This window comes from Nuphar pumila, chromosome 12 (genome assembly GCF_984573655.1).
Source record: "Nuphar pumila chromosome 12, dmNupPumi1.hap1.1, whole genome shotgun sequence".
Classification (NCBI taxonomy): Eukaryota; Viridiplantae; Streptophyta; class Magnoliopsida; order Nymphaeales; family Nymphaeaceae; genus Nuphar; species Nuphar pumila.
Window position 1 is genome coordinate 7,702,009 of NC_143260.1, and position 130,332 is coordinate 7,832,340.

The window sequence follows — 130,332 nt, forward strand, 5'->3', positions numbered from 1 at the left end:
ACCCGTTTATTAAACGGGTAACCCGACACGACCCGCCAACCCGTTTAATAAACGGTTGGGTTGGATAAACGGGTTGGCGGGTTAGCGGGTGGGTTGGCGGGCGGGTCGGGTTCGGGTAAACGGGTTGACTTGCCCGTCTAACCCGTTTATTAAACGGGTCAGCCGGGTTGGCGGGTTGACATACCCCTAACACGAACCCGACTCGTTTATTGAACGGGTTAGTTTAAGTCAAACCCGAATCCGCCTAAGGGTCGGGTTGGCGGGTCGGGTTTGACTTAAACTATCTTTCTTGATGTTCACAATGCATCAATAAAGTACTCTTGGATCTGCATAATGGGGTAGGTCAACTTGGTTGTACATCACTGCCATTGAGGCAGTCAAGTGATGGACTTGATGACAAAAGGTACCAAATGTCAATGTGTGCAGAAGGGTGAACCCAGGGTTTTGGGCATACGCTGTTAGGCAGAAAATCGTTACGAACAGTTTGCTCTAAAAAAATCATAGCTTTTTTGCCTTTCACGATTTCTATAAAACTCAAAAAATTTGAACACAGGTTTTTCTTGTAAATTGCTTGTAAATCCGGGTCCAAAAGTCATGTTCACTTGAAAAAGGGGGTAATTTGATTATCTTAGTTTATGTTTATTTAACTGTATTGTTAGTTAACTGCCTCTAGGCCAATCACATGAAAGGATACATACATTTGAAACCCAACGGTTGTCATATGGGCGCCATTTATCCCTACAGTCAGTTCATGATAACAGTTACCAATTCAAGGGGCAAGGGTCCTTCGCTAAATTAATAGTCTTGAAGTCAGTGGTATACTTGTTGAATCCTGCTTTGTTGCCCTAAATATATATAAGGTGAAATCACCAGTATGGTTGAGACTTCCTATTAAGGGCACGTTCTAGTGTTCATTGTATAAAACTCTACGGGTACTCTCCCTTGGTTTGTAATATCTTATATTTTTTTTGGTATTTTTTCAACTTTTATAATTTTTGGATAATGGAAATCATGAATCGTATTTTATGATTTTTTAGTATACGATTATGTTGGTATCAAATTTTTGAGAAGGGTTTTTATTTCATCAAAAACAAAGTTGAAATAATTAAGTTTGGGACGTGCCCGACAAGTTTCAAGAGCAAAATAATAATTTATGAAAAGTTAGGGGCATTTTTGACCCATGAGTCAAAGTCATCTACACCTATGTTGACCGACTCAAGGACATACTTGTCATTAACTTTTGACTTAATGGCACATGGGTAATTTTTTTTTAAGAATTTATGTAAAAAAATTTATAATTATTAAAAGGTATTATGAACCTAGTTCCACTAACTAGATTGAGATCTAGTTAGTGAAACTAGATCCCAACTAATCACTAACCTGTAACTCAGTTGGATCCAACCTAGACCCAAAATTCAAATCACAAAACATGTTACTTTGCTACCTTCCTCACCCCCTATAAATAATCTCATACAACCTTTCTCGTCATTCACTTCTCTCACTCTCCTTCACATATGAGTCTCTCTCTCTCTCTCTCTCTGGCCACTTCATCACCAGCCAATGGCGTAGCTAGGATTCATGTGGGGGGGCGGGGGGCAAACAGGGGTGTAGAAAAAAAAATTGGTGTGATAGTCGACGGTTTGAGGACAACGCCCTAAAAAAAATTGAGATAAAATAAAAAAATAGCTACAATTATTAATAAAAATCTATTTCATATAGACAAATCAAACTATTTGCTGCAGTCAGGGCTGGGCTAGGACTGGACTGGGCTAAAAAAATGGATAAAAATCTATTTCATATGGAATCAGGGCTGGGCTAGGACTGGGCTTTTAAAAAAAAAAATTAACTGTTTCAGGAGGCAGAACTGGGCTACAGCCCTGTCCTGCCCCACCCACCCACCCACCCACCCAGTACTATTGATTTTCAAATACAAAATATTAATTGTTGAGAAACCAGAATGCGTATGCATAATGAAATGAGATATTACCTTCGATAATATGCACAAACTATTACGGCTCATGTGGAGCCTGTGGTTCAAGGAACCAGACTAAGGTCTCAATAACTATAGTGTGTAGCTTGTGAATTTGGTATTGTAAGGCATGCATTTACTAGTATCAGCTCTATAACAAGCTTGGGGTTATGAAGAACTCTTTTTTAGTGCAAAGATACACGTTTGAACATACATACTTAAATAAATGATATTTCGCCTTCACCGGTGAGATGCTCTAATGGTTCAAGGCATCAGAGCAATCAGATGAATTATAAGATAGACAACTCTCATAACTCATTTCATAGTCATGCGCTACCTTAGAGAGGGTAGGCGGTACAAACCTCGAGTGACACATGATAAGTTCAACAACCTTCTTAATATTTTATGGAAGCAAGACGTCCCAATTGATCTCTAGTCAATCAATGGTTAGAAGGTTGAAGCTATCAATATGTCATAGGTGATAGGTCTTCAACTACTGTAGTTAGTACATGATGCATCATAATTCAAATTTATCCTCTGTGTGTGCTATCTCTCTGTCACGAACCGCTTACTTTGAAATCCGAACAGGTAGACCGTCGAAAAATCTAAAATACATAATATAATAAACAACCAAAGTGTTTTCTAGTACTGTATTGTGTGTCCCCGAGTACCTGAGAAAACTGTAACTAAGATAAACAAAGACCTTGCTAATTATTTAATTTTGTATTGAAAACATGCATTGTTAATCTAAACCTAGTTATGTTTAATGTTACTTAGCACATACGAGCCTCGAGTAAACTGTACACAAGATTATGGTTGTCATGACACTGAATGATAGTATATTGTATTGCTCTCATTATAAACATTTCACAAATGTTTTGTTAAGGGATATTTAAACCAACTTATTGTGACATCTAACTTATTGTGACATCTGAATGAAAATGTATTTTTTAATGTTATATAGTTCTTTCCAAATTTGGTGTATATACCTGTCAAACTTTTATGAGTCTAACTCTTTAAAGGGCATACAGGTGAACAATGACTTGCTGAGCAACGCGAGCCGAATGCTAGACAAGGATGATGGACCAAGACTTCTAGGCTTCAATATTTCAATGTTTTGATAAAATTTATAAGATCTGAATTATTTAAACTTTGCATCATATTTATTTTGGAATGATGTCTGTTTTTATGCAAATTAGCCTTGTTTTATTTACAAGCATTTAAATTACTTGAATTTGTTTAGAAAACGAAAAGGGGTTGAGATTCATGATGGAACCCTCATTGTTAGACCGAGATCCAAGCTCTATGGGGAGAGTGGGATCCAGGCCTATACGGCTCTTGTAACCCGCCTGAGGTTTGCTAACTCAGGCCAAACAAAGAATTTTCTTTGTACTCTAGACTTTGTTTCAGATCGACAAAAAAAAAATCAAAATTTTCAAGACAAAAATACCGGTGCCTTACATGGTTCACCGGAAAAGTTTTTCATTGGCTTTTACCTTGTAATAAGGATGCACACTCGAATATCAAACTGACATCCTTCAACTTATGCCTTTGACCCAACTCGCCTAGCCAGGTGTGCAGAACCCTTATGTGTTAAATGTTGAGTGGTGTTTAAGTAATTAACATTTTTGAGACTTGAACAGCAATTACCTGCACCTGTCACTGGCATTGTGGTCCAGCCTTTGCACTTCTATGTTCAGACTTGTTAACATGTGCAAAAGCATATGTTAAGGCTGAATGCAAGTTTTAGTTATTCAAGAATACAAAGTTGAGGCGTGTCAAACTGCGTAGGCCAACTACCCACCTACTATTGTTCCGAATAAATAAGTCAGTAGCATTATTAGGTCATTAGAACTTATGAAGGTGCGAATGAACTTATTTAACAGACACTAATGGATGCTCACCCCTCCCCATCTGCTACATTTCCTCTCTCTCTCTTATATATATATATATATATATATATATATATATATATATATATATATATATATATATATACATATATATATATATTGGTGCCTGACTTTTTTTTGTGTCTACCGAGCTTGGATAGGGTTTTTAGTCTGTTTTTCAAAATTCTGACCCTACAGCTGTGTTCTCAATGATCGATTTGCTAGAAAATCAAATTTGGATTATTTTTTTTTTAAATAATTTTTTAATCATTGAATAATTTTTAAAATTGTAGACTGTTGATTTTTTTAATCTTATAAGAACCTAACTTGGTGTTGGAATTGGACCATCCAAAAGTGGATTCTCACACAATCAAGCATGTAGATCGCATATGTATGGTCAGATTTTACAAAAAAATAGAAGCTCAGTAGGCACAAAAAAGCGTGCGGCACCTCTCTCTCTCTCTCTCTCTCTCTCTCTCTCTCTCTATATATATATATATATATATATATATATATATATATATATATATATAAGTGGACTAAGTTTGGTAATAAAATGGTGACCACAATGTTAAATTCAAAATCAAACCAATAAAAGAGGTGTGCACCATGCTTGAAGAAGCAGGGTGATGTTTTCATAGTTAATTAAAAATGAAAGGATAGATTGGGAAAGTGCTTTCACATCTCTATAGTTGTTGGGTAGTTGGCTTAATTTTAAAGTGAAGCACCAAATCATTTTCATCTAGAAACCTGATATTTTTCATGTCAATGATACCAACGGCAGAAATTGCTAGTTGGTTCATGAATTGACAACAAAAGAAAAAAAGGCACTCCAATCAATTCCATTACAACTCCATATGAGTTGAGTATCACTTGAGATCTAAGTGTTTGATAGCCATTGTCGGCCAATTCCTAGAAAGTTAACATGAAGAAAAAAGGCTTGAGTCGACAATAGCTTGGGGGAGTGGCAACTACCATTTTTTTTAGAAAATACTAAACAAAAAATGCTAATAAATTGCCAAAAAATGGAAAAGCACACACAAAAAAAAGCACTTTGTTGTTGGTACAATTTTCGAAAGGTTGCAAGTGCATTTGTGGCATTGGTCTTGGACTACCAAGGCAAACATGAATGTGCAGGAGTAAATGTTCCACATGCCTGGTACCAAATTTTAGTTTTGGACCATCTATCCACCATCATGACCATTAGGGGTCTAAATGGATCAGATACGGGCCTGATCATGCTAGATCTGAATCTGAACCTGAATTGCAAACAGTAGATTTGAATCAGATCTGATGAGATAGAGAAGAATCTGGATCCAAAATATATGTAGTAATTCTGGGTGTGGTAAAAACAAAAATTAAAAACATACTATTTACATGTAAAGAAAAAATAATCACACCATATTTTGATCCAAATCCAAATAAGATCCATCCTAAAATCCTAATCCAAATCTGATTTTAATCCAAAAATAATCTGATTTGGCAAATCTCAATCTGATCTAAATGCACATTTTCTGAGCTTTAAGTACCTCTAGACACCCTAATTTTGACCGGTATTTGGATTTTAGGTAAATTGGATGTTAGATTAGATTTCTCAAACATGTCTTTTTAGGTTTAAAAATAGGGCAAAGTTAACTTGCAAGAAAACATTTTTACTCAAAAAATTTTAAGGAAGTTGGTTTGGACCAATGCATATTTTTCTAAGTAAAACAAGTCAGAAATAACAAGTTTAAAACAACTTTCACCATTTTCATCATGTCTCTCTAAATATAATTGATACTGACGTATTTTTTGTTTTATATCTTTTAATGAAAAAACCCTTTGCTTTTGTTTTTCGAAATCTACGAGGGATCCACATTACCCGAACCCAAAATGACATGTTAGGCTCGGACCAGGTGTCTGATTCACACCCTTAAGTTGATCATCCTTGTGTCTTTCATCATTTACAGTAGCTATAGCAATGAGTCTCGTTACTTCGTTCTTTTCTATTTAAAGTTTGTTTTATGCGAGAGAAATCCACATGGAGAGCATGAAACGTCATTGTCTTCCCCAAGAAGCATTTAGATGTGCCTGTCTAAATGCATAACCATTGTGGCTCTCAAGCGCAAGTGGGCATGTCGGCAGCAGTAGGAATCGATGGCAGTGGACCTTCACTCCCGTCCCATCTCAAAATCCAAATCTTCATCCCGGCCTCCATCCCCACATGGGGGTGGATTTTAACCTCCACCCCCTCCCCAATCTCAAAATCCGAACCTCCATCCCAGCCTTCATCCCCTCACGGGGATGAATTTTAACCTCCACCCCCGCCTCCATCCCTGTTTCATGTCTTCCATCCCTGGCTCAAACGGTGGCGAGGTGGGGTGAGGCCCCGTTTCCCCTCTATCTATAGTCATCCTTTGAAGGATTGGGGGGCGGGGTGGGGGAAAGCATAAGTCTATCCCTGCCTCCATCCCCGCATGGAGATAGATTTTAACCTTCATCCCCGCCTCCATTGATCCCCGTTTCATGCCCTTCATCCCTGCCCCAAATGGGGCGAGGCGGGGCGAAAACCCATTGTCCCCCAGTCCACTGCCATCCTTAGGCAGCATACTCAAATACTTACACAAGTGGGGTTTTAGGATCAGGTGCAATCACATTTCACAAAAGAAACCTGATACCGACCCTGACTGCATGACACATGTTACTGCAGGGCAAAATGAGTGACACCTAGAGTGCGTCAGACATGTGTTGCACGCTTAGGTAAGGTATCACATTTTTTGTGAAACCTGCTCGCACCCGATGAGTTGTGAATGCCGAGTCATCTGTTCAAATTAAGGGTGTCAAAGGATTGGGTTTACCCAAACCCGACCTGAACCAAACCCTATAGGGTCCAGGTATGGTGATAAATAATAAGACCCGATTAAGTTCAGACCCGAAGGTCCAATTAATACATGGACCCAGGTATAGTTTGTGAAACTTCGTATCAGACCGACACAAGTTCTGATTAAGACCAGCAATTTTTCAATATAAAAATGATAAAAATATAGTTTTACTGGGTATGATCCGGGTCTAGTTCATGTAGTTCTTATCCGATTCAAGTATGGTTTTTCTTATAGTGGGCTCGATTAGACTCGGGTACGAACCCGATACCATACCCAAAAATTGAGTCCAAATCTGGTTTCACCTGAGTCCGATCCAAACCTTTCCCGTTGACACCCCTAGATCGAATAGACAAATGAGGTCGTAGCATCATAGAGTCGGTAGTGGGTCTACATTGACATGGACATCGAACTAAAAGATCAATGTAGTTCCAAAGTGGTGATGCTAAATGATCTGCAACGCACAAATGAAAGTAGTTTTGTTGCCTCTCTCTCTCTCTCTCTCTCTCTCTCTCTCATGAAAGCCTCGCACAAATTATAAAGTTTTACTATTCACTTTTACGGGCAAAAATCACACCAGACCTTTAGTCGCCATGGCCAGTGATATATAATGGCGCACTTGAGGGCAAGTCTTCTCTAATATGAAGAGAATGATGCAGGAGCGAAGCAGAAGACCCAGTCCATAAAGATATATTTGGATTCATTTATTTTATTGTTTTTTTTATTTCTTATTTAGAATTAAATTTTTTTATTTAATGAATCAAAGTCGAATCGAAAGTAGACCTAGGTTTATCGTGTTTTCCTATAAATATTCATTATAAGAATTTCTGAAAAAAAGCTAAATGAAATAAATCAGTTACTTTTTTTTTACTTGCTCATGGTGGCTACTACCTTAAAACAAAAGATACCTCATGGTGGCTCCTAGCAAAAAAAAAGGCAAATTGGGTCCGCCATTATGTTTACTTGCTCAGGTCATGCACATTAATCATCTCACTTGTATTGTTACTTCAAATATCAGCATCAAAGTGTACCAACTGGCAACTATAATCGATTCTTCATTATCAAATTTATGAATTAATTGTAACATTCCTCGTGTGTCAGGTTACAAGTCACGGTGGTTCCTAGCCAAAAAGAAGCCAATTTGGGTCCACCTTTGCTTTTACTTGCCCAACTCATGCAAATTAATCCTCTCAATTTGTCAGTAGCTTCAAAGATGGACATTAATGTGTATCACGGCCATGTGCACTAGTACCATCATCTTGTTTGGCTATTCTATACGCCATTGGTTGTCAACTATAGTCGATTCTTTATTATCAAATTTATGAATTAATTGACAAGGCATGGTAGTTCCAAGCCAAAAAAGAGGCCAAATTCAAGACCAACGATTCAGGTGAATCGGCCGATACGTACTCAAGTGAATTGTTGTGATTAGCTTAATGTTTTGGTTAACCCTTGTGAAAAAATGTCAATATTTATTTGAAACTTATCACGTCAAACTATGGGTTTAGTTTTTCTGTTTGATATTTATACGGAGAAACCACACCCCACGATCATAGACCTAACTTCCCTGGCTTTGCCTGCTGCACTCACGGTCGATGTACTGTCACCACGCTTTGGCTTGCCCAAGGGGGTGACGCCTATAAGATTTGAACCTAGACCACTTGTCTGGCAGCCTAAGTCGCATCCGATTAAGCCAGATCCCTTTGGGGCTTAAATTTTCCTTGAAAAGGCAATTCTGTCTCAAATGTCGATGTCAAGACAGCAAAATTTTGTGAGAAACTGTTGCTAATGTCACAGGGACATGAAACACATCAATTTGTAGAATTTTTCCATTAAGCATACTTTTTCCCCTGCAAGAAGACCCACGGAGAAGCTATTCACAACTTGGAGGCTCAATCCCTATAAAGCAATCTCTACGGAAAGGTGCATGTAGGGGTATCTCACAAATATCATCAGCAATATTTTTTGTGATATCTTCAAAAGGGTAATGCATTTAAAAAAAAGTGCTATTTTTAATACTAATTTTTAATAATTTTATATTTTTATATATTCTTTATGAGAACTAAAAATATAAGAAGACTGGGCATCTTCAATACTTTTTTTTGTAATTCCAACCGTGCAAATGTGTTTGGCATAGTGAATTTGCTAGGAATCGACTGTTGGATTATGTATTTTTGATGAAAAAATATGATCTTTGAATACTTCAATATTTATAAAAATTCTAAGCTTTTGATTTTAAAGCATTAAAATTTTTTGCTTATGCATAATGATTCAAAAGAGCTGGTTCCTATAAAACCAAGCATGTATAACACATCCATATGGTGGATTTAAGAAAACAAAAACAAAAACAAAATGGTTCACACAGTAGTTCTCATATTATAGTTATATTTATAACTATATTCATGTTTATATTTATATTTTTTCACATTCCAATTCATTTCCAAATTTTCCAGAAAAAAAGAAAAAGAAAATTAGTATTGATGCAAGATTTTCTGGATTTTAAAATGCTAAAGCCTTTTTTTTAATCATGGAAAACCTTCAAAAGCAAAAAAATGAAAATTATGTCCGAATCGAACCAAACTTATGTCCGATTTCAAAAAATACAAAAAAAATAGGAGGGCTGTGGTGCGTGGAGGGGAAAAGCAGATTTTTTTTAAAGAAAAAAGCAGAAAATATTGGTCTCATGCTTACAATACAGATGCTCACATAAATACAACCCTACCGTGTCCACCCTCACTACATAAGATTCCAAAAAAAATATAAGGGTAAAAATGGAAGAAAAAAGAGCACTCAAGACGTGGAGCTCCTCCCATGGTCTTCTCTTTTCTCTCTCTTTGGAAACAAGATGTAATCTCAAGAAATTCCAAGAAGGAGCAAGATTTCAAGAGATGCGTCATGGATCGTCGATCTTGAGGGATCTCTGCTGTATATTCTGATCGGACGGACTCGAATGAATCTTTGCATCGCTGAAGTTCCTCTTCTGGAAGACCAAACCGCAGAGGCCCGACGTCGTCGTCCCGGCCGGACTTCCCGCGCCGTTACCGTCGTCCTCTTCCTTCTCCGTCTTCCTCTTCATCATCCCGACATCGGTCATCTTCTTCCCGCCGTTAGCGTCACCGTCACCGTCACCGTCACCGTCACCATCGTCAGTCAACCAGCCATTCCATTCCGCCAGAGCTAAGGAGTTCCCCCTCGCCGAACCTCCGCTGGCCGGAGACTCCCCCATGAGATCCCTGTACCCAAATGCTACGTCCGGTCGCCACGTCAGGCTTCCGATCGTGTCCTCGAGGACGATCATCCCGACGTTGAGGACGCCGTGGAATCGGCCGGAGGGGCGCCGGACCTGGAGCGCCGCGAAGCCGGCTCCGCCGCTGGTTCCGGCGGAGAGTAGGTTGGAGACGAGCGCGCGGACGGAGCCGACGAGAGAGTCGAATACGATGCCGACGGCGTATATCTCGACGGAGACGGCCGAGTTCTCGTCGGAGAGGAACGATTCCGGCACGCGGAAGATGAACTTGTCGTTCCACGTCGGGTTCTCGCGGCCGATCCGGTCGACGCGCGTGCTGAGCTTCTTCTCCGGGCAGATGTAGGTGAGGGCGTAGGTTTGCATCTTTCGGAGGCTCCCGACGACGTTCTTGAGCTGCTGCGCCGAGATGAGGTTGATCTCCAGGAGGCGCGTTCGACCCCCTCCGGAATCCGGCCGGCTCCGTCGCCGAAGAATACGATCGCGGACTCCGGGAGCCATTTTGGCGGCAGAGTCCTCCCTTCTGGTCGGTGGCTCTCCAAGAACGCCCCAAAGGAGGCAGAGGGCTCGGAAACAAGAGGGGTTTCGGAGAGAGAGAGTTACGTAGAGCGTAGAGTGGAGGAGCGTAGAGAGAGAGTTGCGTGGTTATATACTGCGGTGTTCGAAATTACTGAAGTAAAACGGATTTCTTGGTCAAGGACGGGAAAGAATCTTGTTCTCTTGCGGTTGAGAGGACGAAAACAGGGTGCAAATGGATCGGGTTTGTTCGGACCTCCGATCTGAACACGTAACTTTACTTCATGATACGGATTCTTAAAATAAGATCTGAAAGTATATTTGGATCAGGTTTGGATTTTATTTTTGGATTTGTATCAAATTTCGATCGGTGCTTTCAACTCAAATCTATGCCTGCATTCAGATTTAGTCCGGTCCATTTGTACTTTCTATATGTGAAAACCATGATTTAGATCTTATGTAACATGCATCATCACTGGGACTTAGTCAGATCATGACTCATATTGGGATCTATGTCTTGAAATTCAGATCAGTCATGACCCGGTACGTTTCCAATTAGTTAATTTGCAGCTGAAAACGGTTGCAAAATAATTTTAATTGGGTCAGAATAGAGTTACTGAAAGCGCCTAGCCTAGTGGGAAAGCGCGCATCTTTGAAGCGTGTTTCGAAAGCGTGAAACATCGTGCTTTCAAAATGCTTCGAAAAGAGCCAATTTTTTTTGAGAAGCGCGCTTCTCATTTATGAGAAGCGCGTTTTTCCCACGCTTTTCTCGCGCTTTTTTTTTTTTCATTTTTTTTTTGTATTTTTATTTTTTTCGCTTCTCCCTCGCTTTCTCTTCGCTTCCTAGGTGTGATCATTGCAAAAAAAAATTCCTTCTCTTGTATTTCTCTCTCTTCCTTCTCTTTTCCTTTCTAATCCATATTTCTCCTTTTTGAAGGGACAAATAAAAGATAGAAAAAGAAGATAGAAGAGAAAAAGAAAGAAGAGAAGAGAAACTCTTTTGTGAAGGTCTCACTTGACCTTGATTTGAAAATATTTAGAACATTACTCGCATCCGTTTTGAAAATATTGCGGGAAAAATTGGGAGACGGGGCTCGCTCGTCGGTACGAGGTTCGACCGTTCCTGACGCCTTTACCAGGGGTAATCAAACCAAAGATCGAATTTATACCCTTTTGCTTTGCCTAAATATTATCTAAGAATTTATTCTAAGTCTAGAGAAATGCACAAAGAATCATGTTTGTGCAATGCAAAGATGTATGCTCTTTTTTTAAAAATGATTTGGAAATCTCCAAGTGTTTCTGAGATGAATTTGATAATAGAGTGAAGAAATGGTTTCTAATTTAGAACTTGAGATAGATCAGGAAAGATATTTGAAGTTCTAAGTCTTTGAAATAATCAGAGTTGGGAAAATAAGTTTTGAATTTGAAAAGAATGATTTGAAGCTAAGATAAAAGGAAAAGAAAGAAAGTAAGTTTCAAAGTCAAAAATTGGACTTTGAATCTGGATTTAGGAGAGAAGATAAGTTTTGGAATGGAATTGAATTCTGGATTTGAAGTTTGAAATCAGGATGGAATTTTAGATTTTGGGAATCAAGATAAACTTGGATTTGGAATCCGGCATCTTAAATGGATTTGGATCCGAAGTCTGAGATCCAAGATGGAATTGGATTCTGGATCCTAAATGGAATTTGGATCTGAAGTCTGAGATCCAAGATGGAGTTGGATTCTGAATCCTAAATGGAATTTGGATTCAAGATCTGGAATCCAAGATGGAATGGGATTCTGGAATCGGATCCTAAAATGGAATTGGATCTGAAGTCTGAGATCCAAGATGGAGTTGGATTCTGGATCTAGAATTGGATTTTTGAAGTTTAAATTTAGAAGATGAATCAGGAATTTCAAAGTTTGAATTGAGTTTTCAAATTTGGGATGTTAATTTGAATTCGAATTTGAATCCTGAAAATGAATTTAGAATCCCGAAGTTGAATTGAACTTTGAAATTTGATTTGAAATCTAGAAATTGACTCTTGAATATACAAATGAATTTCAAGGTCAAATTGGACTTTGAATTTGAAGTTTGAATTTGGAATCAAAAGATGAGTCAGAGATCTCAAAGTTAAATTGAACTTTGAAAATTGAATTGAATTAAATTTGAATTTGATTTTGAATCTTGAAAATGAACTTGGAATTTCAAAGTTGATTTGAACTTTTTGGATTTGATTAGAATTTAGAAATTGAATATACAAATGAATTTCAAAGTCAAATTGGACTTTGAATTTGAAATTTGAATTTTGGGATCAAAAGATGAATCGGAAATTTCAAAGTTAATTTGAACTTTGAAATTGAATTTTGAGATTGCTGAATTGAATTTGAATTTGGTTTTGAATTGGAAGTTGAATATGGAAATGAATTTCAAACTCAAAAATTGGACTTTGAATTTAGAGTTAGAATCTAAAGATGGTATTTGAATTTTACCAGAGTTTGAAAATTGATTTGAGAAGTGAAGAAGATATTCAAAGGAAATCACTTGGATTTTGAAAAAGAATTTTTGAAAATGTGATGCAGTTCTATCCTAAATGATGAATGAATTTAAAGAATTTGAAATTGGATTTAAAAAACATATTTCATTCTTTAAATGAATTTAAATAAGATTGATGATATAATACAATCCTGACTATGGTCATTGAATGTATTATATAATAATCTATATTTAAATTCAGGTGAAGAATAAAACATATTTTGGTGCTTTTATAGGGTTTAAGATGAAATTAACTCTCAATATATCCTGACTATGGCCATTGATATAACTATTGAATTAATTTTAAATTAAACTCTGATAAAAGAGGAAGAATATTTAAAAAAAATGTGATGAATTTTGAAAAGGGTCTAGTGTGGATCCAATGTTATTCCATAAAAGATGGAAATCCTAAGTTTTGTTTACATCCTGACTATGGCCAGTGATGCAAATCATCAACTTAGGATTAATCACCTCATATTAGAATGGTGCATGTGCCATTCGTGTTCCCATTCGTGAATTTTTAGAATAAAGGGTAAAATGATATGAGAACAAGTAATTTATGATATTTACAATGCTCATTCATTCTGATCTAGAACTGGAAATGTAAGTTTTGCATTAATATCTAGCTATTTACCAGTATTTGAATGAAATTGAGATTCACATTCTTAATTCAAGAAGAAAATAACCTAATTCCTGCAAAATGTAAGTTAGCACAGAGTAAAAGATGCATATAAAAATGAGGTTTGTAAGATATAATCTTGAATCTGTAAGGCAAATGCTAGAAGATTTGTACTCATGTCAATGATGAAGTGTATATACGTAGGAGAGAATGAATATATATTATGCTAATGAAAACCTACATGTAGGAAAAACACATTCACAACTTAAATAAAAGATCCATGGATATCTGCCTAAGCATATGTACATGTTTAATGAAAGATTATCCCCCTATTGCCTAAATATAATTTTCATATGGAATGATTTTCAGTGAACAGTATGTTGTCTAACACTTTGCAAAGTAATGAGTAGTGGTTGTGTGCATACAGATCATAACATGAGAATATCTAAAAGGGGAGGTTAGCATTAATCCAAAATTGGCCCATAATGATGCAACTAATGACTCAGATTTTAATCAACCCTTTACGGCCCAGTAAGTCTCATATAGACAAGGTAGAAGGGAATCAATTGACTCGAGACATAAGAGCAAGGAAACTGCATGCAACATAACACATTGGCAAGATATCTCCCGTCTGAAAGAACTGCAATTGAAATGGGTCATAACAGGAATTTACCCAATGAATGAAGAATTCATAAGATTATTGACAATATCAATCCACTTTTCTATTATCTAGCGAAACAGCAATGTGAATTAATCTAATTTTAGAAGATATTAATTCAAATGCAAAGAGATAAAGCACACTAAAATTCCACAAGAATAAAAAAAAAACTTGTACAGAGGGCTTTGGGTATCCTACCTCAGAATGGTGTCAGAATTAGTTACTGCTCATTCTAGATTCGCTGGAGCCAACTGTTTGCAGAGATCTTCCAGAACCCCAGAATAAGCTTCAGGCTTAATGTCGTTGAATTTTGCCAGGAAGGAATGCTTGATGATATCAATAAGCACCTCACATATGTAAACCAGGGCTGCATTAGTAAAACCAAACACCTTCAGCTTCCCAAAATATTCTGAGCTAGCACAAACAGAATATATGCAATAATGTGAAAATTGGTCATTGGTATCATAGTACACCAAGGTATGGATGTCTTCCCTGTTAAGACACTTGAAAGTTTTGCTTTTAGTTCCTGCAAAGTCATTTGAGACCAGTAATGTCAATAATATGTTATTATGGATGATGATGCAGGTAGATAAAGTTATCGCCTGGGCCAACAAGATAAATGAATGGACAGTGAATGCAACAACAACTATTGTTTGGTCCAAAAAAAATGAATCTCATAAGGTCTAATGTCATGCTTTCTGGTGCACAGCTTGCAACCCCCTCTGCAGAATTAAACAGGACCTGCACATCCCACCAAATGATTGGCACAGTTTGTCCGACGTCTCCAGGATATCATATGATACATAAGGCTGATGTCTATCGCCTGCCACTGAATAATTGCGCAAATTAACACCACAAAGCGACCAAAATCTGATGATTCTGCTGCACATGGCCTCTGGAAGTGCTTCATGTTTAAGAATCTTCAGGAGGTCATAAGGACACGAGCTGGCGTGATCATTAATAGTGAAAGAAAAAGGATCAAGACAGACATAGAAGGCAACATCAATTAGCTGCACAGAATTGAATGCATCAAGAGTTGTGAGTGCAGAACATATGAACATTAAATCAAAAGAACTGACATATTCAGTCTTAGAGTTGGGGCCTTCAGCAACAAATTCTAATAGCTGATGGTTCATTTAGAAAGGAAATTTATTGCAAGATCTAAGAGCAAAATTGGTCAATTGAGAGTGGGCTCAAGAAACCAGTGACTTGATGCACCAGTTAGCCATGTTCAAGAAGATTCACCGGTCCAACTCAGGGCCATCATGAAATAAGCCAAGTTAGTCGCATAACAACCAACTAATTTGCAAAAAAAAAGAAGAGTTAAACTACATTTTCCCTCAAGTAACTATGCACATATCTTTAAGCGTGGACACACCAGCTTCAACACCAATTTAACAAGGTAACGTCTTATGATATTTCAATGCCTTAATAAATCTAAAAAAAAAAAAGAGGATCATGACATTTCAAACACAGAAACATTAAAATTTATATATGAACCAGAACCACCTTGTAAGATGCAGGTGAATTTATCAATGAAAATGGATGAAACCTGGTTGAATTTTCGTTGTTCCTCATGCATTCAAAGCAAAGCCGACCCACTTTCCTCCTCAGCCCAGAGGATGCGAACAGCAAGATCCTCCCGAACCTCTGGTTTTTCCTTCAGGGTTAATACAAGTCACTATTTGTTGGTTCAATTTGCAACAAGGTTTCTGTCACCTTTGATCCATTTACGTGCCTGTTACCGCCACTGTCTTTGACAACTATTTATTCTAGAAGAATCACGTCATTCTATGGAGATGGAAGTAGACAGTAAGATGGCAGAGGATGCTATCTCAGTTTTCGACAATCAGATTTATCGACCCAGAGTTCAATGAATGGATTAGTGAAGCGAGACGATTTAATCAAGATCTAAACAAATCTAACTTTGAACATTGATCCTGGATTAGACAATCAATTATTTGAATTCTGTTGATCGATAATCCGACAGTTTCATGCCGGTGCAAAACAGGAACCGATAGATCGAAATCGATCTGGATTTCCAATTGGTCACTCTCAGACGACCAATTAAACAGATTCAAAGCTTTAATCACTAGATTCTTTTGGAAGAAATTTCTTGAAGAAAAACATATCTACCATTGACAATCCACTCTTGTGATAAGGTATTTCAAAGACTACTGAGGATGTATCCTCACCTGCCAGCCTCGAACAATACTTGACTATCAGAAGCCCGTTGTAGTTTCAGAGATGCAATGGCCAGACGATCCATCAAAATGATCCCGAGATCGATAACCCAGTATTCAAAACAGATCCAACGATCAAACTGTTCAACTATGACTTACCGAAAATTAAATCACGATCAACAAATACCCAAATGCTCAGAGTCGATTCAGAGATGTAATCAATGTCAGACAATGAAATCAAAATACCTATATACTATGAAATAGGAAATCTCATTATTAACGAAGAGATGCAATGACCAACGAAAACAGAAAATAGGATTCTGAGAACAGAGATAATAACATGATCGGGAAGTTTAAATATTAAAAAAATTTCGAAACGAAAGCAAAATCGAGGGATGAAGGAATAGGATTGGACTTAGATGAAACCCGTAAGAGGATTAGGTTTGATAATCATAAGCAGAAGTTGAAGTAAAAAGAAAACACAGATCGACGAAACAAATAAGACATAAAGAGAGGAAAGAAAGAGAAGAAAAAAAAAAAAGGGAATGACTGTTGGAACGTTATTGCTCCTTTTACTATAGCATAAGGGCCGGTTGATGTTGCACAGGCAACCCAACACCACCGTTGGTGCATAGATGGGCCAAAATAGGAAAAACAAAAGAGGAAATCAGAAATCAAAGAGGGAAGAGAGAATACTCACTACGATTGGACTCAGAGAGGGGGTCTTCTTGATCTTCCTGATGAGCTTCGTCACTTGATTTTTGCGAGGTGCTTGAAGGAAGGGGGAGAGACCCGAAAAGAGGAGTTTCTCTTTCTCCACCGTGGAAATGCTCTCCTGCTAGAAAAGAAGAGGGGTGCGGTTTCTTCAGTTGAGTTGATTGCTGCAGGGGGATTGATCGACCTCCTTCGGTTGAATGGGTAGAACCAGGGAAAAGCCGAAGAAGAGGGGAAATCAAGAAGAAGGAAAAGAACATGGTGGAGGTGATCATGGATGAAATGGAGAGGGGATCTGCGGTTGTTTATGTAGGGATGAGAAGAAGGGTCGAGAATGAAGGTTTGTTGGTGATGGAAGGTGGAGATGAAAGGGGAGTTCGGTGATGGAGGGATGAAGGAGGTGCGATGGGGAAGATCCTTCTGGAAGAGGGGAGTGTGGCTGATGGAGGTTTCGAGAGTGTGCGAGAGGTAGAGAGAGGGTTTTTGAAACCCTAAAAAAAAATCGTTAAAATAGGTTTTATCAAAGGTGATTCCCTGTTTTAGAGAATTTTCAAAATGGCGGCTCTTTTCAAAAGTTTTTTGTCAAGTGTTTTGGAGAAATCCAGTAGGGCCAAAACAAGGGTGTTCCTCATCGCTTCTTTTAATGCTTCAAATGCCCTTGCTACCCTTCTCTCACATGAATGCGTATTTCTTCAAAAAAGTGCTATCAATGGCGCACTAGTAAGGGCGTAATGCTTAACTAACCACTTGTAGCAGTAACCTATCAGACCCAGAAATCTACGCAACTCCTTTAGGTTCTTAAGTTGTGGCCATGTTTTCATGACCTCAATTTTTGACAGATCAGTGGTGACCCCATCTTTCATGATTATGTGGCTCAAATAAGCTATTTGTTGCTCCTTGAAACAACACTTAGTTCATTTGGCATACAACTGGTGCTTGCTTACGTAGCGTCTACAACACTGTCTATAAATATTCCAAGTGACTATTCCAGGTTGTGTTGTAAACCATGATATCATAAAAAAAATAAGAGCACAAATCTTCTTAGATGCGACCTGAAAATGTTATTAATAAGAGCATCACTAGGCTGAATGCACTCTTGTGTACATCCACAAGGTTCATCCTATTTTGGTGGTACACAAATCTCAAGTCCAGCTTTGTGAAATATGCCTAGCACAATTCAACAAAGAGACCATTTATTACGGGGATTAATGGATATTTAATCCTTAACAGTTATAGCATTCAACGTTTTGTAATCAACACAAAATCTCCAACTACCGTCTTTCTTCTTGACGAGTAGCATTGGGACTGAGTAAAATTCTATTGGGTTATATGATGTCTGCCTCTAACATTTCTAACCTGAGTCTTTCTATTTTTTTATTTTTGGGCATGTGCATACCTATAGGGTCACACATTGGTAGGTGGAGCTCTTGGGGTTATCGAGATATGATCATCCTGACTCAGTGCAGGAGGCAGCCCTTGCTGTGTGTCAAACACCTCCTAAAGTTCATGGGGCAATTTCCGTGGGTCTCCAGCATTATGCGGGTTCACGAGCTGCAATAGGTGGGCCCTGTGCTCATGTCTCACTACCTTTAGCAGCATGTTTATCTCAGCTCCTTCCCACTCTAACCCCCTCAATTCCCTAAATGCTTATAATTTTCCCGTTGTGCACAAACGTCATACTCATCTCCTCAAAGTCCTAGGTAATCATATCATCCCCGCTTCTTTCAACCACTGCAACCCCAAAACTACGTATGTGCCTCTCACGGGCAGAAGGTGTAAATCGACCACAAACATTAGGCCTTGAATTCTTAATATAACCGGTGCACATAACCCTTCACTCTGCAACCTACTACCATCTCACAGTTTCACTTCAAACCCGAGTCTAGGTTGAACAAGAATTTTAAGCCTCTTCAGCAGGCAACTACACACGAAATTGTCCATCGATCCTGTGTCTATTAAAACTGAAACAGGGGATTTACGAATCGAACCAGTGATTTACATAGTTTGAGGCGTCGTTGCCCCCTTCTAACAGAAAATTTCAGCATCTCTTCTTGATCAGAGCCCCCTTCGACTGGATCTTCTACCTCCATGAGCTCATCTTCCTCAGCCAGGTACATGTGGAGGGACTTACATCGATGCCCAGGTCCCTATTTGTCATAGCAATGGTAACATAGTCCTTGCTTACGCCTTTCGGCCATCTGTTCAACTGACAACCGCCTGACCTTTCGTCATCGACTTGTTCAATTCAATCACAAGGTGTCAACCCTGCACAGAACCACTTAAGGTGTGGTTCCACCTCCCTTTGGTCCATCGTCTTTTGTGGTCTGTTAATTACAGTTTCTCCTCTATGATTCAGTCCATCTCAAAGCAATCGAGAAGGGTTTGGGGTCGGGCATTCTGAACCTCAATATGAATCTCGTTCCCTCAAGCCTCCGATGAACGTTCCAACAAGGGTTGCTATCGGCCAGACCCTGACCATGTTTGATAGGTTCTCGGATTTTGCCTGGTATTCCATCATACTCCCCTTTTGTTTGATCTTGGAGAGCTATGCGTTGAAATTCAAATACTTGGTTGGACCAAATTTGGTGGTGATCGCCTGGGCAAACCGTTCCCACGACATGTCCCCTTCTTATAATGAGAATCATCGAAACCAGCGCATGACATCTCCCTCTAGGTAAATCCTTCTGACTCTCCTGCATTTTTTGGCATTTAAAGAATTGTTCAGTCCTAAGCAACCAACTCATGGGGTCCTCCCTCAGAAATGAAATGGGTAAAATTGAGTTGAGCCGATCTCGAAGGTGTTGCACTCCCTAAAATCACTGGCCCTTCTTGCTATTAGTCTGCACCCAAGGGCGCTAGGGCTCACGTAGATCCCACGCCAGTGAGTAGGGATAACTACTCGATCATCGTTGTGCGACATCCTGCAACTAGTCGAGGGTCCCCTTTATCGCAATCTGCTAGGACTTGATGCCTTCGACTTTATCCTGGAGAGCTCATATCATCATTGGGGTGCCCAGGTCGCACTCTAATACCAGAGTTGATACGATCCCTAGACCTTCTCTGAATTTTCCCTTCTTCTTTCTCGTTATCGATAGGAAAGAGTGATAAAATGTGATGTAAACGTGGAGGTATGTGAAGAGTTGAAAGTTGAAATGGGTTGTGATAAATGTGAATAGCGAGTTAAAATGTGTAACCTATGTAATAAAATATTGGTGGTGTTAGTGGGGTATATGCGAGTAACTCTTTTATGGTTGTGTTGCCTATATAAAGAGGCATTAGACGTATGAGTTATGGTGTCTTGGTGTGTGTTTTCTTTTTTGTGCTTTGGGTGTATTCCTTCTTGTAGTGTTTTGCTTGTTCTTTAATATTATCAAGTGAGGTTTTCTTTTATCTTTGTGTATCGTAAGTGTATATGAATACTCCATCTTCCCTATTTCTAACATTTTTGGTATCAAAGCTTGCCTACGTGAAACTGAGCGCAATACTGTGGTGATAAAGGTCATAGTTGAAGCATATCTTCAAATTTCTGCAGAGAGGTAATCATTTTTCCTGTAGTTCATAATGTCGAATGGTATGAACACACTCAACCTCTCACAATCTCGGTTCATACTTTTAAGAGAAAACTATGCATTTTGGAGTATAAAGATATGACCATTCTTCATCTCACTAAATCTTTGGGATCTAGTAGAGACTAGTTCTGCAAGAACAATGAATTCTAAAGCAGAGGAGAAATCGACATATGCAAAGGAGGCTTAAAAAAGGTATGTCAAGGCTTTACTTGTATTACAACAAACAATAACAAATGTTATTTTTCCTCATATTACCAATACCACAAAAGAAAAACAAGCATGAGACATATTAATGCAAGAATTTCATGCTAAGAAAAAGGTAACCACTGTTAAACTCTAAGTAGAGATTTTGAGACACTATTTACGAAAGGCAATGGGTCTATACAATATTTCTTCTCTAGAATTTCTATTATTATTAATCAAATGAGATCTTTTGGAGAAAACATTATTGATCAAAAGATTTAGGAAAAGTTCTAGAGTTTACCTTCAAAATTTGATCATGTTGTCATTGCTATCGAAGAATCTATAGACTTGTCAATTTACTCTCTTAATAAACTAATGGATTCTTTGATGGCTCATAAAGTAAGAATAAATCGATTAGTTTATAATAATATCGAGCATGCATTTTAGTATAAAGTGGATATCTATGAAAAAGATAAAAATGGCAAAAGTTTCATTGATCACAAGTATGCAAGCAGAGGAAGAGGCAGAGCTTGCTATCATGGTCATGGTCATGGTCATGGTTGAGGATGAGGGAGGTCTAACATCACCCATCAAAAATCAAAAAGTGGTGAGAAAGGCAATAAAAAACAAAGTCACAAGTGAAAACAATGCACTTCTTGTAAAAAGATGAGTCATACCGAGCCATTCTGCTGGTATAAAGCAAATAAAAAAACTAATTTTGTCGAAGAAAAACAAGAAAAAGATAACTTATTTCTCACTTGCTTAAATGCAAATAAAAGTATTGGTTATGTGTGGTTTCTAGATAGTGGTTGTAGTAACCAAATGACAAGAAGGAAGGATTTGTTCTGCTATATGGATGAATTGGTGAAGTTGCAACTTAAGCTTGAAAATGACATGCACGTAAAAATTGAAGGCAAATGTACCATCATATTTAAAACTTAGCTCATAACTTGCTTAGTGTGGGACAATTAATTCAAAAAGATTATTCAATACTTTTTCATGATAATATGTGTAAAATTAGAAATAGAAAATCTAATGGCCCACATATTAAATAGAGTGAGAGAAATTTTATCTAACGAGTTTGGTTATTTTTGCAAGCAAAATGGTATACACATGCACTTGACTGTAAGAAAAACACTGGAACAAAATGGTGTTTTCAAGTGAAAAAATCAAATAATTGTTGAAATGTTTCGAAGTATGCTAAGTGAGAAGCGACTCCCAAATAAATTTTCTAAATAATTTTTTTTTCATGTTTGGGTAGCATGAGAAAAATAAAACGCAAAATCTTTAAAAAATGAGAGATAGGAGGAGGGTGGTGGTGGTAGAGCTTCTCCAATGCAGTTTTTCAGGAGATGGGTGATGGTGGGTGGTAGTGATAGTGGTGGTGGTGAGATGGATGGTAAAAAATCATCATAGAGAAGGTGCTTTTTTGAGAAGTAGGTAATGGTGGGTGGTAGTGGTGGTGGTGAGATGGATGGGGAAAAATCATCATAAAGAGGACGGTGTTCCGAGAGGTGGGTGGTGATAAGATGGATGGTGGTTATTGTGGTGGTGGTGGTGGGTGGTGGTAGTGGTGATGATAAGATGGTGGGTGGTGGTGAGATGTGGTGAGATGAGTGGTGGGAGTGTAAATGGCCATTTTCTCTTGGTAGAAAATATTTTCCCACCTCTCTTAGAGGAATATTTTCTATCAAAAAGTGCTTTTTAGAGCGACTCTCTCAAAGAAAAAGTTTCTCTCGTTTGTAAGGGTCGAAGAAATCATACAGTTTCTTACCTTATATTACTTTTCTTACCTTTTTCTTACTTCCAAACGTGCCCAGAGTGCTTGAATATATTACAAGTACCATTAAAATTCTTTGGACAAGAAATACGTTCACATATTTAAACTCTTCAACTTTTTACTTTTCTTTCACTTCAAAACTTTTTGTTCTAAGATCATTATAGAATCTTATTTAGGTATCATAGTTGGGGTAAGAAATACGATCAAAGGCAGGGATGAATAAGATAAGAGGGATGTGAATCACTTGCATATAGTGCATCGATTTAGAAGATTCATTTGTTGCCTAGTTGACAAGGAAAAGAATCATATGACTTGCGCTTGAGGGCAGATCAAGTGAAATGTGATTGCACACTTAGTGTCTTGCTGCACCCCATCACCCTCCATTTGCTGTTGGGATTCATAACTGACAGACTATATCCCATAAGAGTGCATTCACATTGCACTTGATCCTTCAACCGTGTGTTTTGAGCTTGCTGTGAGTTCACAATTGGAAGATCAAACAGAGGGATTGGGTTCCAAACTTATTTTTCTCGATATTTATCGAGGGGAAACCCTAGTTCAGATGCTCGAGTGCAGGAGAGATTGATGTTATGTCATATAGCCTACCCTTGAGCGAATAAAACCCCTCGACATTCAAGATCTGGTCTAGTCTGCCTAACCTCAACTTGCATAAAAAAAGGGAAAAAAAGTTTTTATTTCTAACCATGGCTAAACTCCCTGTTCCATTGGATTGTAGTTTCAGCATTAGCTTAGCTAATAATGAATCTGCTCTTATGAATGATCAGAATAGATCTCATAGGATGTACTCTTTGGCTTAGGGATACAAGAACCTGGTAGAACAGAATATCTCACATTCTCCCTCAATGTTGTATTCCCTTGAATGGTGAACGAATCGTTTGAATCTGGTACCAATGGATATTATTCCCTCCAAAACAACAATCTCTTTCAAGCCTTTCAACCAGTTAATACAACCCTGAAGAGCCACTTTTGTTAAAACTTGTGGTTTCTTGAAAACTAGCTTCTGATATAAAACTTTGAGTATTGAGAGATTATCTCATCATTCTGAATATAAGACCGCTAGTTAACAAATAACCTTTTCAAAGCACGACCTGCTTGCAACAATCCCATTAGTTTTTGAAACCAATACTTTTGATGTTATTTGTCATACAATAATCTCTATATGATTATTATTAATATTGACCCTTGGGATCTTTAAACCTTTTGGATTTTATTAACCAAAGAAATATGACTTTGCACCAATTCTGTTTTTTTTTTATGATCAAAGTTGGAGGATTAAGGCCCTCCTTGTTTTCAACAGTCTACCCCTACTCGTGGCCATACCTGTTGGATTTTGAATCCACTAAAAAACTAAACAGATCATTAATCTTGTTCGCGCTAAATCATTAAAAAGATCTTCGCGGGTATAATCTTTCAAATCTAAAACTTGATGTGGAAGCGTACCTGAATTCATTGGTGTTCCAGTAGATCTTCGCGGGTATAATCTTTCAGAACCTTTATACGTGGCTTTGCTTTCTTCTCTAAACCTAATGAAAGAGGGATAGTTTTCTCTTGATGATGGGGGGGAGCCTCAAAGAATAGACACTACATATGGTTTGGGGACCATAACCTAATTGTAACCACTTTAGAGTTTATTTCTAATTCAACCCATAATAAAATTTAAAATTGACAGACAATGGCACACAAGGTCTCTACACATAATAAGACCATACCATATGAGATATCATATGGCTCAACCGTATGAGATCACATTATATAGGCCTGAACCTTAGACAACCTATAATGTGTGATTGAACATATATAGGCCCACACGATTTTTCTATCAATCTCCCACTTGGGCCATATATGTGGCCTTATAATCATGCATTATAACCTTATGAGCTCAAAAAGACTATCTTATCAAACGATATCTCTAACAATCTGGTTCATTGATCATGTCAACATAGAACCAAAGCGGTCTTCATTATAAATATCCTAATTAGACTCATTAATGATCACATATATTAACATAACCAAATGACATAGATCAAGTATGGATGCAAAGCATAAAAATTACATGTAATATGATCCAAACATGTCTATTTTTAACTGATCCTTCCTTATTCTTTAGTGAGATCACAACAAATGATTACAAAATAAAACTAAAACCTGAACTTTATATTGAAGTGATAAAATGAAACTTTATTATATCATAAAATGTTTAAATACAAACTCTCACTAAACCAACATATCATTAAATGATAAAACACCCATTCGAGCAGTATGCTCGTGAAAGACCTTGGGTGGCAAACTTTTGGTAAGTGGATCCGAAATCATGGAGTTTGTGCCAATATATTTTATCGATATTTGACCATTCTGCACTCTTTCTTTAACAATAAGAAACTCGATGTCAATATGTTTTGACTTCGATGAGCTCCTGTTGTTGTTGAAATATAACACTGCTAAATTATTGTTATAAAATAACTTTAGCGGTCTCTCAACATTATCCAAAATCCGCAACCCTGTGACAAAGTTGTGTAACCATATTTCATGTTTAGATGCCTCATAACAGGCTACAAATTCTGCTAGCATAGTGGAAGAAGCAATGGGTGTCTGCTTGGCACTCCAAAAAATTGCTCCACCAGCCAACAGAAAAACATAACCTAATGTGGATCTGCGATTGTTTTGGCCTCCAACAAAGTTAGAATCAGAATATCCAATGATCTCCAACTGATTTGACTTCTTGTATGTGAGCATATAACATTTTGTTCTTTGCAAGTACTGTATAACCCGTTTGACTGCTTTCTAATGATTCATACCTGGGTTACTAAGATATCTGCCTAACATCTCAACAATGTATGTTATATCCGAACGTGTATACACTTGAGCATACATAAGACTCCCCACAACAAATGCATAGAGAATCGGTTTCATATCCTTAACTTCAAATTGGTGTTTGGAGCACTGAATGAGACTAAACTTATCTCCCTTAGTAACAGAGGTATCACCTGGTTTATAATCCTTCATGCCAAATCTATCAAGAATCCTTTCAATATAGCTCTTTGGTAATAATCCAAGAATACCCAAAAAAAAATCGCATTGTATCTGGATCCCTAATACAAAAGAGGCATCACCAAGATCTTTCATTTCAAAATTCTTCGTCAAAAATCTCTTGGTTTCATGCAATATGCCTATATCATTACTGGCAAGTAATATGTCATCGACATATAAAACCAAGAAAATATATTTACCGCTACTAAACTTATAATATACACATTCATCAACCACATTAATCTCAAAACCAAATAAGAAGACAACTTGATGAAATTTATGATACCATTGAGGTGAAGCCTGCTTAAGTCCATAGATGGATTTCTTTAATTTGCAAACCATTTCCTTTGCATTGCTTGAGACAAAATATTTTGGTTGCACCATATATATATATATATATATATATATATATATATATATATATATATGTATATATATTATCTCATCAATGTTACCATTAGCTCCAAATTATAATAAGCCACAAGTGTCATCATAATTCTAAAAGAGTCTTTTGTAGAAACTGGATAAAAAATCTTTGTATAGTTAATGCCTACCTTTTGAGTAAACCCTTTTGCAACATGATGTGCCTTATATATTTCTACATTACCCATTGAATTTCTCTTGATTTTAAATATTTATTTGCAACCAATAGGTTTCATACCTTCAGGTAATAGAACAAGATCTCATACATTATTGTTTTTCATGGATTTAATCTCTTCATGCATTGCATCAATCCACTTTTGAGAGTTAGAACTCTTTATAGCTTGATGAAAGTTGATTGAATCATTTTTCCTTAAATCAGTATCACCCTCATATTCTTGGAGAAAAACAATATAATCATCTAAAATTTTCCTTCTCCTCTCTCTAGTAGATTTTTTTAATGGCACTTGTTCTTGAGTTACTTGAGATGTTTCTTGAGATTGTTGAGTTTATACTAGGAGAAAAAACTTGATTTTGGATATGGAGATCTTAAACATTACCTTAATCTAAATTTGTTGGGACAATATCAGAAAAAGAAATCTGATCATTATCAACAACAACTATAGGAAGAGAAACATACCCTTCTTCAAAAGCAATGTATTTTACCTTATCACTCTCCCTAAACTTAGCATCCTCAAAGAAACATGCATTTTCTGTCTAAAAAAGGACTTATTCACAGGATCATAAAATTTATAACCCATATATCTTTCAGAGTACCTAACAAAATAACAGCTAACCATTCTTGAATCTAGTTTCTTTTCATATGGCATGTAGGGCCTAGCCACAACTGGATATCCGTAAATATGAAAATGCTTCATACTTGGCTTTTTACCTGTCCATATTTCATATGGGGTCTTGGTTACTGCTTTAGATGATACTTTATTCAATAAATAAGCTACAGTCTTCAATACCTCTCCTCAGAGAGACTTTGTTAAGGCAAAATAAGAAATCATACTCCTTACCATATCCTTTAAGGTCATGTTTCATCTCTCAGCAACATCATTCATGCTAGAAGTGTCTGTCATGATGTACTGAGGGACGATACTATATTTCTCTAGGAATTTAGCAAAGGGCCTTGGACGTTGTTCACCTGATGCATCATATCTACCATAGTATTCACCACCACGATCAAATCTGATGGTCTTAATCATTTTACCAAGTTAGTTTTCAACTTCAGCCTTAAACAATTTGAACACATCCAGAGACTGAAACTTTTCAAGAATTAAATACAAGTACCAATAACAAGAATAGTCATTTATAAACATAATAAAATATTATTGACCATTCCAAGAAGCCGTAGGGAATAACTCACAAATATTTGTATAAATTAGTTCTAAGACATATGTTCTCCTTTCAGCACATAATTTTCTTATGTTTGTTCATTTTCCTTTTATACACTCAACACAAACTTGAAAGTCAGTGAAATCAAGAGAATCAATAATTTCACTCCTCACAAGTCTTTCAATTCTTTATTTAGAAATATGGCCTAAGCGTGTGTGCCATAATAAAGCAGAATTCTCATTGGTTAATTTTTGTTTTGTACCACAGGAACTAGAATGCAAGGTTTCATTATATGAGGCAACAATATTAAGCAAATAAAGGTTATCAACCAGAGACAAAGAACCACTCTCAATAAGATTTGAATCGAGAAACAATTTAAAATGACTATTTTCAAATAAACAAGAATAACCAAATTTGTCAAATGCGGAAATAGAAATCAAAATTCATCTAAAAGACAATATAATAGATATTTTTTTCAAATCTAAATAACTACCATTCTTTAATAGTAATAAACATGTCTCTATTGCCTCAACTTTAACTGATTTGTCATCACCTACTTAGATAAATCTTTTAGCATCAATTGATGTTCAACAACTTAGACAACCCTATATAGATGCACTTATGTGAGTGGTAACACCATAATCCATCCATCAAGTGTGTTTGGGTACATAAGTTAAATTGACCTCAGAACAAATCAAAGTAAGGAGTGTATCTTTTTTTTTACGCCAATCATGATATTTGGTACAATCCTTCTTTATGTGACCTTCATCTTTATAAAAGAAATAATTGGACTTTAGATCCTGATGTCTCTTCTGTTTCTTCTACGATTAAGGGTCCACTACAACTTTCTTATTCCTTTTCTTTTTCTTAAATTTGTCTTTAGAGGCTACTGCCAAGTGAGCACTTTATATTTTTTCTTTCTTTATACTTTCCTCTTATTGCACAAGTGAAAAATAAACTCGTTAAGAGTTCATTTATCCTTTTAGCAGTTATAACTGACCTTAAACTGACTGTATTATGCAGGAAGAGATATCAAAACTAAGTTCACAAGTCCTCAGACAACTCTAACTTTAGTGTATTTATTTTTGAAGCAAAATGAGACATTTTCATAATGTACTCCCAAATGTTCTCTTTTCTTTTATACCTCATTGAAACAAGACTCGAAAGGAGAGTGCTTGTCTGAGCCTTTTTGTTTTTAGCAAAACGTCATTCTATTTTCTCAAGGAACATCTTGGCATTAACCTTTTCAGACATAGTGCCCCTGAAGGATTCTAGAATTGCACGTTTCATGATCATAAGACTCATGCAATTGGATTGATCCTATCGCTCAGAGTTCTTATTATCCTTAACGAAACTCCTATCCGTAAGAGCAGGTGGTTGATCTTCTCGAAGTGCAAGATCCAAATTCATACATCCGAGAACAATCATAACATTTTCTTTCTAGTTTTTAAAGTTAGAACCACTTAAAATAGGGATCGAATTTATATTTGCAGATATCGTAGAAGTATTAACTAAATCAAGAACAAACAAGCTCACAATTAACATACATTTCAATATCACATAACATATTTAAACTGTGGTGAACCCCATCACAAGATACCCAGCACAATATTGATATTTAATCATTAGACAAAAATGTCAACTTGTAAGTGATACTCTCATTACAGTAATCAAGCATGAACAATTAATCATGTCAAACAACAAGCCTTTCTTTGAACTGACTCATTATTCATATGAAAAATCATACAATTATCCTATATTTATTATTAAAAAATATATATTTGAGTTTAGCTAAACAGTAATCTTCCTTTGGGTTGATCACTATTCGCATGAAACCCAAATATACAAACATCTCAATATTCGAAACGAGTCAATCTACACAAGAGAGGTTACTTTGGTAACATTGTTTCAATCAACTCAATTAAAATGTCAGACCCCTATTCTAAAAAGAATATCATGGTTCAAATATGTAAATACATGATATGAACAAAAAAAAACATGATCACAATTCGTATAGGACCAAAAAGTAAACAAAGATGACCCTCTAAAGGGACCCATAGTGCATACTTAATGCTTATGAATTTAATAATAAAATTTCTTATATATATTATTTATTACAAGGCACATGCAAGGGTTCGACCCATGAGATTGGGCCGGACCCATCAGCAGGTCAAATCAGGCCTGACCCGGGTCAGTCCCCCAACACCACAGCCGATACAAGGCCTGGGCTAATGGATCAGGCCCCTCCTGAGCCAGTTCCGTCCCCTTAACCTAATGGGAACCGAATCAGGTCAACCCTGGAGGTCGTACTCAGCCTGGCCCCATCGGCTGAAAAGCTGAACCGGCCCCAGCACGGTCAGTTGAATCCCAAAACGGCCCTGGGTTGATGCATTGGCTGAAGCCCGAACTGGCCCTGAGACGATGCAACAGTTGAAGGATGAACTGTCCTGGGTCGCTGGATCGGCTAAAGACCAAACTAGCCCCGACTATTATAGGTCGAGCCTGAACAGGGTATTGGCTTTTGCCGGCCTTGAAGCATCCGACGATGGCCGAACCCGGCCCTGAATGCCGTCGACCTCAACGTGTTTGGCGATGGCCGAATCTTGGCCCTGAGTGTCGTCAACCCTGACAAGTCTGGCGATGGCCGGATGCTTCGAGGTCGATGGCCGAATCTGGCTCTGAATGCCATCGACCTCGAAGCATCCGACGATGGCCGAAAACAACCCTAGGTTGTCGCCGAACCTAGAAACATTCGGTCTGAATGGGCGTCTGCCTCCACTGTCCGGTGATCTAAAGAGGCGAGTGCCCGTCTGACGTTCTAAGCAGGCAAGAACCATCGCCTGTCGTTCGGCGATCTGAAAAGGTGTAACCCCCTTACCGTCCGACGATCAAAAAGGAGGGGAGGGTTGATCGGCCCTCCCTTCCATCCGACAGTCTCCTGTCCGGTGAACCAAGAGAGGGGAGGGCTGAACGACCCTCCCTTCCATCCAGTGTGCAACCAAATGGCGTGAGGAGGGCATTCGACCCTCCTCCACCCATGCCCAGTCGCCGATCAGAAAAAGAAGAAGGGGGACCAGGTCCCTCACCTAAACCAGTGAGTGATCGGAAGACCGTCCGGTTCTCTCCTTCCCGTGAAAATTGTGTAGGCACCCGATGGTGCTTGCGCCAAAAAAAAGAAAGCCCGCCGATGGCTTGCAATAACTGAAGGGGCACACCATCCCTACGACGGATAGTCGACATTGTCGGCTATGGCGAAAAATCAAATTTTTTATTTAACGGCCCTTCATGCCGACAATCGAAAGGGAAAAACAAGCTTGATGAGATTCTTGCGACTCACAAAATAAACTATACAATGGCAAAATCATATTTTTCAACAATTTAACAGAAAGATCAATTGTTGGATTTTGAATCCACCCAAAAACTAAATAGATCGTTAATCTTGTTCGCGCTAAAACCTTGGCTTTGCCTTTTTCTCTAAACCTAATGAAAGAGAACAACTTTTTCTTGATAATGACGAGGAGCTTCAAAGAATAGCCACTATATATATGATTAGCGGATCATAACTTAATTATAACCACCTTAAGGTCTATTTTGAATTTAGTTTATCATAAAATTGAAAATGGATAAACAAGGGCACATGAGGACTCATGCTATCACATTATACAGGCCTGAACCTTACACAAGGTATAATGTGTGATATCCCAAACACATGATGACTTGTACAAACTACTCCTACCAAACCGACGTAGCACCTGTTGGTGATTGCAGGTTAAATTAAATTATCATTATTCTCTTGAGCATGACTTGTTAATGCCAAGGAGATAATGAATGGCCAAATGGAGAAATAATAAATTTCTGTCATGTGCCGTTTCAGTTAAGCTATTACATATTTACATCAATATCTTGGAAGTTAACATATTGAAGCATAGAATTGGTTGAAGATCATAAGGTGGTTTGAATGAGAACATCAAGTTTGTAGGTAGAAGCTGCCAACTTTGCCAAAATCTCACTAATGCAGCCCATATGAGAGAGAGAGAGAGCATTCAGGTATCATTATCCTAGTTTAAAGGGGGAAATGAGGGATTCTTGACATCTTTTACTCACTTTCCCTAATACAACTTTTTCCTCCACATATATTTATTTTCTGTTTTTATTGCAGAATGAAATCACTTATTAAAAAAAAAAACTACATCACTTAAATAAGTACACCTTTACATTTTGTTTTGTTTAAACAATCCTAATTCCTTTTTTTTGTTAAACAATCCTAATATTTCCTTTTCCATTTGTATCCATCCTCTGGGATGCACTTCATAATCTTAGATTCTTGGTCACTTCATAATCCTTAAATCCCCAGTTGTGCTGTATCTTCAAAGTTTTCAAGTTGCCCTTTATGAAAAACTGTGTGATGAAGTTTTGCCATTTATGAAAAAATGTGAAATGAAGTTTTCCACTCATTCAAGAAGGGTTATGATTTCTAGTGTTTCTTTGATCCAAAGCCATTGAAATGAGGTTATATGGGATGATGACAGTACCTTTGGATCTGCAGCCTAAACTTCAAAGTCAAGTATCATACTGAACACTATATATAGGAATGATGAACTAACCTTGCCAGAACATGCTCATTGTTCCTCCTTGTTACAATTGGCAGCAGTGAACAATGAAGGGGATCCATGGAAATACCATGTCATCTTTTTCCTTCATCACCTTCTCCTCCTGTCTTCTCTTGTTTTCTAAAGTCCCTCTAGCACCAGCTGCAAGGCCAAGGCCAGAGCCTTGCAAGAGCATAGTGTTCTACTTCCATGATATACTCTATGATGGCACGAATGTTGCGAATGCAACGTCGGCCATAGTCGGTGCCCCGGCATGGGCAAACCGCACCATCATAGCTGGCCAGTCCCACTTTGGGGATGTCGTCGTGTTCGATGATCCGATCACTAGCAACAACAACTTGCACTCGCCGCTGGTTGGGCGAGCTCAGGGCTTCTACTTGTACGACAAGAAGGAGGTCTTTACTGCATGGATGGGATTCTCATATGTGTTCAACTCAACCGAGCACAAGGGGAGCATAAACTTTGCTGGTGCTGACCCATTGATGAACAAAACAAGGGATATCTCTGTTATAGGAGGAACTGGGGATTTCTTCATGGCTAGGGGAGTGGCCACATTGCAGACTGATGCCTTTGAGGGGAATGCCTATTTTCGACTGAAGACTCTTATCCATCTGTATGAGTGCTATTAAGAGATAGGCTCTTGATAGTACATGCACATGTAATATGTGTAATCACCATTGTGTTCTAGCTAGGCATGCCCCATAAGGCTTGGTCCAATACTGTGTGTTTTGGGCAAAATGGAAAAGTTATGCTGGACCAACTTAAATAAGAATCTTAATTACTGTACTCAATGAAAACATGGTTCAAAAAACAATTCTTTGGTAGCACAGTCGATTTGTAAAAAATGTTCTTACAATTTTGCATTGCGACTACTGAAATTACAGGCACTTTCTTCACATGAATGAACTATGGACACAAGGATGTTTTATGAGTCAGTGTGTCTTTTTTCTTTTTTTTTAAAGCATGTTGGAGGATAAACCTCATTGAATTTGAATCGAGACCCCTTGGTTATGACATACGAGTAGGGATGTAAACCGTTCGGATTCGGATAGGATGCGGCCAATACCAGAATCTACTAATTGGGTTTTGGCTAAGCTGATTTGAATTTGGATTTGGATTCAGATGGTGAAAAGTTCATGCTGTATTTATTTTTTTTTTTACGTATAATTGGAAATGGATATCCATCAAATCCGGATATTTGTCGGATTCGGTAGCAAAAAGTCAAAACTATATCCCCATTGGATTTGGTTTGGATGTAGGTATCACCAAAACATCAAGACTCAAGAATATATTGAGAGGTGATTGAGTGAAGTGGATCCTTCCCACATCCGAAACCAGTTAGCTGTTCATGCCAACTGGTTTGGAGTTTGCATATAAATGGACCTGGATCTTAATTGGATTAGGATTGTTTTTTTATACTTGATTATGAAAACTAAAAACCAGATCGGACCATCTAGATAATCGGGTTAAAAAAGAATACTAATCTAATTAAGATCCAGGTCCATTTACATGCAAACTCCAAACCGATTGGCATGAACCGCTAACTGGTTTTGGAGTGGGAAAGATCGTCGCCTCAATCTATTCTTGAGTCTGACCATTGAGGATTTGGTGATACCTACATCGGAACCAAATCCAAACTAACGGTACCAACATCCGATGGTGTAATAGTTCATTCAGCAATACAGCATATCCGGACCCAAATCCAAAACAATTGCATTGGTTTTAGTTAACTCAATTGATAGCCCATGATCAAGTTTAGCTTTTGTAAATTAGGATAAGCCAGCTATTTCATCAATTTCAAGGGCGATTATTACATTCAACAACAAAAATTAGCAATCTAATTAAGAAACAAATAAGACATATACAGGTTGAATTGGACCAGATTCTGATCCTGATCAGACTATATTACTTTATTCAGTTCTGACCCGTTGAATGGATCCAACTAGAACCAACCAGGCGTCTACGTTTCTTTCCAAGACGACGCATATTCAGATATATACTATCCAAATCCCAAAAAATGAAGGTCAGATCTAATTTAGACCGGGTCTGAACTCGACCCGTTTACACCCATCAAGTAGGAAGGTACAATTGAAAACGCGGGGCCCACCGTGGGCCCCAAATCCCTAAAATAACAAAAAAAAAATCGAAAACGATAAGCTCTCACTGAAAAGTAACAACCTATGTGACAAAGAGATTGCGAATTTTTCAATGGTTGATAACCTAATTTTAAAATTACAACTTTTTATTAAAACATTAACGTGATAAAACGCTGCGTTATTTTTTGCCTTTTACTATTCTATATACAATTCCTACGATAAGCTCTCACTGAAAAGTAACAGCCTATGTGACAAAGAGATTGCGAATTTTTCAATGGTTGATAACCTAATTTTAAAATTACAACTTTTTATTAAAACATTAACGTGATAAAACGCTGCTTTATTTTTTGCCTTTTACTATTCTATATACAATTCCTATGTATATTTCATAGTCACATACATATGCGATATTTAGAAAATATGGTGATAATATAGTTGTAAATTTATAAAAACATATTAAAGGCAAAATCTGATGATATTTGAAAAAAATAGAATATATATAGATAATATCACAACAACATTCACATATTATCAGTTACTTTTATTATTTACTTTTCTTATTTTTTTTTTACTCGAAAAAACCATCCTAAAATCAGAGACCTAGTCGATCGTCCTGCTGTACTTATGCTCACCATCTTAGAACGTTAAGAGCTTACCCTTCGTCAGATGCCATCACATGACACATTTTTTTGTGCCTTACACACTTGATCATCCTCCCTCTTGGTTATAATGTGAGGCCCATGACCTGATGGAGGGTGCAAAAAAATGTGCCATGTTATGGCACCTGATCCGGACTCTGTCCTCAATGTACTTAATTATGCTTTTTTTATATTTAATTTTTTTTTTTAAGAATAAAGTATTTTCTGAGATTTTTGGTAGATTTATCAATTAAACCTATATTATTTAAGAATTTATCTTGCTCAGACATAGCCTAGGCTGCTATTTATGAGTATGGTATTTTACTGCATTTGTTTTACACGTACCGGTATTTTTCTGCATTTTTTTACACGTACAGATATTTTTCGACTTTTTTCGGAGAAACAACAATTTTCAAATTATCGTGATTTTGTTTTCCCGAGAATTAGATTTTAACCCAACCACTGAAGTCGGCGAAACGTGGGAAGCTGGCGTTCCAGTTTCGATATAACCAAAGGCCTTCACCCTCTCTCTTCTTCACTTCTCTCTTTTTAACGGCGGGTTCTTCACAGTAGAGAGAGAGAGATTTCGGTGCTTGTACGTTGTTGTCGATGGCTCAGCTCATATCGTCGGGGTCGATCCACAAGCCTTCCTTCTTCCTCACCACTCCTCCCTCTCTCAGATCTTCACTCGCCCCGAGGTTGGTTTTTCCGGCGAATGTGAGCGCCGGAAAGCGCCGGCGGAGCGCGGTTGCGGCGTCGAACCTCCGGACGAAGCAGTCGGGGCCCGAGTTTCTTCCCGCCTTCCCGGCGGAGGTTCCTCAGACGGTGGTAGCTCTCTCTCATTACATCCAAAAGTTTAAGAACCGTGCTAGATTTTGTTCTTTTGTTCTTTTTTTTTTTAAGTATCTTTTGCGTTTTTTCTTTTCATTCAAATGCATTTCTTGTGGTTTCTTGCTTTTTTTTTCTTATTTTTTCTTTTTCACTTATAGAGGTGGAGGATAAAAAGGAGTTTTCTATGAAGAAATGTGGGATAAGTTTCGTTTTATGTGGGATTTTTTTGTGAGGGTGTTTGGATGGATGCACCATATGCATATATTGTGGTTGTAGTTGAAAAAATTGCATGGTGAGGCACAATGCAAGTTCCCAGCTTATCCAGATTTTCTGGATAAGTGGGTGGTTCCAGATTCCAATCACTCTCCCTGGCGAGGAAGAGCCATTTGAAAGTAAACGAATGCGTAATGAGGCAAGGTTTAGATGGATGCGTGGCCTAATTGAATGAGCTTATTTGCATATCAAACGAGTGGAAGAGAGAAACAACAGGGCCAAGGAAAATAGAAATTGAAAGAACATGGTAGCCGCGGGAATCCGTGTTCGAACTAAATGCGCACAGTATGATACGTAACACATGAAAAAACAAGCACTGAACGATCCTACGTCCACGGTAAGCCTCACCTCAACACTCACACACAGTGAGGACGTCCTCCATTGATGTATATATAGAGATTTACAACAGTTGCCATGAATCACGTCTCAATGGAGTACAAAGTGAACACGGTCATGTTTTGTAGGAGTCCTTAGAGGACTCTCTTTGAATGACAAGAGGTCCATTGGGACTTTCTTTATGAGAGGGGAAAATGCCAACTGCTTCTTGATTTTGATCAACTTTCTTTATGAGTCTTGCTTTCTTTTTCTTCTCTTGATCTTGGAGTCTTGCTTTCTTGGACTCCTTATGTGAGAGAACTTCTTTATGAGATTGATCTTCCGAATGGATCTTGGTAACAGATATGGATTCGAGTACGAGATCTTGTAGTCTAACATCCCCCAGCAAAAGCAACGGGCCGGGACAAATGTTGAGTTTGAAGCGGAGATACTGAAACCACAGAGCAGGTAGTGGTTTGGTAAGGATGTCTGCTAGTTGATCTGACAAAGGAATGTGAGACACTTTAAGAAGGCCTTTGGCAACATGGTCCCTAAAAAAATGAATATCGATTTCGATGTGCTTGCTCCAACTATGGTGAATGGGATTGGCAGCAAGGTAAGTAGCAGACACATTATCACACCATAGAGTAGGCAGAGAATGAACTGGAACACCAAGCTCTCAAAATAAAGAATGAATACAGGCGATTTTTGCGACAACATTGGCCACTGCCCGATATTCGGCCTCTATGTTGGAGCGGGCCACAACGTGTTGTTTCTTTGAACTCAAAGAAGTAATGTTGGGACCAAGAAAGACCACATAGCCATTGGGAGAATCAACCCAGTCAGCATTCAAAAGAACTGTGAGAGATTGATTTGGGCGGTCAAATCAGTAGCCCATAATGAATAGTCTCTTTAAGATAATGAAGAATATGCTTCACGGCACCCCAATGATCAATGGTGGGTTGATGCATATATTGACAGACCCGATTTACTTGAAAGGCAAGGTTAGGTCAAGTAAGGGTCACATATTGGAGAGCACCCACCACACTGCGATATGGGGTAAGATCATGAAAAAATGTCCCTTCAAAAGTTAATCGTGTAGAGGGAGCCATATGAGTGCTGATCGGATCTCCAAGCACAGACGTTCAATGTAAAATGTCAAGAACATATTTATGTTGTGTGAGATGCCTAAAAAATAGTGGAGCAGACTGAGATCTTTCAACACAAAATTTTGACTAAGTCGTTGAATAAGAGTTTGAACAAATGAAGAAGAGCTGCCAGTAATGAGAATATCATCAACATATACCAAAATATAAAGAGTTAAATTTGGTTTCCGCAAAATAAAGAGAGAAGCATTTGTCTGTGATTCCATAAAACCATAAGAGAATATTGCTGAGATGCTGATACCATGTTCGATCGGCCTGTTTAAGTCCATAAAGAGCTTGATTGAGCTTGCACTCATGTTAAGGAAAGTGGGGATCCTGAGACCTAAGATCCTTCTCCATGTCAACTTCTTTATTAATGGACCCATGTAGAAAGACATTATGAACATCAAGTTGGTAAATAGGCCATTGTTCCAATAAGATTTTGGGATGGATTAGGAGGAACAAGGGTCCAAGTACCATTCTTAAGTAGGGCTGAAAACTCTGTTTGCATAGCATCACGCCAATGGGATTGGGATTGAGCTTGTTTAAAGGTATTGTTAAATAATTCAGAAAGAAGAGCAATGGGTAGGGGATATTTGGTGGCTTAGAAAAGTTTTGGTTTAAGGGTTTCATCTTGGGAACATGCAATCATATTGTGAGTGCATTGAGGAGGAGGGGGAGGAGGAGGAGAGGTTAAGGGAGGCATAGATAAAGGTGGGGTCCCAAAGTCTGCAATGGGATTAGTCCCAAAAAAGGAAGAGGTGGTGGGTGACACACGAGGGAGAGGGAGGTTGAGAGGCTACAATAGCCAGGGAAAGAGGGGAGGCAACAACAAGCAAAACATGAATCAGTTGGGGTGGTTGGCTAGGTTGAGAAATAGGCTTCATACTTTGGTAGGGGAAAGACTCCTCGTCAAAAATAACATGACGAGACACAATGACCTTTTGGTTTACGGGATTTTGGCACGAGCTATGTCACATAGGTGCGGGTACAGGTGCGATGATACGACACTTTAAAAAAACTTGGGTGTGGGGGTGCAAGAGGGTATATATATATAATCTTTTTACCCAAGTTTGACTCGAACCTATGTCACATAGGTGCAGGTGTGGTTTTTTCTTTTTTATAAGGGTAAAATAATTTTTTTTACCCAAGTTTGACTTGGACCTAGACCAGAGTCCACACCCCCGCCTGATTGAGACTTGGGTTAGACTCAGGTCTGATTCAAATCTGGATCAGACACAAGTCTGGGTTTGAGTCAAGAATGACATGCATCTACTACAATTGGTCACGTAAACCAAAAAACCTTATCAAACCTTGTGATGGTTTTCTCCATGATACATCCCATCCAATTGACAATTCTCAGTTGGATTTGGGTCCAAACCCACACAATTCTGGCAGAGGTCCGACCTGTTGGCACTCCTAACATTGAGACAAATTGCAACAATTCAAGATTATCCAAAAAAAACTGCCACAATTCAAAATGATTGATGTTGTTTGGGTCTGATCTAATCGGATTGGTCCTGACACATGCGATCCAATTTCACCTTTAGTGGGTCCTATTGTCGGAGTCAGTTCTCTAAACCGACCTGAACCGAACAGAAAACCCCGACGATTATATAAAGAGGGGAAAGAAAAATAAAAAAAGCGAGAAAACGGAACCTCATGCAAACCCTGAATGCATTGCACTTGTTCCTCCTTCATCCCTCTCTATCTCTATCTCTCTAGGTCTCTCCAGACTAGAACCCTAGCTCGTTCATCCTCTTCACCGCTTCCTCGTATAGTCGTATTGTAGTCTGGCACGATGAGTAGTTGGCAGAGCTTGCTCCTCAGGATCGGCGACAAGTCCCCGGAGTACCATGGCAGCTCCGATTTTGAAGCACACATTGTGAGCTCATTCTTCTCCCTTCTCCCCATTCCTTTTTTCCCTCTTCTCTTAGTTTGTCTTCGTGGTTTCGGTGTCAAGTTCTTGTTCTCCCACTGGTTAGGGTGGAGACAGGGAAAAATAGCAAGAGAGAGAGTTGGGTTTCAATTGGACTCTACCAGACCCAGGTCCAACACACAACCCTCTCTCTCTCTCTGATGTGTTTGCCGCACTGGCACCCGCATCACATTGCTGCGGGTGCGAGGGATCTTTTGTCGAGTCCCTGTGACATAGGGCTCAAGTAACCATGGTGATTGGGGCTATATCCTAGAAAAACATGACGGAGGATTTATAATATAATTTGTATTGCCGGTAAGGTTTGAGATAAGGATAACAAGCGTTTCCAAAAACTTTTAAAAGGGTGTAATTTGGTTGTTGTTTGAACAAGATTTCAAGGGAGGACTTGTGACTTAGATTAGGTGTAGGTAAATAGTTAATTAGGTAAACGAAGCTTGAAGCATGAGGCCAAAACTGTGTCAGGACATGGGCTTGAGCCATGAGGGAGATGCCAGTTTCGACAATGCATTGTTTCTCTCTGTTGTTTAGTTTTGCTTTGGGTGTGTGGGAATGAAATGCGATGTCCAATCCCAGAGGCCCTGAGAAACAAATCAAGGGCCTTGAATTCTCTGCCACTATCAGTTTGCAAAAACTTAATTTTTGTGTCAACAATATTTTCAACATGTGCTTTAAACTTTTGAAATATATTTGTTATGTCAAATTTATTTTTCATAAAAAAATATCCAAGTAATTCGAAAGTAACCATCCACAAAATTGATATAATATCTAAAACCCTGAGTACCAGAAATAGGGGCAGGCCCCACACATCTACAAATATCAAATCTAAAGGTTTATAAATCTCATGCAAGCTATCAATCAAAATAAGTTTCTGGTGTTTTCCTCTTTGGCAAGCATCACATAATTTAAAATCAACTTGATTAATAAAAAGTAAACTAAACTTAGAAATAACTTACTGGACAATTCTTAATGTCGGGTGTCCCTGTAAGAATTCGTCCTCCAGAGTTCGGTTGATACAGAAGGAGAAGATTGTGAGAGAGAGAGAGGGGCGGCTGCAACAAATGGTTCGATCCCGCACGCTGGGATCGTGCCCTATATTTCATATATATATATTACAAACTGGATTGGGTCTGGATATTACACAATATTACATCAGTTCCAGACCTGATATAAAAAATACAAAGGAGTTAGGGTTAATACATAGCTTTCAGGTCCAACTCCAAACCCGTAGACATGGGTAAAACAAACCAGTCTCAATACCCTCCCTCAAGTTGTGCATGGTCGTGCACCATGGACAACTTGCTCTTCAAGAACCAAAATCGTATGCTGGTAATAGTGAACAAATCTGCCACTTGATCAACCGTCAGAATGTAGACTGGTTCAACTTCTTTGTCTTCTACCTTTTGTCGAATAAAGTGCTGATCAATCTCTATATGTTTTGTACGACTCTGATGAATGGGGTTGAAAGTAATTTGGATGGCACTCTGATTATCACATAGGAGAATAATGGGTAGAATAGTTTCTCCTATTTCCATCAAAAGATGTTTCAACCATGTAACCTCTGTTGTAGCTGCTGCCATAGACCGATACTCGGCCTCAGTACTAGATCGTGCAACTGCACGTTGCTTCTTGCTACTCCATGTTATTAAGTTCCCATCGATAAAAATACAATATCCAGAAACCGACCTTCTGTCATCTGGATCTCCAGCCCAATCAACATCTGCATATACAACTAGTCGATGTTGCTTCCCTTTAGTCTCAGCTTGATGATAGACTAAGCCATCCCCAAGAGTTCTCTTTAAGTATCGAAGGATTCTCTTGACAACATTCATATGCTCTGTGCTTTGATCATGCATGAATTGTAAGACTTGATTCACTGCATACACAATGTCTGATCTAGTGAAAGTGAAATATTGAAGCATACCCACAAGGCTGCGATATTGCCTGAGATCTCCATATACCTCCCCATCCTGAGCACTGAGCTTATGATTCAATTCACTGGGAGTGGATAGTGGTTTGCAATCCTTCATACCTGCCTTATCTAATAAATCCAAGGTATATTTGTGTTGAGTTAATGAAAGAGATCTATCCCGCCGGTCTACCTCAACCCCCAAGAAATAACATAGAACCCCCAAATCTTTCATCTTAAACTTTTGACTCAGGAGAGCTTTTGTAACTTCTATGTGTTCATCAGAATTCCCAATAATGATAATATCATCCACATATATGAGAAGTAAAGTACTGACCTGACGATCTCGAAAGATAAATAGAGAGTGATCGAGGTGAGATCAAATGAACCCATGTCGTTGAACTTCGACTGAGAAGCTATCAAACCAAGAACGAGAGGCCTGCTTTAGCCCATAGATGTCTCTTCATAATTTACAGACATGAGTGTTGGGACTGTGTTCTGTATAACCAGGGGGCTGCTCTATATACACCTATGTCACATGGGTCCGGGGATTCGACACTTCCAGAAAACTCGTGTGCGGGGGTGCGACAGGGGCAAAAATGTAATATATATATATATATATATAAAAGGGGGGTTCGGGGGTTCCCCCCGATGCGGTCAACGGGCGGGGGTCCAGGGGGGCCGCCCCTGGCGGGGGGCAGCCCCCCCCCCCCCCCCCCCAAGATTTTTTTTAAATTCCGCAACCCATTTCATAGGACAATTTTTTTTTTAAAATCCAAAAAATGGACCGAAATGACCCTGGGTGCGGTCAACGCACCCTGTGTCGGGTTGATCGCACCCGCGTCGAGTCGCGTCGACACGGGTGTGGCACCCTGCTAGCCGAATCCCTGTTACATAGATATAAACTTCTTCTTTCAGACTGCCATGCAAAAATGCATTTTTGACATCAAGCTGACTGAGAGTCCATCCATACTGAATCGGCAAAGATAAAATTAATCGAATGGTTCCCATTTTGACAATAAGGCTAAACGTCTCATCATAGTTTTGCCCGTATTCTTGAGTAAAGCCTTTGGCTACAAGTCTCGCCTTGTAGCGTTCAATGGATCCATCAAGTTTATACTTGATCTTATAGACCCATTTAGAACCTACAACATTTTTGTCTGAGTGATGGATTTGAGAGTATCCATGGAGGCTATGGTATAGGAGAAAGAAACGAAAGTGGAGAAAGGATTTTAGATTTTGGTTTGTCCTATGATATGATCTTAGCAAACACTTGGTTTAGGAAGAGGGAGTCTCACCTAGTAACATTTAAAAGTGAGGTTAATACGAGTCAGATAGATTTTTTCCTACTTAGAAAGAGAGATAGGGGTTGTTGCATCGATTGTAAGGTTATACCGGGAGAAAGTGTAGCTACACAACATAGAGTCTTAATTTTAGATCTTAGAATTAGACAATGCCGCAAAATGGATAGACATAGGATAAATCCTAGAATTAAGTGGTGGGCACTGAAAGGAGCTAAACAAGGAATGTTCGTAGAGCGGGTAGTTAAGGAAGTTGATTGGTGTCTCGAGGAGGATTCAGAATCTATGTGGAATAAGATAGCGGGTGGCATGAGAAAGGTGGCTAAGGAGGTATTGGGTGAGTCTAAAGGCGGTGCACCGCTAGGTAAGGATACATCGTGGTGGAACGAGGATGTCAAATTAGCTATTAAGGTTAAAAGAGAGTGTTATAGAAATCTAAGTAAAAGTCGTGATAATGAGAATTTGGAGAAGTATATGATAGCAAAGAAGGAAGCTAAAAATGTAGTTCGGAACGCGAGGGATAAGGTATATAAGGAGGTTTATGACAAGTTGGATACCAAAGAGGGCGAGAAGGATATTTATAGGCTTGCAAAGATGAGAGATAGGAAATCGAGGGATCTGGGTATGGTTAGATGTATCAAAGATGAAACACAAAGGGCTTTAGTCAAAGATGATGAGATTAAGGAGAGATGGAAAGATTATTTTGATAAGCTATTTAATGAAAGTCATGCTCAAGATCTTGAAAACTTTTCCATTCCTTTTCATGAGATGAATTGTGACTTCATGCACAAGATTCAAAAGAAAGAAATTGCAGAGGCTTTGAAGAAAATGAAATCTAGAAGGGCAGTTGGCCCAGATGGTATACCTATCGAGGCTTGGAAATGCTTGGGAGAGAAAGGTTTAGAATGATTGACAAATCTTTTTAACAAGATTTGGTGAACAAATAAGATGCCTAATGAGTGAAGGAAGAGTACTTTGGTGCCTCTATATAAGAATAAGGGTGATATACAAGATTGCACAAACTATCGTGATATAAAACTCATGAGTCATACTATGAAACTTTGGGAGAGGGTGATTGAGTCTAGGTTGAGGAAGGTTGTCATGATATCGGAGAATCAATTTGGTTTTATGCCTGGAAGATCAACTATGTAAGCTATACATCTTCTTAGACAACTTATTAAGAGAAATAAAGATAGGAACAAAGAATTGCATATGTTTTTTATTGATTTGGAGAAGGCTTACGATAGAGTACCTAGGGACGTTCTCTGGTGGACAATGATGAAGAAAGGTCTTTCTCCCAAGTACATTAGTATAATTAAAGATATGTATGAAGGTGTAGTAACCAATGTCCGCACTTGTGGAGGGGTGACAACCAATTTTCCTATAACGGTTGGGTTACATCAAGGATCTGCTTTAAGCCCTTTCCTATTTGCAATAGTGATGGATGAGCTTACGAGATCAATTCAAGAAAATGTGTCGTGGTGTATATTGTTTGCTGATGATATTGTTTTGATTGATGAGTCTAGTGCTGGGGTTAATGCTAAGTTAGAATTATGGAGACATACATTGAAAGCAAGAGATTTTAAGTTGAGTAAGAGTAAGACAGAATACATGGAATGTCGATTTAGTAAGCAACGAAGTAGTGATGGGAGTGTAGTGAAGCTTGGTGAGCAAGAAATACCGGTGGATGATTCTTTCAAATATTTGGGATCTATCATTCAAAAGTATGGAAAAATTGATGGAGATGTAAATCATATGATAAAGGTTGGGTGGATGAAATGGAAGAGTGCAACTGGAGTGTTGTGCGATCGTAGAATGCCATTGCGGTTGAAGGAAAAGTTTTATAGGACGACTATTAGGCCCGCTTTACTATATAGTACGGAATGTTGGGCTGCCAAGAGACATCATATTAAAAAAATGAGTGAAGCTGAGATGCGTATGCTGAGATGGATGTGTGGAAATACAATAAAAGATAAGATTCAGAACGATGAGATACGTAAGAAGGTAGGCGTTGCACTCATTGAAAATAAGATGAGAGAGAATCGTTTACGGTGGTTTGGACATATTCGACGAAGGCCTAATGATGCTCCAGTTAGAAGGATGGAGAAATGGGAAAATATATTAGTTAAAAGAGGTCGGGGTAGGCCTAGGAAGCAAGGTTTTAAAACCCGTGACTCGGAACTCGACTCGTTCTTTATTGACTCGTGACTCAGCGTGTCAACTCGGTGACTCGGATTGGGTTTTGTTAACTTTTGATTTTAAAAGAAAAACAATATATAATTTGTCTGAAACCATGTTTTTGAGTAAACATAGTCTCCAAATGTCTGTAAGAATATAAAAACAACTGCAAAGAGCTATAGAGGTTTGCTTGAATAATTGAATTTGATATCTATACAAGCACTTTGACTAATTCATGACTTGAATTAGAGCTTGAACACCTCGGATTTATGTTTCATAAAATAAATCCAAGTATATCTGGAATAACTATCAATAAAAGTAACGTAATAGCGACTACCAGATAAAGAAGATTGTGGGGCAGGTCCCCAGACATCAGAATAGACAATTTCAAATGGCACATAAGCTCTCCTTTTATTGAATTAAAAGGAAGAACATGACTCTTACATAGTTGACAGCTGGAACAAAGTGAAGTATCAAACTCAACACTCAAAGTAGACCGTGGAACAAGTCCACTCGACACAAGTTTCTCAATAAATGAACTATTATAATGACCCAAACGACGATGACAAATCTCTGGCTTATTACACTGAGATAAACTAAAACAATTTTTGGACGACACTAGATGAACTGGCTGACTGACCGACGAATTTGATGAAGCACCACGAACAGAAGAAGAAGATTCCTTGAGGACATACATATTTCTCTGTCGTTCTCTTTCAACGAGCGTCTTCTTCGTGAGAAGATCCTTGACACATACAGGAGTAAATTTGACAAAAGAATTAGAATCGTCAACAAGTTTAGAGAAAAAAATAATATTTTTGACAATACTGGGAGAATGATAGACATTAGATAAATTTAAGGAAGAATTAGGGAGTGAAAGGTTAACATTTCCAGTATAAGATATAGAGTGAAGGGTACCATCTCTAGTTTTAATACGAAATTTTCCACGATAAGGAATAGGTTTTGAAATCTTACCGACATCACCTGTCACATGTGCTGCAGCCTTAGAATCAATGTACCAAGTTCCTTGTTTATTCTGCTTGAAGCTTAACTTTGAAAGAGCAGATATCAAAAGATTCTTCATATTATCCTTTTCATCATCCTTCGAGTCTTCTCCTATTCTTCCTCTGTGAGAGGATCATGCACCATTAAATTTTCCTTTGTTCTGTGAGTTGTACCATCCATTAGCTTTGATGTGTCCCCTTTTATTGCATTGAAAACATGTCGGTATATTCCTGGAGCTCTGGTTCCCTAAGAAGGAGTTGAGTGACATGTTGGGCGTAAGCAACAATCCATGACCTCCTTGACTGTTCCTTCCCTGTCCACATCCGCCTCGAAAACCTCTACGTCTTCTTCCTGACGTCATCCCTGTAACCACATCATGGTTCCTGGAGTTCATGGCCATCTCCTCTCCTCTAATGGTAACTTCATACTGCAATAACTTCGCGCGAAGATCTTCTAAACTTGACAATGAAGGGAGACATAGAAGGGAGGTGACCAACATGTGATAATTGGATCCAAGACCATTCAGTGCCTGTTAAACCTTTTCTTTATCAGGAATTTCACAACCCACCATGGTCAATTGATTGGTGATGGTCTTGACTTTGTTCATGTACTCTGTAACTGACAAGTTTTCTTTCTTTAAGAGCTGGAATTCTCTTTTTAAATGTAGGATTTTAGTCTCTGAAATCTGTGAATATGTCAACGCCAACCTCTGCCATAACTTCGTAGCTGAGCATTCGTCGGGAATGCCCACTAATACTTCTTGAGAAAGGGTAGAGGTAATGTAAGCAGCGACTGCATGATCTTTTCTCCTCCATGTCCCAAATTCTGGATTGCGAATCAATTTGTCGGAAACCTCCCCTTTATCATCTCGCTCTTCCTGCATCACAAACTCTGGCGGTGCATGAACTGTCCCGTCGAGGTGTCTAGAGAGATCCAAGCTCCTAATAAAAGGCAAAATTTGCCTCTTCCAGGTCAAGTAATTCGAATTGTTCAGTTTTTTAGAGATAAGTTGACCAAGAAAACTTGACGGTAGAGAAGGAGAATCCATGACGAAAGAATGTGAAAGAAGATCAATAAAAAAACGTCAAGTGCAAGTGCAACAATACTAGGAAACAATCGGGGCAGCAGTAGCAACAATTCTAGCAATCCAAGTTCTTCTTCCTTTTTTTTTTTAATGAGAACAAGCTAGCCGCAGATAATCAAATATTCCCAACTATGCTGATGCTGCCTATTATTCTAGAAAGGCCAAACAGGACAACAGTCTTATTTAATTAAAATCGAATCAGGTTTGCTGCTGACGTCAAGAGTGGTCAGGAATAGGGGTAACATCAAGAATAGGATAAAGGATTCAACTCAGGCAAAGGGCAGAACAAAAGGCTCAGATCTGACAATGAAAACAGATCTGACATTAATGCTAGATCTGATGCAGCGTGAACATATTTCAATCTGTTTCACGTGTGCTCAGGTGTTGTAAAGAATTAACGTTCAGATCTGGAGGAGAAGAATGATTTCAAGGGAGAAGGGAAAGATTTGAAATCAGAAATTATTTTGTAGATCAAAAAGGAGAGATTTGAAATCAGAGATCAAGACAGAGAAGACAGAAAGATGAATGGAGAAGAATTGACGTTGAGAGATAGGAAAGAATCACAGTGACCTGTTAAAGCGTTGGATCTCACAGGACACACCTTCTGAAACCAGTTTCGTGCACTTTGGGTGGTGATCAGAATTCGAGCTTGCTTTGATACCATGTAAGAATTCGTCTTCCAGAGTTCGGTTGATGCAGAAGAAGGAGAAGATTGTGAGAGAGAGAGGGGTGGCTGCAACAAATGGTTCAATCCCGCACGCTGGGATCGTGCCCTATATTTCATATATATAGTACAAACTGGATTGGTTCTGGATATTACACAATATTACATTTGTTCCAGACCCAATATAAAGAATACAAAGGAGTTAGGGTTAATACATAGATTTCGGGTCCAGATCCAAACCCGTAAACATGGGTAAAACAAACCAGTCTCAATAGACCCAACCGACAATGCCACTGAGATGTAGTTGTTCTCTCTCCTACGTCAGCCTCCTTATTGGGACTGAGGTGGACATGGTACAATCCATTCTTGGTTGTTCATCAAAGTATTTCTTTCTCCGTTATTGAATCCTTAACACAACAATGAGATGAGTAAAACCCAAATATTATATTATTATCTTGAGTTAATCTTTGAACAAATAATAGTTGTTTCCTAATCTAAGAAACATGCAGTCCTAAAACAAATTTAGTTCCAACATTAGAGAATATAGATTCACCAATATGAGATATAGGAAAACTTGTCCCGTTACCAACTTTGACAGTGTCACTGCCTTAATAGTTAGAGGGAGGTGTCATATAATGAGAAGCACCTGAATCCGGAAACTAGCCTTCACCTGAATAATTGTACGTAGATGCATGGTAGGTCATAGGCAACGAATCAGAGGAAGGATTCTCTCTTTGAAGAAGACAACATTGTATGACCCGATTTTTTGCAATACTAGCAGGTGACGACCTGATTGTTCTGTTGATTGAAGGGCCGTCTACCTTGGCGTCCACGACCTCGGCTTCTAAATTGACCTCCTTGCTGAAAATTTCTACCATGTCCTCGACCAAAATTGTTGTTAAAATTATTGTTTGAACGCTGATTAGAATTCGCTTCTGGTCTAGTCTAACATCATGACTACTTCTAGTTGATTAAGCAATATGAGATTCCTCTGACAAGAGGAGACTATGAAGTTGGCTTATTGACATATGGTCTAAACGAGTGGACATAGAGACCTTGAAGGTTTCATACTCAGCAGGAAGGGCCCGTAGAATAAACAAAACAAAATCTTCATCTAAATCAGATTTGCCCGCCATTGCAAGTTGGTGGGTGATGGTCTTGGCTTTTTGGAACAACTCATCAATACTTTTCTCATTTTTTACCTTTTTGCAATTGATCTTTTAAGTTTAACACTCTTGATCAAGAGTGGGCAACATAGGTTTCTTTCAATGCTTCCCATACCTCATATGAGGTTCTCAAACCCAACAACCTGCATTTGAATAAGTTTGATTAGGGAGGAAATAAGCTAGCTAATGAAGAGCTGGTCTTGGCGTTGCCATTTAACAAAATCAAGAGTGAGTATTTGCTTTTCATTTTTCATAATAAACTTGATTGGGCATAGTTTCGATCCATCAATGAATCTGTATAAATCATACGAAATCAAGAATGGGATGAATTGAGATTCCCACAACTATAGACAACTTGGTACTCAAAAAATACTGCAAAGTAGTCGGAGTAGGTAGGAGAGAACTTAGTTCTGTGTTCGTGCTTGACGATGTTGCAGATGCCATCGTGCCCAAGTGTGAGCTCTGATACCATAAACGAGCATGGTATGATGCGTAACACATGAAAAAAATGCACACAATAGTGCACAATTTTAAGTGGTTCGGATATGAACGATCCTACGTCCATGGTAAGCCTCATCTCAACACTCACACACACTGAGAATGTCCTCCATGTAAGGAAATGAGAACCTCCAACAATGTTCTCCAAGTCAACAAAGTGGATACACAAGAGCTACAATAGGATCCACTGAAAACACCAATATGAACACACAAAGAACCACAAATAGGCTTCACACACAAAACCCACTCAATGGGCACACAAGGAACACTCACAAATAAAAAAAATATTATTTTATTCAAGTAGAATCCATGAAAGAAGCATTACATTGAATAGAGGATTCATCCCCTTTTTCTACACATCTTAGGAGCTCAATAGAGTTGTTGGAGCTGGTCCAACGGTTCTATTTAGAGCTGTTGGACCAGCCCCAATGACTCTATTGACTAGTCAACCAAGTGTTGACTAGTTCAATATGAACCAAAAGAAGTTTAAAATAAACTAACTAGTTACATAGTTACTACCTAGTTCAATATGAACCAAGTGTTACTACCTAGTTACACACACACAAACACATATATATATATATATGTATGTATGTATGTATGTATGTACATAATACATATACACATGTATTTACACTATGTATATATACATTTTTTTAACACTCCATTGATGTATATATTAGAGATTTACAACAGTTTCCATGAATCATGGCTCAATGGAGTACAAAGTGAACAAGGTCATGTTTTGTAGGAGTCCTTAGAGGACTCTTTTTGAATGGAAAGAGTCCCATTGGGACTTTCTTTATGAGAGGGAAAAATGCCAACTCCTTGATCTTGATCAACTTTCTTTATGAGTCTTGATTTCTTGTACTTTTCTTGATCTTAGAGTCTTGCTTTCTTGGACTCCTTATGTGAGAGGACTTCTTTATGAGATTGATCTTCCGGATGAATCTTGGTAACAAATCTGGATCCGGGTATGAGATCCTGTACTCTAACAAGAACCCAGTATGATTCCCATGTTTGGGAGCTACAATTACTTTAGTGGGATGGTTTTATTTTCCCTATTTTTGCTTACGATTTTGCAGCTTCGCCCCTTCCCTTTCCTGCACAATGTTATCATTGTTAGGGACAGAAAAAACCCTAATGGAAAACTCGAGTTCATGCATTCCTGTGTATGTGGGTGTGTGTGTGCACAGGTGAACGGCTAATATTGATATCTCAGTATTAACAGCAATGCAGCTTATTTGGAGTAATAAAACAGTTACCAAAGTACTGCAGAGCAATATCAGCAAAATTTTGACTAAAAAAATCAGCTATGAAAGAAATGGATATCTTTTGCAATAAGAATAGTGGGTCTCACCATAACATCTCAATGAATTTAATTACTTGCCAACATTAGTAATTGGTGCGGACGTTACACATATACACACGCACATGGGTTTATCTAACTTTAAACTAGTTATATTAATGTTAGTAGTGTACAACAGATTGAAATGGCCAAAGCAAACCTAAAAGCAATTTTTCAAAAACTTAACAAGGTGTACTTTGGTAATTTGAATTTGAAAAATGAAAATGGCCTTCCCCAAAAATAACTATGTATTTTCATAAACAGAGAGTTTTAGTCATTTCAATAAGTTGAATGTTGCTAATGTTAAAGTTAGATAAGTGTGGTCGAGTGAAACCAATATTTCCCCAATAAGAGAGATAGATAGATGAGGGATAATTTTCCACTGCAGATGTACACACCACAAATTTGATGTTGGTGAATAATATCTTATTACTCATTCATTTGGAAGTAAATCTGACCACACAATTGGATGTATCATGGTTCATTATTTTATAACATACTTTTAACTAGTACTTAAAATTGTATTTTAGACAAAAAAAAAGAATGAACAGTCCAGATTGAACCAAAATGTAACTAAGAAAGAAAAAGCTTTATCGCATTCAAATTGTTAGATGAAAAACATGTACATCTTCACAAATTGTTTCGTAGCGATAGGTCTACATCTTCACATGCATCTGATGGACACTGGAATTCAAAAATTTGTCCATTTGTGGGAGATATTTCAATAAATAAAGAAGATTTTATGGATTATGACACTACGAAAGCTTCGATGGTTATTCCACTCAACTTTACATACAAATGTTGGGTCTACATGGTTGCAATCTTTGAAAAGGAATGGATGCTCAAAAACATCTCTTAATGTATTCTAGCAGCATTTACTTGGAAAGATATGTTCTGCCATTCATTTTGACTTTGTTGATGTCATCAAGTGTGTTGCAGTTTTTAATTTCTGACAGTCTTAAATTTTGTGTGGTCATGGAGATGCGCTGTTTCTTCATTTCTGTCATGTCCTTGTCATGTTTCTTATTTTTCTTAATGTATTTGTTGATGCAAAGAATATTCCTTTTTAATTGACATCACAAATTGATTGCTTATCCTTCTAAGTAGGGCATCGCCAACTTTGACCATCTTAGAGATACCCAGCAACTTGTGGACACGTCGGCTGGCTTGTTGTCCAGGCCAACTGCTAGTCGGAAGACAAAAATTGTATGCACAATTGGTCCCTCAACAAACACTCGGGAGATGATCTGGAAGTTGGCTGAGGCTGGAATGAATGTTGCGCGTATGAATATGTCTCATGGGGATCATTCATCTCACCAAAAGGTTATTGACTTAGTTAAAGAGTATAATGCACAATCAAAAGACAATGTGATTGCAATTATGCTTGATACCAAGGTGAGCTGTTCATCTCTTATTCTTCCTTTTCTACTTCTGGCATTGTAACATGATTTCTTGATCATTGTCAACCCCATTTTGTCTTGCTTGCATAGGAATCTTTATTGCCCTTGTCTCTTGGTAAGTGTATATTCTAAATCTTTTTGGAGTTGAGATAGGAATATGTGTATATGTGTGTGTGTATAGTATTTTTTGCTCTCCTTTTCCCTTTTAATGTTAGAAAAACAGAGCTCCATTTTTCAATGTATGGCCAGAACCAAGGTTGCCAGACGAGGAAGCGGAAGCGGGAAACGATACGGGAAGCGGAAGTGAGAAGCGGTGAATTTTAAAATGTATAGGAAGCGGAAAGCAATGAATAAAACAAAAAATCAATATAATAATTGAAGGGGAATTGAAATGGAACACAAATAAAAACTAAAATAAAAGCGACTATTCTTAAATTTCATGATTTTTTAGTGTAAGAATTAAATTTTTAACAAAATCTATAAATGATGACTGCCAATTTAGAGAAATCACATGGAAGTGAGTGAGATGCGTGGAAGGAAACACATAAAAAACATGTAAAGTAGAGTGAGAGAACATATAAGAAGAATAAATGAAGCGTGTGAAAAGCATAAGAGAAGCTTGGGGGAATCAAAATTCTCATCAAGTTTCGGAAGTGACGAGTATCACTCTTCCAAAGTGAGTTTCCGGTAAGCAGGTTTCCCACCTATCTAAGAAGCTTCCGGTAATTCTGGCCAGAACTCACTGTCCCAGGTGATTCAAAATCAAGCCAGTGGCATTCTTATGCCAGATTACATGTCATCCATTGCTTATGCGATTGTATTTGATCTTCATGCAAGGGATGACATGATTTGTTCTAATATTTTTTTGGATAATGATTAGCATGGCAGAAGTTTAGCCTAATTATTTTTCTTCATTTTCATACACTTGCACAGGCATTAGCATAAATTTTTTAGATTAACTTAGTCTATCTTTGGGTGCTACTTTATTATTTGTCATAACAATTAGCATGGGAAAAGTTTAGCTTAATCACTTTTTTCTGCATTTTCATGCATTTGCGCAGGCATTAGCATGGCTTTCTTTGATTAACTGAGCCTATCTTTCGTTGCTGATTTATTATTTATCTATGTTCAAATTTTCTTCTCCTGCTTGGCTCTTCCTTTTCCTTTTTTTGGTCTTGTTAGATTCATGTAGCTCTGTTGTGCCTCAGGGTCCAGAGGTGAGGAGCGGTGACTTGCCTCAGCCAATCACATTAACAGCTGGCCAGGAATTCACTTTTACTATCCAAACTGGGGTTGGCTCAGAGAACTGTGTTAGTGTCAATTATGATGATTTTGTTAATGATGTGGAAGTGGGAGATATGCTTCTTGTTGATGGTAGGTTTTCTATTACAATAGACCAATGACAATTCAGTGGTGTTAACACCATAATTCTCTCTTTTAAGCTAATTTCCTGAGCTAGTGCATGTAAACTTTATTATCATGGATTTGTGTCCTTTTTAATGTGTATATTTGGATGCCAAATTTTTGCTCCATGGCCATTTTCAGTTAATGTGCACATACACATTCTGAGGTCGTTAAATGTATATTCTTGCATCAAGTGAATTGAAGCCCATTGGGCATTGTTGGTGAAGTTGCAGTACGATCTGTTATATTGAACTAGAAAATGGTTGATTATGCTGATAATTACGTAGATTGGTCTGGCATAAGTGCACTGGTAACCAGTTTGGGCATGCCAGTCTTATTTTGCTCTCTCATTCTTATTTTGCTTTTTGGATCTCATACCATGCTCTGTAAAGAACAATTCATATTAAAATACCATCCAACAGCAACATCATTTTCATGTAGGAATTTATTCTATAATTATTAAAACTGTACAGTGAGTCAATTACTTTGATTTTGTCAATAGGGAGTCCTGTCATCCATTTTTCCAGTAATACACTTAATCAATTATTTACCAAACTTTCATTATTTTTGAAATCATAACATTATTAGTACTTTAATATTGGAAGGTTGAAATTACTTTGTGCACTTATTATGTTTTTTGGTAAGTTGTTTGATAGAACTGCATGCACCGGTACATGCAATTTTTCATTTTGGAATAATTTACTCATCTCTTGTATGTCCAGGGGGTATGATGTCTTTCTTGGTGAAGTCAAAGACAATAGATTCAGTGAAGTGTGAAGTTATTGACGGAGGAGAGCTCAAGTCTAGACGTCACTTGAATGTTCGAGGGAAGAGTGCAACACTTCCATCCATTACTGGTGAGACCATAGGATGTATAGTGCATAAATTTGTGTAGCAGAAGTACCTCTATCATTTATTTTCACCTCCATTCATATTGTTTTTGTTAATGGTAGATTCTACATGCATAGATTTTTGGCTGACATATGCTAATCAGTGCCTTGATTTCTACAGAAAAGGATTGGGAAGATATTAAGTTTGGTGTGGAAAATCAAGTTGACTTTTATGCTGTTTCATTTGTCAAAGATGCACAGGTGGTCCATGAATTGAAGGATTATCTCAGAAGTAATTATTCTAAATAATCTCTTTACTGATGCTTCACATTGAAGTACTCAGCTACATATGATCTGTTACATTATTCTGCGTGGGTGTTTTATTGTCTGATTTTGTGTTATCTTTTCAGGAAATTCTGCTGATATACATGTGATTGTAAAGATAGAAAGTGCAGACTCTGTACCCAATCTGCATTCTATTATTTCTGCATCAGATGGAGTAATATAATTGAACCTGTGCCTGTGTTGAGTTATTTTTATGTCTAGTATTCTATTCAATTATGCATTTGGAGCACACACAAATGGTGCTTATATACAGCCATTAACCTTCATAAGAAATAAAAAGTCTGAACTATTCATGAATCATGATATCTTTGACTCCTTATTTGCTGAGATTTCATTATTTAGTATACACTTCAGATTGCATCTCTTGGATGTATATGTTGGACCATATTGTTGTTGATATAGCCTTTTAAGCTTACGCTGATATCAATGTTAATTCCTTTCTCAACTATTATATCATTTCATGATGGTTCTGTGTCTCCTGTGTCCTGCTCGTTGAAAAATTTTCATATGTCACTTCTATTTGGCTCCATGTGAGAAAGGGTCATTTACCGTTTCTGACTGACAATGCTCCATGTGATTGACTATTCAACTAAAAATGCTGACTTACAAGCCTATCATCTTATATTACAACTTTATTGAATAAATACATTGTTTAATGTTCTTTATCTGAATACTATGTAGGCAATGGTGGCTAGGGGAGACCTTGGAGCTGAACTCCCTATTGAGGAAGTTCCTCTACTTCAAGTAAGCTTTTGTTTTTGGTTTCTATTTGTACTGTGGTATCTGAAGTGGGCATGGACTGTCTTTTATTTTTCAATTCCTAGTTCTTTCAAGTGATAAATTAATTAACAGAGTTTGCTGTTGCAATGAAAGAACAAAAAATACAAATAGATGCCTCTTATGGGCTTACAAGTGAAAGAATGTATCCACCGACGTTGGGTTGATGCTAAGGAGAGAGAGAGAGAGAGAGAGAGAGAGAGAGAGAGAGAGAGAGAGAGAGAGGCTGCAGCAACGAGTGGTACGATCCTCAACACTCAGGATCGCTATATGTTATATTTATATTGAAAGCAGGTTGGGTCTGGATATTACATTATGTTATATTAGATCCAGACCCAATACAAACAATACAATGACTTTGAGATAAATACATGGGTTTCGGGTCTAGACCCAAACCCGTAATGGATACAATGATCTAGTTAGTCTTGATATCCTCCCTCAAGTTGTGCATGGTCATGTACCATGGACAACTTGCTCTTCAAGAACCAAAATTGTATGCTGGTAAGACCTTTAGTGAACAAATCCGCCACTTGATCAGCCGTCCGAATATAAGCAGGTTCAACTTCCCTGTCTTTTACTTTTTGCCGAATAAAATGTTGATCAATCTCTATATGCTTTGTGCGGCTGTGATGAATGGGATTGAAGGAAATCTGGATGGCACTCTAATTATCAATAAAAACACAATAGCCAGACACTGACCTTCTGTCATTTGAATCTCCAGCCCAATCAACATCTTCATACACAATTAGTCTATGTTGCTCTCCTTTAGTCTTAGATTGATGATAAACTAAGCCATCCCCAAGAGTTCCCTTTAAGTACTGAAGAATTCTCTTGACAACATTCATATGTTTTGTGCGTGGATCATGCATGAATTGCGAGACTTGATTCACTGCGTACACAATATCTGGTCTAGTGAAAGTGAGATATTGAAGCATACCCACGATCTGGGATCTCCATATGCCTCCCCATCTAGAGCACTGAGCTTATGATTCAATACACTAGGAGTGGACAGAGGTTTACAGTTCTTCGTACCTGCCTTATCTAGTAAATCCAAGGTATATTTGTGTTGAGTTAATGAAAGATATCTATCTTGCTGGTCTACTTCAACTCCCAAGAAATAACACAGAACCCCCAATTCTTTCATCTTAAACTTTCGACTCAAGAGAGCCTTTGTCGCTTCTTTATGTTTATCAGAATTCCCAGTGATAATAATATCATCTACATATATGAGGAGTAAAGTACTGACCTGACGATCTCGAAAAATGGATAAGGAATGATCGAGGTAAGATCGAATGAATCCATGTTGTTGAACTTCGACAGAGAAGCTATCGAACCAAGAACGAGAGGCTTGCTTTAGTCCATAGATGATTCTTCGTAATTTACAAACATGAGTGTTGGGGCTGCGTTCTCCATAACCAGGGGGCTGCTCCATATACACTTCTTCTTTCTGCCATGCAAAAATGCATTTTTGACATCAAGCTGACTGAGAGTCCAACTATACTGAACCGACAAAGATAAAATTAATCGAATTGTTCCCATCTTGACCACAGGGCTAAAGGTCTCATCATAGTCTTGCCCGTATTCCTGAGTAAAGCCTTTGGCTACAAGTATCGCCTTGTAGCGTTCAATGGATCTATCAGGTTTATATTTGATCTTATAGACCCATTTAGAACCTACAACATTTTTGTCTGAGGGTCTAGGGACAATCTCCCAAGTTCCACATTCATGTAAAGCTTCCATCTCCTCGTTCTTGGACTCAATCTACTTGATTGACATTTATGCATTCGAGAAACAGACGGGTTCATCATGCTTTTCAATCTGAGAAACAAATAATTGCAGATATGTAGAGAAGTTGTTATAACTGACCGATCTCTCAATAGGATGGCGAATTCTTCCAGTTCGTCTGGGCTGCACATCAATTGGCCAGGTCATTATTCTTGTTTCGTCATACATAGACGATTCCTTGAAATTTTGCGGCATCTGAAGTAGACATGCTAGGAACCTGCACATTTCTCAATTCTTCCTTATAAGGTTCAATGCCGGTCTCACTCGGTTCAACAGATGACGTGTGACGCGGGGAAGCATCATACATCTCTATCTGGTTAAGCAACTCAGTGGCAAGCCACGATTGATACCACTCAATGGCCTCGTTGTGTCCATCTACACTTCTTGAGTCCTGAACAATGGTTTCATCAAACACAACATTTTGTGAGACTCTGATGCGGTGAGTGATAGGGTCATAACTTCGATACCCTTTGTATTGGTCAGCATATCCCATAAACTTGCACACACATGCCTTGTCCTGAAACTTATTTCGTTGAGAGCTATCAATATGGACGTAACATATAAAACCAAACACTCACAATTCATTATAATCGGGTTGAATCCCGAAAAGAACAAAATAAGGGGATTGGTTCTCTTGCAATGTCATGGGTAGACGATTTATGATATACACAGTTGAGTGGAAGGCCTCAGTCCACAAACTCACGGGAACGTGAGTGTCATGCAACATACTCAATGCACTTTCCACAATATCCGATGTTTTCTTTCCGCCATACCATTTTGTTGTGGTGTATGTGGGCAAGATATACGACGACTTATTTCATTATCTTGGAGAAATTCAGTAAATTCCTTTGATAGATACTCACCTCCATCACATTGGAAATGCTGAATCTTAGACGAGAATTAGTTACAGACTGAAGCGAAAAATGAACGAAAGAGTTTGAACACTTCAGATTTATGTTTCATAAAATAAATCCAAGTATATCTGGAGTAGTTATTAATAAAGGTTACGTAATAACAACTACCAGATAAAGAAGATTGTGGGGCAGGACCCCAAACTTCAGAATACACAATTTCAAAAGGTACTGAAGCTCTTTGATTTGTTGAATTAAAAGGAAGAACACGACTCTTGCATAGTTGACAACTGGAACAAAGTGAAGTATCAAACTCAACACTCGGACTAGACCATTGAATTTTCTCTTGTTCTGTGGATTGTACCAACAGTTAACTTTGATGTGCCCCCTTTTGTTGCATTGAAAACATGTCGGTATGTTTTTGGAGCTCTGATTCCCTGGGAAAGAATTAGGTGACACGTTGGGCGTGGGCAACAATCCTCGTCCTCCTTGACTATTCCTTCCCTGTCCACGTTCACCTCGAAAGCCTCCACGTCCTCGTCTTGTCATCATCCTTGTAACCAATACATCATGGTGGCTGGAGTGCATCTCTTTTCCTCGAATGGTAACTTCATACTGTAATAACTTCACGCGAAGATCCTCAAAACTTAGTAAAGGATGACATAGGAGGGATGTGACCAACATATGATAATTAAATCCAAGACCATTTAGTGCCCGTTGAACTTTTTCTTTGTCAGGAATTTCACAACTCACCATGGCTAGTTGATCAGTGATGGTCTTGACTTTGTTCATGTACTCTATAACTGATAAGTTTTCCTTCTTTAAGAGTTGAAATTCTTTCTTCAAATGTAGAATTCTAGCCTCTGAAATCTGTGAATAGGTTTGCGCCAACCTCTGCCATAGCTCCATAGCGGAGCATTCATCGGGAATGCCCACTAATATCTCTTGAGAAAGAGTAGAGGTAATATATGCCACAACCGCCTGATCCTTTCTCCTCCGTACTGTGAATTCTGGATTACGAACCAATTTGTTGGAAACCTCCCCTTTATCATCTCTCTCCTCTTGTAAAACAAACTTTGGTGGTGTAGGGTCCGATCCATCAAGATATCCAGAGAGATCCAAACTCCTAATAAAAGGCAATATTTGTCTCTTCCAAGTTAAGTAATTCGAGTTGGTGAGTTTCTCGGAAATAAGTTGACCAAGGAAGCTAGATGGAAGAGAAGGAGAATCCATGAAAGGATTAAGGATAAATGGAATTGAAGAGAAGAACGAGAAATATATCAGCAAGACAGTCCCACAAGTTAGAGAAACAATCAGAGTTTACGCCCCCTTTTTTTTTTAAATACGGGTCACTGTTTCTCTAATACCTTTAGTGGACTGCACGATTTCTACTAGTCAGAATCTCGATAGATCTATCGCAGACTCCAAAAATGTAATGTCAGGTCTGATGAAAATTGGGTATACGAGTTTGAAAATCAAGAAGTTTTGTAAGATGACTATTCACTTCAGAACCGATGTTAATGCGAGATAGAGTTTGCACCAATCAGATCTGATGCACCAATCAGATTTGGAATCAACGATGAAGGTGGGTAAAAAAGATTTTTTTTTGCAATAGGAAGATAAGAGAAACAGATCTGGAACAAAATCAGATTTGAAAACCCAAAGATTGAATTGAAATAAAGAATCGATAAGAAGAGAAGCAGATCCAAAAAAAAAAAAATCAGATGGAAGAATCGAAATTAAAAATCAGTTTTGAAGGAAGGAGTGTTGATGGAGGAAACAGAGAGAGAGAGAGACGATAGAGAAAACAAAAGATTTTTTTTTTGTGGTTTTACTAACCTGAAACAGAGGACGAATCTCTCGAGACACTTTCTGGAATCGGATTCACGCCCTTGAACTGAAGTCAGATGCGATCACGCTCTGATACCATGAAAGAATGTATCCATCGACGTTGGGTTGATGCTAAGGAGGGAGAAGACGCCGGAGAGAGAGAGAGAGAGAGAGAGAGAGAGAGAGAGAGAGAGAGAGAGAGAGAGAGAGAGAGAGAGAGAGAGAGAGAGAGAGAGAGAGAGAGGCTGCAGCAACAAGTGGTACGATCCTCAACACTCAGGATGGTGCTCTATATGTTATATTTATATTGAAATCAGGTTGGGTCTGGATATTACATTATGTTATATTAGATCCAGACCCAATACAAACAGTACAATGACTTTGAGATAAATACATGGGTTTCGGGAAATCAGTTTTGAAGGAAGGAGTGTTGATGGAGGAAATAGAGAGAGAAAGACGATAGAGAAAACAAAAGATTTTTTTTGTGGTTTTACTAACCTGGAACAGAGGACGAATCTCTCGAGACACTTTCTGGAATCGGATTCACGCCCTTGAACTGAAGTTTACCATGAAAGAATGTATCCACCGACGTTGGGTTAATGCTAAGGAGGGAGAAGACGCCTGAGAGAGAGAGAGAGAGGGCGAGGCTGCAGCAACGAGTGGTACGATCCTTAACACTCAGGATCGTGCTCTATATATGTTATATTTATATTGAAAACAGGTTGGGTCTGGATATTACATTATGTTATATTAGATCCAGACCCAGTACAAACAATACAATGACTTTGAGATAAATACATGGGTTTTGGGTCCAGACCCAAACCCGTAATGGGTATAATTATAACAAGAATACAAGAACACAATGGCCACTTATGGGTCAATACAAAACTCATACACATAAGCCAATTATGGGCTTGAATCACAAGTAAAAATAATGAATATTATTGAGAGATTGGGTGCTTGAGAAAGCAATACCCATCTAAGGGGAAGCACCCCTATATATACATAAATGAGAGCCAATATAGCTGTTGGGATCTCCCAAGAGCTATATTTGAGCAATGACAATATTGCTCATTACAAAAACAGGAATTTGTTAAAATATATGTAATATATATATATATATATCTATATATATATATAAATATATTTATCATACACTACCCGATAAGGGGTAGTTCTGTAAACTCGCCCAATAGGGGCATTGTAGACTTTTTCTTTTTCTTTTTCTGTTTTTTTCTTATTTCTTTTTTGTTCTTTTTTGTACCTTTTGTGCATTAAATGCACAACCATTGGGGGCCCCAACAAAGAGTCGTTGGGACTCCCAATGGTCCCTCTCTCTTTCTTTTCTCTAACTCTCCCTCACTCCTCTCTTGCCTATAAATAAGTGGGGTCTCCCCTTTTGTAAGAGTGGCTTCTTCAAGCCTCTTAGTGCCTTTATAAGATTTTATGCTTTCTAGCCATTATTGGCTTTTGTGTATGTCCTCTTTTGGACTTGTTCTTTGATTTCTATGTGTGAATGTCCATTGTAGGACATACATTTCTTTTTCGCATATTTCATTACATGGTATCAGAGCCTTGGTTGTGCTCTTGATTCATATAGCTAGTTGTCTAGTTATACCTCTCTCTTGGTTTGTCCTCCATTCTTGATTATATGATGGAAGGAGAACAAAAGATTGATCTCTCCTTCAAGCTCAATGGTGCTAACTACATGATGTGGGCCGCCGCCATGGAGAACAACCTCAAAGGTAAAAAGCTTTGGGGATATGTTATGGGCACCATTAGGGAACCTCAACTTCAACTTACGAAAATAGATGGTGATCAAGAAAAAGCTCTAGAAGGAAATGCTCGCATGAAGGCTATTGAAGATCACCAATCCAAGGTAGAAGATTGGGAAAGTAAGCATGCAAAAATTCTTGCATGGTTCATGAACAACGTGGAGCTAAAGATTTGCGCCAACATTGCTAAATTCCGCCTAGCCAATGAAGCATGGTTCTTTATGAAAGGTATGTATACCCAAAAAGACCTTGCTCGTCAATTATTTATCCAAGAAAAAATCCGTACCATTAAGCAAGGTGAAATGAGTGTAAGAGATTACTATAGCACTCTTGGACCTTTATGGGATGCGCTATCTCTTCTTGAACCCAAATGGGTATCTAGTGAAGATGTGGAAATGCGAAGAGAACAAATGGAAAAAGAACATTTTTTCCAATTTTTACATGGGCTTAGGCCTGAATATGAACAAGTTAGGTCCTCCCTTCTTCATAGATCTAAACCGCTTCCATTGGAAGATGCCATAGCCGAAATATGCCAAGAAGAAACGCGTCTTGGCATGATTAAAGGAGGAGATGAAGTTCTTCCCGTGTCTAAACCCGGCAATCATATGAAAGCTTATAAGCCTCCACACTTTGGGAGGCAAAATAACTATAATGGCAATTATAGGAAAGCCATTTGCCATCATTGTCAAGAACCGGGTCATATAAGACCTAATTGTCCAAAGATAAATGAACCTCCAAAAGGTAAAGTTGCTATTATTGAAGAAATCTCACAAAAGGAGGAGCCAATGAAAGGGAAAGAGTCCTTTTCCTTTGCTCAACTATCCGAAGCACTTCAAATTCTACTCAAATCGCCGTCAACTTCGGGAGCCCCCATTGCCTCTTCTTCTCCTCTAGGTACGCCTTCTAGGATTCTTGATTCTGGAGCATCTTTTCATATGACCCCTATTGAAAATGGACTATCCAATGTATGTAGCAACTCCAAAAATTCTTTTGTTTCCACCGCCGATGGTACCTCTTTACAAGTTGAAAGTTTTGGAACCTTAGACTTTTCAAAAGATTTTTTTGTGCCAAACGTAAGAGTAGTACCTCAACTTAATTTAAATCTTTTATCTCTCTCTCAAATATGTGATCATGAATGTGAAATCTCCTTCTCAACCAAGGATTGCTCTATACAGGATCTCCAGTCCGGGAAGCGGATTGGGCAAGGCCATAGGAGGGGAGATCTCTACTACATGAACAATTTGAAACTTCCCACTAACTCATTTTGTAATCATGTCCAAGATAAAAATATTGAAACTTGGCATCAAAGACTTGGACATCCAAGCTTCTAAAAAATGTACTCCTTTCCTTTTGGAAAGAAATTTTGTAATGAGAAACATTTTGTTTGCAAGAGTTGTATTTTTGGAAAAATGAAATCCACCCCTTTTCCAAAGAGAACATTTGTGTCCAAAAGACCCTTTGAATTAGTCCATTCGGATGTTTGGGGTCCTTCTCCGGTCATATCAAAAGGAGGATACTCATATTATGTTACTTTCATTGATGATTTCACTCGATATGTGTGGATCTATTTTCTCAATCTAAAATCCGAAGTTTTTAATTTCTTTAAAAAATTTCATATGATTGTCAAAAATCAATTTTCAAGTAATATCTCCATTCTTCATTCCGATTCCGGTGGAGAATATCTATCAAATGAATTTCAAGAATACTTGGAAACCAATGGCATTTGTCATCAAAGGTCATGTCCTAGGACTCCCCAACAAAACGGTCTAGCCGAAAGAAAGCATAGACACATTTTGGAAACCACTAGGACTCTTCTCATTTCCAAAGAAATTCCAAAGTGCTATTGGGCCGAAGCCGCCTTAACTTTCACTTATTTGATAAATAGAATGATATCCTCATCCCTACAAAATATATCTCCATATGAAAAACTCTTTGAAAGAACACCCGATTTTAATAGATTAAGAATTTTTGGGTATAAGTGTTTTGTTCTTACACATAAAAGAGATAAGTTATCTCCAAAAGCTATCGAATGTGTGTTCTTAGGATACAGAGAAAATAAAAAAGGTTTTAGGTGCTTCGATCCCCAAAGCAACAAACTATATATATCCAAAGATGTTACCTTTTTAGAAAATGAGAACGGCTTTGAGAAAAATAAAGATATTGATGAAAGCGAATATGCTTTCTTATTTGATCTTCTCTCTCAAGAAGATGTAACTCCTCACGAAGAGGAAGTTCCTAATGATTTAGAGGATACTCCTCTTAGTGATGTTGAAAATAGAAGTAATAATTTTGAGAATAGGTCAATTCAAACCTATGCTAGGCGTGGTCAAGAAGCTCCCATAAGTGCCTTCGAAAAATATTCTCAAGATTCCAACATAGAAGAAACCTCTTTAAGGAGATCTAGTTGAATCTCCAATCCTCCTAATAGGTTTGTTTCCTATGAGTCCCTAACACCTAAATATAGGGCATGCCTAATTGCATTACACTCTTATCATGAACCATCACACTATAATGAAGCCAAAAACATTCCTCAATGGGTTGAAGCCATGAAACTAGAACTTAGTGCCCTTGAAAAGGCTAAAACTTGGGAAATAACTTCATTACTCACTGGAAAGAAGTCTATTGGATGTAGATGGGTCTTCAAAATTAAAACTAAAAGTGATGGGTCATTAGAACGTTATAAAGCTAGGTTGGTAGCCAAAGAATATGCTCAAGAGTACGGAATAGACTATGAAGAAACCTTCGCTTCTGTAGCTAGAATGACTAGTGTTAGGACTCTTATTGCGGTTCCATTCGTTAAAAAATGGCCTATCTATCAATTGGATGTTAAGAACGCATTTCTTAATGACGAACTAAGTGAAGAGGTCTATATGGATCCTCCACTAGGAGTATCTATTGGTGAAAATAAAATTCTTAAACTAAAAAAGACACTATATGGGTTAAAACAAGCTCCAAAGGCTTGGCATGACAAATTCAGCAATGTAATGACTAGCTTAAATTTTCGTTCATGTTATACTGACACTGCGTTGTTTGTGAAAAGTGCAGGGTCCTCTGTAGTTATTCTACTACTATATGTTGATGATATGATCATCACTGGAAGTGATGAGTAAGGAATCCATGATATTAAGAAAATTTTAAAAGAAAATTTTGACATGTCTGACCTTGGTTTCTTAAGATATTTTCTAGGTATTGAAGTTGCGTATTCTCCGCGAGGGTATATTCTCTCTCAGATGAAACTTGCTGCTGACATTTGTTCCAAGTCTGGAATTTCGGATGATAAGAAGACAAAACCCCCTGAGGTTATCAATGTAAAGCTAAGGTTGGAAGATAGGACACTTCTCAAGAATCCTACTCCCTACCGTCAACTCGTTGGGTCTCTGACATACTTATCCATCACTCGGCCAGACATATCTCATGCAGTTCACTCCGTCAGTCAGTTTCAACATGCACCTACAATTGTGCACATGAGTGCAGTCTTAAGGATTGTCAGATATATTAAAAACACCATAACTAAGAGAGTTTTTCTTTCCTCTTCATCATCTCTTGATTTAATTGCTTATACAGATGCTGATTGGGGAGGAAATCCCAATGATAGAGTCTCAACCACTGGTTTTTGTGTTTTCTTAGGTGACTCTATGATTTCTTGGAGATGCAAGAAGCAGCATAAAGTGTCATTATCCTCAACAGAAGCGGAATATCGTGCAATGACCACTACAACCATGGAGCTTGTGTGGCTTAGAAGTCTCATCTGTGATATGGGCATCGTCATCTCAATTCCTTCGAAGATGTGTTGCGATAACAAGAGTGCTATCTATATTGCAAACAACCACACCTTCCATGAGCGTACTAAACACATTGAGATGGATTGCCACTATGTTCGAGATGAATACCTAAAAGGAACCATAGCACTGCCCTACGTCACATCCGAGTACCAGTTGGCAGACTTCTTCATCAAAGCTCTTGCTGCTCCTCGTTTCATGTTTCTTCTCAACAAGCTTTCGGTTGTATCCCCGTAAAGCTTGAGGGAGGGTGTTAAAATATATGTAATCTATATATTTATATTTATATATATATATATATGTATATATATATATATATATATATATTTATCATACACTACCCGATAAGGGGTAGTTCTGTAAACTCGCCCAATAGGGGCATTGTAGACTTTTTCCTTTTCTTTTTTTTTCCTTTTTCTTTTTCTGTTTTTTTCTTATTTCTTTTTTGTTCTTTTTTGTACCTTTTGTGCATTAAATGCACAGCCATTGGGGGCCCCAACAAAGAGTTGTTGGGCCCCCAACGGTCACAATTGTGACCGTTGGGAGCCCAACGACTCCTTGTTGGTACTCCCAATGGTCCCTCTCTCTTTCTTTTCTCTAATTCTCCCTCACTCCTCTCTTGCCTATAAATAAGTGGGGTCTCCCCCTTTGTAAGAGTGGCTTCTTCAAGCCTCTTAGTGCCTTTATAAGATTTTATGCTTTCTAGCCATTATTGGCTTTTGTGTATGTCCTCTTTTGGACTTGTTCTTTGATTTCTATGTGTGAATGTCCATTATAGGACATACATTTCTTTTCCGCATATTTCGTTACAAAATTTACAAAACAGAAAAAAATAAATGAAACAAAAAATATACAAAGACACTAGTTCTCCTAGTGGGCAAAACCTATATGGTGAAAAGATTGAAATATTCCTATTGGGTATTACCTATTACAATGATATATATATATATATATATATATATATTCAACTTAACACTACTCCTCAAACTTACGATGTGATCACCCAAAGTTTGTGTGAAACTGGTGGAAGATGAAAGCGCTTTTGTGAAGAAGTCAGCTAGCTGAAATTTCGATGCTACATAGGGCAAGATAATAGTTTTCTTGAGATATTCTTCATGAACATAGTGGCAATCCATTTCGATGTGCTTGGTACGTTCATGAAATGTATGATTGTCGGTTATGTAGATGGCGCTCTTGTTGTCATAGTACAACCTTGAAGGTGATTGCAGATGCATCCCCATGTCCTCCGTTAATCTTCTCAACCACACGATTTCAGATGTTGTGGTGGTCATGGCGTGATATTCAGTTTTCGTTGAAGATAGAGACATCTTTTGTTGTTTCTTACATTTTTATGGCACCAATGAATTTTAAATTGTACATATATTTGTGTAAAACTGAATCTTTGCTTGGAAGAAGATGATGGAGAGGAGAAGAAGTTGTTGCAATACCCCAAAACGTCAACAACAGGGACATCTGGGTTCTTTTCCTTATGCTAAAGAAACTTTCTAATTTACATGAACATTTACAGTATTGCCCTATATTAACAACAATCTAATATACAAGGAAAGGGGCAAAACTGAAAAATACAATACAACGCTCATAATAAAACATGATAAACAGAAAATAACTTCAGCATAGACCAAATCTGGATCCAGATCGTGAATCCAGGTAAGGATGTCATATTTCAACAACCTTCCTCAAGTTGTTGAGTCAAATTTAAACCCTCAATCCGTTATCTTTTAAAATCTGATTGCTGGATCATTTCCTTTTTTTTCTTTATCCAATCCTTTTTCTTAGTGTCTTTTCTCTTTTCATTCAAACCCAATCTCCTTCCAAAATCGCATTGTTTTTTTTTCCGCTGTCACGTCCTAACAGCCATTAGCAGACCTCTGTCACGTCACCTGCTGACATCATCCTCTGTCAGCAGCAGCCTTCTACTTTTTTCTTTTTCCTTCCCTTTTATTATGGCAAATCCTCTCAGTTCATTCTTCCCAAGTCAACTCGTTCCCAACAAATTGAATGGGAACAACTTCGTGACTTGGAGGAAGCAAATCATGCTTTTTCTCAATAGTCATGGGTTGCTAGGACCATGGTTGCCAGTCGAGGGGAAGCGCGGCACTTTAAAAAATTTAGGAAGCGGGAAGCGTGGGACTACTTAGATGCAAGTCACGAACCGTCTTGGAAGCGAACCGGAAGCGACCTAGGAAGCGAGGGGGAAGCGAAAAAAGAAGAAAAATAAAATAAAATAAAAAATAAAATGGAAAAAAGAGGGAAGCGTGCTTCCCAAAAAAAGGGGACGCTTCCCCACGGGTTTTGAAAGCGCGACATTTCGCACTTCCAAAGCGCGTATCAGGGAAGCACGCTTCCCCTACTATAGGGGCGCTTCCTGTAACTCTGGCTAGGATACCTCTACATTTTTGCTGTTATGCTCCCGAAATATATGACCAAAGCCCAGTCCGACAATTAAGATGGGAATCCCTCCTTAATGAAAAAGAATCCAAATTTTTTGCCATGGCACAAAAATGATCAAGCGGTCTTCGCCTACATCATTTCTACACTTTCCCGAGAAGTGATTCTTCACAGTCCCACAAGCGTCTCTGCACAAGTACTATGGGATACTCTGCATCACCGGTTTGAACAAATATTGACTCCCAAGATCTATCATTTGAAGTCAGAATTTGGTGCGCTTCAAAGAGGTAGTTTACATGTTATGGAATTTCTTGACAAGGTCAAAATCATTGCAAATCAGTTAGCATCCATTGGCAGCCCCATTCCTGATGAGGATATATGTGCTCAGACCTTGCGAGGCCTTGGATCTGAGTACATGTTTATTGCCATATACATGGGACAAACTCCCAGGCCCAACTTTGAGAAGATGTAAACCATGCTTCTTGAGTTTGAATCTGTTTTCGACATCTCTTCCAAGCAAGAAGAACAACCGGTTCAGCATGAAGTCATGGATGCTGCCAGAATAATTATAGAGCAGGCAATTAAGGACGTGGAGGCGGTAGTTGCGGCCGAGGTCGCGGATATAACCACGGATGTGGAGGAGGACCGAGCCTTCTACCTTCTCCTAATGCGACTTGAAAATCGAATCTCATATGTTAGATGTGTGGTAAAAAGGGGCACACATGCTCAGATTGTTTCTTTCGGTATGTGCCCACTTTTAAACCTCCTAGCTCTATCCTGCTTGCTTTTGTCCCTTCATGCCACCTGTTGGTAATGTTGTCATTGGAACCGGGCCAAGTGTTTCAAATGCCTCTCAGTTCTCCCCAGCATATTCAGCATCTGTTGTTGCTCCCTCTCAGGATATGGATGCACTGAGCATGGCTTTTAGCCAAGTTGGCCTATCCAACACAGGGCCATCCAACATGTATCGTTCCCCTCTTGGAAGCAACACCTAACAAGTGCTAGTTCGAGTAACCCTGCATGGGCGTCCTCTTCTTAACTACAAGGTTGTCTCAAAATGCATAGCTTGTTGACTTTGGGGCAACCCATCATGTCACCGGCAATTCAGGTAAGCTCTCCTGCTTAATACCATAATGACAAAGGACATATAGTCACTGGAGATGGCAAACACCATCCCATCACACATATAAGAACCACCACTATTTCTACTTCTGGTTTTCTAAAACTTCCAAATACTTGTTCCAAATATTCGTAGAAATCTCATTTCAGTTTCTCAACTTGTTGATCAATTAGGCGCTTATGTTGTTTTCTTTCTGTTTCTATGAAGGACCTTCTCACGAAGGTGCCTCCTTGGAGGAAAAAGAAGTGGAGGTCTCTATGTGATCAACAAAGCTTGTAATCAAGCAGATTCACCATTATTAGTGTTTGATATTCATCGTGTCAATCAAGATGCCGAGTTATGGCATCGTCGTCTTGGTCATTGTAATTCTGGTTTTATTCAAACTTTATGTAATAATGGCTTGATCCCATTGTGACGTTCAACCTCTAAAGTGTCATCATTATGCTCAATCTGTCGTTTATTTAAAAATCATAAGCTTTCATTTCATCCATCTAATAAATGAGCTTCTTATCTTTTTGAGTTGATACACTCTGATGTTTGGGGACCTTCCCCCATTATGTCTATGTCAAAATCTTGTTACTACGTTCTTTTCGTTGATGACTTCACTAAATATGTGTGGATCTTCTTTTTGAAAGGAAAAGATCAAGTTCTTGGTACCTTTCAAGCCTTTTAATCTTATGTTGAGACACAGTTTGATCGTAAGATCATTCGGTTCCGTAGAGATAGTGGTGGCGAATATGTCCCTTGATTTTACAACCTTTTTGCATGATAATGGTATAAAGTGTGAAGTCTCTTGCCCAAGAACACTTCACCCGAATTGGGTGTCTGAGAGGAAACACATACATATCATTGAGACGACTTTAGCCATGATGCATGAATCCAACATTTGGCATGATTTGTGAACAAAATCCTTTTACGTAAGAGTATATTGCATAAACCGAATGCCACTGAACAATTTAGCCCCAAAATTTCAAACTTGCGAACCTTTCAGAAAACAGGCAAGAGACTAAAAGAAAATCTCTTTCCTTTCAGAGTTTGTTTATATAATCAACGTAAGATAATTCTTTTGTTGAATTTAGAAAGGCAAGCTGACAACTTTGGGCACGTTAACTAAAAGAACCAAAACTCACTGAGTATGTTACTTGCAAAACACTTGGAAAAGCCACTTTCATTTAAATAAGTTCCCAAATAGTACAAAATTCGGATATCTCAAGGAAAATCTGTGACAAAACCCAAAAACGTCCAGGACGCGAGCTAAGAGCAGGAAAAAGAAATCTTGAAGCCATCTTGCAATTGTGCCATCGCCCGTGGTGTACCTAATCATCACCTGTACCCATAGAATGGGTTAGTTTCGCAAAAAACTAGTAGGTGCACAAGAGATACTACAGGAAACTGAATTAAGAGCATTTAATTCAGCATGCTAAGCAGTTTAAAGCAGATCAACAGTTCAAAGCAGGTAAGCAGTTCAAAGAAGGTAAGCAGTTCAAAACTCGATTGAACAAAACGTATGTGTGATTAAACTTTTGTCTTCGCAAGAGTTTATACAGAACCATAAAAAGGGTTTAGCAGAAGGCTATAAGAATGTTATCTTCTACTTGATTTGACGCGGATAAAGAGACACAATGAGATATTGCTCTAGATTGTTTTCGTTTCTTGAACGAGGTCTCTGTATTTAATCATTATCAGGTCATCGTTTGTCGCTCTCACTATTTTTGACAAACTCTTTGTCCTGAACAACCTTAATTTATTCTCATCTCTCAAGATCTTACGTGACCAACTGTCACCTGTTATGACTCACTTAAGGCGTCATACTTTCTCAGAAAAACCCACCCTTTCATATAAGGTCCAAAACATCATTTAAAATCAACAAAGATCTGATTCTCACATCTGGGTTCAACATATAATCATGCTAAAACAGAAAGCCAAATCTATAGATTCATAACTGGCTATTTCAATCAATCTCAGAAGATCATCACAGCTCACCATAACTTTTTATGGTAATCAAAATTCACAAGTTTCACGTCGGATCGTCTGGTCTGAGAAATGTACGACCTCACAAGGAATTATCGCCCTAGATGGTATACCTGGTCTTGGACAATACACTTCCTATTTCACTGTCTTTTCAACTACCTGCTCTTGGATAGTGTAATTCCTTAAAGAGATTCTACCGCTCTAGCCGATTACCAGATCTTGATCATATATACCCTCACAAAGAATCCTTTGGGAACTCGGTCTTCAACAAATGTCATATTCAATAAAAATTATTGTGATACACGCATCAACACAAATGACCACTCTCAGAGTCGATAGCCACTATTATAATTAACAAGATCAACGTCGGATCACCTGGTCTGAAAAATGTACAACCTCACAAGGAATTACCGCCCTAGATGGTATACCTGGTCTTGGACCATACACTTCTTCACAAGAGTTTGCCGTCTTTGCGGCTACCCGCTCTTGGATAGTGTACATCCTCACAGAGATCTACCACTCTAGCCGGGTCACCTAATTTTGATCATACACACCCTCACAGATAATCCTTCAGAGATCAGGTCAACAATAGATACTATACTCAGTGATACATGCATCAATACAATCGACTACTCTGAACAATTGACCTTTCTTGGGGTCAGTAGCCACCAATATGGGCACAAGCATGTATACCAACAATATGCATCGTATCATTTCACATGGTAAATCAAATCACAACATCACACATTCCTCCAATAAGGTTCCATGAACATTTATCGCATGCTTTCAACATTTCTTATCACGTGGCATTTCAATCACATCATACAAAAGCATATTACACCACACCACATCATTGCCACAAGGAACATTGCATTCCTCAAATAGGGTCTCAAAGCATGCGAAATCAAAGCATGAGTTCTATATATATATGAGAACACACACATAATATATTATGAATCAACTAAACTTCAACATACGTAACTCTTATGTAGTTTAATAAATTCACATAGGATTCAAGTTATATGTGCAAATATTCAAATCATTGCATCATCATATGCATTCACAATTCTTATCTCAAAGCACATCGCATTCGACCTTTCTAGCGTGTAACTCACACACATATCTTCAAGACATTTTAATCAAATATTCATGATACTTATCAATCATGTTATATAAGTATGATATATTTACACAAACAATCATAATGCAATCTTCTGCAATACAACTATGTAGGCGTGATGTATCATTCAAAAACTAACCGTTTGTAGTCGTGAGGTGTCATTCACCTAAATGGTCTAACTAATCATTTGTCGGCGTGATATGTCATCCACCTAACAAGTCAGAACTAATCATTTATAGGCGTGACATGTCATTTACCTGCATAAGTATCATAATCATAAGAATCTCGGAGACACCAAAGTCATACGTAATTTCATCGACAAGCTTTTACTTGACAAAAAATACGTATCCAAAACACACAAAAGTCTTATGACCCATCAACCAGTGTGACTAGACTTATGTTTCGATATTACTGGTCTGCGGGTACGCGCAGACGAATCGTAGAAACAACTGAGACTAGTTCGGGCGTTTGTTATTCTATATATCTTCAATAACCCGAATAGCTAGTTGAGTCTGCTCTTAAGGGGACGACTTTCAGCCGAGAGATGATTCTCCAAACGCAGTTACTTGGCAACAAATGCATTCAACTTCTGAAGAAGTCCATGGGATCTACCACATAGGATAATGTCTGGTAGTCCCTTCCCCTAACTTCAATGACTGGGGAGGCCGGATCTTTGCCCGTGGGGTGGTTGTTAACAACCTGTTCATTAGAGTTTTTGTACCGATTCATCATCTTCCTTTACAGAAACCAAAGGGCGAATGGGTGCGTTAGGCGTTGCATAACTAACGACCCATTCTACATGCTATGGTCTTTCAGCCACTCGAGCATCTTGCTTGTGAAGGCGATCACATTTTTATGTGTTTACAACATTGTGCATTTAGCACTGTTCGAGGTCGTACGACCGTCTCATCCGATCATCGCAGTACTAGCGTGCAGTGCACGACTACAAATACTCTAGGATAAAAGGGATATAGTTCCTCAATAGGAACCCCAACAGAAGTGTTTCGCAAAGATGTAATGTTTCTCAAACTTTACTTTTAACATTCTTTAACTTTTGAAATAGCCCACAGCTTGTGCCAACATTTGGCATGCGATTTTCTAGAATCTCATCCGCTATCGTGGTATCTACATGCCTTGCATAACTCGATACTGGTCTCGATAAATGGGATACGGGTTTCTCTACAGAACCTTCGCTAAGAAGTTCGCTCAAGCCCCAATTCGGGGTTACCCGAGATATGTCGAATAGACGGACAGAACCAGCCAATCATATCCTTCCAAATACTTCGATTTGGGCAGTCTTTGATGCTTTTGCGCAATTCTTTAAATTCTCAAGTCTACTTTGCAGGACTGCTCACTCGAAAAGCTAGGATCCTTGCTAGGGATCTCTCTCCTTAGACGAGGATGTATCGTTAAGCCCCCGACTCAACTCTAATCGCAAGAGGGAGAGCGATAAATGCTCCTTGTATCCTCCATGAGGATGCCTTTATAGAACATGCAATGAGCGAAAACTAGAGCGTCATCTGCAATGACAAGGCAGTAACGAAACATTTGCAAGGACAAGGATTGCGAAACCGTGTCCTTGAGTTAAATGCATACTCGTATATATATATATTTAATTATTCTTTTTAGTTAATTGAACTCAATTCAATTGTCCAAGTCCTCCGTGCAATCTTCCTCTACCTTGGGGAGTTGCGTGATTGCTGACGTCTGTGGGTGTAAGCGATTGACGGCTCGGGATGCGGGGCGTGAGCGAGATCCGTCGTACGATCTGCAAAAGCGAGACGTCAATATGCTATCTCAATGAGAAAGCTAGATAGGACAGGGGCGTTGCTGCTGTTCTGACGTGAAAGAAGCAGAGGCAAGGGCATCGTGCCCCTGCGATTTGTTGAACGCAAAAAATGGGGAGGCATGGGGGCTGCACCCCTTCCTAAGTACTAAATTCACCCCAAAGGCACAACTATGTCAATTCATTAGTTATAGTTATGATGATGGATACCTTGGGTAAAGATGTTATAACCCCACCACCCAAAAAATCTTGATATCCAGGCATGTCACTTTTCATGAAGGGGATTATGGCTCTTCTAATAACCATGATGTTCAACATCTCACTTTCTCTTTTTGGCGAGGTACTATTACTTCATCCACAATGCCTTCTACATTGCTGGAACAAGAAATTGTTTTTGAAGAATCTCCTCCACCAGGGCACCAAATATCAACCAGCCAATCTGGTTTCAAATTCTTCCCACGTGTCTGTGCTCGGCGAAGACATTCACTTGATCATTCTACACCTACTGATCCGCCTGTCCATCAATCCTTGTCTTACCCCTCACAGCTCGTTCCTTCAGATCCCCCAGCTACTCGCACATCCATCTGGACTCGCCATCCGCCTGATTGATGGGTCAGTTATGAATCATTCTTTGCTGAATTTCAAGTCTTCGCAGCAAATGTCTTAGTCGAAAAAGAGCCTCAATCTTTTCGAGAAGTTGCCTCCAACTAACGTTGGGTCAATGCCATAAATTAAGAGATTGATGCCCTCCATGAGTGTGACACATGGGATGTTGTTCCTAGACCATTCAATAAAAATGTAGTTGGAACTCGCTGGGTATATAAAGTCAAATTTAAAGCAGATGGATGCATTAAACGATATAAGACGAGATTAGTTGCCAAAGGCTACACTCAGGAACATGGTCTAGATTTTAATGTGACATTCAACCCTGTGGTTTGTATGGGCACTATTCGGCTTGTTCTCTCTTTAGCGGTCTTGCATGATTGGGAGCTCACTCAGATGGATGTTAAGAACATCTTTTTCCATGGCGAACTTCATGAAGATTTTTATATGGAACATCCTCCAGGTTATGTTGAAGCGGACCCTAAGACTACAGTGTTAAAACTCAAAAAGTCTTTATATGGTCTTAAACAGGCTTCTCTGTTACGATTCAAAACCTTTAGTAAGGCTCTTTGTTCTTTTGGTTTTCATTGGAGTCACTGTGATTATTCTTTCTTCATACAACATGCACAACATCATATTACTATCGTCCTTGTTTATCTGGATGATATCATCATCATAGGCAACAACCATGCCCCTCATTCAACACCTCAAGAGTATGCTTCATTCTCGGTTCCATATGAAGGATCTAGATGATTTATAGTATTTTCTTGGCATTGAAGTAGACAAAACCCTTGCTCATTTTGCTCTTACTCAACATAAGTATGTGGTTGATATTTTACACCATTTTGGCATGGCAGGCTGTAAGCCTATGCCAAGTTCCATTGGCATCACTACCAAATTAACTGTGGGACATTTCGAGACTGTCTTGGCTGATTCTAAACCATTCAGGAGTATTGTGGGTGCTTTACAATACCTCACATTCACCATACCAGATCTAGTTTTTGTTCAAATCTCTCAGTTTATGCACATACCCACACTCTTTCATATGGATGCAGCCAAAAGGATTTTGCGCTACATTAAGGGCACTCTTACCGATGGTTTGGTATACAAGAAGCAACCAGGTGACTCCTTATCCCTCACCATCATGGCTTATTTGGATGTAGACTGGGTAGGAGATCCGGCTACTCGACGTTTCGTGACAGGTTATGGCATTTTCCTTGGTCCACATCTCTTCTCTTAGTCTAGTCGTAAGCAGCGTACGGTTGCGAGATCAAGTACTAAAGCTGAATATCGTGCTATGGCATCCATTACCGCAGAGGTTTTACGGATTTGGCTTCTTCTCACTGCTCTTCATCAACTGATTCATCATTCTCTCTTGTTCTGTGATAACCAAAGTGCAATTGCCATTGCTACCAATCCAGTTCAACACAACAAAATGAAACTTGTTGAACTAGATCAATACTTTGTTCAAGAGAAGGTTGAAAGTAAAGAAATTTGCCCTCTTCATCAAGGGAGAGGATCAAATTGCCAATCTTTTCACCAAGCCTCTATCCTTAGCTCACCATTGGGAACTTAAACGCAAATTATTTATGATTGTTTCTCACCCATGTATAGTTTGAGGGGGGATGTTAGGAATACATGTAATTTAAGCCTCTTATTTGTAAATTGTAACATTGTAATTTTATATCTTGCCAAAGGGAAAATATGTAATTTCTCACATCATCCAATATAAATACATGGGTGTCCCAAACGAAATCAATATGATTTTTTGTATCTTTTCTCTCATCTTCTTCTTCTTTGTTGTCTTGTCTTGTTTGGGATTCAACTAAAGCACATATACCAAGGTTAATCTTCACAAAGGCTAGTAAAAAGAGAAAATATTTTCTCCTTTCTATATGGCCTTAGACCTGGATTTGAGCAAGTACAGTCATCTCTTCTCCATGGAACTTCCACTCCTTCTATAAGTGAGGCTCTTGCCCAAGTGTGCCAAGCAAAAACTAGAATTGGGATGCACAAAACTAGTGATGAGTTCATTGTCATAAGAGCCGAGAACTATTTAAAAACCTACAAACCTTCTTTCTTTAAGAGAAAATACAATGGAGGATGTAGAAAGACCATTTGTCACTTTTGTAATGAACTGGGGCACATAAGACCAGATTGTCCAAAACTCAAAAGAAAGGCGACGACGATGAGTGAAGAACCTCCAAAACGTAAAGAAACAGGAAAAGGAAGAAACTTCAATGATTTGACTATCACTCAAATTGTAGAGGTCGTTTCACAAATTCTAAAAGTCACTCCTACATCCAGTGTCACTGTATCTTCCTCTTCTCTTTCGGGTAAGACCTCTGTTTTTGGAAAAGCTTGTAAGAAAAAAGACTATATATGTAATGATTGTATACTTAGAAAAATGAAAATGTTATCTTTTGGTTCTAGAACCTCTTTATCTAATGAAAATTTTGAATTGATGCATTTAGATGTGTAGGGTCCGACTCCTGTTATGTCAAAAGGTGGATTCTCATGTTATGCTACATTTATAGATGATTTTATTTGACATACTTGGATTTACTTCGTTAGATTCAAATCCAAAGTGTTTTTATGATTTAAAAATTTTCATAATCTTGTAAAAAATTAATTTAAAACAAATATTAAGATCTGCCATGATTTACGGAGAGAATTTCTTTCAAATGAATTTCAATCTTATCTAAAAACCATGGTATTTTACACCAAGAATCATGTCCTAGTACTCAAAAAAATTGAATTGCCGAGAGAAAACATTGTCATGTTGTTGAAACTACTAGGACTTTACTTATTTCAAAAGAATTTCCAAAAAGGTTTTGGGCTGAAGCCACTCTCACTGCGGTGTATTTAATAAATCTTTTGAAATCTTAGAAAACAAGTATCCAATTGAAAAGCTTTTTAAAACTATTCCTGATTTGAAAAGGTTAAGGATTTTTTTTATGTAAATACTTTGTGCTTCTTGAAAAACATGATAAACTCTCTCCCAAAGCTATTGAACGTGTATTTTTTGGATATGCCGATAACCAAAAAGGCTATCGATGTTTAAAAAATGATAAACTTTATGTGTATAATAATGTTACTTTTCTTGAAAAAAAAGGATTTGATCTTGAAAAACCTAAGGAAGAATCCGATTTTGTTTTTTGCTTGACTTATTACCTAAGTCAAATGTTGGGATTGATGATTGTGAAAATAATGGTAATGAAGTTAGTGATAATACTGAACCAAGAGATGAATCGAGCGATAGAGGAGAACCTACTCATGATTTTATGCATTACTCTAGACATGATAATGAGGCACATCCATGTTCACTTGAAAAATATAGTCAAAATATAGTCAACCGCTTGAAATAGAGGAACCTAGTCTTAGAAGATCAAAATGAATATCTAGAACCCCAGGTAGGTTTGTTTCGTATGAATCCTTTTCTCCCAATTATAGGGCATGTCTTCTAGCTATTCATTCATATCATGAGTCATCCAACTATAGAGAAACTAAATACATCAAAGATGTAATGAACAATGCGAAAATACAAATTACAAAATAACTCTTAGAAGAGTTTAACAAAGAGCCAAGAATCACATGCACACAATGTGCACAATACACAAACCCACTAAGGGGGAAATGCCAAAAAGGCAAATGGAATATTATTAAGAAGCAAAGGAATGAGAAAAAGATACTTTACAAGAGGGGAGAGCCCCTCAATTTATAAAGGAAAGAAAAGCACTCAAGAGGGGGCCATTGGGGCTCCCATTGTAGTCGTTGGAGAGCCCCAATGGTCATATTAATGATCGTTGGGGACCCCAACGACTAGAATGGTGGGGGCCCCTAATTGTCCCAATTACAATAAAAAAAATAAAAAGAAAAAAGAATACAAAAAAGAAAAAGAGAAAAACCTAAGAAAAAATAAAAGGTATAATGAAATTATCAAAATACCCCTATCAGGTATTTTGATATAAATACATAAATAAGAATATATATTAACAAAAGAATGGGTTGAGACTATAAACTTAGAATTAAATACATTACATAAGGCAAATACTTGAAAATCCAACATCTTCCCAAGGGCATGAGGACAATAGGATGTAGGTGGGTTTTTAAGATCAAAACAAAGAGTGATGGATCCTTAGAAAGATACAAAGCTAGGTTGATTGTAAAATGGTATTACAGGAATATGGTATAGATTATAAAGAGACTTTTGCCCTAGTAGCTCGTATGACCATCGTTAGGACTCTAGTTGCTGTTGCATCCATTAGAAATTGACCTATATATCAATTAGATGTTAAAAATGCTTTTTTGAATGGAAATTTAAATGAAGCCTATATGAATCTTCTTTCTGGTCTAAATATTGAAAAGGGCATGACTCTCTGCCTTCGTAAAGCTTTATATGAGCTTAAACAATGCCCTAAAGCACGATATGATTGGTTAAGTAGGATTGTTGTATTTTGAATTTAAATCATGTTATACTGATACTGCTCTTTTTATAAGATCTACAGGTTCTACGATTGTCATTTTGCTCTTACATGTTGATGATATGATCATCACTGGAACTGATAAGAATTGAAGAAATTAAAATTATGCTTAAGAAAAGTTTTGATATGGTTGACCTTAGTTTCTTGAGATATTTCTTAGGTATTAAAGTAGCCTATTCGCTAAGAGGATATATCTTGTCTTAGATAAAGTTTGCAGTCGATATTATTGTACGCTCGAAGATCACAAACGAGAAATCTGCTACTACTGAAGTGATTAATGTCAAAATGAGAGCTGAAGATGAGTCTTATTGGATGATCCAACTCCTTATAAGCAACTTATTGAATCACTAATGTATGTGCCTATACTAGACCGGATATTGCACATGCAATGTATATTGCAAGTCAATTTCAGCATGCACCTACTACAATTCACATAAGTGTTGTGTTATAATAATTTGATACATTAAAAACACTATATCTAAAGGGCTATTCTTATCCTCTTATTATTAAATCTAATTGCATATATTGATTCTGCCTTGGAATGAGATCCTAATAACCGACACTCAAATATGGGTTTTTGTATTCTTAGGTGATTCCTTATGGGAGTTGATGTCTTGAAACCATATATATAGCCAACAATCATGCATTCCATGAACGAACGTAGCACATTGAAATGGATCGTCACTACGTTCGAGAAGAACACTTGAAGGGGACGATTGATTTACCATATGTACCGTTCAAATTTCAGATTGCGGACTTTTTCACCAAGGCTCTTCCTCTACCACGATTTCTTTTTTTTGCCAAACTTTCAGTGATCTCACTATAAGTTTGAGGGGGAGTGTTAATATATATATATATATATATATATATATATATCATAGGCTTTTTTGGTCATTTCACATCATGTAATAGGGACAACCTATTAGGGGATGTATGGACTTTTTAGGGTCCTTATTTTCTATATTTTTCTTTTTGACTGTTACAGTCTATGAATGTTGGAGCAGTCCAACTAGCTGTTGGACTGTTCCCAACAGTCATATTGACTGTTAATGCCTATTGGACTGTTTCCATCAGTTAAAGTCAATGCGATTTTGGATCTGTCCAACTAGCTGTTTGATTGTTCCCAACTGTCATATTTATGACCGTACTGCCTCCCTTTTTTCTCTCCTCTTTGGCTCTATAAATAGAGCTCTCTTGTATGAATATATGATTTTCTAAGCATTATTGCGGTTCAATACATTTTATATTTTTACATTGTGTTTTCTTTGTAACTTGTGCTTGGTGATTATCTCATTTATTGAGATTGTGATTGGCCCATTAGTAACCTTATTGTAATTGTGTTTTCTTGTAGCCCTTAGTGGCATTCTATTGTATTTTTATTGTTTCATTTCAATTATTAGGTACTCCAATAAGCAGCACCTCCTATGACAAAGTGGATATAATATAGGCAACCAATGCCTAATCTCGCTTGATCCATGAAATAAAATCTGGATTTTTGACATGAACAAAAGAAATCACAATCCCTGAGTCATCCTTCTCCTCTTTGAGAATATACTCTAGTGGAAGGACGATGGACCCATCAAGGTGTCCAGAGAGATCTTGACTCCTAATGAAATGAGTTATTTGCTTCTTCCAAGTTAGGAAATTAGAATTATGTTTTATTTTTCAGTGACTAATTGGGGTAAAAAGGTAAATGATAGGGTAACTGTGTGTTTGGATCCATGTGTGAGAGAAAATAAGAACAGTAGAGAATGGAAAAAAATGACTAGAGAGAATTCAGACTATCACGTCAAAAAAAAAGATGCTGATCTTTTTTTTTAAGTCGAAATATCACAATAAGCACATAGCAGAAATGATTTGATGAGAAACTTAATGTTTCTAACAAAAAATAATAATTTGTAAACCTTTAAAGTAGGTGATGTGATATATGAAACTCAAAAGAATCTGCAAATCTAAGTATGCAGATTATACAAATCTGGTTATGCTGAGTTTTGGATCCAAACAAGGTGCAAAGAATAGCAAGTTGCTGGAATCTTTTATAGGATCAAGAAAAGAAGAAAGAAACTAAGATTGATGTCAAAACATGAGCTCAGAAGATCGATTTCAGATAGGATTTATATCAGCAATCAAAACAGATTGGGAATATTTATAACGAGATTTTTTTTAAAGAAAAGAAGAGAGAATAAGGAGAAGGGTTGTGACATAAAGGAAATTTAGTGGAGAAACTTGGAGAGGCAAACAAAAAAAGAAAGCCCAAGATCTCTTAAGGCGTACCTTAATAGACGCGATCAGACATGCTCCTGCCTTGATACCATAATAGAATAGGTGTCACTAGATGATCTAGAGCACAAGCAAAGAAGAAGAGAAGATGTTGAGGATGGGGCTGCTGCTCCTATTCCACAATTGCCAATGAGAGAACACAATAAGAAAAAGAATAACAAAGAGTCTTACCACACAATAAGGAGTCTCAACACAACAAAAAGCAAGATGTCACGTCAGGTTGGGCCTCATGCCAGGTATATTGGATCTGGGTTCATACCCAGACCCAATAACATTATCTCTTAATAGTAGAGGTCTTCTCTATGGCCTTCCCCAATCTGCATCCCGGACTGGAGATCTTGCACCAAACATTAGTCCGATGAAAAGAAGATTCTGCAATCATGATCCGACAATTTGAGAAACTGAAAGAAAATTTAAATTGAGTTTTGAGACGAAATCTATTTTTTAGTATAGAAAAAATTGAAGAATTTTTAAAGTCACCAAACCTTTTTATACCAAGAGAGAAGCCATCAATGGTGAAAACATTAGATCTACTTGAATTATTTCTATATTCGAAAAGTAAATGATCATGGGGTTCATATGGAAAGAAGCATCGGAGTTCAAGAGCCAAGAAATTTTACCTGGAAGAGAATAAGAGGATATTGTGGCTCCTGTGACAGAAGAAGATTAACCTTTGAGAAGCGGTTTTAGGGCTCCCACTAATTGGGACAACAACATGGTTCCAACGGATTTGAAATCTCCATTGGTTTTATTCTTATCCTCATACGATGCATTTACGCTTGTTGTTCTTCGTTCATCCTTTCTTTTAAATTCGGAGCAATAAGGCTTAATGTGCCCGAGTTTTCCACAATTATGGCATATGATCTTCTTTCTTCCTTCATCATTCTGTTGTTGCCTCCCAAAGTTGGGTCTTGTGAAGCAAGAAGGCTTGCAAGTGTTAGTGTTGGCACCAAGTCTTTGTACTGACAAAACATTATCTTTGGATTTTTTGGACTCGGTCATGGTCTTCAACCTAGTCTCTTTCATACATACTTTGGTCAAAACTTCATGAAAATGTGGAGACTCATCTTTCTCACAATGAGTAATGGTGACCCTCACATGTTCGAATTCAGGTTTTAGGCCTTGCATAAATTGAAAAAATTGTTCTTCTAAGACTTATTGTTTTCTTAGACAAGCATCATTGGGTGTGTCCCAAATAGGCTTTAATTTAGCCATTTGGTCCCATAATCTTTTTAAGGATCCATAGTACTCACACACTTTTGTCACCTTGTATGCATTTATGGATCTTGTTATGTATTTTCCATTTGTGAGCGGCATCTCTTTGTGTATACGTTTGCGTGATAAAAGTCTAAGCCTTATGAAAATGCTGAGGCTCATTTTTCTCACAATAAGTAATGGTGATCCTCACATATTCGAATTCGGGTTTTAGGTCTTGCATGAATTGAAAAAATTGCTCTTCTAAGATTTGTTGCTTTCTTAGACGAGCATCATTCGGTGTGTCCTGAATAGGCTCTAATTTATTCATTTGGTCCCATAATCTTTTTAAGGATTCATAGTACTCACACACACTTTTGTCACCTTGTTTTCTTTTATAGCTCTTGTTACATATTTCTCATTTGTGACTGACATCTCTTTGGATTTACGTTTGCTTGATAGTCCAAGCCTCATCCGCTCTTTCAAATTCAAAGATGTTCTCACATGGCTCCTCACACATGCTTCCCATGAAGAGTGAGAGCACTTTAGCATGGCCTACTTCCCATGCTTTATAGCTATTTTTGTAATGCAAGAGAGCTTTGTTTCTCTCATTTCTTTTCTTTTGAGGGTCTCTTCTTTCGATGTTCCATCTTCTCCCACCACAACTTTGGTAAGAGTAGGTTGAGGTTCCGGAGTTGAACCATCAACCAAATGCCACAATTCTTTCTCTACTAATATTCTTTTTATAAAGGTGGCCCACATGTTGTAATTGGTCCCATCGAATTTGATGGAAACAACAAATACAACTTCCTTGTCGGCTATGGAGGAAAAGAGAATAGAAGAGTGAAAAGAAGAGGGAGAAGAGAAAGAGATGAAGATTGTTGATGGCATGCTTCCCGAAGCAACGAACTGACTCTCCTATGATCTTCACGGTCCACCACGTTATCTTCAAATTCAAAGAGCAATCAAGGAGCACCAAGACTCTGACACGATGTAATGAAATAGCATAAAATATAAATTGATGCCTCTTATGGGCTTACAAGAGCACACAAACACAATGACCACTTATGGGTTAATACAAAACTTATACACATAAGCCACATATGGGCTTGAATCACAGGTAAAAATAATGAATATTATTGAGAGATTGGGTGCTTGAGAAAGCAATACCCATCTAAGGGAAAGCACCCCAATATATACACAAAGGAGAGCCAATATAGCTGTTGAGATCTCCCAACAGCTATAGTTGGGCAATGACATTATTGCCCATTACAAAAACAAGAATTTTAAAACAGAAAAAAATAAAGGAAACAAAAAATATACAAAGACACTAGTGCCCCTAATGGGCACAGCCTATACAGTGAAAAGACTGAAGTACCCCTATTGGTTACAATGATATGAACATATGTATCATATATATATATATATATATATATGATACAACTTAACAGCTGCTCCTATGTTGATGTATGGATTTTATTCCATGCGAGATATAGGATGAATGTCAGCAAGTGCTTCTATTCATTAGGTGGAAAACCCAAATTGATGGACCTCCATGGTGATCATTGAATAATTTCGTTCAGTATTTAAACTCAGTATCGACATGAAGTCAATAGCTGAGAATCTCTAAAGACCATAGATTAAACCTTAGTTTCTTTCTCGAACATTGTATCTTCCCTTAGTTTCTTTCTCAAACATAGAATCTTTCTTTTTCCTTTTGTGATTTCTTTTGGTTTGTCAAGCAGTTGTTTCAATCTGAATTGCAAAAGTTTCAAGGCTATTATTTGTATGAACAGCTATCTAGGATCTGATTGTTACATATGCCTAGGAAATCCTGGGCAAGCCATGCAAGAGCTCCCATTACTGGACCTTTTGATGCAGTTCTTTTCACACATTCATCTTGTGGAAGTTTCCATTCTTCCTTTGCTTGGTATATCTGGTTAAGGTTTTTTAGAATTATGTCCAAACTGTGCTTCTTAAATTTGTCCATATGCTAGTGGATTTCAAGAATTTGCAATCTGTGATCAAATTTTCTGTTGTTTTACAAATATATTTTCTTGGATTCTGATTTCAATGTAATTAACATGCCAGGAAAGCAGATCGGGAATAAAAATATATCAAAGAAAACAAATGAACGCAGTGTTGCATTGAAATCTAGTAAAAGAATGTATACTTACCAGAGTTTCAGTAACTAAGACTGATTTAAAGATTTAGACTGTATTAATACTTGTGTTTTTTCTTAGAATTTATGTTGAAACAATAAAAAATGATGATACCTATCTTTTCAAAGTGTCTTCATAACTTCTATCCCTTTCACTGCAGCATTTTTCAATGAAATTGACTGTTTGAAGCTTCCCACTTGTAGGAAGAGATCATTAGGATATGTCGTAGCATGGGAAAAGCTGTCATAGTTGCAACAAATATGTTGGAAAGCATGATTGTTCATCCCACTCCAACCAGAGCAGAGGTCTCTGATATTGCCATTGCAGTTCGTGAGGGTTCTGATGCTGTCATGCTGTCAGGGGAAACCGCTCATGGAAAGTATGTTGCATAACTTTGTTACACTGAACAAAATTGTTGAATTCTAGAAATCTTAAGTTATGCTTTGATGGTCTTATGTTTTCTTTTATCCTTCTATAAATCAGTGCTCTTTTAAAAACTTGCGTGGAGACAATATCTTGATGTATTTTTGGCTTAACTTAGGAGAAAAGAGAACATCAATATATATTTCAGTTTTCTCTCACTTTCAAAGGGACGTTTGCATCTCATCTTTGAATACTTTTTGTGAGTTTCAAAGCTTCCAGCTCAGTATCTTATCTCTCAATCTCGCATTACTTTGTCCAACAAAATGTTAATACCTAGGCAAGTCGCCCAATTCTGTCAGTTAATGTAGCTTGCACTTAGGCAAGCATGCTACTTTTGTTATCTTGAAAAGGCTACTTAACTTGAGGAACTTGTGAGTTACAGAGATGGATCTAGCTGCTATTTACATGTTCTGTGTGATGCTGTCATTTATATTGACCTTACATTTGACCTATGTCACACTGATACTCCATTTGGCTCCCGTATCATATCCCCTTATATACTAGTCATATTGAAAACTTCATAAAAATGGTAGTATCCATGTATCCACAGCTGTATCCATGTGACATAGCATTTGACTGATTTGGACTACTTGCAGGTTCCCATTGAAGGCAGTAAAGGTAATGCACACAGTTGCTTTGAGAACTGAAGCAACCATTCTGGCAGGCGAAACACCTACTAATCTTGGTCGGGCTTTCAAGGTTAGCATGACATCCCTATAACAATTTTCTTTTTAGCAGCCACATGTTTCCCATCTTATTTTCATCCTTTTTCTGCTATACTGAACCTGGATCTTCCTGTACTTTGCAGAATCACACAAGTGAAATGTTTGCATTCCATGCAACTATGATGTCAAATACTCTTTGCACACCAATCGTGGTCTTCACAAGGACTGGATTTATGGCAATCCTACTGAGCCACTATCGTCCTTCTGGAACCATTTTTGCTTTCACTGATGAGTATGTCCTTGGTTTGCAGTGTTTAAAAGAAAATAACATATGAACTTTTAGCGAACTGTAATATCTGGAATATATCTTTTTCCAGATTATGCTGAAGAATTCATTTCAAGCACATGCATATATCTGATTTCTTAGTGTTGGGGCTGCCTGTCTTGGCTTTTTCAACTTAGGCCAAGACCCTTTGGAGGTGTCTGGTTTTGTCATGGTGCTAGTTTCTGCTCCATGTGATAGGACTAAAACATTTGATCTATTTCTCATTATACAATCAAGCGGTGGCTCATCATATTTACTGTTCTTGCAGGGAGAGAGTGAGGCAGAGATTAGCTCTGTATCAAGGTGTATGCCCAATATACATGAAATTCTTGGATGATGCTGAAGAGACCTTTGAAACTGCCTTGTCTTTCTTAAAGGTATGAAGACACATTTTTTAAGCTTCCCTTTATAAGTCTGACCAGTACATGAGCTGTTGTGGTTTGTAAAAATTGGATTCTAGTTCTGTCATCATATGTTTGCTACTGAAAATTACTAGAATGTTCCTGAATTACTTTCCCAGCATTGATTCTAGTTCTGGCAGCAACTAAGATTTTGTCTTGAAGTAAATGAAGGAATTGTTCTACAGTTGTGACTAAATCTTTCACATGTATAAAATTGGTTGACACAAAAAGGCAGGATTGCTACATTGTGGCACTCTTTGATCAACAGCTGAATGATTTATCTTTTAAAAGCCCTTGATGTGGACTTTGTTGATGACCTGGTTGCATTACTATTCAGGTTTCGTACAAACATGTGAATTAGTGAGACAGGAAAAGTATATGTGAGAATGTCTTTGATGGATCTCCCTGGCAACTGAATATTTTGTTATGATCAAAATTTTCCAATTTTTGACATTTCTATTTTTCCTCTAGATATGTTATTTTAATCTTCACAACTTTTTACTACTGTTTAATCTTTTTGAATCTGTTGTCATCAAACCCTTGAACTGCTAAAATAGCCATCTCTGTATGCCTTGAGCACCTCATGCCACTGAAATTTGTACACAATATTGTTTGTGGTTAATAAATCATGCCTGACTGATAAGTCAAGATCAGGTTGATGTGATGTATTAAAATCAATGGCCACATTCTCTTAACTGATGGTTCTTGGGTTCGAATTCCATCCTGGGTATTTTCTTAGCTTGCTTGTCTCCTTTGTCTGGTTCCGTCCTAGTGGCTCAGGATTTTGATGAGTTCAACTCCTTCCTGATTGAGCATGATCATATTACCCAAGTCCTCTGCTGTTTAACCTTGGTCTTCTACAGCTTTAAATGTAAAAGTACAACTGAATTTCTTCCAATCATTGATGAAAAATGAAAATCCCTTTTGTCTGGACCACAGTTCCTGTACTTTAGCACATCACTAATTTTGTGTGCTACAATGCTATATTTTCTTTTCTCTTCAAAAGGATTATGTGACTTTATGGGAAGATTCAGCATGCATTTCCGTAAAGTGTAGTATTGGTGAAAGAGGGTGCATGTTGAAATTTGAATTGTATTAGGACATGTCACAGGGATACTCCAGTTTACTAGTGTCCTATCCACGTATAGCACTTTTAATCGGTAGATAGACAAAAATCATGTATTTCTGTCTTTTAGACATGTTCATCTGATGGAGGTAATTGTCTCGACTGATTTTTCATTTCAGAACCATGGAATGGTAAAGGAAGGAGAAGAGGTTGCTCTACTTCAGAGTGGCCGGCAGCCAATCTGGCGGTCTCATACAACTCACAATATTCAGGTCAGGAAAGTGGAGGCATAAACAGGGGGGCAACTGATGTATCCGCATATATCAAAATTGGCTGACAAGTGATACATTGGACCTGTTCTATCCATGGTGATCTTCAGGAGCATACTGACAAAAACAAAGAGCCTGTTCTTAGATGGTTTCATTTTAGGCTTAATCAACGTGTTATCTTTGTGTTTTCAATTTCTCATATGAGATATCTAATAGTGATGCTATGGGGACTTCATTTAACAGCTATTGGTGGATCTTTATCACAGGACAGTTTCTTCAACAGACTGCAATTTTTTGTAGTCTAATTGGTCTCCTTTCTTCCCTATATTGCTTCCAGACTTTTTATTCTGAATCTCATTTTAGCTGAAATTTGTTTGTCCAACAGGTCATTTTTCTTTGGAGTTTTTTCCTTCAATGGAAACAATAAATTTATGTACGTTTATTTTATTTTTTTGGAGAGAGAGAGAGAGAGAGAGAGAGAGAGAGAGAGAGAGAGAGAGAGAGAGAGAGAGAGAGAGAGAGAGAGATGCATTGCCCTTATGAATTAGACATGGTATGCCTGTTGTGACAGCACGCACAACTTCTGTTCAACTTCTGAAAGATGCATCTGCAAACCAGAAATGTAGGACTGGCGGTGCGGTGGAGAAAAAATCTCTTTTCTAAGACATGGGCATGATTGTATCTGTGGGCAATTAAAAATCAATAAGGGTAAATATGTCCAGGCGATGGATATACTAAGATGGATAGATGGTCACAAAGATAAAATTCTAATAAATATATTAAAAGCTATGTAGGAGTATTTTCCCTAAATAAGTAGGTTGTATGATTTAAGATGGTTTGAATATGTTGCATGAAGATACGTTACTGTAGCAAAAGAAAAGATTGACCCAAGTAGAAGCAATTAATAAGTGAGTTGGTTGAAAACTTTAAGAAGGCTTTCTGAGCGACTGAAGTTGGAACTGTAGACATGAAGGAATGGAGGAACATAATTCATAAATTCTACCTTATGTGATTGTAATAAGGCTTGAGATGATAATTAAGAAGAATGTTTGTACTATTGTTACTAGGAAGCCAAATGGATACTGGAAGTGAAGCAGAATCGGGGAAGCTAAATGGATACAGGAAGTGATGCATGAAGTGGAATCGGGGAAGTGTGTTTAAAAATATATGAAGCGTGAAGCTGGATTTTGTAAGTGATTGTGGAAGCGAGTGAGAAGAGAAGTGGGAAAATACCTAATAGAAAAAAATGGAGAAGTGAAAGGGAAATGGGAAGCGTGCTTCCCCCAAATGAGAAGTGTGTTTCCCCATGCTTCCCTCTTTCGGGAGAAGTGCACTCCCTTCCGCTAACTATGGTTTGTGCCATATAACTACAAATAAAACTAATGTCTGCTGCCCACATGCCTTAGTGGGATTCTTCATGAATAAAACGTTGTAGCTTGCCCGGTTGAGTTGGATGCATACATCCAACCTCCATGAATTGTGTCGTACGGCTCTTTGTTTACAACTGAGGTAATTTCTTATGCATATCTGCTGCTCAGACTGAAACTTGATCCCAAGATGGATGGCTGTTTTTTTTTCAACATGAAAGATGAATGGCTGTTGCATTGCCTTCAATGAACTGTTTTTATCAATGTATTTTCACATCTTCCGCTTAAAAACAGCAAGCTCACTCTGGCATTGCTGCTTTTGTATAGAATATAGTTACTGAAAGCTTCTTAAAATATTGGTACTTCTCTTCAAAAGCATGAAATTACACTCCTATTTCACGCTTTTGAAGCTTCACGTGAAGCTCGTTTTCAAGAAACGGAAAGCATGCTTCTCTTACGGGGTGCTTGCTTTAGTCACAAGTGGGAAGAACAATCATAACTGAGAAAGTTCAAGCTGTGATTGTTTGGTCGCAAGGTCAATCATGTGACCAACTTTCATATGATTCAAAGCAAGAACAACCACAGCTGGAATACTTTCTCATGTTTCACTTGCCTTGAGTAAGTGTTTTGATTGTGATTTACAATCATAGGTTCCTGAGAAAATCCAAGAATCACAGGGAATTGCAAACATACCCTTAGCATGAAAACATCCTTTCTTGATATCGAAAATGCCTTTTTCTTAAAAGCAAATCTGATCCCGACCCAAATGCACTTTCAGATCTTATTTTAAGGATCCAAATTCCAGAAATATTGTATCAGCTTTGGATTAGATATCCAACTATACTGGATATGTTTGCATCCCTAGGATCATCTAATGGTAGAACTTGGAAGGTTCTTGGCATCATTTCAGGGAAAAATAAAGCAAAAACAATAAGAACGTGCAGCCTAGCTTGTCAATGGGTCAGGTTTGGTTTGGACCCAAACCCATAGCTGATTTGAGATGATGGTACCGGATCCAGACTCGGGTCCAATCAGACCCATCATAAGAGAAACTATACCCGGATCCTATAAGGTTACATGAACCATACCCAGTAAAATAATATTTTTTATCTTTTTTACATCGAAAAATTATAATCCATATATTAATCAGACCTTTTTGGTCTGACCCGGATTCTAATTGAACCTTCTTATTTATCAAGAATCCCTGACCCTATAGGGTTTGGTACTGGTCGGCTTCAAGTCAAACCCGACCCATTGACAACCCTAGGCCTGGCTCTCACACCAAAAAATCAGCTAAGCTCGATTAGCTAAAAGTTGGAATTTGGACCGAAAAGTTGCACCAAAAACTACGCAAGGATGTCAACCAACATCAACCTGCCAGAGATCCTATGGGGAGGATGGAGGGCACACAGTCCAAGGTGACCCACTTCCCCCAATGGGCACCTGCAGCATGACATGCCCATAAAGCAGCTGCACAGAGTGAATCTGGATTCGGTTCCTCTGTGGATGGAAGATCCAAATCAGGGGGCTGGGATGCCAGCAGCATTCTTATGCACATTGTATGATGCAAGTGAAAATGGTGCAATCAAACTTGAGCTGCATATGAGCCCAAGCTCGGACCCAGCTCATTCCATTCCTCTTAGCTCATAAAACAGACCAAGTGCACTATACCCGGTGTGCAACAAATATCAAAGATATTTTGAAAATATGACGGAAAAAAACTATTTTAGTCACCTTTTTTACATGGAAAAACATTGCAAAATTTTCAGAATATCATGAAATTCTTGTTCAGACAAAAAATTCACCATTTGATCGTGATATTTACGTTTATACTGGTCTAATATCATTAGAATATCAGCTCTCTTAATGTTTTCATATTATTAATTTTTTTTCTTTTTGGTAAGTTATTTATGTTTAACTTAATTTTTCCAATTAAAATGCAAGAATAACAAAAAAAATAAAATATCACGATAGTTTTATACTTGGTAAGTTACCGTCTAAAATGTTTGTCACCATTGCCTATACCCCTAGGGTTGTTTATTGGAGACATGAGAGAGAAAAAACTTTTTATACGAAAGTCGCTTTTCCATATGCGAGACAAATCATACTAAAGTCACTTTTGTGTGTTTGCTTCTTAGGGTAAACATGTGTTCTTTGCTGTTCATTTCACTTTGGAAAAGTGAGAAACTCACTACTGGAAGCTACTGAAACATTTCCTTTGTGACTTCTATCAGGGCTTATCTTCTTCTTTTATCTACGCATTTCAATGTGTGCAAGTGCTCTATTGTTCACAACATTGTTATTGTTCTCTTGCGACTTACATTGTAAAGTTGTGCTTAGAGTCTATTTTGCTTTTGTTGAGTATGATGTAAGCTGTCCGGTTCAGGTGAATCAATACCTCGAAAGGGCAACCCGTATGCTTGAACTGTAATAGCCCTCAAGCAAAATTGTGAATGAATTAAATGTGTTGAGCTTTTTTTTGTTCACCCTCGTTGTGATTGCTTCTTGTGCTTGCAATTCTTCTCCCTTTATTCTCTTTTGCTCTCTGATTACAAGCTTTCGCGACTGGCAAGCGAATTGACAAGTAGGCTTACGGCGGTAAGGAAGGACCGCCGCGCCGCACTGACCCATTGAAGGAAATAGACCTGTGACAAGTGGTACTAGAGCCCGTTCTCATGCTGGTGAAGGGACTCTGGAGTCGGTGTCGACAGACACGCCGACAGGCTGTGATTTGTGAGTAAGACATTGTGGTGCCTTATCAAAATCTGCGCAACACCAAAGACAAAGCAGTTGATGAAGCTGAGGAGATGGGTTCACCTCAGGGCCAAGAAGAGATGGCTGCAACTGTCAACAAACTGGTAGAAGATGTGACTTTGCACGAGGAAGCGATTTCACGTGCAATTGAATCATTTGGTGGACTGAATGATATGGTGGCGAGCCTGCAAGAACATGTGAACTTACAGACGAGGCAGATCACTTCGTTGATGACAACAGTGATTGACTTGCAGACTGAAGTAGGGGAGCTTTAGTTGAAAAACCACACATTGCAGCGGTCAGTGACCCTAAATGGCGAAATGATGAGAGGCTATCAAGGATTGATGTGCCAAGACCCACAAAGTTCAATGGTTCTCGAGACAGCATGGCCATTGAGAACTTTTTATTCCAAGTAGAAGACTACTTGGATATTAAAATGTGACGCTTGAAGATCTCCGGATTAAGGCTGCAGCAGCGTTATTGGATGGAGATGCTATCGCTTGGTGGAGGTGAAAGCGCAATGACATAGAGAGGGGTCAATGCATGATAGACACCTTTGACGACTTCAAAATAGAGTTGCGCAACTACTTTATGTTGAGGAATGCGCAGAGGCAAGCATACCAAATGGTTCATGAGTTTAAACATACTGGTTTGCTACACAACTATGTCAGAACGTTTCAAAAGCTTATGCTGGAGTTGCCTAACATGCCAGAAGAGGATAAGATCAACTAGTTCATTGTGGGACTTCAGCCATAGGCAAAGTCTGAAGTGGAAAGAAGCAACCCCTGTATTTTAGAAGATGCATATGTGGTGGTCGAGCGCTTAGTTGACACTCAGCGCAAGCCTTTCACCCTATCAACCAAAGTTGAGAAGAAGCCTGATCACGGAGGAAAGAAGGATGAACGGTGCAACAACAACAAGGGTACAGTTGTGACATGCTGGTTCTGTGGTGATAGGCATATCGTCAGATAGTGCCCCAAGCGCCTCGTAAAGGATGACGGGCAAACCAATGCAACGCAGAAAGAATGCAGTGATACTGAATACAATGACACTGAGATCATGCAACCACGGATGGGAGCTATATGGTCGATCAACGCAGCTAGAAGATGCACAGTTGAGAATAAGCAGGTTAGCAAAGAACTGATCTATCTCGAAGTCATTACGAATGAAAAGTCTACTTCAGCTATGGTAGACTCTGAGGCCACACACAACTTTGTCTCACGGAAAGAGGCAGAACGGTTGGGCTTGAAGCCTGGGCCAAAGCAGAGGATCATCAAAACGGTAAACTTTGAGGCCAAGCCCATCCTTGGTGAAGCAAGAGATGTGGCTATCCAAGTGAGGAGTTGGGTCGGCAAAGCCAGCTTCTCTGTGGTGCCCCTGGATGATTTTAAGATGATTCTGGGTATGGAGTTTCTGCGAAGCCAGAATGTTATGATGTTGCCAAAGTTTAACACATTGACGATTATGGAGTCAAATCTGTCTCACACAGTGCAATGCCTTACACAGAAAGGCAAGTCTTCAGTGTTATCGGCGATGCAACTGAAAAAGAGTGTCAAGCATGGGGAGCAACCATTTTTAGTTGCTGTGCGTACAGAAGAAAGGAAGGTAGAAGCAGCAGTGCCGCCGACCCTAGCCCCATTGTTGGAAGAGTTTCGGGGGGTGATGCATCCCGAATTGCCAAAGTGTCTTCCACCAAGACGTGAGGTCGACCATAAGATTGAGTTGACCCCAGGAGCGAAGCCTCCCGTAATGGTTTCATACCGTATGAGGCCAGCTGAGTTGAAGGAGTTGCACAGGTAGTTAGATGAGATATTGGATGCATGCATCATTCATCCATCAAAAGCCCCATTTGGTGCTCTGATTCTTTTTTAGATAAAACATGAAGGCTTCAAATGATTATGTGTGGATTACCATGCTTTGAACAAGGTCACGGTGAAAAACAAGTACCTATTTTCATTGATAGCGGACTTGTTCGATCAGCTAGGCAGTGCCCGTATCTTTTCTAAGTTAGATCTGCGATCGGGTTACTGGCAGGTGAGGATTGCTGAAGGTGATGAGCCGAAGGCAACTTGCATCACCTGATATGGTGCCTACAAATTCTTAGTAATGTCATTCGGGTTGACAAATGCTCCAGCCATGTTCACGACTTTAATGAACTGGATCTTCTACCCATACTTAGACAAGTTCGTGGTAGTCTACCTGGATGATATCAAGATCTACAACAGCAACATGAAGGAATATGTCAGGCACTTACGAACAGTGTTTCAGGTGCTGAAGGAGAATGACCTCTGTGTCAAACGAGAGAAGTGTCACTTTGGGCAGGAAGATATCAACTTTCTTGGCCACGTTATGGGGCATGGTGTGCTGCGTATGGATGAGCATAAGATAAGGGTCATCCAAGAATGGGTTCCGCCAAACAAAGTGTCAGAATTGCGGTCATTCCTTGGTTTGGCAAATTATTATCGGTGTTTCATCGAAGGTTATTCTCTCATTGTTGCGTCCATCACATTTGTTAAAGAAGAATCGGGTATGGCTCTGGACAGGAGCGTGCCAAGATGCCTTTGATGGCTTGAAGAAAGCCTTAGTGAGGGAGCCAGTGTTGCGACTGCCTGATCACTTAAAACCCTTTAAGGTCCACATATACGCCTCAGACTTTGCCATTGGCAGAGTTATTATGCAGGAGGGTCATCTGATTGCATATGAGAGTCAGAAGCTGAAGGATGCAGAGAGGCGTTGCACAGTGCATGAATGTGAGATGACTGCCATCGTGTATTGCCTCAGGACCTGGCAGCACTACCTTCTGGGTGTCGAGTTCGTCGTCAAGACGAACAATCGGGCCACAGGCTATTTTCAGACATGGAAGAAGTTGATGCCTAAACAAGCTCGGTGGCAGATGTTTTTGGTTGAGTTTGACTTTTTCTTGGAGTACAAGGTTAGAAAGACCAATGTTGTTGCGGATGCCCTGAGCCGCAAGACTGAACTGGCAGCTGCGCGCGCGAAGCCTTCTGAAGTGCATTTGGAGGGCATATTGTTGAGTTGCATACATGAAGGGACACAGTAGGATCCGACACTACAACACCTTGTTTCTCTGCCATAGACAGGGAAGACTCGACAATTTTGGCTACAGGATGGCCTCCTCGTGAAAAAAGGGGGATGCATCTTCGTGCCACGGTGGGGAAGCCTCCGCCGAGAACTGCTTAAGGAGTGCCATGATACACTATGGGATCACCATTTTGGTCAGAAGCGGACCTTAGCACTCTTTGAGTGTGGTTACTATTAGCCGCAGATGAGGAACGACGTTGAGGGGTATGTGCGGACATGCCTTATCTGCCAGCAAGATAAGGAGATAAACCAGAAGGTTGTCAGTCTCCTTGAGCCTCTACCAATTTTAGAACGTCCTTGAGATAGCATCTCCATGGACTTCATTGTTAGTCTGCCAAAGGTAGAGGGCCTTAGTTCTATTTTGGTTGTAGTTGATCGTTTCTCAAAGTATACCACCTTCATCTCAGCTTCTAAGGAGTGCCCTGCAGAGTTGTTCGTAAAGCATATGGTGAAACACTGGGCATATCAAAGAGCATTGTGAGTGATCGCGATGCTCGCTTTACGGGCAAATTTTGGCATGAAGTATTTCGGCTACTTGGCTCTGATTTGCTATTTTCAACAAGCTTTCATCCGCAGACAGATGGGCAGACAGAGTGCATCAACGGGATACTTAAGCAGTACCTTAGGCACTTTGTTAGTGTCAATTAGAAAAATTGGGTGAAGCTTTTTGACATGACACAATTTTGTTACAATCTGGAAAATAACAAGTCTTCAGGCAACAACCTGTTTAAGATAGCCACAAGGTAGCATCCACTGACCCCGCACACTCTTATCGCACAAGAAAAGGGAAGGCCATCATTCGCCTATCAGTTTGTTCACGACTGGTATAAGCATAATGAGTTGACAAAAACATTCTTACACACGGCAGTAAAGAGAATGAAGAAGTGGGCGGACAAGCATCGTCGGCCCGCTGAGTTTCAATTTGGGGACCAAGTGTTGGTGAAGTTATATCCTAAGCGCACAGACATCTTTCGCGGACGACACCGCAGACTGCTCAGAAAGTATGAAGGACTCTTCACCATCACAACGAAGGTGAACAAGCTGGCGTATAAGCTGGAGTTGTCCCCAGACTTTAAGGTGCACTCAGTGTTCCACGTGTGCAACCTCAAGCAGTTCCATTAAGACGATGAAGATCTAGAACACGACGTGCCATAACGCGCTCTCATCATGTAGAGGGCCCTGACAGCACAACGGGCCGAGAAGTGCCTCAGTAACATCCTTCGTCACAAGGTCAACTACTTGAACGAAGCGAAGAAATATCTAGTGCAGTGGGAGGAAACAACAGAACCAACGTGGGAACCTGCATTTCGAATAAACAGCCGCTACCCGGCTGAAGTTAGGGCTTATCATGAAACAAATGGCGCCGAGGACGGTGCATGATTTAAAGGGGGGAGCATGTTCCCTTGCGACTTACATTGTAAACTTGTGCTTAGAGTCTGTTTTGCTTTTGTTGAGTCTGATGTAAGCTACCCGAATCAGGTGAATTAATACCCCGAAGGGGCAGCTCGTATGCTTGAACTGTAATAGCCCTCAGGCAAAATTGTGAATAATTAAATGAGTTGAGCTTTCTTTTGTTCACCCTCGTTGTGATTGCTTCTTGTGATTGTAATTCTTCTCCCTCTATTCTCTCTTGCTCTCTTGCACTTTGATTACAAGCTTCCGTGACTGGCAAGCGAGCTGACAAATAGGCTTACGACGGTAAGGAAGGACCGTCACGCCACGCTGACCCATTGAAGAAAATAGGCTCGTAACAGTTATGGCTTATTTTTTTCAGATATAATTGAGAAAGCAAGTCCTAGAGATTCAACATTTTTCCACGAGTTTCAAATCATTTCCATGAAATGTGGAAAATTTAACCATTTGCATGTAAGTAGGACTGGTAAACAATGACTAATTCATAAAAGGCGGAAAGGAAAATACAATAAACAAATCGACACGATGTTTGGGCATAGTAAACTATAAATTGAGTTAACTTCAACGATACATTACAACCACATTCATTTACAAAATATATGAGTGTTGTATATTCTTTGCTTCTCATGCAAATATCCTTAGCTGAACATTCTTTGCTTTCAGAGTGTTGCACATTCTTTATTTTCAAAGATCCTCCAATGTTATCACTCCTGGCACAAAGTTCATATTCCAGTTAGCAAGAGCTCTAGAGATATATATATGTGATCGGCACATAGAATCGCTTTGCAGCAGGAAATGAGCACACTCTTGAGAATATGCTTCACAAACATCAGCTCAGGCACTATCTCCTTGAAGGAACTGATTCTATGTGCATATTTGTCATGAAGTATATTGAAGGTAGGCAGATATTTTTCCAACTACGAATTACGGTTTGTGAACAATGGAGAGTCCGACAATAGGAATAGATCAAATAGATGAACATTAACATCACCCCCTGTCTATCATGCAGAATGTTTGTGCTTGCTCTGGTATGGTGGCAACGATTGAAGATGATTATGGTCGTTATATTCTGCGTAAGCTTCCATATACTTCACGACAAATACGTCTTAGTCGTATGTGTCATGAATACATCGATGTATACACAAAAATATAACAACCATAATGATGATCAAAGATTATACAGATCTTTGCTCACGACGTGAAACAACTACGTTATCAACATCAAAACCCATCTATCAAGCACATGTAGAAGGAACACAGAAGAACAAAGAAGAAAGAAAAATACAAGGGAGAAGAAGAAGAAGGCAGAGGAGAAAAAAGAAGAAGAAGAAGCTGCGCTGCCGCAGAAAAGAGGAAGAGAGGTTAAATAGATTAGGGTTTTAGACATGGACAATGGGTCGGGTAGGGTTTTACATAGAATAGGGTTTTACACAAATCTATATTAGGGTTTTACATAGAATAGGGTTTTACATAGGTGTACACAAATCGATACGACGTTTAGACTTAGTAAAGTACAAATCGATTTACAACTTGATAACTATTAAAAAGTTGTAAATCACTATCATTGTTATATAGAAGAAGTGTTTTATCACGATTTGTACAAAAACAAACATTAAGTTAAAGTTGCAAATTGTTATCATTGTTTTATAGAAAAAGTGTTCTATCAAGATCTGTACAGCAACAGACCTAAATTGTTAACGATTTGTCTTATAGCGATTTTTGTTTACCAACTTTGTGTATGTGAATGATATACTATCGCGATTTTCTTTTACGAGCATTTTCTACGTGAACGATATGTCGTATCACGATTTACCTAATGACTAATTCATAAAAGGCGGAAAAGAAATAACTTTAAATAAATCAACACAATGTTTAGACTTACTAAAGAACAAATCGACACGATGTTTAGGATTTATGGTTTAGGGTTTTGGGGTTCGGAGTTATGGTCTAGGTTTTACGGTTTAGGGTTTGAGGTTAAGGGTTTAGTAATTTATTAAGGGTTTAGGGTTTAAGGTTAATGGTTTAGTAATTTATTATGGGTTTAGGGTTTAGCGTTAGGGTTTAGTAAGATATTAAGAATTTAGAGTTTAGGGGTTATGGTTTAGGGTTTAGGGTTTCAGGAAAAGAGTTTAGGGTTTATGGGTTATGGTTTAGGGTTAGTATTTAGGGTTTAGGGTTTAGGGTTTAGGGTTTAGGGTTGAGGGTTTAGGATTTAAGGTTTAGGGTTTAGGGTTTAGGGAAAAGGGTTTAGGGTTTCAGATTTAGGGGTTATGGTTTAGGGTTAGTGTTTAGTGTTTAGGGTTAGGGTTTAGGGTTTATGATTTAGGGTTTCAGGTTTAGGGGTTATGGTTTAGGGTTAGTGTTTAGGGTTTAGGGTTTAGGGTTAGATACTTGTAGTATGTAATTGAAACCTGTGCGTGAGGAATAACAATTGTAGGGACATGAGGTGGTCATTTGCGTGTTCAAATCGTTGCTCCTTTAGCGATTTCTATGGAAACTGCTTTAAAGCGTCGTACCTGTAATTAAATAGTTGTCACGTGAATCACTATCATCAACAATTATAAATAGCTATTGCATCAAATGTATAAATCACTTCTAATTTAAACGTACAAATCGCTGATTCAAACTTACAAATCGATGTATAAATCACACCCTTCATAAGTACATATCGTTGTAACATTTGGGCTTCAACAGTAAACCTCGTTGTACGATTTAGCAAACTTGAGTACAAATCTTGGTAACTTTATATATCATAAATCACTACTGTGTTAAATGTATAAATCGTTGCTGCTTTAAACGTATAAATCATAACTCATAACTCATAAATCGTGTCAATTTGGCTTTGTTACCAAAATATGTGTCATTCAATATCTGATGGATCGGGCTTCACGATTTGTATTTATGATTTATGAAGTTACCATGATTGATGTTGTCTAGGGTTTGTGAGGCATAACAGTACTTACATTTATCGTATCGATTTGTAATATGAATAAGCGATTATGCTGAATTATCGTATCGATTTGTAATATATTATGTGATATGTACATCGATGTGTGCGTTCAAATCGTTGTTCAGATAGCGATTTCTATTAAACTCGCTGCACATTATTTGAAGTATGAATCATTGTAAATAAATATTATGTATTTGCTAGTGTCAATTATTACGATATTTGTCATATGAATCGCGTCAAAACATTGAATACTATAAATTGTTACTTTTATTGGAATGGTAAATAATAACTCGAAGATCATTACAAATAATTGAATTACCTTTCCTTTGGCAAGGTCAACTCATTCTCTGTAAAGATCTTCAATTATTTCTCTTCGATGAGTATGTACAACCACCAATTGAAACAATATTGAACATAACAAACATTTGAGAAACTATATCGATTTGAATGATGCAGTAGGCTGCCATTACGAATGAGCTCGTTTGCTTGCAAAGGATATGTGGGATCTGACTCCTAATACAGAGTTGTTGTCAGAACTTGTGCAGAAGAACATGGAGCTACCAGCTGCAGAGTATACTTTTGAATATGCTCTTGTTGATTTAATATCTGATAGATCCTCAGCTGCACGACAAAGGATGGTCCGACAACAAACAACGATAAAATGTGGTTTGATAGCAGACAATGGTAAAAGGTGCTCCAACAACATATGATGGCAAAGAGTGCTCCCACGACAGCAGGCGACGCAAAAGGTGCTCCTCCGAAGGTGTAAGGGTGATCCGAAATGAAGAGGGTGACATATTTCGAGGTTGAGACTCTTCAAGCAGAGGTGTTGTTTAGGGCGAAAGCAAAAAGTTATCCTCCATTTTCTGGCTGGAGGAGATTTTGGTACATTACTCGAAACGTTGTTTTATGGCACTAATGGCGGGAAAGAATACTTTAGTCTTTGCAAATGCACCGGACTTCGATGCTAAGTGATGCAGACACACACGGGGAAATGAGCCCCACGTATTTACATACATGACGCTCATTCAGACTCGAGAACACGCACCTGCATGCATGTTCGGGGGGAAACATATAACCTGCTTTGCTAAAAGGAAGGAATCAAGAAAAAGAACAGCAACAAAGATGAGGTCAGTATCATATTTTTTTTTTGCCGATTATCTTTCTCAACATTCAAAGTTTGGGCATTCAGATTGCATGCCGACTCATTCTAACAGCGCTCATAGATCCAAGGTTGCTATAAAAGCGGGGAAAAAGTGAATTCCCTCAGAAAGTAGTGGCAGACATGTCCCTCCAAATCTACTGTCACATATATAACAGTCCACCTCCACCCAACGTGGTCCAGGTCAGACCATGTTGCCAACCCCATCACATGCTCCTGACTCTGCAACAACGTAGTGGACAGCACAATTTGCCAAATATACTTTGATGCCACTGTTTTGCATAAGGAAGAGCCAGGCAGTTCCACATGATTCACAATCATGTGGAAGCGCACAGAGTCCAGTGGACACAGCCGGGTCCCACCAATCAGAACTTGGATCTAGGAATGAGTGAAAAGGAAGAAAAAAACAGATACTAATGCAGTCACTACACAAGCCATCCATGTGTTCACAAAAGACCTGCACATATTTATAATATATGCACAAATTTACATAAATCTATAACACAAGTCTAACCTGAAACAGTAAAACCACCTTATTATCTTCACAGGGGCTCCAAGACGAACTTTTCTTCGTCAATCAATGAATAAGAACTAATTAGATCTCAAATTAAAAAGCCAAAGTTTTTTTTTATTTGCATTTTTTATTTTTTGGGAATGAGAGAAAAAGCAGTACCCTGACACTAGACATGACCACTCCTACCAACAGCAGACCCCAAATTCAACAGGACTAAACGGAGAACGAGAGAGGGTGATATGACAGTACAGGAATCTGCTTCACACCCAGCGAGGCATAACATGAGACGAAGATGGGCCGGGCTTAGAGGCGTCGTTTCCCTGATTCAAGTTGCCGCTCGCGAGCATCGCCATCAGGCTTCCCCCGTGCACCCTTCCTTCAGGCAGCGAAACGGCAGTGACCGCCGAGCAAGATTCCGCAGGGAATTGGAGAGACACCACGGGATACACAGCAGCATGCCCAATAACAGGTTTCGCAGAAGCATCCTGGTGCGACCAGACTCCTGCAAAGTTGCCTTCCCCACCATACCCACTTGTTGCGAGGTCGATGTGCATTCCTTCTGGCTTCTCTTTGGGGTGAGCAGCAGGGGCCACAGTTGCTTGACTGAGCGTGCCACCACCGTGCACACGCTTGTCCAGGACCATCGCACCATGCGCCTGGCACAAGCCGGTCTTCCCCCGCGCAAACCTGTCGCAGGGGCCCTGACCAGGGTGCTGCCCCCACGTGCACCGCTTGCCCCCGCCGTGCGCCTTGCAGAAATCTGTGCTTCCCTGCGCGCTCTTTCCGCAGCCCTTCGACTTGCACCTCTTTCCACCTCCATGCCTGACGCAGAAGCTGGTTCTCCCCCTAGCGCTCTTGGTGCACTCCGGCGCCGCGCACCTCTTCCCACCACCATGCGCGACGCAGAATTTCGTCCCGCCGTGCACGCTCTTCGTGCAGACGCCGCCGCCCTGAAAGGAGCACCGCTTGCCGCCCCCATGACCCTTGCACAGGGGAGTGCTCCCTTCTGCACCCTTTGTGCACCCGGCGAAGGTGCACCTTTTGCCACCCCCGTGCGCCTTGCAGAACATGGTGCTGCCTTGTGCACCCTTGGTGCATTGCGGGAACCGGCATCGCCTGCCCCCTCCGTGAGAAATGCACAGCCCGGATAGACCTTCGGCGCTCTTGGTGCAGTTCTCCGTCTGGCATCTCTTACCCCCGCCATGCCTGATGCACAGCCCTGACTTCCCTCTGGCTGCTCTGTTGCAACCTCCTGCGAAGCCGCATCTCCTCCCGCCTCCATGCGCAATGCAGAAGTCTGTGCGACCTTCGGCACTCTTGGTGCAACCGAGGAATTCGCATCTCCGGCCACCGCCGTGGGCTTTGCAATAGACGGTCCGTCCCTCGGCGCCCTTGTGGCAGCCAGCTCTCTGGCACCTTCTGCCGCCCCCATGGGCGATGCACAATCCGGAAGAACCCCTTGCTCCCTTCCCACATCCTGCAAACAGACAAGTTTTTGTGGTACTGCTACGTGGTTGAGTAAGACCGGAAGTACAGGCAGCTGAGCCTTTCGGCGCCGGAGTTACAGCTGACAATGCTGGAGCATCCTGGTTGAGATCAAAGCTTCGTTCCACGGCAGGGAGCAGACAGCTACCTGAGTTCCAGCGAGAAGAAGTCGAACCGTCATCAACCAAAACTGTTTCATTGATGTTCTGGTTGTGAACTGAGGTTGGAGTGATGCTGGTGATATCAGATTCAGCAGGTCCAGTGGAAAGACTCAACTGGAGGAGGAAAGTCGAATCCATATCCATCATTTTATGAGTCTTCCGTGAAGGTCCCTTTGGGCTGGCATTCTTGTCGTTGCCAAGGTGAAGATGAAAGTTCAAGCCCAGATCCATGGAGGACTCATCATCTGTAGTTTCCTTGGCTGAAGTGTGTGTGCAAGTCTCTGAACTTTCCTTTGTATCCGAAGAACTGGATGATCGGCCTAACCCAAGGGCTAGTAAAGACTCATCAGTAATGTCATCCCACTTCCTCTTAATACCCTTTGCAGATGGAAACTGAGGTACAGGAGAACCAGCAGAATCCAGCCGTAAGACAGTATCTGTGCAATGCTCTGATAGGAATTGGGTGCCCTTGCTCAGACTTTCAAAAGTATTTACAGACATGGGGTGCGCGGAAAACCCAAGGTGCTTAAACCTGGGATCCATCAAAGACTCCTTAACTTGATGAAGCTGCTACTCCGATCTAACCTTTTATTAACTCCAAATGTGATGCCGTCTGCCTGACTTCCGAAAAAAAAGAACAAAAAAAAAGAACCAAAAACAATGTTGGGTATGTTAGAGCATCTTCGACTCGATGTAGTGCGAACAACCTCCGCTAACAAATCCAGATGTGTCCTTGCGATCCATCTCCTTAAAATAGAACACGAGAAGTCTGAAGTGATCTACTTGTCTGGTAGCCCTGGATTAGTTAGACCTTCATTGAGGAGTGCAAACAGACATAGTTCACAAATGCTTGTGAAAATGCGCTTCTGAGGTGCCAACTGCAAGATGAATTGAAACATGTAGCCACAAACAGGTGAAGACAAATACGAGACAGTGATGAAAGCAAACTAAAACTGAAGAACATATGGCACAAAGAAGTATGACGGCAGACAAAGCTAAGTTGAAAAACACTTTCAATGATTCATGTTTCTCAAAGTTAAGAAGATATCATGAAGAGAAAAATAAAAATAACAGGAAGAGGAAAAACAATTGCCATGCCAGATTTTAAATGACAAGGACTCGTGCAGAGTATCAAAGTGCCACGACCTAATGAAGCTTTAATTTTTTTTCAAACTTATAAAAAAAAAAGGTATTGACTACTGAACATTCTCTTATAAACAAACAGGTTATAATCTTCAAACATTTCAGCTTAAGAACAGGATGTACAAACCTAAAGATGATGAAAGAAGAAAAAAAAGTCTTACAGACAGAACAGCCGAATAAACCAAATTGACCAAACAGTCGGTAAAATAGTTAAATATTGACAACAAGGTAGCAGTAAGTTACAATTTTACACAAACCAATGGAACCCGTAACTGCTCATCCCTCAACGGTCATTCATGAGTAAGAATGGCAATTTCAGGCACTTCAAAGGGAGAACATACAAACAAAAATGAATATGCTACCATTATTTGCATGAGATACTGGTACTAATAAACAAGGTAGCAAACAGGTTTCCCAGCGTAGAGCAGTAGATCTTCATTGACACAGAAAACAGCATAAACACAATTTGTATGTGGCAAATCTATTATTCTCCAGACTTAGGAAAAGAATAGCGAAACAATAAATATGAAACCAAGGAGGAGGGAATATCAATAAACACTAAAGTATTTATGTAATATAAAGTTTTACAATGCGGGTTCATCATCAGACTTTCATAGGACATGTCCTTAGTACTGAGTTCACACAATCCATAGCTAGCCCAATTTAATAGTCATGGGGCAGTAAGTATGCAATAATCAGACATCAACATGTCTCTCTATCAAGATTTCAACCCTGATATGAGAAAAACAAGGATTAGCTGGCTGAGTACCAAGTTGGCACTTTAAGGATCTACATTATAAGAGCATTCACTTTATGTTGTTAACATGGGCAGAAACTGTATCTTGCCATGGAAGATTAACAATATGGAAACAACAGCGTTGTCCAGTGTACTTCGGGAGACGACTTCTCAAACATTAACAAGCAAATTCTAGATAGTGTTTGCACAACATCATGAAATCCAACCTGTAAGAAAAAACCTGACACGGTATGAGGCGAATTTGAAACTATATATGCTAGCAAAACAGACGAGACAGATCCCTTCAGCAGCGGAAAGAAGTCTATTATAATAAACCCAAAGAGGTTCAGACAATTACAGTAGAATTATTGTCAATTTGATGGTCTCAACATGCAGACACTAAATAACTCTCACAAGCACAGACCGGCAAACTTTTCTTGTCAAAAATCAAGAACTGACAGATGATGATAATACATTGGAAGATTCAGTGGCAAGTTCAGGTTAGGTTGGCAACCAAGTGAGCTAAGTCTCTGTTTGGATTAAGTGGATCCCCAATTCCTCTGAAAAAGAGTTCATGGAACTCGGTGGGGATTCCCCTGTCTCAGTAGAAAAAGAAATAGGCATCTAGAAGGGTGCTGACTTATTCTCTACCGATACAGTTGTAAATGAGTCCAATGGGTACAGAATTTATTTATAGTAAATCAAAACAAGTTTTTTTCCATTGGAAATCCAAACAAGTTGTAACAGCAACTCATAGAGCACATCTATATCCTGAAGCTGAATAATATGTATTGTTCATCTTTAAAAGACATATATGTGGCTGACGCATTCGCAAAGAAGGTAAAAAAACCCACAGGAAAAGCAGAACACACAAAGCAAACAAAAGGAAGCCTGTTCGTACATCCATATAGGCACTTAACAAACTTCAAGTTTCAAATACAAATGAAATATTGAGTTGATGATGACTTTCTTTTTTCTCCATCGACGTAAGAACAATATTTAAACATCGTGAAAACAGCCACAAACGGAGGATCCCTTCAAAAGAAGTTCAGATAAAAAAAAACTTAAAACCATCTGAAAGAATACAAATGTGACAAATGATGGACCGAAATATAAAACTACCACATGACATGTAAAATATAAAAAAAAATCTTATCGTGGGGTCGATGCTTGTTTCAGAAAAAGGGCAGATAGCGAGGCAGGTAACCCCTTAAACATGAAACTTTAGAAGAATACATTAATGGGCTACCATGTTCAAACGATTATGAAATTTCTGGTACTAAAAAAGACGAATGTTTTCCAAAAGAGAAAAACTTGGCTGGAAAGAAAACTAAAGGATCCGAATGGGGAATTATGGAGAAAGACCATGAAAAAAGCAGAACTGGCATAGGAGGTGAAAAGGGGAAGATGGGCAAATCCAAAAAGGAAAAAGATAAAAACCAAATCAGATTTGGAAGGAAAGGAAAAAGAAAAGAACTGAATGCTTTCTACGTCTTTTTTTCTTTCAAGAACTGCATCCACTGGGAGAAGAGATAAAAGACGAAAATTGATAAAGTTCTACGGAACAATAAAACTTAAAGCCGACAAATTTGGAGTTTTTCAATGTTCAAAGCTCGATCAGTGTTCACAACAGTACAAAATGAATAGAAAAACATGTACAACCCTAGCTCACAATTGATTAATCCCAAGAGATTCAAAGTTAAACTAACCTCAGAAACATCAATTTCTGAAGGAAAGCAAGTACTTTGAGAAAGTATAACTTTGGAAAAGGAAAAAGGAAAAAATTGAAGTAAAAAGTTATACATGGACTCTTTCTGAAGATATCTTTTTGGAACACAGAACAGATCCAAAGCTACTGAGAGGACGTTATCAAGTTCCTGAACCTTCGTCGGAAAGAAAAAAATAAATCAAATTCAAATGATTTTAAAAACAACCAAATAGGAGCAGCCACTCGAGAAAAGAAGCCAGATTAAGAAAAAGATAAAAAAAGGGAACAGATTTCATAATGGAAAAGGTCTACTGTTTGCTTTTCCAATATAGATGTTCACAAGAAAGAAATTGAAAGATAGAATGAGCAAAAATCAAAATTTTTATCCTCCTCAAATGAAAAAAAAAATCAGAAAGGAATAAGGGCATATCTTTAGTCAAGAACTTAGCAGAAACGAATAAAAGTTAGAGGAATCAAAGCTAAGACGATAACAACATATTTCCAGAGAAATAGAAGAATATAAAGAAATTAGTAAACAAATATAACAGATAATAAGAGAGAGAGAGAGAGAGAGAGAGAGAGAGAGAGAGAGAGAGAGAGAGAGAGAGAGAGAGAGAGAGAGAGAGAGAGAGAGAGAGAGAGGGAATCTGAAGCATATGAGTTGATAACAATCGTTTCCCGAGCCAAAAGAGGAATCTCAGCAAGGAAAAAACAGAACAAAAGAAAAGCTGTATAAACTTTGACGCGCTTGAATTTATGAATGGCCAAAAGTTGCATTTATCAAAGCAGAACGGAAGAGAAATCACACAAGATGAAAATTGTGCGAAAAAATAACCTTTTTGATACAAAACATTACCAAAACTAATCTCAACAGATTTAAAGCAATAAAAAAAGAGAGAAAAAAAAGAAAAGAGCTAGAGATCGATGACATCACAATGAATATATGAAACGCAAATAAGATATTTTACTGAAACCAGAATATACAAAAAACAAAGCTAAACAAGACAGAGAAAAATGAAAAGTATGAGATTTATAGTAAAATAAGCTAAAATAAATGCAAAAGGAGATCAAATTCAAACAGAATACAAGAAAACTGAAGTAAGCTAAATCTACAGTCACGACATGCAAAGATTGCGTTGATCAAAATGAGAGCAACCTCAAAAATCATTGATTTCTTCACACAAAAGGATGAAACAAATTAAAGAAGATCTCACAACGCAGGAAAACAGAACAAATTCAAACACGCAATGTTTTCTGGTTTTCCACCAACTCGAAACCAAAACTACCTAAAAAATCAAAAAATTTCAAGAGCGAAAGCATATTTCAGTAAAGCAGACGGATTCTAGAAAAGAAACTAATGCGAAACTCGTGACAGATTTTTAACCAAGAGATATACTAAAGAAATCAACAAAAAATAGAAAATTTTTTCGAGGAACGAAAGAAGGAAAAAATAAAAAACGTTTAATGAAAGAAAAAGAAGCAATACCTCAACAGAATGCCTTCAAAGAAAACACACGCTTGAAAAAACGATGAGTTCGATTCCAACCAATTAGAGGTCAAAACAAGCCAGAAATCACGATTTCCCGCAGAAAATTGCGAGAAAAACGAGAAGAAAGAAGATAAATCAAAGACGAAAAGAGAGAAAACGCCTTTTAGCCCCTTCAACAAAGGCATGCCGAGAAGAATCCAAAAAACTCAACAGCTTTTGATTCAAAGAAATAAAAAACACAGAGTTTACACCTTTCTCCTCGTCGAAGAAGAGCGTTTCTTGCAATACACAGAAGAGGCGAAACGCGTATCAGATTACAAAGCGAGCAAGGAAAAACCAGAAAGAGACGGAGAAAGAGAAAAGAACGCACTTCAGAGCTCCAATCTTCTGACAGCGATAACGAAGCCCGCAATCAGACGACGATCGAGAGAGAGAGGAGGCGAGTAAGAAGAGAGCGTGCTTGAGGGAGAAGAGAAAGAGAAAGGAAGAGGAATTTTTTTAATAATAAACAGAAAAAGAAAAAGGAAATTAAAACATAAAATTCTGTGAAGATTGAATTACCAATTTGTACTTTATATATTTCATAAGGACGAACGTATCGTACGTAGACACAAAATATGATGGCCATAATACCCCTCGGAGTTTTTTTCTTTGGGAAGGTGAATCTGAGTGAATTGGATCGGACCATCTAGAAAATACCGGTTTCTGTTTAAGGCGGAGTGGATTTGGACCTACCAGATCGTTTGTGTCTGGACTTATCTTATAAATATTGCCAATATTTTGAAAAAGTAACATTTTCGTTTTATGATAAAGAAAAACTCTCACCAAGAACCGGGTCACTTAATGGGCCTGCCTCACCGATAATACGCGAGAAATTAAATTACCCGAAAGATTAAAACAGCAATTTCTTGCAAGATTTTCAAATTTTTACGAGATTTATGAAAAAACATAAATACCACGATTTAAACATGATATTTATGTTTTAAACAGCTATTTATCATTAAAAAAATCCTATGTTTTTATTTTTAATTAATTTTTATTAACATTTTCTTATAAAAAACATTTATTTATTGATTTATTTATTTTTTATTGCAGAGATTTTGCCAAAAAATGCAAGATTTATGCAAAATTTTCAAATTCTTGCGAGTTATTGAAAAAAGAGATTTTGCCGTTTTTAACGTTTGTTACTATGGGTAAAACTTTGGGTCGAGAATACGACCACTCAGCCGCCTTACGTGCCCCAACCATGATAACAACACAATTGTAATGGCGATATTTTCAAAAGCTAATATGATACAGCAAAAGTGTGATATTCGCAAGATATTGCTATGAAATGATCACATTTTTATATCAGTATTAATATGATAAAAATTTGTGTAATATTTTTTATTTTATACCATCATTTGCATTTGCATTTGCATGTGTTATCTATATTTTATAAATTTTATGATTTATGTATGTTGATACTTTGAGATTTTCTCAAGAATACAAAGACTCGATTTGGTTTAATACTTTTAAATTTTTAACATTTTCTTAAGAGAGTTCAAAATAGTTTTAATATATTTGATTGTTTTCTTTTTTAATAACATGTGTCATTTGATGGTAAAAAACCAACTAATTCTTATTGATTGGGTTTAGTTCTAAATCAGCCAATTCTTTGAATCGTATACAAAATGGATTTAGACCCGAAACAGATTCTGACAACATTGCCTGCACAAATGATGAATATTTTAAGTTAAAATGCTTAAAGATGAATTTACGTACAAGAAATAAGTTTAAGCCATTTATTTGTTTGTCCTGTTTTTTGGATAATCCAAGGGAAATGCTCCACCTCTCTTTCTCCCTCAGTCACCGCACAATGGCTGGTCTGTAGTAGACTGGGGAAACGGGCCCTGACTCGCCCCATCTGGACCGGGGAAGGAGGACATGAAACGGAGATGGAAGTTAAAATCAAAATCTGAACTTACACTTACTCCTGGCCCACCCCACCCAATCCAATCCCAAAACCGTCCCTGATTCCAGTTAAAGAAATTGCTATTGTATCCTTCTACATATTATAAAATCCTACTAATATTCCTAACCCTAATATAAATCTCTCCTTCATCTAGTGAGTCGCACTAGCTTTCATTTCTCTCCTCTCATTTTTCTCTTTTCTTAATAAGGGCTAAGAGCATAGGGCCAAAGTCCTGCCGCCATGGATATGGAGGCCCGGATTAGGAATGACAGTGGATCGGCGAGAAACAGGGCCCCGCCCTGTTTGGACTGTGGATCGAGGACATGCAAGGGAGAAGGATGGAGGTTAAAATCAAAACCCGTGAGAGGATGAAGGGAAAATTTGTGAGACGGAGCAGTAGTAGAGACCTTGCACCCCACACCTGCCTCGGTCCACTGCCATCCCTAGTCTGCAGTTGGTAAAACCCTTGAAGCCAACCCCCCCACCGCAAATACTCACCAGAGAGTACACCCTTACCCGTGAGTTTCGAACTTGTGGCATCCAAGTTGAAACTTGATGACATTCACAATGAGTGGAGCCATTGAGGCATTTCACACATCAAAGCATTTCTCAAATATTTCTTACTTGCCAAGGTGGGCGCTACCAGTTATACAACAATACATTGGGTTTTGAACCTGCAACCCCCCAACACAAGGTGACGTGCAGTAGCTGCTCCTACCAGACAAGCGGAGCCCCCCCCTGGTAACTATTATTTGAACTTTAAACACAACTTTTACTAGTCTTACCAACTTTGGTAATAACTCATTCATGCCCTGAACCTAATTTCCTTAATTGTAGATTAGTCAAGGTATACGTCCAGATCAACCATAACATGACCTCCTTATAACTTTTAAGATTCCATAAAATGACGAGAACCACAGTTTTAAGACGTGAAAGGACTAGGGCTGGAAAATGAGACAAGCAGCTCGTTGTTTGGCTCAGCTCAGCATGAAAATTGAGCTCGGAGAACCGAGCTATGAGCCTGCTCGTTTAGGTAAATGAGCTGATCACGAACATGGCAAGCTCAGCTTGTTTTACATATTATATACTTATATATTATATACTTTATAGATATATTGTATACTATATACATATTATATGTGTTTTATACATTTATCATAATATTATATGTATTATATATAGTATATATTGTATATTATCAAGCTTAAAAAACAGCTAAAAATAAATTTTAAAAGAAAATGAGCCAGCTTGTGATCGGCTAGGCAAGCTCGGCTCTTAACGGGTTAAGCTCAGCTTGTGACAAGCTCACGAGCCGAACTTGAACTGAGGTGTACCCTTAACAGGCCAAGCTCCGCTCGTTTACAAGGAGACGTGGTTCACTTGAAGAACCATGTGGTACTGACACAGAGTGACGCAAATGAGATGTCAACGGATCGGATTTGGGTCAGTTTATTCGACGAAATCTGAATTGGATTAGTTGGATTTAGTCCCACTAATAATCAGAGTCAAGTTTGGTATGCATTTTTTGCATCTGAATCCAAAGTCAATTCCCAATTCAAAGAATTATCTGACCCGATTACATATAAAACAAATCCAATTAGCTAATCAGATTAATGTAGTGTATTACCTTTTCCATTCAACTCAGGCTCCGAATATGATTGGACAAGATCCGAGTTTGACTAATTGCGTCCCTACATGAAAATCCTAGTCAGTCCTAATTGTAGCAAGTGGACTTGGATACGTAGTCAAATACGGACTCAGATTCGGTTTTGTCATAAATGCACCGGGATTATGTCGAAGCCCTTAATACAGGTACGGATCATCCCCCATTCTTACCCGTATCCGTATCGGTATCCGATTTATGGCGCTCTCCAGAGTGTGAGGGCGAATTTATCAATATCGAAAACTCAGTCGGACAGTTTAGTCATTTAAGAAAGTCAAAGGACAAATAGGACAAATCGTGGCTCATCAAACTGCATGGGGAGACGGCGGTCATTTTAGGAGAAGGCGGAGCCCTTTTCGTACTTAGAACGGTTAAAGAAGGTGGCTCGTCACTGGTGGGGTGTAGGGCCCGCAGGGAACCTGGGACCCATGTGATGACGCGACAGATGACGTCATCATGGTGTGTGGCGAGAGCTTCTCGCGATCGCTCGTGGTGCTTTGAGCCTTTTCCTGTGGGCCTCGCCAATGACCGCCGTTTCTCTCTCTCTCTCTCTTGGGTCTATTACGGATTTACCCTTTAGTTTAAGTTAATGAACAAATCTTGTTATCGAGATTATCTCGCGATAAATTAAAAGTTTTAATTTACTAAAAAAATCTTGCAAAAATTCCATTATAATCTATGATACTAGATCCGCTGAAAACAAGTAAAAACTATTTATTATTCTCAAGCAAAAACATAAATGGGCCTGGATAGATTAGGTTTTAGGGATGCAAACGGACCCGATCCAGTGTAAAAGTTTTATGATTTTTGGCTGTTTCTACCCGGATTCAACTTTCTTATATATTTAGCTGATCCTAGTCCAATCCGTTTGCATCCCTACTCAGTTATAAATATGACCTGACAAATATGGAACCATAATAGGGTTAATTTGAGAAGTAATTTTTATAAGTACAATTCTCTTTTGCTCAAAACGCCCTCTCCAAACAAGAGTTTCTGTCATTTTCCTCGAGAAGCTGTGGCCTAGGCCATTAGATGGGCAGTCCAAGTTCAAATCCTGTTGCCTGACCGTGATAACAGATTAATTGCAATCACATTGCACACTTAGTGTACAGCTTCTGTCCTCGATAGGCCCTGGGGACAAGAGTTCTAGCCTTCGAGGTTTAAGTTTCTGGGATGATGACCATAGGTGTGGCAGGCTGAGTCAAGATGAGTCGGTCTTCGCCCATATGGTTTTCTTGAGTAACAACAACAACGCCTTCATCCCAAAACAATTGGGGTCAGCGATATGAACCAAAAAAGAAATTCATTTTGGGTCTTCCACATGAATCCTTTTCCTCCAATCATTTCTATCCAACGCCATGTCCTCGGTGAGGTTCAAAGCATTCATATCCTTTCCTATCATCTCCATCCAAGTCTTCCTAGGCCTACCCCGACCTCTTTTAACTAATATATTTTCCCATTTCTCCAACCTTCTAACTGGAGCATCATTAGGCCTTCGCCGAATATGTCCAAACCACCGTAAACGATTCTCTCGCATCTTATTTTCAATGGGTGCAACACCTACCTTCTTACGTATCTCTTCGTTCCGAATCTTATCTTTTATTGTATTTCCACACATCCATCTAAGCATCCGCATCTCAGCTACACTCATTTTTTGAATATGATGTCTCTTGGCAGCTCAACATTCCGTACCATATAGTAAAGCGGGTCTAATAGTCGTCCTATAAAACTTTCCCTTCAACCGCAATGGCATTCTACGATCGCACAGCACTCCAGTAGCACTTTTCCATTTCATCCACCCAACCTTTATCCTATGATTTACATCTCCATCAATTTCTCCATACTTTTGAATGATGGATCCCAAATATTTGAAATAATCATTCACCGGTATATCTTGCTCACCAAGCTATAATAAGAAAAATTCTTAAGTGTTTTTTTTTTTTTCAAAATTCTATTGAAGCATATGTTTTTAAAAGGAGTTTAGATAACATTTGTTTGGATTCGGTTTGGGCATGGATAAGGCTAAATTTGGGTCTATTGGGGAATCATTCATGAACTTAGGGTTGAACTTGGCTTTTACCACATTTTAATTTGATGGTTTTGTATGTTTTTTTTATTCTGATTGACTTAAATTGACATTCAAAATCATCTAACTGGGCTTGGATCTTTATTTTATCAATATTTTTCTGGTACCAACCGTGGCTCCACTTGTTTGGTAGGAGCAGCTAGTGCACATCACCTTGTGTTGGGACGTTGCAAGTTTGAATCCCAATAATATAAAAAAAAAAGTGACAGACATAAAACATCAGTCTATTTATATGATAGAATGTGGACAGACATTAGTGAGTGGTTGAATACTGATTACCAATTTAAATCCGAGCACGATATTATTTTTTTGATATCTAAGAGAAAACCATTGATCTTTTGTTTGCTGAAAATACAATCGGTTGACGTGTGCCTTATTGGCAGCATCTGCCCGTGTAAGTTTTTTACCAAGGGGGGGCTCCGCATGGTTGGACGTTGCAGGTTCGAACCCCGGTGGTACCTTGAATAATAACTGGTGGGGTCTGCCCAACCCCAGCTTGCCTTTAAAAAAAAAAAAATCCTTCAAGTTTTCATCTCCTAAAGAAAAGTACATCTAGTTTGGACAAAATTACACGTGCCACAGGTTTTAAACTTGTGACATCCTTTCAACTTGATGTTATTAACTAATATGGAATTCAGAATTCAATAATTGTGACCATATTAAATCAAACATAGTACAAACATTTCCTTTGGTACGATCACCGTCGAGATTTTTCATATGGTCAACAGGGTCCTATGTGAAGCTGAAAGCTCAGGATCAAATCCTGCTGGCGCATGGGGCTGCGGTTGTTTTATCACAGTTGGAGCACATAAGTATGGTGAACGTGTCCTCAACTTGGAGTTTTACCTAGCAGGGAGGCGAACACTGTTACCAATAAGGGTTTTCCTTCATCATTAAAAAAAAAAAATCCCTGTTATGAAAATCCGAGGGGATATTTGCACAATTTTACAAATAATGACGGTGGATTCAGTAAAATGACAAGGTTGACTAGTACCCTTTTACAAGCCTGAAAGTCAACTAATAATGATAAACATGAAACCTTACAAGCACACAATTTGGCTGATGGACCAAAGTGCCCCTGGACACCAACCACAGCTGGGGGCAAGAAAATTGTATTCCAAGGGTTTTCATGTTATTTGCAAAATATATTGTTTTACTAAATTTTCCTTTATGCGTTGACTGTTATCAACCTTTTTATAAAAGACAAAAAGGTTCCCAGGACATTTGTATTTACAACGCAGCTCCTTTCTTTTGGCAAAATTTCAGAGGAACCCAAAAATTCAGGTGCTTTTCTGTCATTTCTTGGAGGGTAACCACGTCGAATTTCCTACTATTTTGCTCCCAAAATTCCCGGCCACTTTTTTTTCCCTAGTGAAAATAAAGCAGTTATGCTGATGAGCCTGAGTAGAGACCAGAGAGGAACTCTTAGGGTGGGTTTGCTTGTCACTGAATGGGGGTGGCACCATCTTTCGTGGATTCTACTACCGCCGAAATAGAATCGGACCCGTCACGAGAACCGTTTCTGCGGAAAAGGGGGTCCAGCATGCATTTTGGCATGCCTGTCGAGGTAAATTCATGCTCCCACATTTGTTTTGAAGTTTTGGCCACTGCAAAAATGCACACCCGCAGGTGCATTTTTCGCGAAAAATATCCATTTAATGAATAAAGAAAACATCCTTTCTTTTCTAAAGATGACCGAAAAAATGACATTTGGGACTTACCATCCTCCAAGGATGCTTTCCAAACAACCCCCCCTTGTTCTGGTATTCAGTATCGTCTCCCTACTCTACTCATGTCAATTTTGCAGCAAACCCCTTGGTCACCAATGGAATTTCTTTTTTATGCTAAAGTGAAATTTGTTAATGCTTTTTACTACTTTCTCTACCTGCTTGCAAAAGTGGACCTAATTGCAACTGTTGTCCAATTATGCCACCGTAACGTTAGGCAGCAAAAGAGGCCGGGCTTGATGAATAGATGAGCCTCTATTGCACGTATATTTGGTCTTTTGTTTCTTTTTTTAAAAGGCAAGCTGGTGTTAGGTGGACCCCACAAGTTATTATTCAATAGTACCACTGGGGTTTTGAACCTGCAACGTCCCACCCAAGGAAGATGTGCACTGGCAGCTCCTACCAACATGGGCGGAGAACCAGGTCACATAATGGGCCTCCCTTATGTAAGTTAAAACCTGAGTGGAGTCACCCACACCCAAGCCCTTACAAAACCCACTAGTTAAAGGCACTTACGCACCTAAAGGCACCCACCTGGTGAGAGTCGAACTTGGGACAAAGGGGTTAGTATGATTTGCACAAATCTACATTGCATATATATTTGTTATTTGATAAATGTGAAAATGTGGCATTTGAACTAATAAACATTCACATTATTTAGCCCCTAAGGGGCTAGGGTAGTTGCAGCGGCCCTTGGCTAGCACATCACCTGTAGGGGTTCGATTCCCGCAGGCGCTACCCCCTTGCATAAGCCAAAGCCCAGCACAGGCCCTGGGGGTGAGGGTCCTGGCCACAGTGTTTTATGCAACGATGACTAAGTCTCGGTACCCCTGGTTGCGGTTTCCCTGTGTAAAACATGAAAAAAAAAACCATTCATATTATTTGTCTTCAAAAAGAACACTTTTTTTCTTGTATCAATCAATTACTATTGATTTACGTTATATTAATTAGACCATACTCAACGACGGGCTGAATTTGCCAAACCTAAGGGCTAAGCTTGTAGTTAAGGTACCAAATACTTGAATGACAATCAGGGCTTATTTAGGTTATTGGTGCATTAGTGAATGAGCAAGATGGTTGAACATCAAACCTAAGTTATTGTTATTGTACTTGTGGTTGAAGTTCATTGGCAAAAGTAAAGGTTCCTTCTGCACTATTTTGGACCACTAAGTCGCCAAGGCCTGTCAGTTGTGGAGCCCAAAGCCTGATGGAAGGGTGCTTAATGCACAAATTTTGTGCCATGTGATTGCACCTCATCCAGACTCGGTTGCTGTTGTTGCTCAAATCCATCGATTTCATCACTGCTGTCATCACAGCTCCCAACAATGGCTCCCAAATAAAGCCTAATAGGACTAGCTCAAGTAAGTGCTAAAACTTGATGAGTTGCATATGCAATACTTTTGTGCTTTGTACCATAGGGACAAATATCAGCTTTTCTTAAAATAAAAAAAAAAAAACACAAAAAAGTGATATTCTACCAGCCATTTAAAACGGTAAATATCAGCATAAATTTGTTTTTTTTTTAAATTCCTTTGTAAATATTTATTTTTCTAATTTTCCAACGATATTTTGCTGATAAAAAATTCCGGTTTATCCCGAGAAAAAAAGTTCATTGTTATTTTCTAATTTTAAACACTTGTCATTATGATTTCCACCAGCATCATAAAGGCGTTCTTATGCAAAGTTCACCAATGGTTGGGGAATCTCTTTAAGTATAACGTCCAAAGGCTGGAATGTTGTGCAGTGGAAGGAGCCTTGGCAACTAGATGGGTGGTCAGGGTTATATATATATATATATATATATATATATATATATATATAGTTTACAGCTGACACAGATTCCAATGCAAAACGGAATACTGAATCCAGCTTCTGACTATTAATCTGATCTGGCTTTGGCCACTGAATCCGACTAAATAATTCAGATTAGGGTTGGATGTTGGATCACATCTGATCATTGAACATCCCTATAGCTACAACTGGGTGTTTTTCAACCCCCATGGAGGAACACTGCAACCATGTCCAAATCCGATTTCAAATTGGATTCAGTGACTCAATCAAGCATTTAGGAGCCACTATGCAAGATTATTGAGCTATATTGGGTGGGACCCAGATCAAGACCCGACCCGCCAAAGCAACCACATTGACATAGCAGTCAGTCAACAAAGAACAGCCATGTGAACCCATGTTAGCTTAAGTTTCCATGAACAAGAAGGAAACATATCCACTTATATTGACATATTAAACTAGGGCTTACATAGCCTAAACAATAGAAAATGAAATAATGATGCCACTCCATGGTTTCCCAAGGTGGGTTGACAAGTTTAATAAATGCCATCAATAAGGAAATGAGTTTATTTTATCGGGCTTTCTCATATCACATACATAACTTTTGATGAAATTCATGGATATTTAATTATCACCATGATCATGATGAATTTATTATAAGTTTTGGCTGGTGAAAGTAATGTTTTTTCTTTCTATCTTTCTTTATTGATATTATTAATTTATGTATATTTTTATTAAAATTCTTGCTTGAATCCTATTAATATATTTAGATCCAATCATACCAAAATCAAATAACACTTGACATAGTCAACTTAAGGAAGTCATAACTTTCCAACAATCGGAATTCAATCATATTTGACATATTGAAAAACTTATTCAAATCCCTAAATTCTCTCTTTTTAAGAAAAAAATAAATTTCTCATCTTTTATGTCTTAAATTGTATGAAAATCAAATGGTTTCTATTTTGGTAAATTTGATTATTTATTTAAAAAGCTTGATATTATTTCTTATCTTAACTAAAATCATATTTATGATTTTTTATTATAAATCAGTATTGTCAATTACTATCAATATTGTCAGTATCGATGTATATCAGCCTATATCGATTGATACGTACTGTATCGTATCAATAGAAAATTGATAATTTCACCAATGAATTGGCTATTTTTTAATAAATATAAAAATTACTTAAAATTATTTTAATTCTTATTGACACATAATATTTTTAATTATTTTTTGGTTGATTCTGAACAATTCACTTGAGTATCAGTATCGATCGATTCACCTGAATCATTCGCCAAACGATATCGGGCCGATACTGATACTAATAACATTGGTGACTATTATTTAAAATTTGATTTATATATAGGCTTAGATATTTCAATTATTATTTCTGATCATATATACTAATTTAGAATATTGATTTAGTTATAAAGATTTTATTTGCCTATTTAAATTGACATGTCATATAAATCATGTATAGAAATGTATAGCTTATTTCACCACTGAGGTGGTATCCCATGTGGTAAGCGGGGTCATGTGCCAAGCTGAAGGCTCAGGTTCAAATCCCTCTGCCACATGAGGCTTAAGAGATATTTGCCTAACCCCATCTTGCATTTAAAAAAAAAGTCTATAGCTTATTTTATTAATACGATTGACAAAAATGCTGCCCAAAGAAGAGAAAGGATTGAGGAAAACTTGCTTCTTTCTCTTATGTAAACGTGTTTCTTTCTCTTATGTCATACAACATATACATACATGTATTTATACATGAGGAGAACAGAAAAAACTAAAACATTGTGTAATATTGATTTATCTAAAACACAATATCGGTTTATCTAAAACACTACAAGGTTATCTAAAATACTGAGACGTCCTTGATGATGAGAGTCCTTAACGATGAGAGTTCTGATAATCCTGGGACGTCTGTCCGAATGAGAGTCCTTAACACTCCCCCTCAAACCGGTGCATGGAGATTGCACACACCGAGTTTGTCAAGAAGATGGAGAAATGCTTCTTTTCCTAATGCCTTGGTAAAGAGGTCTGCCACTTGATCTTGACTGCGAAGGTAATAGGTCTGAATAATTCCTTGGGCCAACTTTTTTCGCACAACATGACAGTCAATGTCTATGTGTTTAGTGAGCTCATGAAATATTGGATTTGCAATGATATGCAAAAAAACATGATTGTCACAGAATACAGTGACTGGTTGTGTGTGCTCGACACATAAGTCGGTTAATAATAACTTAAGCCATATAACCTTACATACAACATTTGCCATAGCTCAGTACTCTGACTCGGCTGACGAACAAGAAACCATGGCTTGCTTCTTTGTTTTTCAAGAGATAGGAGAAGGGCCCAAAAATATGCAATACCCGGTTACAGTGCATCGTGTTTGGGGACATGCTGCCCAATCTGAATCATAGAATATGGTAAGGTGGAGAGGATTGTTGTTTTGCAGCAATATTCGTTGTCCGGGTTGTAACTTCAAATAACAGACTACTCAAAGAGCAACTTGAAAGTGTGGGAGTCGAGGTTGTTGCATAAACCAACTCAAGACATGCACTGCAAATTGGATGTCTAATTGTGTAATGCTTAAATATATTAATCGTCCAACCAGACAATAGTGACGAGGATCATGTACAAGGGCTCCTTGTTCTGAACTTAGTCCATGTTTTTGCTCTATAGGATAGGAAACTGATTTGGCACCAAGAAGTCCCATCTCGGTTATGATATTTAAGGCATACTTTTGTTGGGATAAGTAGATTCCTTTACCTGAGCGGGCGACCTCAATGCCCAAAAAATACTTAAGAACGCCTAAATCTTTCATGTGAAACAACTGTGAGAGATGCAACTTAGTTTATCAATTTCTTCTGGATTGTTGCCTGCAATGACTAGATCATCCATGTAGATTAAAACTGCCACAAAGATATGGCGTTGGACATAAGTAAATAGGGAGTAATATGCATGAGACTGTTTGAACCCGAAACTTTCAAGAGCATTAAAAAGTTTGTGGTGCCAGTTTTGCAGTGATTGTTTCAAACCATATAAGGATTTTTATAGTTTATACACATGGTTCTCCCCCTATTGGGCATATCCCGGAGGGATCTCCATATAAACCTCCTCTTGCAAATCTCCATGAAAAAACACGTTTTGAACATCCATTTAACAAAGTATCCAATTGCGGGCAGCCGCAACAACGAGTAAAGTTTTTACCGTGACCATCTTTGCAATCAGAGCAAAAGTCTCACTATAGTCAAGGCCCTCTTGTTGTGAGTATCCTTTGGCGACGAGTCACACCTTATATTGTTCAATCGACCCATCAAATATATGTTTCACTTTATCCTGCCAAACTTTATACTGAACCGCTCCTTCAAATGAATCAGGTTCATGAGAAAAAGCAACAGAGGCTAGAAAAGAAGAATGTTTACTTGAAAAAAATTTGAATGAGACAAACATTGACAACTTGGACCCTTGTATGGAAGACATGTTCGGGCTTGGTGAAGAAATCAACGAGCAGTAGAATTTCTCTAACCACCTACTGGGTTTTCTTGGACGATTTGATCTTCTAAGGCCACTCTCGAGAGGAGGTACGGAAGATGTGGGTTCAACGTTATTAAAATTTTCTTTCATAGTTTATGATTGAAGCTCCATGGAAGAATCCAGAGTTTCATGGGTTGGTACTTCAGGTACTGAGTCCTGCTGAGTCCTGTAATGGATGTGAGATGGTAACGGTTTCTTGGTCTTCAACATGATCTATAGGCTTAGGTAACACAGTTCCATCCTTCTTTTCTTCAATAGATTTATAAGGAAATATGTTTTCATGAAAAATCACATCTCTACTGATAAAACTTTGATGATTTTCTAAATCATACACTTTATATGCCTTTTGCACTTCTGAATACCCAAAAAATATACAATGTCAGACTCTCAAGTCAAATTTGCTTTTTTTTGGCCTGTGTCGGTTGCATAACATAATGAACTAAACACACGAAGTTGTTTATGAAGCAGTTTTTTAAAAGGAGTTTTTTCCTCGAGTTTAGGTGTTGGTGTTGGATTGATTAGATAAGCTGCAACTAGTTTGTTTGGCTTTATGACAGGTATCACAATAATGAGATTCATCAAATTTAAAAGCTAAATTTAAATGTGATTTTACTAATTTCATTTTTTAGGATGAAGGATGTCTGAATTGTCTGTGCCATAGTTCATGGTTGGTTCTGATGTTAAGACAGGCTTGGATATTATTGTTTTGTTGTAGGAAGTACAACCTGTTTCTTTCTTCACCTTGTCTAATTATCATCTTCGATTTTATGTCCTAAATAACACAAGAATTAGGATAGAAAGTTATTGAACAATTCAGAGATTTAGTCAATTGACTTACTGATAGTAGATTCATTTTGAATGAAGAAATGCAGAGAACATGATCCATGTTAAACTGGGAAAGAGAAATTGACCCTTTATGTGACACATAAATATGTTTACTGTTAGATAGTAAAATAGAAACCAGATTATGAAAATCCAGGGATTTGGTTCTCATATGTTGACTAGCACTAGAGTTAATTACCCAAACATGATTAGAGGAAGCCGTGATAGGAGAAGTCATACCTACAAAGTTGATCGACGTGGGTTGATTTTTTACAAGTGATAGGATTTTACAATACTCATCCATAGTGAATGCAAGAGCAATATTACTTAACCCATCACCCTTACCAGTAACATTATGCATATCCGTTGAAGTGACCTGGAGTTCATTGCAAAAAGATGCAGCAGAAGTGCTGGGTTTAAAATTTGGAGTCATATAGCTGATGTCCTGAAGGGTAGCCTATCAGCTTGAAACACTTTTTTTTGAGGTGACCGACACCATTGCAATAACCACACATGGGTCGGTTTTGCTGGCTACCTCTGAATTTTTAAAATTGGGTTGTCGGTTCTCGTTTGACCCCATTTGATGGTTCTCGGATGAAGTTATTTCTATAGGATACAACTAAGGTCATACCTGCCTAGCCCTTGATCGGCATCGTGAACCTGGCTTCACGTTGTTTTTCTTTTTTAAACACCACTGTATATATCTTAGTCACATTGGACAGAGGTTCAAGTAAGAGGATATGCCCTCTTATTGCATTATAGGAATCATTTAGTCCCATCAAGAATTGAATAACTCTTTCCCTTTGTAACTGATCAGAAAATATTTTCATTGAGCCATATTTGCACGTTGGCACTTAGGAGTACGAACTCAGTTCTATCCATAGAGATTTTATTTTGGTAAAATAAGTAGCAACTGACATGGTTTCTTATTATAGGCGACAAATAGAGCTTTAGATCTGATAGATTCATGGTGCCAGACTTTGAGTGTACCTTTTTTTTAGCTCTTTTCACACCTTGTGAGCCATGGTGAAATAGATTACACTATTGGTAATCTCTTTACTTACAGAATTCAAAATTCAGGATAATATCATGTTATTACAACAGACCCAAGGGTGACGACTGTTCCTTCTTCAGGTTTGATGATAAAGCCATCAATAAAACCAAAGTTTATTTTTTACACTAAGAGCCATCATCATGGATCTACTCCAAGTGCCATAGTTATCCTCGGTCAACTATTGGGAGACCAGAACGTTACTGGGGTTATCAGAGTGATGAATGAAGAAAGGATTAGATGCATCCTGACCTGATTATGTCTTGAGAAACATATCTTTCAAACTTTCTCCTTCTTGCGCCATTGACATAATGAAAAAAAAAACTCAGTTTTGATAATGTCACTCTTCACGACAATGAGGCTTTAGCAACAAGGATTGCGAGCAATGCAGGAAGCACCAATGCTGGAATTGGATCAACCTGAATACTCCCTGACAGATGAAGAACCGAGCTTGATCTCGATCTCAGAGAAAAACACACACTTTGTTGTTGGAGAATTTGTGTGTTTTATAGATTAGAGGCGATTGAACCAATCACCCAAAAACAACTTTTGAGTGTGACTGCAACTATCCAGCCAACTGGATTAATAATGCACTAAGCTGCACACCACAACTATACTCGGTGGGCTCAAAGTATGCGCAGAAGGCAGCCTGCAGGCTGAGCAGCAAGCGATGGCGACCGAGCGGCAGAAACAACAAGCTTGCGGGAGGTTTCACCGGGCGATCTCGTACAACGAGCTGATGAAGCTTCACCTGAATGAAAAATGAGATCATAACAACCTTCGATCTCAATCAGAACCAACCCGACTTTGATACCATGAGAAAAATGGCGCCCAGAGAAGAGAAAGGATTGAGGAAAACATGCTTCTTTCTCTTATGTCATATAACATATACATACATGTATTTATACATGAGGAGAACAGAAAAAACTAAAACATTATGCAATACCGGTTTATCTAAAACACAGTACCTAATTATCTAAAACACTACAAGGTTATCTAAAATACTAAGACGTCCTTGACGATGAGAGTTCTTAATGATGAGAGTTTCGATAATCCTGAGATGATGAGAGTTCTGATAATCCTGAGACGTTCGTCCAGATGAGAGTCCTTAACAATGATTATGGTAAGCGAGGTCCTGTTTCAAGCTAAAGGCCCAGGTTTGAATCTCTCTGCCATGTGGGGCTTAAGAGTAAGGGTCTGCTTAACCCCATATTGCCTTTAAAAAATTTTGTTTATTTTAAATAAAAAAAAAGATGTGTTTGTTTCTCATGAAACAAAGTAATGAAATTTTATACTTAATTACAATCGTATGTAAATATGTCATACTCTATTGATAATATTTTTTATAGTATTTAAAATTCATAATGTTTATAGGTTATTTTTTAAATCCAAACCTACCATATTTTCCAACGATTTTATCTGAAAAATTGCTTCTTATCACAAAGAGTCGATGGTCATAAAAAATACCATCCATCGAGAATATACAGAGATTTGTAACCTCGTTATTGTATTGCAGTAATAGTGACTTAAAACGGCAATAAAACTGCTGTCATTTTCTAATTAGATATCCAAGTTTTTTCGTATTTTTCATCGTTTGTTGGCAAAAAAACCTTAACAAAAATAAATAAATTTAAAAACTCATGAGAGCACAAGTGAAAAGAGCAATAATTAAAAAAATGCAAAGTTCACGAAAACAAATTTTCCTTGAGATTTATCTTAAAAACTTGCATGACACTTTGTACTTTTAAAACTAGTGATTATCACGATATTTTCATGGCATTTTCTGAAATATCGCGATATTTGTCACTATGATATTTGTAGTAACTATATTACCACAAACTTTTGTCATTAGCTCATCATTACGCTACATGGACATCTTTGGAGGGTTCGTAAAGTAAACCGACACCCCAAATCAGTGTGACCTATGGGGCATGACTCTCAACAGAAGAATTTGTTTCTCTTAAAAAAAAAAGCCAAACAACACAAGAATTGGGCCCCAGTTTGAGCCAAGCTGGCGTAGAGAGTGCATTTTTCCAACAACAAATTCGCCAATTTTCATAGCCATCCTTTTCTTTTTTTGCTAATGCTTGCGTTTCAAATCACGGCTCTTTTAAATAATGTGTAATGGGGAGATTTTTTTAAGTGGGCTCGGTGCTCATGTACAATATCAAACTTGGAAAAGAACAAATAATCCATACGTAATGTGGGAACCACATTTCACTCAGAAACATGATTGCAAAAAGGTGTTTTTTTTCTCAGCTTTGACATGTCCAAATATTCCCTATCAGCATCCTTGAGATCAGATTGTTCTTCATCTTTTTCTCTCGCAAAGTTTAGGGAAATCTTGGTTTGCATCGGCAACGGGGAAAATGTAAGAACCAATTGTAAGAAGCCGCGTACAGTGATCAGATGAGGACGGATCGATGTGGAGCATGTTGATACGCTGATGATCTCCAAGACCGGGACCTAGCTAGTCACAGCCACTTCGGATGCATTGTGATCTCTCTGTTATTTTGTGTGTGAATATTAGTTTTTATGGAATGAGAGAGATCCCCTTATATTAACTAGGGGCTGGAATCTGTTTTCCTTTCTTTGTGAAACGCCCTGCATGATCCTTTTCATTTTCAACTGTTTACATGCAAAATAAATTTATTTACTTTAATTTTAATTAATTAAATATACTAAGTCTGTTTTCTTTTATTGTTTTGCAGGTCAGTTTCTTTGCATGAGAGGTGACCTCTCTCATGCATTCATGATTCTAAACCATTGAGATTGGCCCCTCTCAACGGTCCTAGATCCTCATCAAGGAGAAAATCATCCTTCCTAATAGAAGGATCAATTTTCAAGATGGTCATATCTCCCACTTGGCCATAAGCCATTTAGGGCGATTAGTGTTACAAAGCCTACTTTCACTCTTATGGGATTTTGTATTTGTACACTCACCACTTCGTATTCTATTTGCACATATTATGGATTTTAATACGAGCATCATGAGGATTGCTTTCACTTTAAGTAAACTATTCACTCATGATAATTTACTAATACCTAAGTCTCATTTGACTCACATATCTTATAAAATCATCCTCAATAATTGCCTTTGTTAATGGCTACCATGTCTGTCGAATATAGATAACTAACTAAGATTTCATTGTTCTTTATTATATCATGAATATATTGATATTTTACCTCAATATGTTTCCTCTTAGAGCTATCAACTTCAGAGTTCATCAGGCTTATTGCAGTATATTTGAACTGATTCATTCGAGATATCCAATTTTAACTTACTCAAGAAGCGACCAATCTAGATTTCAAAGGTTGCATCCATATTACAAGCTATATATTCAGTTTCTTGAGTATGCAATGTCACACAACCATGTTTCTTGCAATACCAAAAAGCAATACCACCTCTCAAAGTAAAAACATATCCAAAAGTGGATTTCTCATCATCAATGCTTCTTGCAAAATCAACATCAGAATAACCAATAACCTTTAGCTTTTCAGCTTTGTAACATAATTTAAGTCTCTTAGTTTTCTTAAGATGCTTAAAGATTCTTTTCACTACTTTTCCAATAAAGGATGTCGAGATTACTTTGTTATCTACTCACTATACTCACAATAAAGGTAATGTCTAGTCTAGTGCACAACTCAACATACATCAGGCTACCAACAGCCTGAGCGCAAGGGACTTTAAATTTTTTTGTTCATCCTTTGGACAATCATTCTAACTTTATTTCATTCCTTTCATAATAGGGATTAACTTGGTTTTACTGTTGTTCATTTTTATTTCTGCAAAATCAGCATCAAAATAACCAATAAGCTTTAGCTTTTCTGCTTTGAAACATAACTTAAGTCTTTAGTTCTCGTAAGATACTTAAAGATTCTTTTTACTACTTTTTAATAATGAATGTCAAGATTATTTTGTTATCTACTCACTAGACTCACAACAAAGCTAATGTATAGTTTAATGCACAACATAGCATATATCATGCTACCAAACGCTTGAGCATAAGGGACTTTAATTTTTTTTGTTTATTCTTTAGACAATCATTCTTACTTAATTTCATTTCTTTGATAATAGGGATTAACTTAGTTTTATTGTTGTTCATTTTAAATTTCTTCAAAATGTGGTCAAGGTATCCTTCTTGACTTAGGTATAACAATCTAAAGTGTATATCTCTTGTGATTTTAATTTCAAGCATGATAATGCTTTATCTAAGTCTTTTATCTCAAAACATGAAGATAGACAAGTCTTGGTTTTGATAACCATTTTCATGTCATTTCCTACTATGAGAATATCATCAATATATGAAGATAAAATGGTAAACTTACTCTCACTTTTTCTGACATGTACAGAGTAGTCTAACTTGTTTGCCACATAACTCATTTTGGTAATTGCCTTATAAAAGGTCATATATCAATGTCTGAGTAATTGTTTAAGTATGTACATGGATTTCTTTAACATGTACACCTTATTCTCTTGACCTCTTATAACAAAGCTCTCTAGTTGTTGCATATATTGTCTCTTTTAGCTCACCATTTAGAAAGATTGTTTTAAAATGCATTTGATGTTACTCAAGGTGAAAGAATACTACTAAGGCCAATATAATTCGAATAGAAGCAAACTTCACCACTGGAGAGTAAGTTTATTTATACTCAATGCCCTCACATTGAGTATATTCTTTTGCAACCAATCTTGCTTAAAATTTGCCAATGGTCTCATCAACTTTATATTTCTTTCTTATGACCCATTTGAAACCAATTGTCTTGTGTTCATTAGACAATGTTACTAGTTTTCATACTCCATTCTTTTTTATTGAGTTAATTCCATCCTTCATTGCTTCAATCCATTCATTGAATTCATGCAAACTAATCACATCTTGAAAATTGAGATTATCAATAGCTCCATCTAAATCAATGAAGTAACACAATTTCTCTGCTAAATACATATAATAATCATCCAAATAAGATGAAGGAACTATAAACCTTTTATGTTTAGTTATACACTATGGAGACTACTTGTCATCTACAACTGACTCTTGATCTTTTGTAAAAGGCACAAAGACTTTTGGTTCATTCAATGCCACACCATCATCATTTAAGATGTCAAATGATATATCTTCTTAATGATCAAATCTCTATTTCTTTTTATCTAGGAATTCAACATCTCTACTCGCTATAAAACCTTTTTTAGGGTTATACAATCTATACCACTTTGAACCTTTAGGATACCCAACAAAAATACACCTAAATGTTTAGTTGTATAACTTATCCCTTAGATGTCTAAGACTTAGAGCATGTGCAACTGAGTCAAATACGGTTTTCTACCAATCTATAACTCATATGGTATTATCTCAACAGACTTTGAGGAAACTCTGTTCAAAATATACATGACAGTATGAATAGCTTCTCCCCAATTTTTTTTGAAAGGTTCACATGTGCCATCATTGATCGAATCATATCCATCAATGTCCTATTACGTCTTTCAGCTATATCATTTTCTCAGAAGTATAAGACATTATAGTATCATGAGTAATATGGTTGTCACGATAAAAGGCTTTAAACTCATCTGAGTTGTACTCATCTCCTCGATCAAATCAAATTACTTTGATCTTTTTGCTTAACAATTCTTCTACTTTATACTGATATGTCTTGAACCCTTTCAAGGCCTCTGATTTCTTAGAAATAGATAAACATACCCATTTCTTGAATAATCATCTATAAAAGTAATAAAGTATGACTTTTTCTCGAGTTTCAACAGTCAAAGGGCTACAAATATTTGAGTGAACTATAGTCAACAACTGTCGTTTGAAAAAGGTTTCTTAGTCATCTTTTTAGTTATACAAGATTTACATCTGTCAAAATCCATGTTTTGAAGAGTGTAATATGCCTCGACTTATTATCCTTTTCATTTTATTAATATTTATATATCCTAATCTTAAATGTCACATATATGCATCAACATTTAAGGCACAATCATAACTAAAAGTATTCACTTTATTTATAGTAGAAGCAAATGCATCAAGACGAAACAAACAATGGTGGGGTCAAAGTGTCCAATGAGTTTCACTTGTCTATGTTTACCAAAAGTGATTTTATCTAGTCAAAAAAGGACTTCAAAATCCATCTTCACAAAATCAGCAACAGACACTAGATTTTTTTTCATGAAAGACACATACAACTCATTAGTCAATAATATACTATTGTCGTTAAAATACAATCTATACAACCAAATTTTTATGATGTCGCAATAGGTGTTGTTCTTCATATAGATCCTCTAGTCTCCTGCCTTCAGCTCTTGCATCTTCACATGACCCTCCTTAGTTTTGGTGACATGATCAGTTGAACTTGAGTTGACCCACCATTCAAGCAGGTCAGCATTACTCACCAATGACTCAAAAATCGTGCAAACAATCTCATGACTACCTCCTGGCTTAGCCATTGTATGCTTCTTTTATAAATTTGGGTAATTCCTCTTAAAATGCCCATGTTTTTTTCAATGAAAACAATTTCTTGTTGGTACAGGTTGTGGATTTTTCTTCTATATAAATCATCTTTATTGTTATTATTTTTAAATTTATTGGTTTTCTTAAAACCATGGGCCTTGGGTCAAAATCCTCGAGATATTGATGGTCCAGAGCTCATAGGCTGGATACTCATCATCTCGCTTTTCTTATCTTTGTTTATATGCTCTTGCTTCAGGGCAAGTTGTTGAGGAAGTTTGGTCAGAGTCAGATTTTTCTGATTCAACTTCATAGCAATAGCTACCATTCTCTACGATAAAGAGAGGCTAGACAAAATGATGAAAATCTGTATGCAATCAAGAATAATATTTTCTGCCACAACCACATATGTAGCCATGACAAGCATGCAATTAACATGCTTCACAACATCATCTAACTCCTTCATCTTGCAGAAATTGTACTACACCAAAAGCAATTGGATATAAGTCTTAGAAATTGTGTTGTACTTCTTTAGCGCTTTCATCGTCGTTTTTGCCAAATTTCAATCCTCAAAAACACGAAATGAGGTCATCTTGCATGAATGTGAGGATAGTTGTCTTTGCCAATATGTTATCCTCTATAAACTTAGCTAGATTCCTTTTATCATCTTCACTACCTTTATCTCCAAGCATTGGTTTATTCTTATTCAGGACATATAGTGTTTTGTTGTGAATAAGAAGATACTCCATCTGGTGTCAGCATATCCCAAAGTTCGTGCCATTGAATTTCTTAATCTTAAAAGGCTCAACCATAATAACTCAGTTTGCTATTTTTTCAACCTTTAAAAAAGGACAATTCTAGGATTAAATCAAAATTATTTTACTAGTATTATTTTTACTTTTTTTTGCAATTTTTAAAAGTTTTTGTCACTTTTTGTAATTTCAAAAAAGTTTTGTCCTTGTTCTGTAATATATTTTAACAAAACTCTTTTTCAACAGGTTTCTGGTACCAATCAGTAATTTTCTGTTACATTACTAGATTGAAAATAAACAGAAAATCTAAGTAATCAACTGAAAATAGCATGCAAACCAAGTACTAAAATGTAAATATGATGATTTTAGTACTAATCAAGAAATAACAAAACCTCAGGCAATAAACAAGAAATTATTAATAACAGAACTGATTTTCTTCAAAAAATAAAAAAACAAGGGGTTTCTGTAAAAGTAGGGGTATTAAAATGAGAGAGATCCCCTTATATTAACCAGGGGCTGGAATCCGTTTTCTTGTCTTTGTGAAACTCCTCCTATGATCCTTTCCTTTTCTAATCGTTTACATGCAAAATAGATTTATTTTATTTAATTTTAATTAATGTTAAATTAATTTCTTTTTATTGTTTTGCATGTCAGTTTCTTTGCATGAGAGGTGGGTCAACCTCTCCTGCATTTAGGATTCTAGACCGTGGAGATGGCCCTCTCAACAGTCCTAGATCCTCATCAAGGAGGAAATCCTTCTTCCTAATAGAAAGATCAATTCCCTAAATGGCCATATGGCCATAAATCCTTACACCAATAGATCCTCATCAGCCAAAGCAAAAATCATGAGGCATGTATTGGGATGTGGGCTTGAACCACTGGCTTGGTGAAGCCATGTGCTCTAACCAATTGAGTTATTTCAACCTTTCTCAAGTATAGGGATTTTTATAATCCTTGA

The 130,332-nt window shown here is 38.1% G+C and overlaps 4 protein-coding genes across 6 annotated transcripts; 2 read left to right on the forward strand and 2 right to left on the reverse strand.

The window, feature by feature from the left end:
• Window positions 1-9,358: 9,358 nt before the first annotated feature.
• On the reverse strand, window positions 9,359-10,561 carry LOC149819854 (protein SRC2-like). The gene has a single exon (XM_089983475.1). It carries the CDS (start codon window positions 10,462-10,464, stop codon window positions 9,613-9,615), a length of 852 nt encoding a protein of 283 aa, XP_089839601.1. The 5' UTR covers window positions 10,465-10,561; the 3' UTR covers window positions 9,359-9,612.
• Window positions 10,562-17,576: 7,015 nt separating this feature from the next.
• On the forward strand, window positions 17,577-32,751 carry LOC149819855 (disease resistance response protein 206-like). Its single transcript, XM_089983513.1, has 3 exons — window positions 17,577-17,639; window positions 28,812-28,888; window positions 32,277-32,751. Exons 1-3 carry the CDS (start codon window positions 17,577-17,579, stop codon window positions 32,749-32,751), a joined length of 615 nt encoding a protein of 204 aa, XP_089839639.1.
• Window positions 32,752-35,326: 2,575 nt separating this feature from the next.
• On the forward strand, window positions 35,327-87,999 carry LOC149819856 (pyruvate kinase isozyme G, chloroplastic-like). 2 transcript variants are annotated; one of them, XM_089983824.1, is made up of 12 exons: window positions 35,327-35,684; window positions 51,617-51,904; window positions 53,118-53,283; window positions 54,036-54,170; window positions 54,325-54,435; window positions 54,554-54,642; window positions 55,170-55,232; window positions 84,618-84,793; window positions 85,434-85,536; window positions 85,646-85,794; window positions 86,096-86,204; window positions 87,474-87,999. In XM_089983824.1, the coding sequence occupies exons 1-12, from the start codon at window positions 35,466-35,468 to the stop codon at window positions 87,585-87,587; spliced, it is 1,722 nt and encodes a 573-aa protein (XP_089839950.1). In that variant the 5' UTR covers window positions 35,327-35,465; the 3' UTR covers window positions 87,588-87,999. The 2 variants fall into 2 exon arrangements, with proteins under 2 accessions (XP_089839950.1, XP_089839951.1); XM_089983825.1 differs by having other exon boundaries at window positions 35,337-35,681.
• Window positions 88,000-100,754: 12,755 nt separating this feature from the next.
• LOC149819857 (uncharacterized) lies at window positions 100,755-108,025 on the reverse strand. 2 transcript variants are annotated; one of them, XM_089983796.1, is made up of 2 exons: window positions 107,918-108,025; window positions 100,755-103,349 (listed from the first exon to the last, which is right to left on the reverse strand). In XM_089983796.1, the coding sequence occupies exon 2, from the start codon at window positions 103,012-103,014 to the stop codon at window positions 101,086-101,088; it is 1,929 nt and encodes a 642-aa protein (XP_089839922.1). In that variant the 5' UTR covers window positions 103,015-103,349; window positions 107,918-108,025; the 3' UTR covers window positions 100,755-101,085. The 2 variants fall into 2 exon arrangements, with proteins under 2 accessions (XP_089839922.1, XP_089839923.1); XM_089983797.1 differs by lacking the exon at window positions 107,918-108,025 and adding an exon at window positions 107,799-107,813.
• Between the last annotated feature and the right edge of the window lie 22,307 nt (window positions 108,026-130,332).

Coding starts and splice junctions, on each gene's coding strand:
- LOC149819857 (XM_089983796.1), bottom strand. CDS start 103,014: ATGGATCCCAGGTTTAAGCACCTTGGGTTTTCCGCGCACCCCATGTCT.
- LOC149819855 (XM_089983513.1), top strand. CDS start 17,577: ATGGGGAAGATCCTTCTGGAAGAGGGGAGTGTGGCTGATGGAGGTTTC. Junction 17,640..28,811: donor GTTTCGAGAGTGTGCGAGAG/GTAGAGAGAGGG, acceptor CATGATCATAAG/ACTCATGCAATTGGATTGAT. Junction 28,889..32,276: donor CCTATCCGTAAGAGCAGGTG/GTTGATCTTCTC, acceptor TGCAAGGCCAAG/GCCAGAGCCTTGCAAGAGCA.
- LOC149819854 (XM_089983475.1), bottom strand. CDS start 10,464: ATGGCTCCCGGAGTCCGCGATCGTATTCTTCGGCGACGGAGCCGGCCG.
- LOC149819856 (XM_089983824.1), top strand. CDS start 35,466: ATGGCTCAGCTCATATCGTCGGGGTCGATCCACAAGCCTTCCTTCTTC. Junction 53,284..54,035: donor AGATATGCTTCTTGTTGATG/GTAGGTTTTCTA, acceptor TTGTATGTCCAG/GGGGTATGATGTCTTTCTTG. Junction 86,205..87,473: donor CTGCCTTGTCTTTCTTAAAG/GTATGAAGACAC, acceptor TTTTCATTTCAG/AACCATGGAATGGTAAAGGA.